Below are 111,906 nucleotides of genomic sequence, written 5' to 3'. Positions count from 1 at the left end.
ACTCTCCCAGTGCTGTGTCCCACTTTAGCTCTGCAGGCAGCGGTGCTGAGGGGCACCAACACATTTGCCACCGATTGTTGTGATAAATCCTGCTCAGCTGGGCACAAACCTGTGTGTCTGGGGCTTCATCAGCTCCCTGAGAGCGACACCAGAGCCTGTGGAGGGCACTTCTCCCTTCCCTGCATCCCCTGACCAGGGTTTTAGCCTGCCAGGCTTCCATTAGCTATGTTTAGCTCAGGCCCAGGTTCTGCATGTTTAATCTCGAAGATGAGCTGGGAAGACAACATCAGCCCACATGCACTGTCCCAGACCTCCTCCCATTTGGCTGGCACTGGAATTGCACCCATTGCCTCCCTGTGCTGCCCTGACAGCCCTGCAAAACCTCTCTTCCCTCGGCAGGTTAGACCAAAATGTCTCTTTTCCTTGCAAGTATGGGAAGTTTGAATTATTCTGCCTTGTCCCTGCAGCCCATGCTGAGCCAGCAACGATTCTGACTGGAAGTGATCCATCTACATTAGAATTAGCCCCAAAACTTACTCAAGGTGTAGGGAGGGATATTTGCTCTTCCCCTAAGGCAGGTCAGGCTGACAAGCCTTTTCAGGAGGGTGTTACAAGGTGCACCTGCTTTTCTCTGGGACTGTGGGGTGGTGGAGAGGTCAGGTTACCTCTGGCAAAGCGCTGTTCCATCCCCACACCACCAGGCAGAGAGGATCAGCAGCACCTAAAGGAATCTTGCAACATTTTACTAAAGTTTCCCACGAAAAAACAAAAAGCAAACAAACCCACCACCCCTAAAAATGAAAAACAAAAAAAAAAAAAAAACCCAAATCAACAAAAAAAAAAAAAAAAAACCACAACGAACCAAAAAAAAAAAACCAAACAACAACAACAAAAAAAGAAAACCACCAAAAAAAAAAAACCCTGAAACAAAAAAAAAAAAAAAAAGGAAAACCTGAGGGGGGAAGTCAGGACAGCTATGGAACTCTGTCTCTGGGAAATTTTTTACAATCATGACTCAGTCATGTCCAGCCTGAGATTTCAAGGGCTATTTCAAGTAACATTTTCCCTACAGTGGGCTTTTTGTTCTTGTTTTTTGTTTATTTGGTGACCAGGAAGGCCACAGTGATTTCTACTGTGCTGTCCCTCCATGGAGCCCATGAGCTTTTCCTGAAGTCATTAGCATTATCTCTTGGCTGTTCCAGGCCAAATTTTGCTGTTATTATTAAGTCATGAAGCAATTCATGAGTTGTCTCTATTATGAATCCCATTTAAATTATTAATAGAGGAATCTGCCTTTTATACATGTTCTCTGTAAACCCTGGGCTCTGGAGGCTTTCTGGTGCTCAATCCAGCCGGCTCTTGTCCCTCCATAATTAATGTTGTTCTCTGCATTAACTGCTCCCAAAGACAGCACTGCAGGGTGCACCCAGTCCTGTTGCACATCTCAGCATCACTATTTTACCTGAAAATAGTATGTAACACCAAATTACACAGCACTGAGGTGCAGGAGCCCCGTGGTAAGGAATTCTCGGAGCGCTTTCCTCTCCAGCTGCTCCTGGGCATATCCTTCTCTGTGCACAGGGAAGAGTTCCCTAGGGAAGAGCCAAGGGGGGTTTGGGCAGGGACATTTCCCCGGGAAAGGGGTGAACCAGTTCCTCTGGCCCAGAGATTTCTGCCTGCCAGCATTCCCCCCGTGCCAGCCCCCGGCTCACGCGGCTGCTCCGGATGTGCCGGTGACCTGCAAAGAGCCCAGGCAGGGAGGAGGGAGGGAGAAATCTCTGCTGCAGATCTGGGCACAGGGCGCTGCTGCCTCTCAGCACGCAGCCCTGAGCAGCAGCCTGCACTGGCAGAGGTGCAGGGCTCCCTCCTGCCCGCAGCTCTGCTCAGCAGCTCGGCTCTTCCCAGGACAGGGGCCGTGCTTGGGATGGGCTCTCCAAGGGAAAGCGCTGATCCATGAGGCGAGCGCTCACTGAGGTGCATCAGCACCTGCGAGCAGCTCCAGGCAGGGTGTGGGGGGTGCTTTATGCAAGGCAGGACGCTGATGTCCTGCCAGTCCACATCCCTGCATGGTTTGGGCTCCTCAAGCTCCTTGGCTTTTGGTTTCAGCCCACTTCTTTGGGATCTGTGGGGTGCAGGAATCGTGGCACCAGGGGCTGTGAAGCCCACGTGGCCTCCCAGTGTATGGAATCAGGTCTTGTTCTGCTGGGGCTGTTCAGGCATTTGATTAAACATTCCTTCATACTCAGCCTGTGTTTCACAAGGGGAAGTGCAGTGCCTGAAGTAGTGCCGGGATTGGTGTCACCCCAGGGCACTTGGGGACAAAGGAGGGACAGGACCAGATGTGCACAGCGGCTCCCCTGCATTTTGGGGAGGTGCTGAAGCACCTTCAGGCTGGAGTCAAAGGGCTGAGGTGTTGCAGGATGGAGCAAGGCTGCTGGAGCTGCACAAACACAAACCAGGCAGGGGTAAAACAGATGCAGGCAAGTGTAGCAGAGGTGGATGCAGAGGCTGGGGAGGTTTAGTGCCAGCACCTCACTGACTCATGCCTGCAGCCTCAGGGGTGACAGGGGACCAGTAACAGAGGGGACAATCCATGATTGCCAGAACTGCAGCTTCAGGACCACCCCTGTCCTGAAAGACAGAGCCCAAACCACTTCTAAGGTTCGTAGAAGGTTCGTAGCAGAGTGTTTATTTTAGTTTGTGTCCTGCGAAAGGGTTGAAAGTGCCTCAGTTTCCTGAAAGGATGGGAATGTTTGCCAGTGGCTCTGAGAACAAAACCCAGATTCCAGCAGAGGGAAGGGAGGGGTTCTGTTTGCACTGCAGGTCTCCCTTAGGGCAGGGCTTTCGAGGAGCAGAAGGGAAGATGAGCTCCCCAGGGGTACCAAGGCTATGGACTGGCAGTGTGGGAGCTGCTTAAGAGGTGACAGCTCCGACACCAGCCCAGCTCCTGTCCCTTCTGCTCAGGCATGGGAGCGGTCTGGGGTTTCCCAGGGAGGCTGGAGAGGCAGAGGCACCCCATGATTTCAAAGCCATCACTTTGCCAGGAGGGAGTGCTGTGGGTCCACGGCATTAAGGCAGCACAAAGGCAGCCCAGTGACCCGGCGAGGTTGTGTGGCTGTGGCAGCAGCTGTGTGCAGCAGCTGCAGGAGATGCTCTCTTTACTAAACAGTTTTGGACTTGATCCAGTGACTCCAAAGTCCTCCCAAAGAGGTTTTCCAGCAGGCCTGCGTGAGCCAAGGCTGCTTCTGCCCGGCAGCTCCCTGAGCTGGAGTAGGAGCTTCTCTCCTGCTCACTCTCCATGACAGCCTGAGCTTTACTTTCCCTCCCATCTTTCCTCTCTTGGACAGGGTGCAGTGGGTTTCAGGCCTGAAGCTCATCCCAGAGAACATTTCATTAATTACAGAGATGGACAAAGGGGTGGAAATTCCTCTCTGGGCAAGTGGCAGAACCAAATGTGAGAGATCCAGGGGCTGGGTGGGTCCTTCTTGATCCTGCTGCATTTGCTGCCACATTCCCCCAGCACACCCACCCAAATGTCTGGCTCCCAGCTCCCCCATCGCCTGCACCTGCACTGATGCCTCTTTATGTGCTCCTTGCAGACAATCCTGGTTGGAGACAGTGGCGTGGGGAAGACATCACTGCTGGTCCAGTTTGACCAGGGCAAGTTCATTCCTGGCTCCTTCTCTGCCACCGTGGGCATTGGGTTTACGGTAAGAGCCCAGTCCCTGGTCCCTGGGCTGTGCACTCACCCTTGGGGAGCAGCTTTATCTGGGGAATCAGAACCTGTGAATCTGTGGTAAGCACAAAGAATTGGATACCTTGCTTTGGTGCTGCTGGATGAGGAGTTTGGTTTGGCTGTGTGCTTCTTGGCATGCTTTGGACCGCTGGGGGGGATGCAGGATGGGTAAAGCACCATATTCCAAATCCCTTGGTGGGGCCGTGTCCGAGTGCAGCCTTGTGCTTCACACACAGAAAGCTGCCCTTGGAGCTGCCCTGCTGTGCCAGGGAGATGCCAGCCTGTGTCCAGCCTGTGTCCGGCCCGGGGCCCTGGCAGATGGTGACGGTGCTGGGAAAAGCACTCGGCTGCCATCCAGAGCTATTTGCAGAGCTGCCTGGGGTCCCAAGTGGCTCTGATGTGTGTGTCCCCTCTCCTGTTTGCAGAGCTGCCTGGGGTCCCAAGTGGCTCTGATGTGTGTGTCCCCTCTCCTGGGCGAGCTCAGGACAGGCACAGTGCTTGGGACCCTACTCCAGAGAGACAGTCACCCCTTCAGCATTGTGACAAAGCTGGAACTCAGCAAGGGGCTGGTACCTATGGGGATGAGATTACCCAGGAATTACAGGAATTTTCTTTTCAATTCAGGCCAAGGAAGCAGGAAAATGTGGCCCCAGTGGGGATGGTCTGGGGCCAAGCAGCCCAGGGACCAGCAGCCAAGGTGCCTCTGCTGAGGGGCCTGAGCCATGGGCAGACAGAGGAGGCTCAGCCTCGCCACTGATCTCCTCCAGCTCCCGGCTGCCTTGTTTCTCTGGGAGCAAATGCCAGTGTGTGGAAGTGATGCTCAGCCAGGAGTTTTTCCTGCCCAGCACAGTTTCCATATCCTTCCAGCCCCCTCCCCATCTTGCTGCCGGGAAGCTCAGCCACTTCCAGGAGCTCCAAGCTACCAGCTCCAGCTGTGGGCACTTTCCTGGCCACAGAGCACATATAAACTATAAATCCCCCGGCTGGGTCTGAACACAGTTACAGGACTGGAAATACAGGTTCTGTTTCCCGGGGGGCAAAGGAGGGCTTGGCTGGTGCAGGAGGTGGATGCCATTCCAGAGGGCATCTCTGTCACTGGACCTCCTGCAGCCACGTGTGGCCTTCAGCTGGATTGCAGAGAGGGGCACAGCACTGGAGCCCTGCAGCCCTGGATCCCAGTGGTGTGAGCAGGGATGGGGGCTGCCCTGAGATTAGCCCTGATGTGGGAGAGATGAGATGGAATATTCCTGGGAAAACAGACTGCGGAGGGCTCAAGGCTCCTATACATGAAGTGATGCCTGTAAGGCTGAAGACCTTGATCAGCTGTAGTTCATGGATTTATGAGTTTTTACGGGGTAGGGTTTTGGGTAACACAACATCCCTCTCCAGGGAATTCTCCCACATTCCCATGCTTGGCCTTTTCCTAAATGAAGTGCAGTATGAGCTGGGCCCCAGTGGCTGGTGTAGGATGCAGGGGCTGTGAGCGGCCGGGGGAGCGGGAGGCCCCGGGTGAGGGGCGGGCGCCGGGGAACCGGCTCGGCTCAGCTCAGGTCCCGGAGAACGGCTCCGCTCCCTCCGGCTCCGGCTCCGGCACCGGCACCGGCTCCGCTCGCTCCGGCTCCCGGCTGCTCACCCAGGCCCAGCTCAGCGCCGCTGGGGCTGCAGCAGAGGGGGCAAACCCTCACCCTGGGGTGGGCTGGGGGCTGGCAGTGCGAGCTGCCATCCCCGCTGTCCCGGCGTGGCACGGTGGGATTTGGTGGCGCCGGGGTCTCCAGCGCGCACTGTGAGGGACGGGGTGACTGCTCGTGTGCGGGGCGAGCAGCTCCTGCTCTCCCCAAGGCCGTGTCCGCAGGGACGTGCCGGGGCTCTGCCGCTGTCCGGGCAGCCGAGCCGGCAGCAAACCCCAGCACGGCGGGGTGCAGGGGCACAGGTGCCCACTCACTCTTCAGCCTCCTCCTCCTCCTCACCCCGCGGCCGGGCTGGGCAGGGAGGCGGCCTGGGCACGGCCTCGGGGGTGGCATCGGCCGGGGAGGAGGAGGAGGAAGAGGAGGAGGAAGGCGGGTGGGGCCGCAGCTCCCGCCGGGACTCGGCGGCTCCGCTCGGACGCGGCATGGGCGGCCCCGGTGGGGCGGCGGGGAGCGAGACCCCGGGGGGCGGCGGGGACCCCCCGAAGAGCAGCGGGGACCCCCCGAAGAGCAGCGGGGACCCCCCGGCGCTGCCCCGCGATCACCAGCTGTCCGGCAAGGTGCGAGGGGAGCGGGGATGGAGCCTCCGAGCTCCGCCAGAGGGGAAGGTTTGGGTTCGCCCCCCGGCTTGCGGGAGACCAGAAGGGGTTCAGGGTTTAGGAAGGGTCCCGAGGGCCGCCCGCTTCCTCCGCTGCTGCGATCGCGCCCAGGAAGCGGCCGCGAAACGGGGAAGGGAAGGAGGCGGCAGCCGCAGCTGATCCCCCCTGCCCTCCTCTGTCCCGGATCCCCCGGTGCAGCCGGGACTGGGGTTCTGCTCCCCGGGAGCCCCCGGTGCAGCCGGGATTGGGGTTCTGCTCCCCGGGAGGTGCAGATGGGGCGGCCATCTCCATAGGAGGTAGCACAGGAGGGACCAGCGGCAGGAGCGGGACTTTGGGGGGCTCCCGGGGCAAGAGGAGCGTGGCCGAGCTCTGAAAGCCCGCCAGACCTTTTCCAGGGCAAGGGGCTCCTGCCAGCCCCACAACAGTGACCCCCATGGCACAGGGCAGGGGGAGCAGGGCCCCGTCCAGGCCATTGCAGCACCCCAAGTGCTCCAAGGTGGGAACAGCACCCCAAGGGCTCCAAGGTGGGAACAGCATTTCAGCCCTGGATCCAGCCCAGGGTCCCCTTCACCCCCCTTCAGCCCTCCTTCCTGAGTGCCCCCCTCTTCCCCACCCCAGCCCAGGCAAGGGCTGCCCCAGGAAGCACCTTCCTCATCCGAGCAGCTCAGGGGAAGCACGGGACTGAGGAACCTTTTACCCCAAAATTTCATATACAGCCTCAGGCTGAGCCCAGCACTGACGGTGTCAGCCCCGACACCCCCTGCTGCCTCACTGAGCCAGTTCCAAAGTGGCCCTGCACGCTGTCACCTTCTCTAAACTGCTTTTATTCCTTTGCTTTTATCCTCCCCTCTCTGACTCCTCTTCATGGAGGACAATTTCCATGTTTGAGGGAGAAAAGCAGTTTTCAGCGTGGTCTAGAGTGAGGTGGAGGCAGAACTGAGCAGTGTTCCCAGCTCCCCATAAGTCCTGGGGAAGATTTGACCAGCAAAGTGGTAGCAGGAGGCAGAGCATTTCCAGCCCCCAGCTTTGGCATTTGCTGTGCCATCCCTGTGGAAGGTGGCCATGGCCCACAGGGGCAGCAGGGCTGCAGAGGTTTACTTTGCAAGCTCCAGCATCCTGTCAGGTGGGCATGCAGGCATGGACCTTCCTGCTGAAGTCCTGCTCACTGATATTTTTCATAAGGGTGAAAAATGATGCAGTCGGGTTAATGATTGCTGGGCAGGAACAGGTTGCTGCAGGTAGGCAGAAAGAACACAGCATTGGGAAAGGCTGTGCTTATGGAGCCCAGCGTTGGTCTTGGCTGCTCCCTGCCTGAGGCCAGTGGTGCTGGAGTGGCTGGAGAGCCTGGGCTGATCCTGTTTGCTTAGCAGGAGGGGAAAGGCACCATGTTTGCTTTGGTGTCTGCAGCAGGCACCGGCGGGGAGAGAGTCCCGGACACGCGGGGTTTGCCCAAGCCACGCATCAGCCCTTGGGCTGGGCACACCCGGGCCAGGGGCAGGGCGTGGGTGTCTGCACGCATTTGGGAGCTGTGGCTGCTTCTCTAGGAGCCTCTAGGGCCTGGCTAGGAGATTTCTCTTCTCGCTGCAGTACTTGTTTTCACAGCGGCTCTCCCCCTCGTTCATGGCCGGGGGCTGCCCGGCTGCCCTGGGCGCTGCTTGGCCGCACCCTCAGGGCTCCCACCCACAGCCGGCCCCGCGGGGCTCTCCAGGCACACCGGGAGCAGCCCTGGGGAGAGAAGGAACCGGGGCGGGCTCGGCCCCAGCCAGGGCTGCTGCTCCCTCCCGTCCTGCTGACCTCTCTCCCTGCGCCCATCTTGCAGGTGATGTTGCTTGGAGACTCGGGCGTGGGGAAAACCTGCTTCCTGCTCCAGTTCAAAGACGGGGCCTTTCTCTCCGGGACGTTCATTGCCACCGTGGGCATAGATTTCCGGGTGAGACCACCACAGAGTCCAGCCCCTCGCCCCCCTCCACCTGCACCTTGGCCAGGACAGGGTGCTGGGCAGGGACAATGGGGGATTCCAGCCTCTGTACCTCCAGTTATCTTCCAACCAGCTGCAGGTTCTTGCTGGAACCCTTCCCTGGGAGAGCAGTAACAGACAGAAAAGCCCACTGGTACTGTTGCCTCTTACCTTTCAATCAGCAAAGGGTTTAGCCCATCCCAGCTGTGTTCATGGTCTGGGGCTGTGTGCTGGGCAGCCAGTACACTCCACCATGCAGGCCAAAGCCAACAGCTGGGGGGGGACAAACACAGGTTGCTGTAACTTCATGCCTTGAAAGGGCTGAAATGGGCTGCTGAGAAGTGCTGAAATGGGCTGTTTAAACCCCCACACTGCTGTCTGCTCACCAAATTTCAGCTGCAGGATCTTTCTAAGGGCGCCCAGGGAGGCACAGCTGTTTGAGCTCAGGCAGAGCAGGAAGGAAGTCACGGGGGTGTCCCCGGGCAGGGCTCTGCCCACAGCCCCCGGCTCGTGTCGAGTGCGGTCAGAGCTTCCTCTGCCCCCGCAGCTGCTCCTGTTTGCTGCCCCTTCTGCTGCCCCAGCTGCCTTTGGCTTCTGCTGGAACCTGGGCCTTGGTGATCAGGGGCTGGGGGAGAGACGTGGCTGTGGGTTTGGTTAGAGGAGGCCACGAGGCCTGTCCTTATGATAAAGTCATGAAAGGAGGAAAATCTGCCGTGTCCCACTGCCGGGCTCGGTGCTGCTCTCCCAGAGGCGTTGCCAGCCCGCAGGTGCCTGCTCTGCCTCGCGCAAGCATCCCCTCCAGCAGCTCATGGCTCACTGCTCTAGGTAATCTCCAGAGTCTCCTGGGGCATGTTTTTGTTTTATCCAGCCCATTTGCTCAAATGCTGTCATCACCACATGGGCTGGATTTCCATTTCAAACAATTCCAAGCAACCAAATTATTTATAGGGGTCCTCTCTTTCCAGACTCCAAGTATGATTCTTTAAGTCTTAAAATAGCTTTTCAGTAGTTTTTGCTTTTCATTTTTCTGGCCTCTGGAGAGAAGCCCCTGTGCTTCAGAGATGAGAATAGCGATTGCTTAAGCCTCAATAGCTGCCTTCCCAACTCAATTGGAAATGCTTCTTTCCTTTCCTGGTCCCAGCCCAGCCTGGCTGCAAACCCAACCCAGGAGATTTCCTCCTGCCGTGCTGGATACAGCTGTGTGCTACATGCAGCCCCTCTAGCTCAGTGTTTTCTACCTCCTTTAAGAACCAAGCAAGGCTCCACCAGCAAGAAAACCTGAGCAGGACATCCAGCATCACCCAGTGCACATGCCCAGGCAGTTTGTAGCATCCAAACCCCTTAAATTACTGCAAACAGGCTATATTTTTAGTGCAGCAGTGGTCCCTCAGCACATGGAACTGAAGAGTCCTGTCAGAAAGATCAGGGCTTTTTGGTGAGCAAACATAAAAGCACACCAACATGTTAATAATAAATGCAAAATTATGTGTGGTTCATCCATGCTTCCCCACTTCCGCAGCTCTGCCAGCTTCCCGGGGCTGCTGCAATCCCAGAGCTTCCCAGCAGGAGCCGGAGCAGGTCGGTGTTCCTGGCACCTGCTGGGCAGCCAAGGTCATTAAGTGCTCATTAGGGAGCCAAGGACAGGGACCCTGGCTGTGGGAGATGAACGAGGCGCTGGATCCAAGGCAGGCTGGGATCTTGCTGTCTCCTCTGCACTGATTCTGCTCTTCGCTCTGCCTCGAGGGGTTGCTGCTCTGGGATGTCCCTGTAGCTGCCAAGCAATCGGGATCACGGTCTGTGGCAATGAGGCTTCGATGTCCAGCCCCACAGGCAGCCTTGCTTCTTTGCACTGGCCCAGGGAGAGCAGCTGAGGGGCTGTGGAATGCCAGCTCAGTGCCAGGGCTGGCTGGTACATGCACCAGGACATGCTTTGGGCTGATAAACCTGCTCTCCTTGTCTTCTGCAGAACAAAGTGGTGGCCGTGGATGGTGTGAAGGTGAAGTTGCAGGTGAGCTTTGGGAGGGGGGAAGAAGCTTCCAGATGGAAACCCAGCTCAGGCTGAGCGTGGTGGTCCAGCAGGGCTGGGAGCCACGGGAGCAGACCCAGCTGGGGGAGGTTGCTCTCCCTGCTCTCACCAGGGCAGTTTCTCGGCAGATCTGGGACACAGCAGGACAGGAGCGTTTCCGCAGCGTCACCCACGCCTACTACCGGGATGCCCAAGGTGAGTTTGGGGTCCAGCAGGGATGGGGACACCATCCAGAGCACATTCCTGCAGTGTAGCAATGCCTCTGCCTGTTCCCCTGCAGCCCTGCTCCTGCTCTACGATATCACCAGCAGGATGTCCTTCGACAACATCCGCGTGAGTCCCACCCCGGGCTGGGGGAGCTCTCCCAGGGCCTGGAGTGAGGGTGCCCTGCTTGGCTGCCCTGCTTGGCTGCCCGGCTGTGGGAGCAGCTGGGAGCCTGCTGTACCCCCGAGCACTGGCTGTTCTGGCCAGAGCCAGCAGCTGGGAGCTCATCCCAGGGCACCTGGCTGGTGCTGCACGGCTGCGTGAGTTTTGTTTGAGGACACGGTGAATGCCTGAGGGTGAAAACGTGGTTTGGGAAGGATGTGAACTATGGCTTGGGCTATAGCCAGGAGACAGGGCGTTTTCAGGACTGCTCATCTGTGATGCTGGGATAATTCCTGTGCCAAGGAAAGTCATTATCCCTGTCCTTGTGGGGGAGAGATGGGGGTGCTGAGGGGATGCGAGGGCTGAGAGGGAAGGCAGCGGGTACTGAGGGGTGGGGGCTGAGTTGGGAGGGACAGGAGTACCCCTCACCCCGACACAGTCCTGCTGCCCCACAGGCCTGGCTGACGGAGATCCATGAGTACGCCCAGAAGGACGTGGTGATCATGTTGCTGGGCAATAAGGTGTGTGCAGGGTGCCCGTGCGCCCTGGGCTTCGCTGTGCTGTGCGTGCCCCTGCCGTGCCCGTGGCCGTGCAGGGATGGGGCTCTGCTGCTTTCTGGGCCCGGCCGAGCGCAGAGGCGGCTCCCCTGTCCCCAGTGTCCCCGGGGCTCGGGGAGGGCAGTGTTCCCGGTAGCCAGCGGGTGGCAGCACGAGCCTGAGGTTCCAGGGACGGGGCGCTCCTCGAATGGGATGCGTTGGTGTGGGATGCCCACCCAGGCCTGGATGCACCCCTGCACCTCAGGTAACCCCAAGCCCTAAAGGCCCAACAAGGTCCCAGATTCTCTCCAGGAGTCAAAGATGCTGCTGGGTGCCCAGTGCCCGACTGGATTTCCCCTTGGGACTGGATGTCCCCTAGATCCTGGATGATGCTGGGTACTTGATGCCCAGCAGGGTACCAGACCCTCCCTGGGTCCTGGATGCTCTCAGGTACTGTCCCAGGTCCTCAGTGTCCCCAGGTTGCCCCTGATACCCTCAATGCCACCAGGTCCCAGGTTCTCTGGGCAGTGGATACTTCTGGGTCCATGCTGCCCCTCATTCCTGTCAGCCCCCTGAACACCCCACACTGCTGGTTTGCCACATGCCAGGGTGCCAGCTGCTCTGGTGCATGGGGACATTCTCCTTCCCTTGGCAGGCTGATGTGAGCAGCGAGAGAGCTGTGAGGACAGAGGATGGAGCATCACTGGCCAGGGTGAGTTGTGCTATGGTCTAACCCAACTTAAGCCCCCCCAGACAATTTCAGGTCACCCAGGGTTCCCGTGCAGCCGTGCCATCCCCTCTGAGTGCCCAGGCCTGCCTGGCTCTTGCAGGGCAGCACAGCAGTCACTTGCATGCAAAACCTGGGGCAAGGCAGGGAGGGGGTGACCCACAAGCCTTGTCCAGGCTCCAGGGGTGATTCAGAGGGCCAGGAGGACACCTTGGGCATAGCCACTGATGGGGTGGTGCTGCTCTTGCAGGAGTACGGAGTGCCTTTCATGGAGACGAGTGCCAAGACAGGCATGAACGTGGAGCTGGCCTTCCTGGCCATTGCCAAGTGAGTACCTGGGGCCAGGGCACTGAACAAGGAAGGTGTTCCCTGCAGCCCCACCAGCTCCCACACCCCAGCACAGTGTGGGAGGGGTAACACAGCCTCGCCACTCCAGGGAGCTGAAGCAGCGCGCGGTGCAGCCGCTGGATGAGCCCCACTTCCAGATCCACGATTACATCGAGGCACAGAAGAAGAAATCCAGCTGCTGTGCCTTCTCCTGAGGGTGGCCCAGAGGAGCTGGCAGGCCTGGGGGCCCGGGTGTGAAGCAGAGTGGGGCCCTATCCCGCTCTCAAGCACTGGAGGGAACCAAGCTCTGACAAGCCAAGGTGGATGGCACAGTACAGTGGAGCAGAGTGCGTGAGGAGGGCCCTTGACCTGGTGCCAGGATTCAGATCCTGCTGCCCTGCAGAGCAATGACCTCTGTGCCATCGTGGGAATCACTATGGTGTGGTGACTGCCAGCCAGGCCAGCAAGCCATGGTGACCCATCACTTCCACCACTCGAGCAGGGTGCAGGACACAGCCACACACCTCACTGAGGGATCCTTGGAGCAGCTGGAGGAGCTGTGCCATGGATGAGCCTCCCTTGCAGCTATTCCTGCTCACAGTGCTGCTGTTGTCCAACTGGAAGGGCCTGGTCCAGCCCCCTTGTCCCTGGTGCTGCCAGGCTCTGGCTTCCCTCCAAGGATCCTCAGCTCTGTCTCCCCAGGCTGCCCCACACCCCAGTGCCCACGCTCGGCTGTGGCTCCTCATTTCTGCAGTTGCTGCCAATGGCTTTTATCCTCCTGCCACCACAAATGCAATGATGTCCCCATTGTGTCCTGGCTCTGCTCGAGGGAAGGGCTGAGATGGGGAAGGGTCCAGCCAAACCTGCTTCCTGCCCACACAGCTGGTGTGAGAAATAAAATTCCCCTGGGAGCATCTGAGCAATGCTTGGGACACTTCTGGTACACACAGCAATTTGGAAAAACTTTGCTTCCCCCATGTTGTAGCCACAGAAATTAGAGATTTTTTTTTTTTTTTAACAAGAAAAGGCTTTTTCATTTCAATGCCTCCAGACTGAACCATCTCCAGCCTCATGCAGGAGATTCCCATGATGGCATCACCTGGGGCAATGCTTCAGCCCTGCTGCCTCCCAGGCCAGGCGGGGTTTCTCTCCTGTCACTGTCCATGTAATACAACTACGCCTTCCTGCTGCTGGCAAATAGCAGCTGGAACCCACTGTCGGCATCTTCCAGCCAGCAAACTGCTCTGCTGGGCGCTGGTGGGGCTCAGGGACATCCCTGGTGCTCAGCCCAGCTCTGTTGCTCCCTCGAGCACATTGTCCACTCCTCTGAGCAGTCAGATGGTGAATATTTGGTTGTGTAACTGAAGCACTGATGCAGAGAGCAGCTGTGGAGGGTACGGCACTGCACGTCGGAGTCAGGGACTGTCCAGCACATCTGTCCCCATCAGCATCTTCTCTGGCTCTGCACCTGACCGCCCGTGTCTCACCTGCCCCGGTGCCTCCTTCACCTCTGCTCTGCCCCTGGGTCTCTCTTTGCAAGTTTACAGATTAAAGCTGAGTATTTTTTGAGGCTTTGCATCTGCCTGATTGTTCATCGCGTGAGAATTCCCTGCCCTGGGTGTGCGCCGTGGGAGGCTGCTGCACACAGCGCTGCAGAGCGGCCGGCCCGGGCCTGGGGGCAGCGTGGGGAGGGGGCAGCACCCACGGCCCCTTCCTGCCTGCCGGGGGGGCTCCCACCGCACATTTCACACCGACCAAAGGTGAGAGGGGAAGAGTAAACACGGCCTGTTAAATTAAAACCAACCTCCTCCCCTGCTGTTCTCATGGTGCGGAGTCCAGCATTCCCCAAATAACTCTGTCTTCCCACCAATGGCATTGCTGCTGCCGCTTGGCTGATGTCTGCAAAAAAATGCTGGATGGCTTCAACACAAACAGACGTTGGCTCTTTTCTCTTTCCCCCCTCCTGCCCGAGCTCTTTTAACTTCACTCCAAGATGCAAAGGGCAGGAGGAGGCAGCTGGGGCGCGACGGTCCTGCCTGTGCCCTGCCATCCCGCAGGCACTGTTGGACCCAAAAGCAGCTTTAGCGGTTTCCTTTGCTGCTGCCTTTCTTCCTTATCTCGGTCCCATGCTCCAACCAGCCCTGCTGGAGCTGGGTTTTGTTTCCTGGCTGAGCACAGGCTACCCAAAATGCGCTCTGCATCTGCCCTTCCAAAGAGCTCACTTGTGGGGCTCCCCTTACCAAGGGGACGGCTGTGCACGGGCGGTAGATCCCCTGTCCTGGGGCCGTACCACAGCACGCTTGCCCTGGTTTTCCCCTGCGAAGGCATTTGCCGCCGGCTGCCGTGGGATTCCTCTGCGCCGCTTTTCTCAGCGCCGAGCGGCTGCGGGCGAATGCTCAGCCGAGTGGAGGAAACAAATGAGCCCACCCTCCGCTCGCAGCTGCGTCCCACGGAGCTGCAGCACGGCCCCCCCGAGCACACGGGGGTTCTCCGGCCGCTGGGGTCCCTGAGCAGGGTTTTGGGGCAGAGCGCCTTGTGAGAGACCTGTGCCACGGCATGCAGCTGTGCCCTCCTTGCTTGCGGTCTGCAGCTCGGTTAAACTCGGTCCTGGCTGCCCCGAGGGCCTTTGCCCAGGAACTTCAGCCCGGCCCTGCGCTGGGAGACACCTCTGTGCTGTCCTCTCTGGGACAGTCCCAGGAGCCAGCTCTGCCTGGCACCAGCAGCCCTGCGGCATGGCCGGAGCAGCCCACGCTGGTGACTGCCTTGCTCTGTCCCGTCTGAGTCCAAACCCCAGGATCTCACATGCTCATGATCCCCTGCAGCTACTTGTGCTTCTCAGTCCATGAGCAGAGAACACGGAGCCAGGGCAGAGCAAATCCCCTGGGGTTCCCTCCGCCTTCCCCACTTCGGGCCATCAGATCCGGAGGGCTGAGCAAGGTTCAGGGGCGGCTGGGGGAACAGGGCTGGCATCTCATTTCCCCTGCAAAACGAGTTACCTGCCCTCTTCCCAGCCCGCCTTCCCGCGCAGTTTCGATTTGGGGATTTTATTTCACTTATTTTTGTTTTACTTCAAGCATCCCTCCACCTTCTACGTCGGAGAAGCGCTGGGAGCAACTGCAGCCTTCAAGGACCGGGTGAGGGTATGGGATGGATGTTCCCCGAGAGGCCACCCGGGACGTGCCGCGGAGCAGGAGCAGCTGGGAGCGTCCCGCCGATCTCCGGCCGTGGTGGGGCTGTCTCCGGGACGGCGGCAGAGCCGATCCCCGGCGCGGGGAGTTCAGCAAGAATCGGGAGTTGCCGCGGTGGGCTCGGGTGGCTGCGGGGCAGTGGAAGGGTGGGAGGGCAGCGGGAGCGGTCCGGCCCCGCTGCAGCCACCGCGACCCCGCGGCGCCGCGCCCGGAGCGCCCCGCCGGGGCGAGAGCACATTTGCATACCCACCCGCCTAATTTGCATAACCGCACCTCTAAATTTTGCATAGCCACGCCCCGTCACTGTCCTTATTTGGCGGGCATCATCCCGTCCCGCGCTCCGATTGGCGGCCGCCGTGCCCGCGCCCCGCCCCCCTATATAAGGCTGCCGCGGGCCCGTTGCCGCGCAGTGCGCCGAGTGCGGGTGGCGGGACGGGCCCGCTGCTGCTCCGCCGCTTCCCCCGCCATGAGCAGCGGCGCGGGCCCCGCCGCCCGGCTGTGCCGCCTGGAGCGCGGCCCGGATGGCTACGGCTTCCACCTGCACGGCGAGAAGGGCAAGCCGGGCCAGTTCATCCGTCTGGTGGAGGCGGGCTCGCCGGCCGAGCGGTCGGGGCTGCGCGCTGGGGACCGGCTGCTGGAGGTGGACGGCGAGAACGTGGAGCGGGAGAGCCATCAGCAGGTGGTGGAGCGGATCCGCGCCGCCGCCGGCACCGTCAGTCTCCTCGTCGTAGACTCGACGGCCGAGGATCAGCTGCCGAAGCAGGGCGGGGCGGGCGCCGAGCCGCCGGTGGTCGGCGGGCAGGCGGCTCCGGTGCCGGTGGAGCCCGCGGCGCGGGAGCCCGGTGGTGGCGACCAGCGGGTAAATGAGCGGCCGGGGGACCGGGGCTCGGAGGTTTTCGGGGCAGAGGGTGTTGTCCGAAGAGGAGGGGTTGCGACCGGCCGCGGTCGCCTTCCGAACGAGCGAGCGGCAGCCGCGGCCGCCCTGGGCGTTGTGTGTGGTTTCGGTCTCGATTCTTTCTTTTTTTACTTTGCTTTAAACGCGGCTCCCCAGAAGCCCCGGGTCCTGCCGCGCCCGGCTGCTTTGCCTTTTTTATTTTAAATATTTTTTTTCCTCTAAATGGTCCTGTCTCCCAGTGACGGGCGGGGGTAGGCGGGCGAACCGGGCTGGTTGGACCCACCGCGGAACCCGTTCGGTCCTGTGCTGCGGGGCCGGTAAAACGGGGTGAGGAAAGCAACGCGGGGAGGGAGCTTTGAGCCCAGAATTGGGCTGAGGGGGGTCGGCACTAACCCACCCCAAAATACAACAAAAATCCCGTGGCAGAGGTTGTTCGGGGCTTAGACTGCAGGTATTGGTAGTAGTCACTCGTGCTTTGAGTAGTCGCTCCTGCTGTGGAGTGGAGATAGCAGAGCTCCTCCCGGGCTGGGGGCTCGATCCCGGCAGTCAGTCCCCACAGACGCTTCCTAACTCAGGAATGTTGGCCTTAAGCACGCGTGGGAGTGAGCAGTTGCACAAACAAAGTGATGTAGAAAGGTGAGGAATTGAGAAACAGCTGACCTTTCATGCCCCAAGCGGTTCCTAAGAAACGCTAGGGGCTCTGGGAGAGAATACTGCTTTTTATTTACCCAGCAAAGACGTGTTTGTTGTTACAACAGACACGTGGATGGCTCCCTGGGCAGCAGCCTCTTGAGTTCCCAGTGTGAGGAACCTTCTGGGGAAATCTTATGACCTGTTCCCAGAGAGGCTGGTGTAGTGGAGCCTTCCCAGTGTTGATGCTGAGCCCCAAGAAGAGCTGGGTGCCCCGCTGAGCTGCTATCAACATAAGGTTTTGCTGAGGATTAGGTGGTTTTGAGCTGTATCTCCCGTGGGACTTTGGCCTGTGCTTGTTCCCCTGGTTGGGCTGATCCACTGCAGGCAGAGCTCTCATCACTGCCTGGCTAAAACATCACTCCAGCACCTCCTTAATGGGCTTATTTGGGTGGGAACAGCCATGTTCTGTCCCCTGCTGTCTTGCTGGCTGTCCCCTGTGTGATCCCAGGTCCCTCACGTGTGGCCCCGTGCTGGGCCCTGGAGCTGCCCCATGCAGGGAGAACGTGCCTGATCTCCCGTGTGTCACCGTGCCAGCACTCCCTCCCAGGGGCTAGTGAGACTCTGCTCTGCCTTCTGCTCCCACACCTCTCCATGGGCTGGGAAAAATAAAGGGGGTGTTCTTAATGCAGCTCAGGTGAGTCCCCTGCCCAGCTTGGGGGCTAAGGACGTGCAGTCCCCAGAGAGGATGGAGCCCTCTCACGCTGTGGGACTGCTGCCTGCTCGCTGTGTTGGCTGGAGTGATGGAAAGAGTTTAGGAAGCAGCAGATGCCCCACAGGATTTTGGGAGACAGCCCCAGCTGGAGATACCTCATGGCTTTGGGGGACAGTCTTGGCTGAAGACTCCCCACAGTTTTGGGGAGCAGGCTCAGGGCACAGCCCATGCACGGTTACTGCTGGCGGTTTCTCTGCCAGCGGTTTCTCTCCTCACTAGATCAGGAAGCAGGTGACATGGGGTGACATTGCCACAAGGCCCCAGACGGTTTCTCAACAGGTAGCAGCAGGAAATCTTGTGGCTGGGGGCAGGGCCCAGCGGAAAAGTGGCTTTGGAGGCATCGCCCAGGCCAGGCACCCACCAAGCAGGGTGGGATGCTGAGCCCAGCCGGAGCAGGCAGAAAGGGATTTCTCTCCAGTGAGGCAGGAACACACTGCTGGGCTGTTTCTGGCCACTGGCAGGCAACCAGTGCTGGCTGCTCCATCCCCCTGCAGCCCCATCCCATCACTGTGGGTTGGTAGGATTTCCTGGGATCACAGGGGAAGCAGGAGATTTGCACGTGTCAGAGTTCTGTTTGCTTTATTGGGCTGGACTTGCCTTTATTTGTTTAACAAGCCTGGAGACGCTCAGGAGCTGGGAGAGCTGCTTGTGGTGAGCAATGTTTAATGTCTCCCACCTTCCAGCAGAATCCATTCTCTCTCCAAACTGTTCTGGGTCCTGCATGACTGGGACTACCAGGGATCTCAGATACCCCCACAGGTCCCTGAGGCAGTTGTGGGAGGCTCCTTTTTCATTCCTATCAAACCCTGAGTGTGCAAATCCCCCTGATACTGTGGTGGAGGTTTTGAGCCTTCCTGGGAAGCCGGTCCATGCCCTCCTGTCTGCGGTGCTGAGCCAGTGTGGTGACAGTTTCACAGCCCTCAGGTCAGCCCCATTTCCTGGGGCCCTGTGCCATGGGGATGTCTCCCCACCAAGAGCTGTGACAGTTTGTCTGCCTCCGGCTTTATTTCCGGAGGCTTCAGCTGCTCGGGAGTGGCTTGAGAAAGTTTCATACAAGCTGCACAGTGCTCTGCTACCAGGGCAAGGCATTTGCTACCAGCCTCAGGCTTCCCTCTTGCAAATTTGGTGTTCAATTAGAGCCCTTCCTGCCAGCAAGGCTCATCCCTCCTTGTAAAACCTGGGAGAGCCTCCCAGGGCTGGGTTTCAGAGTGTAACAGGGAGCAGTTCCCCCAGCGTTGGGAGCGTTGCATTGGGGTAGCTGGAGTTTAATTAGGAAATGAATTAAATTTCCTCTCAAGGCAGCTGCATGAAAAGCAGCTCCAGTCAAACAGGACGTGACAGGGATGCTGCAAAGGAGGCTGCTTTGCATCCCCTTTGTATGAAGCCTGAATGTGTGAGCCAGATTTTGGGACCCGTGTGAATTTGCTGGCTCAGGCATCCTCAGAGCTCTTGTGTTTCTCTTTGAGTAACTGGGAAGGTTGCTGCCGCCAGCAGGCTTGATGCTGCTTGTAGGGCTGCAGGGAATTTCTTGGGACTTGAGGCTTCAAAGGTGTCCTGGAATCGCTATGGAGTGGCTGGGAAATGGGGTGTGAGTCCTGACATGCTGTGCAGCTGAGGTCCCCACAATCCTGGGATTGCTGGTCCTGCCAGGTGGCTGAAGGTGCTGCGGGGTGAGCAGCACACATCTGGGTGTGCCCCAAATCCTGTTTCAGGGTAGGAGCAGCCGTGCAGTGCTCCTGAAGTCCTCATGCCGAGCGGGCATCTCTGCAGACAGAGACCTCTCTGCCTTCCCTGGGTCAGAGGGGAGGCGTGGGATGCCTCTGCAGGGCTGATTGCAGCTCCCCCCACCGCCCTCCCTGCCTGAGGGTGTAATTGCTTGTAACAAGGCTCTGCCAGCTAATCCCAGCGCGGCAGGAGAGCTGCTGGCCTTGCAGGACAGGATGCAGCAGCTTAGAGAAATTAGGGGCATTTCCACTGCCCAGCTCCCAGCTCCATAGCCACGGGTATCCTTGGGTTGTTGGCCCCAAACCCCCTTGCCTCACATCACTCAGCGCAGAGGGGACTTTGGGGCTGAAAGGATGCACTGCCATGGGGTGCTCACCCCGTGGATGGGCAGGATACGGCTGCTGGAGGATCAGATGCATTTGTTTTCCTCTCTGGATGGCAGAATGGTGGCTGCCTGCAGGGTTTTGGTGGCTGGGGGAGGGTCAGGCAGCCTGGCATGCTGGGCTGGGGGGCTGCTGGGGGCCGGTCATGGCTTGGCCAGGCTGCCCTGCAGCAAGTGCTGCTGCCCTGGCCAGCTGCCTCTGCAGGATCAGTGCCTCCCTCACCGCTGTGACCTGTCCCTGTGTCCTGAGACATCTGTCCACCCTGCAGGATTTCCCATCCCCCCAAAACTCATGGCACCAGCATCTCAGCGAGCTCAGGCTGCCAGGGCTTTGTTGGTATGGGTGGGAGCAGAGCCCTCCCTCCTCCTCCTCGCCCGGGAGCGCTGCCAGCCCCGCTTGCTGGGTGCTCCCTCTGGCTTTGTCCTGAGCTATCGGCGTGGAGCAGCCCCACAGAGCTGCCAAGGGCACCGGCAGCTCCAGAGCCTGAACCCTTGCTCAGGGTTGAGCCAGGGCAGGGGTCTGGGAAGGTGCCACCTTCATCCAGCAGCTCCTGCCCTTTGTCATTATTTTGGGTATTGTCTGTCCCCACTGTTGCCTGGGATTTCTGCTGTGCCCCCCTGTGAACCTGGGCACGGCGTGGGGATGGGGAGGGCAGAAGGGGCGAAGTCGAGGGGGTCACAATGCTCCACCCAGGCAGGGAATCCACAGCTGGGCTGCTGCATGGGGCATGTGCAGCTGGCACACGTGGAGACCAAGTCCTGCATGCCAGGGCTGAGGCATCTGGGGATGACCTTCCCTCCTGGCAGATGTGCTGGGTGCTGCCTGCACCTCCCTTCCCAGGGCGTTGTCAGGTGCTGCTGGGGTGGTGGCCAGCCTTGACCATGAAGGAAGGTGTTGTGCAAGAGGATGGGGCTTTATCAGGGCTTTATTGCAGCGCTGGGCTTAGCAATTGTAAATGTGTCACCCCAGCCCGTGTGGGACCCTGTGCCACACCAGTGTGTCAGATATGGGCTGTCAGCACCCCAGGACCCAGGTGTTCCCTGCTGTGGGCAAAGGTGATTCCGTGCCAAGATGCAAGAGTGCTGTACAGGGGGTAAAGAGCACCCTGGTGCAGGTGTGGGAGGGCAAATTCCTGCAGTGCCTGTCCTCAGTGATGCTATGGGCACCCACAGAGAAAAAATTATCTCAGATGAAAGATTAAATACACCCCCTTGGTGAGGAATATTCTGGCAGTTTGAGTGAGCCTTGGCTGCTGGGAGAGCCCAACCAGAGCTCAGGTTCTGGTGATCAAGGTGGGATCAAACCATTTAATATATAAATTGTAAAAGTGGTATTGGGTGCTAGGGTCAGAGCAGTTCTGACGGTGTGACTTGCAGGTGTCTGGTTTATGTCACCTGGTTCCTCTGATGCTTCCTGGACATCCCACTCCCTGCTGGCTGAGCAAGGGCAGTTCCTGTGTGCCAGGCTCCTGGGGATGCTCCTGCTTCTTCCTGCTGCTCACTGTGTGGGGAGCTTAGAGGGCACCAGGGGGGCCAAGTGTGGCTGCCCCAGTGGGGCTCCCTGGCTCCAGGTACTGGTGGACCCACAGGTCAAGGTGAAACCAGGTTCAGATGAGCTGGGTGTGGCCTCCTGGAGAGGTGAACGTCGCAGTCACGCCGCCCCAGTGGAGCTGGTTTCTGTTTTGCAATCCTGGGAGGTCACGCTGGGGCATGGAGGTGCCTCAGCATTACAGCTGCTCCATCTGGGCTCCAGCTGCCTTCCTGAGCCCTGTGTGCCCCTGCCCTGCTGCCAGGGGCTGTGGGGTGCCTTCCTGAGCCCTGTGTGCCCCTGCCCTGCTGCCAGGGGCTGTGGGGTGCTCTGGGCTGAGCCCATGGCTGGGTTTGCCATGAGGAGGGGCACTTGGCAGGGGGGTGATGCAGGGGACCTGTGCCAGCACCTGAGACCTCTCCAGTGGCCAAAGCTTCCCAGTGGATGGGCTGGAGTGGGAGTGCTCCCCAACCACCTGGGCTGGGTTTCCTCCTCCACCTTCATGGCAGTTGCAGCCCTGGTCCCAAAAGGAAGAGTGTGGTCTGGGAACACACATACAATGACAAGTTTCTTCAATGTTTCACTGCAATTAGTGTGCCCTGAACCTAATTAATTAATTGGAGTCCAGCGTCATAGGGTGTTTGGCACCCTGCATCCTGTCTTGAGGTGTCAGTGCCCACAGGTGGCCACCTGAGGAGGGTGTCCCTGGTGCTCCAGCAGCTCTCTGGGGTTCCTGCTGCTGTCCTGGGGTGTTGGGGGTCCAGGAGCAGTTCACCCACAGATTGTTCCCTTTGCAGGAGGAGCTGAGACCTCGGCTGTGCCACATGAAGAAGGGCCCCGATGGCTACGGCTTCAACCTGCACAGTGACAAGAGCCGCCCCGGGCAGTACGTGCGCGCCGTCGACCCCGGCTCGCCGGCCGAGGCGGCAGGGCTGGCCCCCCAGGACCGCATCATCGAGGTGTGCTGGGGCCAGGGGAGCTCAGGGGGGCTCTCCGGGAGCCTTGGCACTCCCCCACAGCCTGGGAGGCAGCTGCCCTTGGCCAGGGAGGCACACAGTGTCCCTGCTGCCGCTGGTGACTCACGGCACAGCCGCCCAACCTGCGCCAGCCTGCCGGTCCCCACCCACGGGTGCAGCGCTGGGGAGGGCTGGCACTGAGCACTAATGAGCTGTCTGGGGTTAATGAGCAGTGGCACTGTCCCCGGGGATCCCCTGGGGTGGCACAGGCTGGGACAAGGTGCACGATGATGGCGACTCCTGCTGTCAGGTGTGACCAGGGTGGGGATGAGCTCAGGTTTGTGCCACGTGGGATGATGATCCATGAGAGCAAGGACCAGCTGAGCCCCAGCCCTGCTGCTCACCGGGGTGTGGGGCTGCTGCCTCTTCTGGGGTGAAGCTTGTGGGGTTTCTGGAGACCCTCACTTGGCACAAGGGTTTGAGCCAGCCCCAGGTCCATGTGCTGTTGGGAGTTCCCTGCCAGCTTTGCCCATTTGACCCCATGCCAATTACTCAGAGGAAAATCTGCTTTTAATGAGTTTTTTTTCTGGCTTCACTGCTAATCCCTGTGAGGCCATGAATGCCTGTGGGGGCTATGGGGTGGCTGTGCTGGGATTATGAGCGGTACCAAGGCTGGTACCTGACCCCTGCATGGTGCTTGTGAGGGATGGATGTCCCCCAGCTCCAGTGGTGATGTGTACCTGCAGGTGAATGGTGTGTGCATGGAGGGCAAGCAGCACAGTGACGTGGTGGCAGCCATCAAGGCGAGTGGTGATGAGACCAGGCTGCTGGTGGTGGACATCCTCACAGATGAGTTCTTCAAGAAGTGCAAGGTGGTGCCCTCAGAGCAGCACCTGACAGGTGGGCTGGGGACTGTGCCTCTGGGAGGGGTTTGTGCCACCTCTGGCAGCCCTGTGTCACCTTCTCACCAAACCTAAGGGTGCTGAGCCCTGGGAGGTGGCCTTATCACCTTGGGGCCAAGCAGAATCACCTGGCTTTGGCATCTCCCTGCTTAGCCAAGGGCCCCATGCAGGGCTGATGGGGCTGACGTGGGCAGGTTTATGGCCCTGGGTTGCACTTTGGCAGGGTTTATGGCCTGGGCAGCAAACAGGCATCAGCTGCCCTTTGCTCTCCAGAAGGATGGGGAAGGGGTCTCACAGGGCTCCACATCGCAGCTGCCATCATGTGGATGCCACCATTCCCCTGTGCCACGGGGCTGGCTGCAGCGGGTGGTTAAAAAATTCAGGACCTGGCCAGACCCTGGAAGTGTTGTGTGAGCATTGGCCATGTGCAGCCTTGGCTTGCCCTCCACTGGCAAAGGGACAAAGCAAACACATCCTCACCCTATGTCCTTATCCCACAGGTCCCTTGCCAGAACCAGTAGCCAATGGTGACATAGGGAAGGTAAGAGCCTTGTCTTGATTTTAATTCCATGTATGCCCATCTCCAGTCAGGGACCCTCCTGTTCATGTCCCCTGTGCCCATGGGTGGGGGATGCCACCAGATACTGCAGTGGTCTCAGCCTGCCACACAAGAGCTGGTGCCACTGGGAAGGGACCTGGTGTCCTCCAGGAAGGGGAAACGCAGCTTGTGGTGCTGAGTTTGATGGAGGTGGCTGTTTTCCTGCTCTCTTTTGCCTTCTGATACTCCAGGGCTGGGAGCCCTTGTGCTGCAGTAGGGAAGTAGCACCCAGCCCTGCAGCCATCCTCCTCCTCCTCCTCCTCCTCCTCCTCCTCCTCCTCCTCCTCCTCCTCCTCCTCCTCCTCCTCCTCCTCCTCCTGCTAAAGCCAGGGCAGTCAGGCCGGGGTTTAATCCTTGCCCGCCCCGATGGGCAGCGCTGGAGGTATTTATGTGCCTGGAGCTTGCCGGGGATTACGTGCAGCAAGGACGGATTTCATGGCCCCCTGGGTGGGGTTTGCGGCTCTGGAGGCTGTTGTCAGGCCCCGGGGCTGGAGCTCACGCTGTGTCCCTGCTCCCCTCAGGAGAACGGGGCCGAGCCGCAGCCGGTGTCGGTGTCGGAGCGCCCGCGCAGCCCCGCGGCCCCGGCCGTGTCCCCGCCGTGCCCCAGTGAGAGCCGCGGCCAGGTAGGGCTGGGAGTGTGGGGGAGGCGGTGCCTGGGCCTGGGTTACCCCCGCCGTGGGGCTGACGCCCCTCTGAGCCCCAGCCTCGCCCGCAGGACGGTGACAAACGCCACTCAGCATCCGGCTCCCTGCTGGACCTCGACATCCCGCTGGCCGTGGCCAAGGAGCGCGCGCACCAGAAGCGCACCAGCAAGAGGGCACCCCAGATGGACTGGAGCAAGAAAAACGAACTGTTCAGCAACCTGTGAAGGCCCTGAGGCAGGGTGGGTGTCTTCTAGACCCCCCAGCCCCATACCCACCTCTCCTGCACTCCTCTCCTCCCTGCCAGGGGCTCCTGGTAGAGATGTGGGGCTGCTCCCTCCACCCTGACCCAAGAGCTGGGCTTGGTGGCCAGTGAGCATCCCTGCAGAGGGGTTCTGGCCCGGGGGTGCTGGGGGTGCCCCCTCCCAAAAGCTCATCCCCAGGGTGCTCCTCCAGCCCTGCCTCGAAGCCCTGCACACCCTGGTAAGCACAAGCAAGGGTTTGGGAGGGATCAAGGGTTTGGGGTGGCCTGATGCCCAACACTCCTGGTCCCCACCGTTCCCTGTTTCTTCCCCCACCCCAAACCTCATCTCTGTTTGAGATCCCTCCCCCCCAAATTACCCTTTAGCTGTAAAACCTGAGGCTTTAATGTCTTCTCCCAAACCCCACCTGCCCAGCCACTGACCACAGCCAGGGCATTTCCCCCTGGCCTGGCAAGCTCCGTCCACAATGACCCTGTCCCTTTGCCTCTGCAGCTGCAAGGAGGGGTATGGGTGCCCAGCACTGGGGAGTGCCCAGCACCCTGCCCTGGGGCAAATTTTGGGAGAGGAGAGGGTGTCTGGAGCCAGCACAGCAAGCAATAATAGTCTCCTTTGCTCCTGCACACTCCCGGAGACAGAGCCAATCAGGGTTTGAATCCAACACTGTTTAATTTAAAAGCTTCTCACAGACTTTTTGGTTTTTTTCTGAAATGAGTGTTTTTCCAATCACATCTATTTTTTTTAACCTGTATTTTGTGGAAATTCTTCCTGTGGATGTTTTGTTTCCATGTGCTGCAATCAGGTGTTGTTGTACTGTTGAGCTCAAGAGAAATTCTGTTTACTGGAATAAACCTTTCTGACTTCACAAGTCTGGTTTAAGGCTAAATCCTTCCAGAGCCTGAGAGGGTGCAGGGGGCTTGCTGTGGCCCTCTGGGGCTTGGGGGGAAAATGGGTAACTGGGGGGCACTGGGCCACATCTAGCACGTGATGGGGACAGGCTGAGGGGGTTGAGGAGGCACTGGCTGGTCCCAGTGGGGGTTAATGCTTCGGGGTGGTTAATGAGCTTTAATCCCTGGGGAGTGAGGGGGGTGATGCAAAGCTCTAATCTGGGTCTGCTGGCCAGGCTGGAGGGCAGGAGCTTTGTTTGGGGCAGCCCAAATGTGCCCCCAGCCCCTATGGGGGTTTTTGGGATGAGTCTGGGTTGCACCTGGGTTGAGGGAAGGCAGGGGGATCAGTGAGGGGAGGGGTGCTTGTCCCTCTGAATGAATGGTTGTAGCCTTGGGTGGCACAGTGGGGCCAGACTGGTGGCACAGTGGGACAAGGCAGGGCTGTGCCTGGCCTCTGTCTGGTATCTTTGCTTCCTCCCCTTCTGCACACTCTTGTTTTGTGCTCCAAATCTGCAAAGAAGCTTTTCCACCTGAGCACACAAACGATCACAGATCTTTGCGCCTCAAGTGACACCTAGGTGACAAAGTGCCACCAGATTCCTGGGGATGTGCAGGCTGTCACTTGCTCCTGGAAGCAGGGGGAGCCCATTCCAACTTGTCTCATCCTCCAAAGACGTGTCCTCTGAGGGAAGGTGAGCCCCCATCCTCTGTTTTCCCATCCTCATCCCACTGGGGCAGCAGGACACCCCTACCTGGCATGGATGCCACAGGGAGCAGGGCAGGAGTGGGGGCACCCAGCGGGTCCCAGCAGCATCTTTTGCCTCTTGGCCTGCTCAGAGCAGCTGGGCACTGGTTCCCTGTGGGAGCCCTGTGTGAGCCCTGCCAGGACTCTTGTCCCCAGCCTCTGGGGTGGGCTGAGCTCCGGGCCATGCCCAGCTCTGTGAGGGTTGCCAGGGAAAGGCTGTTCCCAGCCGCCTGCCGAGCCCGGGGATGCCAAGCGGGGCCCTTGCTGCCTCCAGAGCAACCAGCCGGGCACAGGAGCGGGCACAGGAGATCACCCTGCCCCTTCCCCCGGCAGCAGAGGGGAAAAGAAATTATTTTTCCCACATTGATCGGGTTTTAGGGGAGCAAATCCCAGCCCAGCTCCATCTCTCCTGCCGGTTTGGCCTCGCTCCTCTGGCAGAGGGATGAGACACTTCACGGAAGGAGCACCAGAGCCAGCAGTTCACCCAGCAGGTTCTGCAAATCTGAGGGGCAGGAGGATTACCAGCCCTTGTCATGGTAATCCCAGCAGGAAGTAGAGCAGCTCTTCACTTTATTACCACACAAAGCTTTCACTACAACTAAATCCACACTAAATACTTGTTTAAAATGCCATGATACGCTGTTCCCGTACTTGGCTTTAATATTAGTCACAGGAATAATGTATTTAAATTAGCTAAAATTGGAAAACTAAAGCCCCCAGGCCCTACAAACACAGGCACAGCAACAATAAAAATTCCACAGACTGCCAATCTCCAAAACATCCCTTGGCAAATCTGAAAGTTATTACCTGATCTTCTATCACTGAAACAGATAATTTGCAGTCTAGGATTTGAGCTGCTGTTACAGTATGAAAACACAAAGGAGCATCAGTTATCCTTCTTACCTTCTGTCCTCTACTCTTAGCAGCTTCTCTGCTGTGGACAGTGTGTGTAGGGCAGGACAGGTCAGGCCGAGTCATTGCACAGGGAAGTTTGTCCAGTGGGAGTGGCAAGTGCCTCTTTTTCATCCATGGACCTCAGATCTAGAGGCTGGATAACTCCTGCCCTAAGTATATCTGCCCCCAGCAAGAGATCTTTCCCCCACGTTCATCTTTATCTTAGTGGAGAGCAGCAATGGACCCTCCAGGACCAGCAGAGTGAGTCCTGAGCTGGGGGAAGAAGGGAGCTGTCTCCTTTCAGTGCATTCTCCTTTCTTTCAGCAAAGCAGCCAAGGAAAATGAAGTGCAACATCACTGCTGGCCTGAGGTTTTCAGCCCTGAAGCTGGAGGGGGTTTGTCTCAGAAGCCTCCTGTAGCTCTCAGCCCCCTCATAGTGGTGGGGCTCAGCTCCAGCCTTGATCAGCCAATATCAACAATTTCCATCATATTAGCTTGCCCTTTGTTTGTGCTCACCCCCATCTGAGCTCCTCCCTGCCAGGACCCAGCAGTGCCCCCCTGCAACCTACCACACCCCAGGAAACTGGGTTTAAAGGGTCTCTGCTGTCCTTTACAACTTCTGAGCCACTTTTTGAGCTGCCAAAGAAAGCAGCTTAGCCACACGTAGTGCTCAGGCACTTCAGAATCTTTGTGATTTTTTTATTTTTTATTCAAGAGTAAAAAAGAATGAGCTGCCAGTATATGAAACCTCCTCGCTGATGAATCCTGATTTAAGAGCAGTGGGAGAAGTTTCTGCTTGTCCAGGAATCAACTGCTGGTGATTTTAGGCTCTGTTGGAACAGCAAACCAAAGTCAGAGTCATTCCTAGCCAAACCTATGAGTTAGTGGCTGTTCCCCAGGTCCAAATTTCAGGCAGTAATCCTGGCTGGTGGAGCAAAGTGCAAAGTTGACAAGATGACAAAGCAGCTGAAGGAGACAGAACAGCTCCACTGTTGGCTCTCTGGTGTCCTCCACACCCAGACCTTGCAACAACGTCCAACTTCTCCCTGGAAACCCAGCTGGTGTCTGGAGGTGTCTGTCAGCTGTCCTGCACCCCAGCTGGCTGCTTCAGCTCAGTGTAACTCTTCTCCTCCACGTGCTTTGTCTGCTCCAGGAGCCACTGTCTCTCCTGGTCACTGACATCCAGCCTCAGGGTCACCTCCTGGAAAATGCTGTTCACAGCAACCTGCAGCACACACAGAGAAAGCAGCTCAAGCCCAGCCACAGGGCAAATGCTGCTCACATCCTCTGGGGAGATGGGCTGTTACTGCACCTCCTTAAAGTGAAGCTTTTTGAACATGCAGATACTGGCTTCATTTTCCTGACCAATCTTAGCCTCAAACTTGGTGATCCCCAGTTTTCTCACTCCTGCAGGAGAAATCAGAGAGAGAGGCACTTTTATTACATGCCACATCTATAAAAGCACAAGACTCCTGTCCTGTGGGCCAGATCCCTTGCTACCCTGCCTGTATCACTGGGAATTATGTGCTCCCAGACCTCAGCCCCCCACACTCCTGTTTGTGCACTGAGCCACCCTCACCATAGGCCATCATCAGCAGAGTTGCCTCCTTGCCAAACCCTCTGCCACGGCAGCTGGGCTCTGAAAGAGACAGCACAGAGTCAGCATCCAGCTGGGGGAGACAAACCAGCCACAGCAGGCACTTGTCAGAGGAGGCTGTGACCTGGGCATGCCATGGGCTGATCAGGGCTGAACAGCCATGGTAAAGCATGAGAATAAAAAGCTGATGCAGGAACATCAACACCTCTCTGCAGCCCGCAGCCACAGTGACAGAGCCCCAAGCTGTGAAGCAGAACTTGACCTGCAATCATGATTTCGATCTCGCCCACAGTCGGGTCCTCGATGTTGGTGAGGAAGAGATTCACATCCCCAACCATGGAGTTCTCCTCCTCCTGCCCAGGCCAGAGCTCCGAGTCCAGCACGATGAAGGTGCACTCTGGGGAAAACAAAAATGTGGCAGCATCCTTAGAGTGTGCTGATAATTATTCATAAATGACCAAAGAATGAAATTAAAGGTGCATAATGGACAGAGGAATAACAGTTTACACATGTTAACAGCAAGGAAGAGTTAATAATTTGGCTTCCCACACCAGGTGACCAGGTGTGCCTGTTCCCACCTGCAGAAAGGAAAAAATACTTGGAAAAACCTTTTGTGAGGGTGACACAGACACCAAGACTGTGGAAGAAGTGTGAAAACTTCCTTCCTATGTCTGAGGTCTCCTTGCCTTGTCTTACTCAGCAGCAAGTTGGGGCAAAGAATTGTTTTGGTGCACAAGAGGCTGAGACTGAGTGATTCACCTGGTCCACATTATTGCCACTCTGAGTAAGGTCTTTTTATGCCACCTAAGACAAATGCTCCAGACTGAGCTCTTTGCCAGCTTCAGTATTTTTCAGCTCACTAAATTTCTACCAGGCTTTTATGGGCAGTGATTCATTACCTGTAGGAGAGTCAAGGAACCAATTTAGTCAACACACCTCAACCAGGTGATCATAAAGTTGTACAATTTATCAAGGATAAATACAACCTTTGTTGTATTTCTTTCTACCTGTTGTATATCCTTCTACTTTTTTGCAACGATCAGACCTGGGGAGTGTTGGCTGTGCAGGAGTGATGCTTAATGATTTTTAGCTCAGCACAAAATGCTGTGGGGAATGAATCACTACAGTCTTTGGGAAAACTGCATAAAAAAGACACAAACAGCTCGAGGAAGTGGATATTCTCCACTTCCCTCAATATATACCAGCTGTAATGAGAAAACCTGTTCAAGCTGCTGTTGTAGAAAGTGTCACATTCCCTCTGGCTTATGGGAACTCGCTCACAGGGCACTCACAGCTCACTGAGAGTCCTTCCCAGAAGGGAAAGGACCTGCTCACCACTCCCACCCTCGGTCAGAAAGCATTCCAGATGCTCACTGTCAGCGTCGTCCCGCCAGCTGCGCTGCATCTCGTACTCCTGCTCCAGGCTCAGGGGCTCCGAGGCCGTCAGGCGCTGCAGCTCCTCCGACTGCATCCACTCGTGGTACCTGGCAATGGAGCCGGCCCCACATCGCTGCCCCACTGCAGCACTCGGGAGGATCCCTCCCAGCGCTCCAGGGGTCAGCTCTGGAAACACCAGCCCGGCTTTTGTGGCAACTTAAAATGTATCTTCAAGCCTCTATCCTTTATAGAACACAATGCCCTCTCGAAATTTAGGAAGTTTGCCTGTCCTGTGGCTTTGTCTGGAGTGCCCAATGCACACCTGATGTTTTGGAGTTCTGATGCATTTAATCCCGAGCAACACTGACACGGCACCTCCTGGACACTGACAAAACACTAACGCTGCTATCTTTGTGCTGATTTACTTTACAAACTGTTGGCATGCCTAATTCATCAACCATCCACCTGGCTTTACACGCTGAAGCTTTGCTCTTGCACCGTCACCGGGGAAAGGCCTCAGTGAACGCAAGAACTGCGGTGTGCCCTCAGAGCCGGGATCTCCCAGCGGCACAGGTGAGGCTCTGACAGCAGAGCTGGCACCGAGCTCAGCGTGACAGGGACGGCGCTGCCACCCCAGGGCACTGAGGGTGAATCGCTGGCTGATTCCGGGGGAAGCGGGCCCTGTCCCGACCCAGCACTGTCTGCAAAGGGAGGAGAGGAATCGGACCGTGCATGAGCGTCCGAGGAGGGCACGGGCACGGGCACGTACCGGGGCACGTGTGCAGCGGTGTAGGGCACCAGCGTCACCTTCTCGCCCCGCAGCACCGTGTCCTGGTTAATCTTCATGGCCTCTGCACTGAGGGGGAGCCCCGGCACCCCGCTCCGTGTCCCCGGCGAGGCCAAGGGATGGGGCAACGCGGCCTGGCGCCTTCCGGGAGCGAGAGGCGGCTCTCAGAGTGCGGATGGCCCAGGTCGCACCAATGCGGCCGCATTAACAGGCCCGAATCGCTGCTCTGACATCCCGACGGGACCCCGGGGCTGGGCAGGGGACCCGGGACCGACGGGAACCGGCACCGGGAGCTCACGCGCGCCCGCCCTACGGCCTCCCACGCATGCGCACAGACCGCGGGGCCGTCCAGCTACGGAATGTGTGGCGCCATCGCTCCGCCCCGTGTGGCTCCGCCCCGTGTGACCCCGCCCCCTTCGTGCCGTCCCCCCCGCCCCGCCTCTCCACGACTCCACCCCCATTTCCCCGCCCGTGTTCCTGCGTGGCCCCGCCTCTCGCACGGCCCCGCTCCTCCTGTGGCCCAATCACGGTCGGTGCCTTCCCCCTGTCCCCGCCCCTGCTCCATCCCCGCCTCACTTCTCCCTCTCCTGGACACGCCCCTTCCTGGCACGCCCACGCCCCTTTCTGCCCCACCCCATTTTCCGTGCCACGCCCCCTCCTGGGCCGCGCCCATTCGTGCTCACGCCCCTTGGGGCCCCACCCCGTCCCTCCCACGCCCCGCCCCTACCTTCACCCAATCACGATCGCCGTCTTCACCCCGCCCCGCCCCGCGAGCCTGTCACGTGCGCGGAAGGCCCCGCGCTCGGGCAGCGCGTGCGCCGTGAGTGCCCCCGCGCGGCCGGGGGCGGGGCCGCCGGCACGAGCCGCTGGCGCTGGTGAGGGGCCGGGGGTCCCGCGGGGCCCGGGCGGGACGCGGCCCTCAGAGGGGCTGTGGGGCGGCCCTGAGCGGGGACAGCGTGCGGCGAGCGCCGGGAGGGGGCTCGACGGGCGGGGACAGGCCTGGGGAGGGTCCTGCTGCGGGCCGGGGTGTGCACCGGAGCGGCGGGACCCGGGCCTGGGGAGAACGCCCCGGGGTGAGGCGGGGGCTGCCGGGGTTGCCGGCGCTCTGTGGGGCCGGGGGAGTTCCCCCGGGGAGGGCAGGGGGTGCGAGCAGCGTTCCGCCTGTGGTGCAGGCCGGGGGAGGGCCGGGGAGCTCTGGTGCCCTCGGGGGTTCCTGGTGCCCTCGGGGCTCCCGGTGTCGGTTTCCCCCGCCCGGGCTGGCCCCGGCCCCGGCCCGGAGCGTCCGTTGTCTTTCTGCTGGCTCCGTGTTTACCAAGCTTGGCTTCAGTGTTTTGAGCCGAGGTTTGCTGTAAAAGGCGGTGTTTGATCTCTCCTTCTGAGGCTGGTCAGTTGTGACCTCAGTGAGTTACGCTGCCTGATTCTTTCCTGACATTCAGCGTGGGTGTACAAGCTTCTAACTGGGCTTTGTCGTGGAGCTCAGCTTGTGCTGATGGTTTGTCCCAGCTGGTGGGGCTGAGTAGGAGCACATGTAGAAGTGTGAAGCCCTTAATGCAATTATGGCTAATTATTGACACAGAAACCTTCCAGAAGGCTTCAGTTCCTCCATACACGTCTAGTTTTTTAGAAACAATGTAAAGCTTCCCAGATACTTCTGCTTTGGAAATGTTGGTGCATGAAAAACATCTTGGTGTGTCTTTAATAGGTCCAATATTTTAATTTGTCTACTTATTTCTGTACTTGAATTTAGGAGGAGAGACTTTAGGCTGGTTATTTGATTTGTGGGAGGCACATGTTTGCAAGGAGTAGTAGCTGCATGAGAAGCAGCAGTTTGAGATCATCTGCAAGGCAGTAATTTTTCCTCTTGAGGTTTTAGTTGTCTGGAACAGCCCCTCTGGCTGTTTGGAGAAGATGAAGTTTGGTCATCACATGCTGTGGAAGGGCAGGGCCTTTTGGTTGCTTTTAAACCAGTTTTAACAGGTACGAAAACTTCTCACAGGGTACTGAACCAAGTGGGGTCTGTCTGAAGGGCAAGATCCTGCTGAAATCTGTTCAAATACCAGAAAACTGATGTGCCAAAGCTAACTTGTGAGTTCTTCCTTTTCCCAGCAAAGATAACACAGTGTTATAATGTTTCCCTAGGTTAAAGGTGGCAGAAGTTGCAAACACCCTTCCACAAACACCCTTCTGGCTTTGCTCTGGGCTTCCCCTCCCTCTCCAGGATGGCAGGTGGCATCACTGACACCGGAGAGCTTTACTCTCCCTATGTAAGTTCTGCTCCTTGTGCGTTTGGTCACAAGATTCTTTTCAAAATCCTCCTTCCTCAGCATTTTGCTTGCAAATCCTACTTCCTCATGGACATAACCTCAGCATTTCAGGAGATTATGGGGGTCAAAGGTGCTTAGTGTTTGTAGTTATGTGGGGTTTTTTGACATCACAGGTGATTTTTCATAAGGTAAAGGGATGATGTGTGCTTGAAGTATAGATCTAAAAGTGCTAGAAAGAGCTTCATGTCCCATACCAGCTCTTCATCCTTCTGCCCACTTTCTTACATTTTGTTAATGTTTTCATCAACCCAAATTGTCATTGGAATAGACAGGGGGGACTTGGACATTGAAACTACGCCACTTTCTTCCTTTTTGTTGCTTTATGTAAACATTTTCCCCTGAATTGCTTGAAGCTTACTTAGCTGCAGCTGTTGCAGTAATTTGTTTTCTACCACTTCAGTGGAAGTGAGTAATTTAGAGGTTTCTTCCCTGTAATGTGGTGTCCTGTGCAACTGCAGAGCCAATTACTGCTTTCCTATATTACTGGAAATACCGGTTTTCATAGCCACAAGTCTTCACAAAATGTCAGCTTTTAAAAACACCACTTTGTAAACGCTTTTTTTTTTTTTTTTAAGTCAACTCAATAAATTTAGAACCAGCCCAGAAATCCATGTATTGGATTTTAAATGCTTTAAAATTTTCATCTCCCTGTTAATGATTCGATGTAGGAGAAGTGGATATTAGGCTGCAGAAATAGGTCACAGCTGAGAAAATGGAGAAGACACTAACTGGGATGTCTGGACCCTCAAGGATTAGTGTCACCTGCTCTTACATTGTTATGCTGGTGCTGCATGAGTTTCCTGGAGCAATTTCAAAGGCTGAGGCTCTCCTCTTTCCCTGAAGATGTCTAACCTGGCTGAACGTTCCAGGCACCATTCTCATTTCTGCTTGACCAAAGGAGAGTCATGGCTCTGGAATGTTCAGCAAAAGATGAATTTGCTGTGCTTATGCCAGTGAGAGCTCTCAGGGTCACTGGGGAGTCGTTCTCCTGGTGTTAATTGCTCCACACCCAGAAAAGTCTGCTCATACACTGCTCTTTACTGGTTTTCTCTGGAGGACTCTGACCTATATTAAAAAAAAGCCCCACTAAAGCACAACAACTTTGGCAGCTTTTGATCTTTAAGTGAGCTAAATTCTTAGCCTGGGGGGTCCTGTCCATGTGCAGAGTTCTCTTTTGTCTCTGGACACTGAAAAAGCTCATTGCCAGAGAAGATAAAATTCTTTCCCTTCAGGAAGTAAAATCCTTTCTTCACAATATGCTCAGCTTCTTACTGGTAAAATAGCAAGCAGGCTTTGAATTAGAATTCTTTTTGGATATTTCCTGCTTGACTGAGAATAAAAGGTCCTGAAAGGTACATAGCCATAACTGCTTGTGTTCAGGTCAGATAAAAAGGAGAGACCCCTACCCACAGCACAGACCTTCTGGTAGAAGGCAGTGATTTGAAAACAAACAAATCTCATGCACTTTATAACTTTACAAGCTAGAGAGAAAAAATATAATCTAAAATAATTAGAAAATGGAGGGCAATAGCTGTTTCTCCAGAAATGTGCTGACACCTACATTGTTCTCTTTGGAGTTCAGTCCCTTCCTCCAGGTATTTCTCACATGGACTTGTTCCCACCCTGCTGGCTCAGGAATTGCCCTCTCCATTTAAATCAGGGTGCATGTGGGGTGTTTTGGATGATTCCTGCACACTCTGATGCTGGATCATGTGGCTGATTACAGGTTGGCCTGGTGTACATGTTCAACCTCATTGTTGGAACAGGAGCCCTGACCATGCCCAAGGCCTTTGCCACAGCAGGGTGGCTCGTCAGCCTTGTCCTCCTGATGTTCCTGGGATTTATGAGGTAGGATGTGTGTGTGTGTGTGTTTCTGTCTGTCTGTCTCTTTAGGGGACTGGGAGGTTCAGCTGGGTGAGGACACTGCAAAGACTTTTGCTGTTTTCCTGTGTGCTCTGTCCCTCTGCTCCTCGAGTGTTGATTTCTGCAGTGGTGTTGCCTGAGTTGGAAGGATGCACTTCCTGACTCTCTGGTACATCCCATTTCCTGACTGATGGGAAGGACTTTTCCTCCAGTCCAGAGTCTTGTGGGACCTTTATCCCCTCTACCTTTCTGACATTGTCCTCACTGTGATACATTCCATGCTTGCCTCTGTCACAGATCAGTTCCCCAAACACCAACCAGGTCTCAGGTGGCACAGGGTCAAGTCTTTGCTTTGTGACCTGCAGATGTGTAAGCTTTCTCTTGGCTTCTGGCAATGCCTTCACAGCTGAAAGAGTGTCAGGAACACAAATTCCTGTATAGCCAGGCCTGTCTTAGGCCCTTCAGACCTTTGCTGCTCAAGACTCTGGAGATGGTCTTCTGTTTGTCACACTGGTTCACTGTGAGCTGCTGCCCAGGTACCTCCCTGCTGGAGCAGCAGGTGGAGCTGAAGGCTGTGGATGCAGCACTGATTGCTGAAGAGTTGCTGCTACAATTGCCATCTTCTGGTGGGCTGGGAATCCCTGCTTGCTTCTTGCTTGGCTTTAAAACAAAATAAAACAAAACAAAATTCCCTCCTGCCATTTGTACAAATGGACTTTTGAAGTGCCAGCCTTTTCAGTAAGCAGTTCTGCCAGCCTGAATGTGCCTTTGATTTGGAGGCAGAGCTTTTGGCATCTGTTCTGTGCTGCTGTGCAGGGAGACTGTATGGTCAAATGCTTGTGACTGCCCCACCTCAGAGCTGGGTGCTGCAAAGGCTTGGTAAAATGATATCTGTGGGGTTTCCAGTAACTGGGAGCTTTAGGAGAAATTCCTTTTAGCTACGTTTGTTTAAAAGCATAAATTCAGCATATGGAATTCAGCACCAGCAGACAATCCTTCAAGGTCAGCAGGAGAGCACAAACCTCCAAAGCTGTGTACCAGAACTGCACTGGATTAAGCTCAGAAGGCACAGCTCAAAGTGCTGCATGCCTGGGGAGCTCTTGCTTTTGTTCTGGTACTTGGGACTTCCTCATGCCCACTGGGCACCTTTGGCACAGGAAAAGCCTGGGCAGAAATTGCTACACAGGCCTCAGCACTTCCTTTTATTCTTGCAAAACTCATCTCTTACTTGAACTCAATAGGCAAGTCCAGTTCCTGAAGTAGTGAGAAACCACTTTAAAGCCTTAAATAAGATTGATTTGAGGAGGTTTTAAAATTTATTTATTAATATTATAGGACTGGTTTTAGCTGAGATAATGATATTCATTCCATCAGTGTCTCCCTGGACAGCTTTTCCACTGGCCTCCAGCATTTGCCTGCATGTGTTATGTGCTCCTTCTTATATTGTTGCTTTGCTTCTGATGCCATGTGTAAGATTCTTTAAGGGACCAGAGTATCTTTGCTATGAGCTTCAGAGAAGAGCTGGGTTTGTCATAGGTTCTAAAAAGAGGAAGGAAACTTGCTTTCTAAGAAAGATCAAAGTTCTCTTGCTGTCTTCAACCCACAGGAACACCAGGAATGTGCCTTCCAAATATCTAAAATGTCTTACTATATCTGAAGGTGTGTTATATTGTGATCTGCTTGAACACCTGAATCTCAAGAGCAGAAGGAAGCAATAAACTGAGATGAAACACTGTCAAAATAGTGTGTGGGGAACTGGCAAAAGGACAGTTTTGGTTTGTTTGTTTTCTCCTGCAAACAGATGGGAATTTTTCTCCATCTCTGTTCAGTGACAGTTCTTGACTATTACTGATGATATCAATTGAATTCTTCTCTCTGTAGCTATATGACTACAACCTTTGTGGTGGAAGCCATGGCTGCTGCAAATGCCCAGCTGAGATGGAAGAGAATGGAAAAACGCAAGGTTTGTGTGGGTTTAATTTTCCTTTTCCTCCTGTTGTTTTATCACGTAGGATTTTCCTGGCATTCCTCTGCATCTTTGCCTTGTCTTGTTACTAACTCTAAGGAAATAAATTTCTACTGTACTTAACTTTGCCAAATAAAATATAGCTGTTAGTTCCCTGTGGGGTTGCTTATTAAAGACAGGATTTTCTGCTCCTGCTTTGAAAAATCTCTTGTGCTGTTCACATTTCTTACTGATCACGCTCTCCTTGCCCAGAAACGCTGCTCAGTGAATGTGGAGAGGTGGCAGCCAATATATTGGTGCTATTTGGAGTGTGCTGAGGACTATAAATCCTTGCTGATCTCAGGTCATTTAACTGGGACAGGCTGGGATGTCCTTGCTGTTGCTTGGGCAGTATCCCAGGTTGTGGACAGTTCTGAATTATGTCCTTGGCTGTGAAACTTACTTGTGGCTTTACTGGATCAGAGGGAGGCATAATTGTTTGCACTGATTTAGACCCCTGGCTTGGTGTTAGTGGGATGGAGTTAGGAACTAGACCTGCTTGTGCTAGCTAAATATGCTTGGGTTACTTTTTTCCTCCCAGTTCTGCAACGCTGCAGATCTTCCTGAAGTTTCTAACTTCCTTGTGCCACTTATCATGACATGAACTGGGCAGTGTTGCTGTGTGTGTGACCTGGGGGTGGTACATGTCACTCACTTCAGCCTGCTCTGCTGGTGTCCTCCTCTGCCCTCCACAGCATCCTCTGGGTTCCCTGGTATTGCCTTTCCCTGCATGTCCTCCCCTCCTGCTTGGGATCTTCCTCTGAGTGTCTGGAAGTAACCATGACGTGGGGTGGCACAGCCTGTACTGTGGGTAGCAGATATCTCAGCAGTGATCTCTTCATCCAGGAGGATGATGAGGATGAGGATTCTTCCTCTGGAGTGTCTGACAGTGATGTTCTCCTCCAAGATGGCTACGAGCGAGCAGAGACACGGCCTATCCTGTCAGTTCGTGAGTACCCAGTTCATGCTTTCACTGCTGTGAGGCCTCTCCTCTGCAGACACTGTTCCAGTGGGCTCCTCTGTCCATTTCACCCTTAGTTCCACATGCTCTCATCCCAAAGTCCTCAGCACTTGTAAGATAAGATTCATTGAGAATTCAGTTTGCCTTCTGCAGCCTGATAAAGATCTTTTCCCTCTACGTCAATAAGATGAGAACATCTTATTTTCTAAACACCTTAGACTAGCTTCAGCAGAGTAATTGGCCCAGTGACTCTGCAGCTGTGGAGTTGTACATACTGTCCTTCAAACTGCTGCTAGAGGTTCCCAAGTATCCAGGTAACCTGGCCTTAGGGCTTATTGGAGGCACTGGTTGAAACACTTCTTACTTTTTAACTTGCAGAGAGACGTGGCTCAGCCAATATCTTTGAAATCACTGAGAGGGTGGAAATGGGCCAGATGGCTTCCATGTTCTTCAATAAAGGTAAGTGATGAACATTTTCCAAAGTCCCTTTGGGTCCTCCTGCATGTTTTGTGTATAGCTGTTCTGTAAGTTTGCATGCTTCTCAGTGTGGGTTTGCATCTTAAGTTTGTGATGATTCCACCCAGATGTGCTGTTCCTTCTCACTGTGGACTATATTCATCCTCCTGTGTGGTGTTTCTGTAAGGTATTTTATGGGCCAGGTGGGCCAGAACCTGCTGTGGTGGGCATGGAACCAGCCAAACATGCAGGTTATGGGAGCAGCCTTGATAAAGGCAAGTGCCTTTTCTGACTGCAGTTCACCTACCTCTGAACTGCATGTGTCCTCTGTCATCTCCACTTTCTGAGGCAGTAGGGCCCAGCTGTAATGTTTGCCAGTTGCATTTTGGTTGTAGCATTTGAGAATAAAGCATTCAGGCTTGTCTAAGCCTTGTAGATAGCAGCCTGAAGGAAAGAGACTTCTGATAGGAGCTTCTAGGAATTGTCTGCCTCTGGGGAATTATTAAGAGAGCTGGGACACAAACTGCTGAAGAGGTCCCTGCTGAGGATGTGATAGGCAGCTGGCTTGTCTTTTTGCTTTTAAATGTCTTGTATGCCAGGGAGCAAACTTGTAACCCTGCTCTAATAAAGGCCCATCCATTGCTGCGTGTGATAGAAATGCAAACCACAGTGATGAAGTTTCTGAAACCTGGAAAGCAGGACAGTGAAATGCTGTGCAGAGCCAGAATATCATCAGACACCATGGCTGTGCAGTTTTGAGCCTGTCAGGCCCCATTTTTTGTGGAAAGTGATGTTTTCCCTTGTTCACTGGCTTGCAAAGAGGTAATGGAAGGCTGGGTTTTTTCCACTACATTACATCAGTGTTGTACCAGTGTAAAGCTGTTGCCTCTGAAGGACAGCTGGGCTTAAGGAGTGAATATTCTTTGAACTTTATTTTTTGCTTTTAAAGTTAATTGAAAAAACTTTTAAATTTTCCTGCATGCCTCTTCTGGGATGTTGTAGATTTGAATCACTTAGGACTATCAAAATAATCCACCTTGGACTAGGCTGCCACATTTTTAGTCAGAGAAGTGAAGTGTGTCAGAAACATCTTGTTCCTGGTTTTGCCTGTACCACTGAGTTGTTATGACCTGAGGCAAGTTTTCTTGCTTGTTTGCTCTGCTGTGTGTAAAATATGGTGAACACATCCCTGTCTCTTGATGCTCCTCTGAGGAGTAATATTTGAGAAGTACTTTGAGAGCAATCATGTAACAGGGTTTAGCTGTATTGCTGAGGATGGGGATCACAGGAGTCAGAGCATTCTCACTGAGTTTCAGGAGGCCCCTTCTCTGCAAGTGCTTCATAGGGGAGCTGGAAAGGACCCCCAGGAGCCAGGCAGGTTCTGGGCCTCTCTGGTGCTCAGCCAGTAGAGGGTGCTGGAATCTGTGTCCTCTCTCCATCAGCACTGATGGAGCTTCCGAGCAAAGTGAAATAAACTGCTTAGTACTCTTAAATCTTAATCCCTCTTCTTAATGTTGCTTTAGCCAGAGTTATCTGATTTCTGTGTTAGGGATCCTCCCCAGGGTCTGCTCAGCCCATCACAAGGGATGAATCCATCTGCAAGAAGGTGGCTGGAGCAGCTGCAGGCCATGGCCTCACCCTACTTGTGACTTCCAGATGGGGTGAGGTGCCCACAGCAAAGGACCTGGGCAGGTGTAGTTCATGTGCTGCTTTCCCTGTGTCAGGGCTCAGCAGTGAGGCTCCATCCCTGTAACTGGTTCAGAGACACCCTCTGTGGGGCTCCATCCCTGTCACTGGTTCAGAGACACCCCAGTGGCTGCAGGGACAGACAGGTGAAGGACCTCCCTCTGCAGGGCCCTGCTGAGGTGCTCCCTCCCCACAGCTGCACAGAAAGGCCTTCAGCAAGGGCAGCAGCTCAGTGACCACTTAGTGCTGACAAACTGGGCCACACTGGGGAGTTCCCAGCTCCAAGCACCAGCCTGTGAGGTTTCACAGCTGGCAAATGTCTGGGTGTTTACTGATGATATACAACGTATGGATCCAAACCCAAGGTGATGGAGGGCTTTGCAGCCTCCAGAGGGAAGGCTGATGAAAGCTGTGCAGTAGACCTCAAAACCCCTGATTTCTAGTGAGTTCTCTGCTCCTTTCCCTTGACTGATTTTTATTTTCAACAATCTGACAAGAGTTGAATCTGCAGTCCTAGGAGGTAAGCTGGGGATAAATCTCAATTTCAGATTGTCTGCTTTCTTAAAGGGAGCTGACTTAGGTTTAGGCTGTGAAGAGACTATGTGCTCTTTTGAAAGAGCTGGCTCTGAAAAACTACTTTTTTTTCTTGATTTGATTTTTTTACTTTTTAATGTTGGGTGCTTTCTTCTGGAACTGAGCAGTCATTTATTGCAGTAATAGATTCTAGGCACATCTATCACGCTGTGTCCTCACAGGAAGTAATTGCCTTTTTTTTTTTTTTCACCTCGTTTTGTGCCAAGTAATGAAAGTATTGATCAGGGAGGGTCAGCAGCAGTTTATAAAATAACTGATGTTAAAGTCTTCCTGTCTTGGAGAGGAGTGTCACCTGTGCTTCCTGCAGACAGAGAGGTCTGCAATGGAATGGGGGTGCTGCTGAGGCTGAGCTGGTCATGTCAGCTTTATTTTGTGTGTGTGTGGGGAGGGGTAGCTGAGTCCTGAGACCAGTCACAGATCCCAAAACAGAATATCTGTCTGAGTCTGTGTAGCCCTCAGCTTTGTGTCTCTGCAGCTTCTGTCCTATATTAGGTATTTTTTAAAACCTTCAACCCTTCTTAATGGGAAATTGGAAAAGACTGGTTGGTAGTTTGTTGCTGTCTCCAGAACAATGCAGAGACTCCCTAACTGTGAAGACATCTTTCACAGAGCAAGAAAACAATGGCAGAGCTATATGGAATGATCTGACAATTTCTGTAGCAAGTCCATTTGTCTCCAGAAACAACTCTAGAGCACTGATTTAGTGTGCTACTGTACAGAAGCAGGGCAGCTGATACAGCCCCTGTCATGCTAAGCAGGCTCAGCATATAGAATAATTTATTTAAACAAAGGAGAGTGCCTAATCATGTTTCCTGACATCCAGAGATCCAGGGGCAGTATGATAGCAGAACATGGCAAAGCTTTGCAGCACCCAAGCACTGTAGGAATGAGTCTTCAGTCCTGCAGCAGTGTTGTCCTTGTTTGATAGTTGTCACAGCTGTGAGTGTGAGGTTTGCTCAAGCTGCACTGGGATTAAGCATCAGGTGGCATCACAACTTGAAACTATGGGCAGGTTTCTTGAGCTGTTTTCCTTCAATGTCAACTTCCTAAATTAAATAAATGTGAGGCTTTTATTCTGTAACTCATCTGACTCTGAAATAAATTATCTTCCAACTTGTTGGTGAGATTTATACAGACTTGCTTGCAAGAAGAGAATCCTGGAGTCTCATCAAGCATTTCTTTATCCCTTTAGATTTTAGCTCTTTAAAGTGGTGTCTTCTTGTGCCTCAGTAAGGTTGATCTGTGCACCCAGTTAATTTGTGTAAGATTTTCTTTTAATCTCATAGGTGAAGGCAGGGCAAGCTTTAAATTAAAAATAATTTTTAAAAAAGCAGAAAAAAATTATCCCAAAAAATGAGTAGGGGCAGGAACATGTACAGTGTATATGTGGTGGCATCAGGGTAAGTGGGATGCAGAAACAGTTTTAAAGCTTTGCAGGATTGTACCTTGGTTCAAGTTGCCAGTGGTAGGGGATCTCCCAGAGCAGCTCCAGTTCAGCCCATTGCAATCTGAGCTCTGAAGGGCTAAATCCCTACAAGTCCATATTGTGAAGGTCCTGCAGGTTTGCAGTCAGAGGATTTGGAATCAGCAGAGCCTAGAAACATTCCCTCTGCATTTCACTGTGTCAGGCTGTGCTCACACTGAGAGCATCACCCAGATGTTTGCCTGTGGCTGTTCAGAGCTGACAGCTTTGTCTGGCAGGTGACTTATGTGAGACCTGTTGGTCTTGACTGCAGGGTGGGCTCGAACTAGAGGGTTTATTTAGTGTCAGTACCAGGTATTGAAGGTGGCAGAGTGGAGCTCTGAGACCCCTCATGCCCCATCAGTTCCTGTTCCATGGTAAGTTCCCTGAGCTTGGGTGGTTTGCTGCAGAAACCATGGAGGCAAATGGTGATTTAAGATCTTAAAATTTTTGTATATTTGAAGTGCAGAGAACAAGAGTCTCTGTGTACTCTGCTGAATCTGGACAATATTTTCTTTTTCTGCAGTGGGTGTCAACCTCTTCTATTTCTGCATAATTATCTACCTCTATGGAGACCTGGCAATCTATGCAGCAGCGGTGCCAGTGTCCCTAATGCAGGTGACCTGGTAAGTGTGCCTACTCCTGAGGGCTGTGTGCTGCCAGGGAACAGGGCAGGCTTGGGCTTTGGTGGGGTGATAAGTCTGACTAGGATCAGCTGTACTTTCCAAAGCATGGGGTGGAGAAATGACTCAAGGACAGCTCATCTCTTGTGGGTGGGTGGTGAAGTTGTTTTGTATTCCCCACCTGTGTGCCTGACTGCAAAGTAGCTGACCTGATTCCAGACAAGTGCTCAGGTGTGCAGTGTTTCCAGCACGTGCAGACATGAGACTTGTTGCTCCATAGTTTGATTGCAGTACTCTGCAATATGTTGCCTTCTCTCTCCCTTTGGGTAAGAGTTGAGGGGTGTGATGCTTACTAAGCCTGAGGCCAGTGGGTGTTGTTGGTACGTGGACTTAGCTCTGCGCTGGGAGTGGTGCCTTTCTCAAAGAAACAGATAATATATTGGTTTGATCAAATCTGGGCTGGATTTGTACTTCAGTCTTAAAAATGGAAAACCTCAGCGATCCATAAAAGATCTAAGCTCACCAGCTTGATGATTAAGTGGCAAAACTTGCAAAAAACTGCAGGCAAGCCAAGAATTTGCCTTTAAACCTCTGGTTTAAGGCAGTGTAACTCAGCAACTCGCTGTGTTACGCTGTCCAGAAAATGTCAGGAAGTGCATGTGACCAGGGACAGAGAGGAGGATTGGCCTCCTCTCATTCTTCTTTCTTGCAGGAGAGGGGAAGACATCTGCTAGGAGTTAATTATTCTCTTTTGTTTCTCCCTCCTTTCCCAGCAGTGTCACTGGCAACCATTCTTGCAGTGTTGGAGACAGCACAAAGTACAACGACACGGACAAGTGCTGGGGGCCAATTCGAAGGATTGATGCTTACAGGCTGTATCTGGTGAGCTCCTGCAATTGGGATGACCACTGTTGCCATTTAAACTCTGCTTCTAGTGCACAGGGAGGTTTTTTTCTTGTAGAAATTACACAGTTCAAGTGAACAACAGAATATTAAACTTTTGGTTCTGTTTGACTTTTTTGCCGAAATACCCCCTCCCTATTCTTGGTGACATGGCTGTGTTTGAACTTGTTGGCCATCAGGATGGTTCTTATGGTTTTGAGTTTGAGTCCTGTCCATCTTGGTGTGTAGTTTTATATTGCTTAAGCAGGTGAGATATTTTTGCCAAAGTTTTTTTTTTCAGTCTAGCTAATTAATATTTGCTTGGGGGTAATTGTTGTCAAGATACTGAAGTATATCAAACTCACTTGAGTGCTTTAGAATATAAAATACCCAGAGTTGGAAGGGACTCACAAGGATGATTGAGTCCATTCTTTATGTGAATAAAATTGTTAATGCTGCAGGAGAATCTGCTGCTTGAAAGATGATGGAAACAACCACTTAGATAACATCCAGTGGTGAACACTGCCTTAGTAATAGCTTTGTCTAGTTCAGGATTGTCTATTGCATCTAAAGCTGTGCTGGGGTTCTGCTCTGACCCCAGGGTTTTTCCCAGAGGATGATGAACATGGCTTCTGTAGAGCCTGGGGAGTGCTGAGCGCTTGGATTTGGAGACAGATGTCGGTAGGGCAGAATGGGAGGAGGGAAGGATGCTAGTGCTGCACAGTATGGCTTCTGTTAAGGGTCTCAGTGAGAATTTTAAGTAAAAGGAATGAGGGTGGCTACGTGTATGCAGAGAAATCCAGAGGTAATTTTAGAGTCAGTACATTTTGGAGATGCAGTGGATCACATCCAGTGTCACTGCAAAAGTAAGAGCTGGGCCTCAGAAATATTAGTGAGTGTCAAAAACTAGTTAATTATTTAAGAGAAATATTATTGCTTTATTAAATTCTGTCTTGGTCTGTTTCTTTAAAACTTCTAGAAGATTGAAGATTTCCTTCCTGAATTTCAATAACTCTCCCTGACCCAGCAGAAGGAGCTAGTCAGAAAAGGCAGACATGCATTAATTACTGCCTGTGTCTCTCAGATATTGTGTCTATAATTCATGAAGATAATTGTTGTTAGGACTTGCAAAATTAAAAAAATTAAGACTCTGTAAGCATTAGACTTGAAGTCTGTGTACATAACTCTCAGAGGAGCTTTTCCCTCTGCTTGTCTTGTGGATTTGGAGAATAAATATCTGCAAAGTCTTGCTAGTGGTTAATCCTTTTCTGCTCAGTAACTGGGATGAGGCTTCAGTGTTGTTCTCTACGCCCTCTTAGGTGGAGGGTGGGATTGTTTGTGGGAGAACAGACCGGTCTGTAGTGGGTTACTGGTGGAGGTCAATTCTCACAATCACTATTTTCAGGATACTTCTGGGTGTCAGCATTATCTCTAAGTTCTGCTTTTCTGTTAAAAGTCTCTAATGCTTCTTACTGGGTGAAGCTGGGAGTAAACTGGAACTTGTTCTGCCTCCAGCTCTTCTGGTCCCACTCCCTGTTTGACCTGTGTGATTTCATTCTCCAGAAAACAGAGAGGATGGTGACCTCTTTAGAGAGGGATAAGAGATGTAATAATTTATAAAACACTTAGATCACAGTACTGACCCTGGCTTTGAGTTTGGGCTGCCTCCAAAGTGGCTATGCTGGTAAATATTTTTCCCACTGTCCTGTTTGTAGCGTGGACAACTAGTGACCAGTTGAGCTCTCAAACTTTCTAAAAGAAACCTGGGGGAGGGGAAGGGAGGGCAAGGAAGTCATTTGACTTCAAGCAAAAAAAAATTAGTAGTAAACCATTGTGATTATCTCTACACATTTTGTCCAAGCTTCTTATGTATAGAAGTGGAGTTTTGAACATGCCAGGAAAGCTGAAACCTGCCTGTCTGAAGGGGAAAATGCAACATGAAAGTGAGGAGGGGAGAGATGCATCAAGAGCACAGCTTCTCTTGGTCCCAGGAGATCATACCCATAGAGAACTATTCTCTTAACTTTCTATTTTGAATTCTTGCCTGATGGAATAATTCAGGTTCCACGTTTGAGTGGACAAACAAGGTCTCTTTTTGCAAACAAGTTCCCCTGTGGCAAGGGGACAGATGGACACTGTGATCCCAAAAGAAAGCAGCTGAGTTTTGGATCAGCCCTTTTGTCCTAGATGCCTGCTTCTAGTTTTCCTACCTTATCTTAGTTCTGTATTTAAGTTTAAGTGATCCAGGAGGAAGATGTGTGGATGTAACTGAAATGTCTTGCTCATTGCAGTGAAGCAGTTCTCTGGAAGTAGTGTTATATTTCATACTCTGTGCATGACCCTACAGAAAACCTATTTTGGAGGAGAATAATCTATTTGAGGTTTTCTGGACAAATGGTGCCAGTGGGAGCTGCTTTGTGCCAAGTCCCACCAGTCTGCCAAAGACCCGTGCTGCCTTCCTCCTGTCAACTTTTTCTCTCCCAACACTGTGTCTTCTTTTTGACAAAAACCATTTCAAACATTGACTCTTCAAGCTGGGGATGAAGAGAGGAATAATGGCTGACGTAAAAATCCTTTTTCATGCCTTATTGTCTAAAAAGGCTTCTGGAAGCTGTCTCTGCTCTGATTACTGTGAATGGAAGCTGAAAACTATGTACATAATGAGAATATTTAGACAGATTAAATTCTTCTCTTGAGACTTTCTTGTCTGTGCAGCATCTTTATTGCTGCTCCAAGATTTCACACCTAAGTGTGTCTGCAGAGTCTTCAGAGACCGCTAGGCCCCTATTAACCTTTGTCTGAACAAATGGTTGTCTCGCTTCTTGTTTATAAATTGCTTTGGAAAATAAAAACTTGCAAAACAAATAAGTGAAGGCAAGTGCAGGAAATATGTAAATAGACTTCTGCTCCTGTCCCATCACCTGCTGCTAATACTTACCTCCTTTTTGGGACCGTAAAAGACCTGGGAGGTTTGAAGGGTGAGCCTTGCTATGCTGTTCCACTCCTGTGAGGGCCAGACCCTGCAGGACAAATTTTCTTCCACGAAAGGTGTGTGTTGGGCAGCCCAGCGACCTTGTTTGAGGCAGGCAGTGATCACAGTTAAAGCAGATCGATGGCTTTCTATCTTTGCTTCAGACCCATTACCACCCTGCCACGTCCTCAACAGCTGGAGTGACTCCCAAGTCCCTTGGCTGTCTCTGGCAGCGCTGAGGAGAGGGTCACGTTCTCTCAGTGCTGAATTCACACTTCAGTGCAGCTGCTTTATCATGCTCTCTGTAGGTTCCACTGGGCTGTGCTGGGGAGGTCGTGGGGACGGTGCAGCAGATTTAAGTTTCAGATCTTTCATTGTAACACTTCCTTCTTTCTGTCGAAGTCATGTGGGAATGTGATATGATAGTCCCTGTTTCTAGAAAGCGGGTACTGAGATAAATAAGAGATTAAATCCTAGGGATCAGCAGCTATTCAGAGTGTCTGATCCAAACTGTGTTCATGACCTGGCAAACAATGCTTCTGTTCTGCACCAGGGCAGCCGTTGAGGCTGAAACCTCTACTCTGTTCTCAGCCCTCCTCTTCTGGCAATCTGGGACACGGTGTCTTCCCATGATGGAAAGGAAATGGCTTAAATTCTCAAGGGGAGCCATGTGCCTTTCAGAAGAGGCACTGGCACAGGTACTCCTGGTAGCCTGGCTCGGTAGAGCATCAAAGCCACCAGGTGCATCTGTTCTGTCTGAGTCTCTGTTGGTTTTTTTAGCTGCTTGGGAAAGGGACGTGGCATCCGCTTGTGCCGGTTCGCAGATGCTGCAGTATCGCAGGCAGCCCAGCGGGTGCAGGCCAGGCGAGGATGGGAGCGCAGATGGTTTAATGGAGATTATCCCAGTTGGAAACGTGCTTGTGCAGTGAATAAAATGAGCGGGCTCACAGGCGCTTACTGTCCCTCTTCAGGAGGGGACAATGTCACCCCGGCCCGATGCTCTGATCGCTGACCAGAGCGGGGCCGGGCTGCAGCTGCAGGAGGCTGTGCAGGGGGAGGGGGTGCTCTGAGGACACACGTGCTGCTGTAGCATTGCTGGGGACCGGCAGAACTTAATCAGCAAATGCAGAGGCTGAACTGATAAGGGTTGATGTGGATCCCGTCGGCCTCGGCGCGGTGCTGCCTTCCCCAGCTGCAGGCTGGGGTGCTGGGCTTTGTGTGCCTGCTCTACGTGCTCTGCTTCCCTCCACGGCATTTCTCCTTCCTGCCTCTGCCTGTGCCCTGCTCTGGGTAAAGGTGTCTCAGATTTTTATTGTCAAAATAGATCTTTCCAAATGCATTTACCTGCACTGGGGCAGTTTTAGCAGCTTGTTTGGTACACGATGCTCTTGTGGCCTCTCAGTCCATTGTTGGCTTCTGTTGGTTTCTCCTTTTTTTGGGTTGTTTTTTTTGTTTTGTTTTATATTTTGCCTCCCAGCAGTGATATGAGAGGAGCTCTCAAGGCAGTACTTGAACATCCATGCTTGATCTAAGCTGTCTGTTTCCAACTGGGAGCTGGAGCAACAGAGCTGGAGCAGTGCTGCAAGCAGAGTGCTTCTTCCAAGGGCACCTGGGTTTTCTCCACCGTTCCCTTTGCAGCAAGTGCTTTTCCTCTGCCCTGCCTTCCTCAGCTGTGCCCTGCAGCAACACTCAGTAATAAATGGGTCACAGCTGCTGTCTCCTGGATATTTATTCTTACAGGTCTTAATGTCTAGAGACCTTGAGAACCTGTGGTGGGGAGGAAAGCTGCCTCAGAGTTAGGAGCTGGACCAGGGAGGGCTGATTTCACAGCACATCAATCTAAAAGGTTTGGAGCGCTTGTCCTGGGCTCCCAGAGCAAGCCAGTAAAAAGGAAGGAAAGCTGGTGGTAGTCTATCCTGATGGTGTGAAGTCATTATCTTGTTTAAAGAAATTGCTTAAACTGTAGCATTGTTGTGTTCTAGGTTACTTCAGCTTGCAGTAAGGGTGCAGCAGGACTGGGGCACTATTAGCTTGTCACCCTGCATATCCTATAAGAAGTTATTCATGGTAAGGCCTTCTTGCCAAAAATATTGCATTATATTCCTTACCACAAATGCTTTGATGTGGTTTACTATGATACTGATATAGAAATATAAATAAATGTACAAAAAAGGCAGCTGCTACTTCTGTGCATAAAGGCAGTTCTGAAAGCCTTCAAAATAAGAAAAAAGCTTTTCAGTAGTCCACAATGTTGTGCCATTTCTGTGTGTACAGGGCACCTGAGTTTTGAAGCATTGCTGTGACACGAGAGGAATTAGTACTGCATTAAGTATCAATATCAGTAGGCCAAATTGTTATAGGTGCCCCTGAAGTACAGCTTTGCTTGGCTAAAAGCTGTGTCTCAGAGGCTGACTGGAGTCTTCTCATGCCCCTTGTCTATTCAGCCTCCAAAAAGTAAGGTCAGTTAAGTTGTTGCTTTGGTTTGAAGTGGTTGAAGAGGGATAGGAGCCAAGTTCTGCTAAAATAAATGGTGTCTGGATGTGGGATGTGAAGGCAAGTCTCAACTCTTTTTATTGTGCAACTAATAGGTTGAAATTGGCACACAGCCTTGTTAATATGGCATAAATCCTGCCTCCTTCATCCTGGTCCGTTCTTCTGTGGACTCACCAATAAATCCTTTCAATTGCTTGCTCATCATATGCCTGTGACAGATAAACTGGCTTTACTGGAGGTTGCCACACTCCTTGTGTTTCCTAATGCAAAGGGATCTTCAGATAATAACTGGACTTGTGAAACAGAGGTTCATCCTGAGCCATCAGGAGGAGGCAGATGAGTGTGGTGTTGTGGAAATGAAATATAAACTTGTTGTGCCAGTGACCTAAGAGCTGGAGTTCAGCTTCTGATGGGTGATTTTTCTTGCTTCCTTGTAATTGATGGCATTTTGAGTAAAAGAAATACCAGCCAGAAGGCAAACACTGGGTGAGATAATCAGCCTTTGGGACCAGACTGAAGCAACTGCAAGACCACACTTTGAAGCAACTAACATTAATGGATTAGCTTGTCTCTTTTCACTGGGAAATCAATAGTGCAGGGAACTGGAATGTGTTTTCTGTACAGAGCTGTCTGTTCACTTCACAATGAGAAGTGTGTTTTCCTAAGTGGAGCTTGGGTTGTGCTTGTCACTTGGATGCTGACCAATTGTGTCTCTCTGGTACCTCCAGCAGGCTCCAAGGGCTGTCTGGAAGGGAAGGGTGCTGTGGTGCTGCAGGTGCTACCAGCCCTTCAGAGAAGCAAGGTGCAAGAGATGCAGAGATGCAATGGGCAAGGGCCATTAGTGAGCTCAGACACTCTTGGCTTCCCCAAGGAAGAATGTCCTGTACACTTTAGTGCTTGGTTTGACTTAGTGGTGTTGGATGGTGGTCATGAACCTTGGAAACAAACCAACTAAACAAACTGGGTGAAGCAGTGACTTTACATAGATCTCTGTTTGCTTTTCTGCAAATTCTGCACTTGGAAGCTCACCAGAAGTGATGTTGGGCTCAAACCACAGCCCTGCTGCACAGCACAGCCACCCTGCCAAGGCTGAGAGGCCATGCTGCTGCTTTCCCTGAATAAAGCTGTCCTTTGGAGTCAGCTCACTTGGGCAGCAAGGCACCAAAGCTGACACTGTTCTCTCCTGATACTGGAGACCAATCTCTCCCGAATAGGGCAGGTGTCAGAACTAATCTATGTGATCACCCACTCCCTACACTGAGTGGTAAAGGTTTAAAAAGGGCCTTTTAAAATTCCTTTCTTGGGCTAGGATGTTCCAGCAGAGCCACAAATTTTAGATTTTCAGAACACTGGTAGAAAATAAGTAATAAATAGATTTCCCCTGTGCAGTGTTACTTTCTGCAGTGATTGTGACAGCATCCTAGGAACCAGAGCTGAAGAAGATGTGTTAAGTCAGCTAAACAATCCCCTGGGAAATGCAATATAAGCCTTTTTCTCAACAGCATATTTTCCAGTATTCTGTTTGGTGCTTTAGCACCAGCATTGTTTTTAAACAGAGGTCTGACCTTGCTGCCTGCCTGATACACATCATTGTTTTCATCTAGTAAGACAGCAGTCTTGATCTCTCATCCCCTGAAATTACACTTAATTCTTTAATATACAGGTAGAAATTATCAGGACTGCAGAACTGTGCAGTTCTGCTGCTATGAACATTATCAGAAGCTGTGGAGGAAAGCTCTGGACAGACCCATATATCTTTTTACGCCTAAATAAGTCTGCAACTTAACTCCATCCTAAATTGCACTGTATGTCTGAGTGAGATCACTGACGCTGTTGTCCAAAAATGTGGATTTTTGGACTACATCAGCAAATCCCACACGTAGCTCATGCTTCTGTAAGCAGGACTATAAATACAAATAATGCAGCTGGGATTTATCTTGTAAGTTGAAGTTGGTATAATGCTCTGGGGCAGAGCTGGTCTCCCAAGCCTGTTGCACCTGTTTGGTGTGCACTGTGCAGGGAAGAAGGCTGGAAGTGAACAGACACCCCAGTAGCCCTGGGCAACAAGGCTTTATCTCTTCCTTTGTTCTAAGTAGTTTTAAAGTGAGAGACTTTCCTTCCCTTCAGGCAACTCCTGCATCACCCAGTGGGCAGGATGATGCTGCCCGTGAAGCTACATCTTCCAGGCAGCTGGAGAATCCTGAGAAACTCAGCTGAGAAGTTTGTAGGGGAGAAAAGTAGGGAGAACAAATAACAGCTTAGTGGTGAAAGCACTGCTGGTGTTGTGGCAGACAAGGGCTTAGTGGCCGTCAGGAACATTCATCCTTGCTGAACCCAAGTACCTCCTAACCCTGGCAGCTTGGAGCTTGACATGTTTGCAGGGCCCTCTGTGCATCCATGTCATGCTGGTCCACATCTCCCTTGCTTTGTGCTGTCTAACCCAGGGGCTTTTGTAGTCAATATAAATATTGTTGTGGTTGCCAATGCCCTGCCGGGAGAGGCTACAAATATGCAGGAATCTGGGGCTGTGTTTGTGTATAGAGATGATGCCCTCACACTTTCTTGGAGCAAACTCATTAATCTCTCATACCATGCTAATGAACTAGGGAGGCAGAGAACAACTCCTCAAGGTCACCCAGTGTCAGGAAGGAGGAAAGCTCCACTTTCATATGCTGTGGGAGATCAGAGCAAGCTGGTGGTGGGGGGTACAGCCAAATTTGGCTCTGCACCTCCTCTGCTGTCCTTCCAAGTATCACAACCCAAGCATTCAGCTCTCCTGCATCTATCCACTTTGCTGCTTCCCTCCTGCTTGTTCAGATGCAATTAGGAGATGCAGAATAAGGGGGAGCCAGGGGTCAAGGAGGCGGTAAAGTGATTACAAGATGCTGCAAACGGCTGTGCCATAAATACTCCAATGATGAAAAATTAGATGCCAGTCACCTCGGGGTTATTGCTGGCCTCTATCTCTCTCTTGTTGTGAAAAATGATAATGGAAGTGTATTTACCCCAGAGAGTGTAAGCTTGCCGCTGGCTGTGATCCTGCACACCCCAGGTATGCCAGGAACAGAATCCTTGCACCTAATGACTTTCTGAGAACACTTTGTGCCTGAATTCCTTCAAATTAAGTGGAGAAAGAACTGGTATTTCAGGGTATTCCTTCCAAAGTGGAAAGTTCCTGGTGCTCAGAGATTGACCAGCTTCAGAAACAGGCTGGGGCCCTGAGTAAGGATAGGGAGAGGAAAGGAGAGCAGCACCCTCAAGTGCTGCCTTGCTGTCCATGTGCTGCTTCTGCCTTGGCCTCCCAAGGTCAAGGTGCTCCATGTGGAGGCTGCTCAGTTCACAGCTGGCTTTTGGTGTGTTGGATCACCAGCAAGATCAGAGCTTAAGGAGCTGGAATGACTACACTTTTTGCTGGGTGGGCAGTTAGAATCAAATGCTGGTGCTGGGCTAGAGCCTTTGAAAACTTCTAGATAGTATTCTGATCCACTGAAGTTGGTATCTTTGGGGATGCAAGCTCTTCTTTTCATCCCTTGCAGGAGGTCTTCCATTTTGGAAGAGGCATTAGGATCACTGTGGCACAGGAACTGTAGAAGGCAGCATCCAGCTTAAAGGGTGCTGTGGGTGAAAGACCTCTTTGCTACACTGGCAAAAACCACCCTGGCAGCAACCGAGGTCTTAATTCCTGGAGGATGCCTCCTCCCTGCCTAAAGGAACAGGAGAAGAAGGTGGGTGAGGGCTCCTCAGTGCCAGGAATGTGCCTGATGTGAGTTATGATTGTAGAGCTCTGCCAGGTGTCCCGAGAGCAGCGCGTTAATTACCGGAGCTGCTGTGGCAGCTGCCTGCTGTACCCAAAGCATAACTGCCCTTGTTTCTTCAGCTAAAAATATTCCTTGTGGATTGGCTGGTGCCTGTGGCCTCCCTCCATTGTGACTTCCTGACTCTGCAGAGGATCTGGAGGTTAAAATCCCTCTTGCCTCTCAACTTCTTTGAGCAATCCTTGTTCTGTGGCTGGTTTATCTCTTTTCAACCAACTTTGAGCTTCATAACAGCTTGTCTGCTGATAACTTACTGCCTATCAGTACGGCCCCTGCTGCAGCCCTGCCTCCAGCCTTGAGAGGCTGTGGATTTTCAGCTTTTTTTTTTTTTTAGCTCTCTAAAAAGCTCCTTCCTGAACAATCAGACTCTTTCCATGTATTTATATTTGTACTGTCTGCTGCAAGGGGTAAAGCTTTACCAGGGAAAGCTTGGATTGCCGCCCTTGCTGATGGGCCATCTGGCTCTGTAGCTTGAGATATGAGCTCATGTAGGACAGAAACATGGCCTTGTCACCCTAGTGAAGGGGTTGAGAGATGGCAGAGGGGGACACCACACTCAAGATCCTTTTCCCTTAAGGTGTTTTAGCTGAAAAGCCCTGGGGCCCTGACAGGAGTAGCTGGAGCCCACCTTGGGGTAGCACTGCAGTAGCCACAACTTGAAGTGGGTATAGAAGAGCTTGCAGAGGCTGCAGGTGCGTGCTTGGGGGAGCTGCAGGTAGGTCTGAAATGCCATGAAGCTGTTTTCTTTATCTAGGAGTTCCAAACAAGAGTGGAGAATGCGCCATGCATTTAACATTTCTCTCCAAAGTCAGCCCTAAAAATTCCCTGAGAATGTGAACAGAACACCAGTTCTTAAGGAATTACTAAAGGTGATAGGTCTGGTTCAGTCTTCCAACCAGTAATAAAAAACCTCTGACCTGTGCCCATGCCAATAAATGCAGGTTTGCTTTTTGGACTTCTTTTTCCCTGCATGTGACACACTCTAGTGGAAAGCATCTGAGGTGGGAACAGAGTATCCCAGTTCCCTGACATCTTGTTTGCTCTCTGTACTTGCGCAGTCTGGTTTTGTTGGATTGTTTCATCTGTCCCTTCTAGTGCTCATCTGAGTTGTGAAATAGCTCTGAGCTCAGGGATGTCTTGCAGAAGCAGAGCAAGTGTCAGAGTTGCCACTTCTGACAGCATGTAAGAAATGTCTGCTTTTTCCTGCCGTGCTCAAGGAGACTTTCCTTGCATCTGAGCACTGAATCAAGCAAAGCTTCCTTTGGGAAGTGCTCATCCAGTCAAGCCTGTGTCTTATTGGTGTCAGGCTTTGCTGTGGGAATGTTGTGTACCCACAGTCCAGTATCAAGCACTCAACGCTTGGCTTCCCTGCAAAAGTGTCAAAGTCTACCAAGGAGAGTGATCCATTTTATTAAACCAGTGACTTTTTTATGAGCTCTTATCTTACCCCTCTTTAGAGTAGGGTTATTTGCTGTGCTGTCTTGTGGGGCAGCAGTACCATTGCTCAACAGCTGTGAAATCTAAACATCAGTATCTGCAGAGATGGAGCTTGATACCATCCTAAGGTGAAGTTTGTCTGAGATGTTGTCACTTCTGCCACAGGGAAGCAAGAACTCCAAGGAATTATATGGTTTGGGGTGGGTTGTAGGTTTGAATGAGGGTGTAAAAAGCAGGGAGGAGGAAAGGAAAATGTGAGGTGGCTGGGGACCCAAAGGGAGATGGATATCTAAGGAATGAGCGCTACAACACCTCTTCTCCATCTTCACATTAAAACCGAGGGATCATTGCTCTGTTATTTGAAACTTAGTAATTTCTCATTGGTATGATAGCCCTGTGCCGCACAAATGATTTTATTCAAAAACTCTTGCACTTTTTGCACTGCTTCTGGCACGTTTGTTGCGTTTAAAAATCATGGTCTCACTTTGTTCAGGTACATACCCTGCTTCCATGCAATCTTTCTGAAAGTTTCAAGGTTCTGAATCAATAAGAAGCAATAACTACTGTTTTTAATTTGCTACTTGGCAAGCACCAAAAACAGATGCAATTCTTACAGATGAGTTTGTGTAGCATGAAAACAAGCAAGTTCTGATGACAGTTATGAATGGGGCTGGTTTTTCAGATGGTCCTCTTGCAAATGTATGCAGGCACTAGCCATAATGCTGTAACCACTGTATCTAATACATGAATCAGCCACATTTTGGATGCTAATTGTGCTTCCTGAGCTATATTGGCTGCTGCTGTAAAAGCCACATGCTGAGCAGCAGATGAAAGCTATTGAGCTGTACTGGTTCAGAGTGATAGATGGACCCTTCAGGTCCATAAAGACCCCGTTTGGTCAAACAGCCCTCTGACTGGCTTAAAGCATGTTTGTATGGTCTGAAAGGCTCCTGGCATTAGCTGGCCATCCCTCAGTGGTTAAGAGCTGTCTTGGTGGTCCTCTTGGCTGCAACTAAGCTGATAAAAACCAACCAGATGTCCTATTAACGCTTGATCTTACTCTTGCTTTTAGAAGATAATCCAATAAACAAGGTTACGTAACCAAGTTTTAACATAAGAGCTTTAATAAAATATACTGCTAGAAATATATAAATATATATAAAAATGTATTCCAGGCAACGGTAAGCCCTAGTTAGTTCCCCTGTGGCAAGAAGACTGGAGTTGACCAGCCTGCTTTTTCATTTTGAGATACCGAGAGCTGACAGGTGCAGAGGCTGGGAAAGTGGTATCAGCTGAGTTACAGCTCAGGGAAGATCCCAAACCTTGGTGCCTGTGTTGCTGTGGCTTGGCTTGGTGGGAGGAATGGATTTGAAGACCCTCCCAGGGGTTGAGCAAGCTGGTGTGCTGCTTGTGGCTCCTACTAGCCTGCAGGGAAGAGTGTAATTCAGGGTGACAAGCTGCTGTTCTTTCTTCTACCCTCACTGGTTTCTCATTTTTGGACTGGAAATGTCAGTAAAGGCAACAAAACTACAGTCTTTTTTAGTCCTTAGTGTGCTGGATTTTCATGCTGTTTTTTAGCAGGAGAAAGGAAGAAAAAATAAAAAATTTTGCATTTACTTGCTGTGTGTGGGTTCCACATACCCTCCACTATGAGCCTGGTGATTTACCTGGCCTTTCCCTTTTAATGGAGGAGCTTGGAGGGAATGAGGGAATCATTCTTAATAGCCAGCCCTGTGCCAAAGCACTGTAATGGTTTCTCTCTGCCATCCTGTGAATTTAGACAGCAGTTAATAGATTCAGTTCTCCTCCTTAGCTGAAGGAAGCATTCCTTTACCCTGTTTCAGTTTAGTAATGAATCACCCCCCTATGCCTGCTTGTTTCTAATAAACCATTTCACTAGCAGAAAAATCTTAATCAAAGTAGACTATGCCCATTCTGCCTTGGATGGGTTTATTTGCTGAATCTTAGGAAGAGGATGATAAACTCCTAGAAAATACCTCAGCTGACTCAAGAGGTGAACTGGAAAATTTGGGAAGGTTTTTTCATGTGCCAGGGCTCTGTATATTTGACTTTTGACAGGGTACAGTTTTCTATGTAGGTTTTAGGTTGTTTGAATTACATGTGTAATGAAGTACTTTGTGAATTATTTCCCTCTGGGAGAGACTGGAGCTTGGAAAACATCAGATAGAAAGTTTGGGTATATGTCTGAGGTGCTTATTTGGGCTTACTTTTTCCTTAGGGAGAAGTTATGAAACTAATTAACTTAATGGGTTGGAAGAGGATCGAGGTGTCTGGCACAGCGAGGTAGAGGAAGTAGACACTCTCCTGCTAAGCACTGTGGTCTCTTCTCATCCTTTTGGGGATGTGTTTTTAAATAGAGTTCCTGGCCTTGGGACTCCTGATGGTTGATGGTGAGATTAGCTCTAATCCAGGGACTGAGTCCTTGTCCTCATGTCCTGGCTGTTGGTGGCAAACCGGCCCCTTTTTCCTGCCCTGTGCTCAATCCTGTTGAGCTGCACACAGTTTCACTTCAAAATGATGTTGATCTGCATGCTTAATGTTCAGTTCTGCTCAGGCTTTCTTCTTCCAAGCAGTCCAGTGTGTTCTGCAGCTTCCCTTCCTTAAGAGGGGTTGGCACAAATTCCTGCAAAGCAAGGCAAACTCATCTCATTGAAGGCCTTAGCATTGTTTGTATTGATCCATGGATATTCATCTTTGACCACTAATGGGTGTCAAATGGAGAAGGGAATAAATTTCTGTTGCATTAGAATTAATCTCTGGCTTGGCTCTTTTGGACCAGGATCTGGTTGAGAACAGAAGACACTGATCATCCTAAAGGATGGGGGGGGACATTCGACCATTCAAGCACAATTTGTATCTCTTCCCCATGAGTTAAGCAGTAATGGCCAGAGAGGAGGAGAGTTTAAAACCATTCTGAATGGATTTGGTTGTTTAAGGTGCTCTGCAAAAAGTGAAGAACGCTCAGGTTCTTCCAGTACCTCAGGATGCTTTTCAGCAGCTGAGCCCCAAATCCACCTTGACGTGTCTCCTTTCCTTGGTGGGTGAGACAAATCTGGGTTTCAGACCCAGCTGCTTTGGTGCTTGGTGATTTTGTGTCAATCCTTGCTGTGGTTTGAGGGGTTGTTTTGCCAATTGGTTCTGGAGCATTCTCATTTGCAGCAGACACCTGTTCTTTAATTATCACATCCTCAGCCCATCTCTCTGTGTTCAGAGCTTTCTGATGCAGGAGCTATGAACTGATTTGAGGGGAGGCTGTGTTGGGCAGTGTTGGGAGAGAAAGTTGAAAGAGATTAGTCACAAACTCAAACATACTTGTCAATAAGACAGTTGGTGTCAATTTTTGTTTGCTTTGGGCCCTTGCCCTTACATCACTTTTTAGTCAAAGGTTTCTTTAGTCTGTTGTGGTTTGTGTATTGCTCTAGGATAGAGTGGCAGTCCATAGTGGGCAGGTGTCGTGGTTTAACATAACTTGGTTTTTTATTTAAAGAGAAAAGAGTGGAGTTAAGGTCCCAGTTAGAATAAAGGAACAAGGAGGAGCAGAGTAAAAAAAAAGGTTTGTAACTGACTGGTTTGCTTCTATGTTAGAACCTCAAGTCCCATAACTGTTAAACCTGATTTGGCTCTTAGTCTTGCCAGTTATGCCTGTGGCATTCTATTCTGTGTGATTTCAGCATTTCATCCAACAGCTATCAATTGCTTCACAAATCTGAGTTCTGAGCGTGCTTCCTGTCCTTTCTTTTTTAATCTGAGCAGTAAAAGCAAGACTTGGTGTAGGCAATGGTCTCAGATCAGAATATATCCCCACCAAGCAACATGTCAAACCAAGAGTTCTCTCCCCCGCTCCCCGTCTGGGTTTACTTTCATCACCTGAGAATACTTCTGATGCGAGGCATTTCCAATTTGCCTTGCAGATATTCTGAAACTGTCTCAAAAAAGGTTTCTTGGGGTTGTGCTAGTCTTAAAATAGCTTGGATTCTGTTCTGTCCTGACTCTGTTGGGGTTGACAGAGACCTTGAGGCTTGGCAGACCTGCCCCTCTGAGTCCCAGTTCTTCGCTTCTGATGACACCTTTTCTTGAACTGCTTTAAGAAGTCATGGAAAAAAGCAATGTGTAAATATTAATGTTGAATATTTGTCTTTAAAAATCTCTTTGGGATGCTCTACAAACCTACGCTGTGTGTGCTGTGGCTTTCTCAGCACTGCCTGCTTACAGCATTTGGACCTGTTAGTTTATTGCTAGCTGGTGCCATCCCACAGAGGACAGGCAGGGCTCTCTTCTCTTAACACCCATTTTGTCTCCCTCTTACAAGTGGCTTCTCTCAATCTCAATGTTCCAGGGTCTGTTTCTTCTTGCAGTGAAGCCTTTTCTCTTCTCTCTAGGGTAGGTAAGGCTTGAGTGCTGCTTTGAGCAGAGGTGACAGTGCTGCACAGGACATGTCACCTCAGGACATGGGCTGATAGCATGGTTGCCTTGTGTGCTCTAGGAGGTGCTAGAAGAAGCTCTCAAGGGAAGCTGTATAGTCCAGATTCCTAGGATGGATCTTTGCTGGATGTATTTTGCAGCCCAGCTGGAAGAGATGAAATAGACTGGTGCTGCAGTGTACCCCAATTTAATTTTCCCCACCCCTGGAAGTCTTCAAGGCCAGGTTGGACTGGGCTTTGAGCAACCTGGTCTAGAGGAAGGTCTCTCCCCATGGCAGGAAGATGGAACAAGATCATCTTCAAGGTCCCTTCCACACAAACCATTCTGTGATTCTATGAAACACTGGTCTCTTAATAGACATCCAAGAGGGGAGTGAGGAAGTTCTTCATTGAAGAACCTTTACGTTCCACACTGAATTAAATTCTCTGAGTATCTCTTTGATTACTTTTTCCCTCATTTTGCATAGGGTTTTAGCTTCCAAGAACTGAACTGTTACACTGTAGTTCCCACTATCTATTTTTACTATTATAAAAACCCTGTATGTTTTACACAGGTGACTTAAAGCAGGGGTGGAAAAAGTTCCAGGCAGACTTGGCTCCATTGCTGTTGAGCCTGGGATACCCCAAAGCCACCCCATCAATGCTAATAGAAGTAGACTGGTGAGGGCTATTGCTATTCATACCTAAACTGAGCATGTACTTGGGCAAAGAGGCCAGAGTTTAATATTTAATGTTCTGTAAGGCTGTACTGAGTGCTTTTACTGAAATGTGTCAGTAAAGGAGGGCTGTAGCAGTGATAGCAAACGGCTGAGAGCCAGGAGGATCCTGAGCTCTACTTCTGCCCAAGGCATGTTCTCTGATACCCAGCAGCTTACTTGACCCCCTGTGTCTCAGCCAATTTAGCTGTAAAATTAAGCAACAAAGAAAGCTTCATGACAAACGGACATGTCTGGAGGTGAACTTTCAATGCAAGCTTTGCTCTTCTGATAAATTCATCTTGCTGGCAGAATTTCTGGTTTTTAATCTAATGTGTGATTTTGTTGTCCTTCCAGGCAGCATTCACGCTCCTCCTGGGTCCTTTCACCTTCTTCAATGTGCAGAAGACCAAGTACCTTCAAATCATGACGTCCCTCATGAGATGGATAGGTGAGTCTTGGCAGAGGCTCGGCCACCTCTTTACCATTGATGGAACCAAGTCATGCCACTGATGCTTCTCTTTGGCAAGATCTTCTTGTTTGGAAGCAAGTGCTTGTCAAAACAACCTCTTTGAGGACAGATGTGCAGGCCTAATAAATCTTTGAGGGGAAAGGTTTTAGTCTAGGATGAAATTTTCGATTAAAACAAAACAAATTGTTCTCCATCAGACATGGCTGGTAAATGAGGTTTTAGTCTGGTTTGTGTGAGGGGCAGAAGATGTTTGGCAGTCTCCTGCCTAGGTGCTGGCTGTGATACCCACCAGTTGGAAGTTACTTATTCTCACATATATGCTCAACAGACTTGGGACAACTTTGCTTTGATCCGAGAAAAAAAGGCATTTCTTTCAGACTTTCCACCCTTAGTTTTATCATCTGCTTGCATTTATTTTCCTCAGTCTTCCTTTATGGTAAGATGTGCTGTATTGGAAACCCCCAAACTGATGTGTGCTGTCCTTGGGAAGTCCTGCTCCCATAAGCTCTTTCCAAAATATTGCCAAGAACTTCTGGGAAGACAGATCATTCCCTTAAGGGAAGTAAGACATCACTCTTGTTTTGTTTTTTTTTTTCTCCAATGCCATTGTTATTCAAAGATGCAGCTGCCTCATGTCTGGCTTGTGTGTGTACATGCTGTTAAAGGCTGAGAGGTGTGTGTGGGTTGTGGAGGTTTATGTTCAGGTTTGTCTATTTTTGTGTCACCTAGACAGAGTGACTGATACTCAGGGCTAATAAAGAGCATTTCTGCAGGTTAATGATCAGCATTTCTGCAGGTTAACAGTCTCCTGGTGTGTAAATCCAGACCATTCAGACACAGAATTAGCTCTGTTTATACCTATCACTGGAATAAGAAGAAAAGCTGCATCTCTAACTATTTCGCATTACACTCATACTCTTGGCCAGACTGCAGCTGGGTATTGTCCCTTCTCTGTGAGTTCATCCTATTTGGAGGTGGCTGGCAGTTGCTGCAGAGGAATGGAGATCCTCTGTTCTAGAGAAATCCTGAGATGGGGTTAAGCAGTTGACACCCAGGAAAATTAAGTTGGATTTTAAGCTCTCAAGTCTAAGATGTTGAACAGTTTGAGTTAATGAATCCTGACTTTGGATGGTGTGAAAATCCTGAATGCCTGTTTTTCTCCTTTGTTGTCTGAGCACATGAAAGGTTTGAAAGCCCCCCCATTCTTCAGAGAAAGAAGTTATCTCATTAAGGGGTACTAAAGGAAATGAGGAAGTTTTGCATGGGGATTTTTTGTTGTTTTTTTTTTTCTTTATAAGAGTGGTCTCTGCTCAGCTGACTGGCCTGATTCCAATCACCCTGCCTCCTCTTTTCTGGTAAAGACATCAGTCAGACCTCATCCTGTCTCTGTGACAGGCTGATGCCTGCCTCGTCTGCCGTTGGTTTCCCTTTAGCCAGCTCCTTGCAGTACGAGGATTGCTAAACCTTGGTGTGATGGCAGAACTGTTCCTCTCTTTCATGGCTTGATGGAGAGGGATAAAGGCAGTGTTTGGAGAAGTGTAGGGGAAATTCATGTTTTAGCCTGATTGATTCCTGCGTCAGCACGCTGGGGAACAGCTGCCCCAGATAATGATAGTTAATGACCCTGACAGCACCTCAGTGGCTACTTAGAAGAACAGATTCCATATGTGTACAGTGAGGGATAGATTTATTGGGAAAGACAATTTGTCAAAAAGTCATGTGATGCAGGGAGCAGAGGAAAAGCTCTTGCTGCAAATCCTGGGGTAAGGATCAGTCCCACACTGCTGAGATTTGTCAAGCTGGCTTCTCCCATGTCCTCACATCACTGCTGCCCCCTCCTCCAAACGCAGGGCTGTGAGTTAAACACAGCTTGGTGTTTAGAGAGCTTAGATCCTAAAGAACGGGTTTGGGTAGTGTTTTGTGGTCTTCTGGACTTTTCCTGCCTGCATGCCAATGGCCAGATGTGAACTCTGTCCTGGTATAAACAGTGCCTTTGCTTCACCTTCCTTGGGTTGGTTTTAGCCATGTGGTGCTGAGGGTGGTTCTGCAAAGCACTCTGAGCAGCAGAGCAGCACTGCAGCTTCCCACATACCTGTTTATTGTGTGGGGGAAAGAAAACCTTCCCATGTGGACAGTGGCTTATTCAGCTTACCTGTGCTCATTGGCTTGCTGTGGATGGGAATCTGACCCATGCTTTGCATCATGATTTGAAAAAAAATCGAGCCTCCCTAAGCTGGGAGGTCAGTACAGACTTTGCAATGTGCCTGTCACAGGACCCACTACATACCCTTCTCCCCAGCCCGGTGGAAAGTCCCTGGATTTCTGAGCAGAAGAGACTGATGTAAAGCAGCACTGCCCCAGGTGTACTGGTGATTCAGATGATAGCAGCTGAGAGGAGGGTTCTTGGCAGCAGAGAGAGCTAGCTGTGTGTGAAGGTCATTTCTGCTGGTGTTTGTAACAGTGTCAGCCTTGCCTTTGAAAGTTGCTTCCCCTCTTCCTCCTGATCTAAGTGATAATCAAATGTCACCAGCCTCTTCCAGAGCCTTATGCTCATCACAAGCAGCACATCAGTTATCAAAGCCTACAGCAGTCTTATTCCACACCTCACAGATAAAAAAAATCATTCTCTTTCTGAAAAATAGGCTTAAACACTGGGATCTGAGCTGGAAATTAAAAATGGACCAGTTCAAAGAATGTGGAGATGTTCCAGGGATCAGCCCTTTATCTGGCATCCTCCCAGGATAAGGGACTAAGCCAGGACAGGCACCTCTGAAGCCTCTGTAAGGAGAAAGTTGAAGGAGGAGCTTGCAGGGCCGAGTGTTGTGCTGCTGGAGAGCCCAGACAGATGGGCTCTCCCTGTCTGGGCCTGTTGATCAGGGACAGCTCATCTGGAAGGAAGGCTGGCATGGCAAGGCACTTCCCTGCCAGCAGTGACAGGAGCACAGAGGGTGGGTCTGTGTCTCCAGGTGCAGTGGGGCTGGTGGCAGAGAGGGCTTCCAGAAGAATCGAGCTGTTGCCAGTGTTCTGAAGAGTAGCACTTACACACTTGGCTGCAGAACTGATTGTCACTTGGCATTGCTGAGTGCCAATGGTTAAATTCAGTGCAGCAGTTGCTGCTTGAACTGCTGGCCTTACCCTGGCTTAGAGATCTCTGTTCTCCAGGAGCTGGCAGATGAGTGAGGCTTTGCCTACCCAAGTTCTCATCCCTTTCCCAGTGCAGAAGCTCCTCAGAATGCTTTGTCAGCCTTTTGCAGGTACCTCAGCTGCCTTGGGAGATGGAGCAGAGGCACCCTAAGGGGTGCAACAGGGAGCCTCCCTGCTGTGCTTCCCTGGAGAGAGAGCCAGTCATGAAATATCATTTGGTTTAAATCCTGACAATGGTTCCTACAGTGAAGCTTTGTTTTGATTTGTGGTTAGAACCTTGTTGGCTCACCCAGCTGTGAGGCCATGTGAGTACAAATTGTTCCTGTGGTGTGAGGAAGGTCCTTCCCCAAAGTGTAATTCCTGCCTTTCTTTCAGCTCTCTTCCACCTCAGCCTCAGAAAAGTGTAGAGCTGTTATTAGGTCAATTCCTTTACCAGTTTTGGAGCCTGTTTCCAGGTCTCTTACAAAGTTATTGGAGCAGAGCTTCCTGCAAAGGCTAAACCAACTGAGCCATCAATAAATTTAGAGCTGTTGGTATTTCCAATTCTGCTGTTTGGATTTCAGACACTTTTTTTTTTTTTTCCTGGAGGGTTTAAATCTATGGTGGCAATGGATTGCTCTCTAAAGAGACTTGCTTATCTAGCTGGGTTTTTTTTTTCCTCTCATTTCTTCAATCCTGATCAAGTGGGTGCTGTTAGGGGTCAGCTGCTGAAGGGCACGCTGTGCTGCCAACAAGAGAGACTGATCCAGGCAAGTCCCATACACCTCTCTCAGCAGAGGGGATGCAGCTCACTGGGGCACAGCCCTACCTCTTTATTATTGGATAATATTGGATAATAACTGTCTAGCAGCATCATGGGATAGGACATGGATTAGGAAAGATAACAAAAGGACAGAGCTTGGTGGAGCTGAGCAGCAAACACTGAGCTATTGTGTATTAGCAGCTAACCCGATTAATTGCAGCCTGAGATGTCCAGCTCTATAGGTGAGGACTGCTGGCTCTAAAGACATTGGTAGTGTGATTATTGCTGCTGTATTAAATTGTCTCTGCCAAATGTTCCTAGACAGCTCCCACGTGGGGCCTGTGCTCTGTGTGCTGCTCATGGTGCTGTATTGTAGTTATTAGAAAGTATTGTATTTTAATGAAGAGATAGTTCATAGAGTAATAAACTTCTGGGTTTGGTTGAACAGGCTCAGTTCTCTCTCCCTATTGGATCACACCACATCTATTCAAGCCCTTGAGACAGAGCCTTCACAACTCTGCCCAAACAATGATCTCACAATTACATGCACAGGAGTAAAATCTCTACCCCAGCTCTTTCCCCTGGCTGATAAGGTGGAGGGAAAGCAAACCAGAATTTCTGGGAAGTCTGTGTTAAACCCTTCTTTACTCCATCCCATCCTTTTCCAGGATACCTGGTAGAAGGCTTCTGGGGCAGAAACTAGAAAAGGGCTGTCCAGAGCGTGCTAGTGGGGCTGACTTTCTGTATCTGGTGGTTTCTCTGGTAGTTCTGCTCTTTCCGCCAGAGCTCTGCTGTTTACAGCGCTGCTCTGCAGAGAAGTGGTCTCAGACCATCTCACCTTGTGAGCAGTCTCAGGTAACTGTTCCTGCCATCCTTAGCAGCAGAGCTGTCTGTGCTTGACTTACTGCAGAAACCTGGAGTCACTGTGCTGCATCCCTTCAAGTACTGAGACTGAGAATTACAGAGGAGGCTGATTTAGGAGGGGGTGACAGTTATCTGAAGTCCTGCATTTCCAGTCTCCTGCTGAGAAATTAGCCTGCTAGTGCCCACAGTCCTCAAGGTGGGTGGCCTCTTTTCAGATCAGAAATTGAGCTTTCTGCAAATAGCTTAAGGAGGATCGTTGTGATCTCTGCCCCTCTCCTTTCACACTGCAGGGCATACAGGAGGATGAGGGAATTGGACTGTAAATCAGGACACTGTTGCATGTTCATTCTGACATGCTGCTTCAACAAAGTTACTTCATGTTCTTATATCCCTTTTGGAGCAGATGAAGCTCCTGCTAGAGCCCAGGCTAAATAATTCACTAAGAGAAGTGAATATATTTATGAAGAGTTAGTTAAAATGCTGTGCTTCTGTCATGCCTGCTTTTGGGATTGTTGGCTGAGGAGCTCATTTCAGGGCTGTTTGTGGGAGGCAATGGGGTGAAGCAGTGCCTGTGTGAGAGGAAGAGCCCTGTAAGCTGCAGACACAGATGGAGAGTGATTTGCTGGTCTGGACAGGACCACTGAGATCCTGCCTGAGAAGCTGATGCTCCTGAAGAGAGCACTTTATTCAGGCAGCAACAGACACTGATGGGCCTGAGAGCTGAGGAAGGGGAGCTGGACATCTAAGGGCATATTCAACCCTGCAAAAGGGTCTGGATGATGGTGCCCACTCAGGTTTTCAGAGTGGGGCTGTGGCATGAAAAGCTGCTTTCTGTTCAGAGTGGACATTGGTGGAACAAGATGATAAAAAACTTTGCTGTGTAGGGCCCAAGGCAGGATGGACATGATGTGGCTGAGTCTGCAGAGCACCTGGGTGTTATGGGACATGGGTGCTCTGCAGCCAGTACTTTCCAAAGCATGCACAGCTGTAGTTTGGGCTCACAGGGACACCAAAGTATGTATTGGGCTCACAGGGACACCAAAGTGTGTCTTTTTTATTATTTACTTTTATTATTCCATTCTCTCTGAAGAATAAATTATGACATGGACAGAGATGTGACTGTCAGAGCTAATAGGCCAAGCCAGCAGCAGAGCTGAGAGCAGAGTCCTGGTTGCAGAGGTTTTATGGTTCTTCTGCCAAAGGTGACTGGCAGAGAGAGGCCCATAAACTACATGGGCAATTTTCCCTAGAAGCAAACAAACCTCACTGGCTCCTCTTTCCTTCCCATATGTTGAGAAAAAGCATCTGTGATAAATGCCTGAGTGCAAGGCCATTTTTCTGCCCTGAGCTGTTGCTGGTGTGCAGATGTCTGTGGGAGCAGCTGATGTGGGCTGAGATGGGGCAGCTGTGCTGGTTTCATGGCAGGCGTTGTTAGCGCTGCTGGGGAAGCGACTTGTAAATCTTGGTTATGGTAGTGCAAGCCTGATGAAGAAAAGCAGGGAAATGATGCCCTTAGAGCAGAGAAGCTCCACTGAACTGCTTTTGGTTGCCAAAAAGTCCTGGTAGTACTTTTTAAATGGAATTTGCCTTTGTGAAGAAAAGGGGGTCCACCTGGTCCAAAGGATCAGTGTCTGAGTTGGCTGCAGCAGGAGCAAGCCAGGCCTGGAGGAGTGGAGGTGCCCGAGAGGCTTCTTCTTGCTTTCTTGGTAAGCTGTGTCACACTTGTCTGTATAAGCAGCAGTCCTCTGCCATGTGGATCCTCCCTCAGCCTGTGGGGCAGGGAGGGTAACACTGTCCTAACAAGTCCCTGCTCCCCATTAGAGGAAGGAGCCACAGTGATATTCCACAACTTTTGCTCATACCTTTTTTCTGGGAAGTAATTTCCCTCCTCTTTTCCTTCTGATGTTTCTCTCTGGAGAATTCCTGTCTTCTATGAACATATCCATCTTGTTTCCCCACAGTCTCTGCACTCATAAATCCTTCATCTTCCTAGAGATGGTGCTTTAGGCTCTGCCATTGTCAAATCCGATCCTTAACTTCTCCAGCTCCCCCATCTAATGGAGCAAACCTGGTTTTCATGTTACCTCTTTACTGTCAATTCATATAGAAACCCCCTCTGAAGGTTGGAGAAGTTAATCAGTTGCTGCTCTGGAGTTTGTGGAGAACTGGAGGTCATGAACAAGTGGCAGGATATAGCTTCTGCAAGAGAAACTAGCTAAATTAGTTTTAAATTTAAAAATCAATGTCTTAATTTTAGGTACTTTGTTCTGCCAGCATGTTGGACTCCAGCTGTGCTTTAATACTTCAAATGACAAAGAATCCAGAATGCCTGGTGATTCCACAGTTGTAGTGGGCTCTTCAGCTTGCCCACATCACTGCTGGAAGCCAGATGGCTCTGAGAAGGGGCTCCAACATCCTAGAAAGACATCAGCAGGGAAGTAGACAGCACCAGTGTCAGGTGGGGATGCAGAGGGTAGGGCTGTCTTGACGTGTTCCTCGCCCGTTCAGTGTGTACAGAGCAGATGCTCCTGGCTTTGTGCCCTTTCTATGAAAAAACTGCCTAAGGTTAAACTAAATGAGATCTATTCCTCTGTTTAAGAGTGGGCTGCTGTGTTTTGACTCGATACAGGATTGAGGTGGGGAGAAATCTGGGTTTGGGAAGCTGGGTTTAGGAAGCTTCTGAAAACGTCTTCTTCCTGGGATCCATCATTGTGCCTAATGTGTGAAAGGGAAGCCAGCACTGGGCTGGGGTGATCCATTATCATTATTTCCTGGCATATTGATTCTCTGCCTGGACAGGAAAGCTCTGTCACGCCGTCAGCCGCCGCTGACGGATGGCCCTGCCACAAACGTGTCACAGCCCCAGCTCAGACAAATGGCTGGGGTAGGGGAGCAGCCAGGCGTGGAGTGGCTGCACTCCACTGATCTCTGGGCCCTGCAAGGGGGGCAGGCAGCTGGGTCATGTTCTCTTCAGGCTTTCCTTGCACAGGGAGGAATGGGAGCAGCGACAGGGCTGGCTGGAGAAGATGGGAACATCTCACAAGTACCATGTCTTGCAGGGATGCAAGGGGGGTTAAACCAGAAGCTCATTCTGAGCATCAGTTCTTGCAGGAACCTACCATGACAGGGGAAAAAAATGTGTTTGAGGCTTGGACTTATTTTCTTTTCTTCAGTAGCCTTTCTGCAGAGAGATGAAACTCATGTACAAACACCATTTTTCATTTACAGAGGTGTTTTCTCTGACTCTGTAAAATGATCCTTAAACTCAGAATGGCTAAATTATATTCTCTGCTTCTCTGCAGCTCTGTTATGTTTCTATCAAAATGCACAAAAATGTATTTCTTAATATCCCCAGACTCACATATTTCCCAAACTGTACTACTTTGGACGTCTGCTCATCCATATTCATCCTTACTTCACCTGCAAGAACCAGAGCAGAACTGCCCTGTCTCTGAATCAACATCTCCTGAGTCAAGCAGGAGAGGAGCAGTAGGTGACTGCAAGGTCTGCTTTATCTGAGAACATTTGTTCCTCAGATAGTGAGGGGAGCAAAGAGAGTCTGCAGGAGAGGCAGTTGGATGGCTGGGATGAGATTCATCACAATTTTCCTTTATGGCATACCCCCTCTTTATTTTTTTCCTCAGGCTCACTTAAATCCTTCACTAAAAATGATGCTTGAACATCTAGAAGAGACAAGATGAGACAAGAAGTGGCCTCTGTGCCTTGCTGACTGCCAAGCCTGTGGTGTGGGGGCTTGGAGTGGGTTTAACACTGGGGAAAAATCAGGACAAGCAAAACCCTTGATTGCTTTTTAAGCATTTATATAAAACAAGGCTTAAAGCAAATTTTTAATGTAACCATCTAACAATCCAAGATGCCATCACTGTCAACCTTGCTTTGTGGCTCTGAGTGCTGCTGATCATGGTCTGAGAGTGTTTCATACCTGGAACACATTGCTTGTGTCCTCTGTTCTGTGTGGAGAGGAATGCATCAAGGGGTTTTTTGTGAATCCATGTCTTCACCAGGATTCTTGTGCTGAAGGAATGCTGTTGGACAGCTGATGTGACAACAGTAGGTGACATGAAATAGTGTCATGTGACTCTGCCTTCAGCCTGCTGTCCCAGGTAGGGGAGTGAGTGGGAGCTTTGTGTGTGCCCGAGGAGCTTGTGCTGCCTCTTTTCTGCTCAAAGCTGCCTGTCCATCAGCCTGTCATCTTCCTTTCATTTTGACTTATCATCCAAACCATATCTAGGTTTCAGAGTTTCATTTTTTGGCTCACCTCCTCTCAGGGACAGAGAGATAAATTTGACAGGCAAGTGTTTTAGCTCTCCAGTTCCAGGAGTGAGAAACTCTTCTGCCTCAGGGACTGACAGAAAACAACCATGGGGCAGCACTTTTGTTGTCCTTTCTGAGGCTGGAGCTGTGCAGGGGGGTTTCCAGTTTACTCAGCACCTGTCCTCTCAAGGGTCTTGCATCTGCAGTGCACCAGTGCTCGGGCAGGGAAGCAGAGCTTGCCTTGTTGGAAGCAAAGCTAGTTTGGATCTTAGTATTGGATCCTCACTCCTTGTAATTATAATAAATTTCTGAAATGCATATTTAATGAAAAACAAATAGATTAAATTCTAGTTGCATAAGCCAAAGACCATCCATCATTTAGGGAGTCCACAAGAATTCTACTCCTTCAGTGTTCCCTGCCAGAAAAGCACATGTCAGGGCAGAGGAGCATCTGTGGGAGATGCTTCAAGGATGGGGTGCTGCCTGCCTGAAAGTTTCCCTGGTCCTGTTGGCACTGATGCAGAAAGTGGGGCTTTGAGCCGATGGTGAGAGTGGGTTTGGGGGATGGAAATAGATTGAGCAGAGCATGAGGAGATCCACTGTCCAGGTGTGCAGGGGAAGAGGTGTGAGACTTCTGAGTCACATCTTAGCCCAGGTACAGGACCAGCTCAGGATGGGGCTGCAGAGCCTGACCACCTCTGCCAGGCAAGAAGGAAAGGAACAGTCTCAGCCATTTCCAGAGCTGCCCAGCCTGCTTTGTCTTATTACTCAGGGCATCCTTTCCTCTTCCTTGTAGCCTGTGCAACCCCAGGGAGTGCAGCCATGTCACATCACCTGGAACACAGCTCTTCTGGGTCTCTTACTGAGCAGATATGGCTGGCAAGCATCTCCCCTCCAGGGAGCAGTGGGGGAGGCACAACAACTGTACCCTGTTCTCAGTGCCCCTCACCTGCTTGGCTTGAGTGAAGGCAAGGGGAATTGCACACCCCCAGAGCAATGAGCTGTTGCCTTCCATAGCTCTGTGTGACTGCCCTTGGGGGAGGAAGTAGAGCCTAGCACTCCCAAAACAACCTGGCCTTGTGGAATGGTGGAGGAATGGATCTGCTGCTGTCAGTGTGGTGCTTGGGGAGGGCTGGCAGACGTGCCCTGTCACTGGGAACAGCTGGAAGCATGAGGTTTCCTGAGGCAGCACAGGGTGAAATGCAGCATGTGGCTTGGGAAAGGTTCAGCATGGAGCTGCTGTTTGCTGCAGGAGAACGTGAATTTCTGAGAGAGGGTCGTGGGGAGTGCTGGGGATATATGGGAGGCAATGTTCAGTGAGAATAATCTGATATTTTTGTGCACAAGAGAGGCAGCATTCCCTAACTGGTCTGTAACTGTTTTCCCTAGTCCCATCCCTGGCAGGGTTTCCCAATCTCCCCTGTTGTGGGGAGCAGGGCTGGGCACAGAGCAAGCCTGTCATCTTGTCACCCCCTGGTGAGCCTGCCCAGCTCCCAGCACTGCTGCCAGCCTGCTATGGACTTGAACTGTGCACTGCTCTGTTTAATTCCTCTGGATTTATATTAAGGACATTCAAAGTTGTCTGTAGTAGTTGTTTCAGCATTTTGTTGATTTTTTCATTACCTGATAATTCACAGCTCTGTTCCTGTACCTCAGACTGGTGCAAGGACAGCTCTGTGCAAGCCACAGTGGCTCACCCATTGCAGCACCAGACTGTAAACCTCACTGCTTGCTGCCCTGCCAGGCAGGTCCTTTTCTCCCCATTACTTGTTAACTCCAGCAGCTGATGATCATCTTTCCTAGGTTGATGCAATTTTTGTGACACCAGAATTAATTTTCTACTGCTTTTATATGCCATGGTAGGAATGAGAGTCTCACAGTAACTGCTCTGGCTCAAATTTCCACCCTCAGAGTAATAAGGGCATTAGCCCAATCTCCTCAATTCATGTTGTCCCTGGCATGTTGTTATTTGTAATAAGCTTTGTAAAATGTTGTTAGGCTTTTCCCTGACATAAGTGAAGGGTAGACAAGCAGACTTTGTGTCTAGAAATGATGAATTTTAATAGCAGTCTTTCAGTGCTGCTTTAGTCCCTTCCAGACTGGCTTCTCCACCCTGGGATTAGCTACAGACAGCCTGTTCCTTCTACCCAGGAAATGGCTGGCTAGTTCTTGCTCTATCATGCTTGACAGATCCCAGGGACAGGAAAGCTTGCTAGTAGCTGCTGCTTCTGTGCATGTAGGGGAGATCTTGAAAACACTAGTCCAGTTAGAAATGTGTAGGACTATTACTGGGGTTGATTGGAGCCAAACATACTTCAGCCTTTTTGAAATGACAGCATTTAAGCAGTGTGTGTGTGGGGCAGAAGCATCCACAGACCAAAACCCTTGAGGGCTTAGGGTTCACCAGCCATGCCAGCCTTCTGCTTCTGAAGGGCACAGCACAGCCCTGTGCTCTTGGGGTGGGAGGGTGAGTCCCTGTGGGAAGGAGACTGGAGGGAGATGCCTGAGCCCATTCCCTTATCTGCTGACTGGCACTGACAGCACATCACGATTAATTCCTGTGCACCTTGCCTTTAATGTAGCACCCTCAGATAAGGTGGTGCATCAAAGAGATAAGGAGATGCTCTGCATAGCAGGAGAAAGCCGGTGCCAAGACTGCCAGTGCTATGGGAGGAGGTCATGAGGAGCACGGGCCTGGGCTTGACCTGAGACCTTCTCTCTCTCCCCAGCTTTCATCCTCATGATTATTCTGGCCCTCATCCGCATCAGCAGAGGCCAAGCTGAAGGTCACCCGTCCATGGCCGAGCTGTCGGGCATCCGCAATCTCTTTGGGGTGTGCGTCTATTCCTTCATGTGCCAGCACTCCCTGCCATCCCTCATCACCCCCATCTCCAAGAAGAAGCACGTCAACAAGCTCGTGCTGCTCGATTACGTCCTGATCCTGGCGTTCTACAGCCTCCTGTCCTTCACTGCCATTTACTGCTTCCGCAACGACACCCTCATGGACATGTACACGCTCAACTTCACCAACTGCGACATCGTCAGCGTGGCCTTCATCCGCTACTTCCTGGGCCTCTTCCCGGTCTTCACCATCAGCACCAACTTCCCCATCATTGCAGTGACCCTGCGCAACAACTGGAAAACCCTTTTCCACAGAGAGGGGGGCACCTACCCGTGGCTGGTGGACAGGATTGTCTTTCCTGCCATCACGCTGGTTCCCCCAGTGCTGGTGGCGTTCTGCACCCACGACCTGGAGTCCTTGGTGGGGATCACGGGAGCCTATGCTGGCAATGGGATCCAGTACCTCATCCCAGCTTTCCTGGCCTACTGCAGTCGCAAGGACACGCAGCTGGTGTTCGGCAGCGGGACGGTGAACAAGCACCTCTCCCCTTTCCGGCACAGCTTCTGGATTGTGTTCGTGCTCATTTGGGGTTTCTCTTGCTTCATATTTGTGACTGCAAACATTGTCCTGAGTGAGTCAAAGCTCTGATGGGGGTAGCAGCACACTCCCTCTGGAGCTCCAGAGACTCCAGCATTTCAGCTCCCCCTCTGGAACTGTGCACTGAGGGGGAGAGGCAGTATGAAGGGAAGTTTCCAGGCCGTTGGCTTGGTGACACAGACTTTCTTCACTCCACTTTGGGTGTGGGTGGAGTGGACTCAGCCTTGTTACAGTTCTGGTTCTCGGACAAAGCCCTGGGGCTGAGCCCTTGGCAGCCTGCACCGTTAACCAGCGTCCAGCCATTCCTGCCTTTGGCTCTGTCAGAGCAGCACATTCTCTGTCTGTCCCTCTGTGGTTCTGTGTGTGCTGCAGGTCTCGGCACACAGGAGAGAGACAGGCTTGACTGCATCACTAAATGTCTCTGCTCCCAAAGGCAGGAATGTGCTGTGCAGAATCCAGCAGGAGTTTGGGATAACTGAGTCTCTTTCTGCTGAGACTCCTTCAGACCAACCTCCTGTGCCAGCTGAAGGAAAGCATAAGGGTGGAAATAGACCTAATTCAGAAGGAAATAATTTTGTGCTGTTACATTTTCTTTTTCTAGAAGCATTATCATGTTTGTGCACATTGCCTGGAATAGGGGATCTTTTGCTTAGAGCTGGATTTCTCCAGCCACGGGAGTTACATTCACATTTCCATCCTGTTCTCCTGTGCTGTGACAGCTCAGCTGGGGCAGAGCAATGCCCCTCTGCATGCAGGGATACAGCTCTTCCCACTGGAAGGGAAATCAGCCTTGCTGCCCTCAGCACCAGCACGGGACTCGGAGCTTTCCACTGGCAGAGCCCTTCTCCCTTTCTCAGCTTTGCCCGGGGCTGCTACAAGCAGCTAGGCCTGAACTCCAGCGGATCGGGATCGGTGTGGGCTGGGGAGGTGCTAATTACCCACTCCTGACACGCCAGAGGCTTCGGCTGTGCACACTGAAGCGTTCCCGGCTCCCGTTGGGTAATTAGCCTTGAAACAAGGTGGGTGTTAACTCAGGGGAATGAGTGGTGCCAGGAGGGAGCGGCTGTGCCCTGGCTCAGCCCTGCCTGCAGCAGCAGCGCTCCCGAAACAAGGGAGCAAAACCTGAAACCCTGCTGGAACTGGGCTTGACCCTGTCGTGTCATTCTGCACAGGGCTAAGGTGGGCTTGGGGCTGCTCCTACCTTAGGCAGCTCCAGGAGAGGCTCTGCTTTTAGGATGACTGTGGTCACTGTAAGACCCCACTTTGACACCGGGTCCTGTGTTCAGAAGCCCTGGGGCACAGATCATAAGGGGTTTCCTGACAGGAGAAAGAACTTTAAAAATTTTCACCTGAACTATTTTAAACCCCCTGTTATCAAAGCAGGTTCAAAGCCAGGTGCACATCAGATCCTCCTGCCCTCTGCACTTGCTGCAGTATTAAATGTCATCAGTCACTAAAGCAAGCTTTGAACTGCAGCTCTTTCTAATCAAGCTCTGTTTTCAAGTAGGACTTTCTGGTTTCCATATGACCTGAAGTGCTCCTCCTGGGGGAATATGCAAGTACCTGGAGCTGTATAAAACCACTTCATAGCTTTTAAAGCAAAACCCTGCACCTCTCAAGCCTGAGCACCGCCACTGCGTCCTTGCTGAGCTGCCTGGAGAGAATCTGGAGAGATTGTTCATCTTCTCTCCAGCTTGATCCTAAACAGGCATTTGCAGCCCCTGCTAGTGGGTTTAAGCATCCCCAAGTGCTCCTGGAAAGCTGATGTGGTGTCTTCAGTACCAAATTAAGAAGGTATTTTAGAGGTATCTGGTGCTGGTGTCTTTTTTAGGAAGCAGTAGTTTGGAGGGCAGATTCATGGGGCAGCTGAGCTGGGAGCCACCTGCGTGGCAGCTGGGAGCTAGGCAGAGCTGGAGAGAGAATTGAATGCTGATGAAATGAGCCTTTGGAAGCTGGAGAGGCTGAGGGTGCTGTTCCTCTGCGTGAGTGTGCAGATGTGGCTTCATGGAGGGGCTGAGGGCTGTCTGCCCTGAGCTGCCCATGCACTGCAAGGCCCTTGGCTCAGCTCCTGCCCTCCACGTGCCCATTTCAGTCTCTTGCCTTCACATTTCATTGCAGCCAGGAAACAGGGCTGTTCTCTGTTATTTCATCTCCTCTCACCCTCCCTTACCTTCTCAGGAAGGAGGGAGCCCAGCCTGGCACCCTCTTTCCTGCCATCTCTTACATTTAAAGATGTGCCTTCTCTTCCCTAGCCTGTGTGTTCCCCTGTACCCCTCAACAATGTGTGACAGTGACTTGTGAGGGGCTGCACCTCCAAGAGCTGCTTGGATCCAGGTATTGGATGGAATGGGATGCTGAGCACTTGCAAAGCCCCAGCCTTTGCCATGGTACCTTACTGTGCTCCCCAAGGAGCATGAGTGCTTCTCAAATAAATAACCATGAATTCCCAGACACCTGCTGTCCTTGCACAGCAGCAAAACAAATATATCCGAGGAATTGGGGTGATTAACAGAAAGAAGCTCTACAGCAGAGAACATTTTTTATATAAAACATGATATAGCAATGCCTTAAAAATTACTGGAGAAAGCAAGAAGGGAATGGTTCAGTGCAGCCAGCACTGGCTGAGGGGACACTGGGTGACCCCGTGGTGCAGGGCACAAGCTCTCTCCTCTCACTCATCGTGAATAAGTCTATTTTTATTTGGCCATTATCAGCAGTAACAATTCATTATTGCAGATTCACACGTGATGCTTTGTCCTGACTGTAATTAGTTTTTTTAAAAACGGGATTAAAACCAATAAAATGCACATTATACATCTGGTTTAGTCTGACTTCTTTTTCCATCCCTTTCTTCCTCATGCGTAGGCACGGAGCAGCTATTCCTGGAGGGGATGGCCGTGACGGATGGGTCTGCAGGCCAAGGAGAAATGGCAAGTGGAAAGGGTAATGGAGACCCTCACCTCTTCTCTATTAGCCTACTGCAACTCTGGGTGCAAGCTGCAAACTCAATTAAAACATCTGTACTTCCCCCTTCTCAATTACGGCTCCTTACACTTAAAGCCAAACAAATTGAATTGCTCCAACGCCTCAGGCTGCAAAGGCAGTTTCTGCCAGCAAATTTATTATCACCATAAAGCGCAGCTTGATTTATGTTAAAATATTAAAGCAGATCTTTATGATGGAAATAAACACTTTCTACTGTGATTCTCTCGAAGGACCTCACAAGCAGCAGCGGATTTTGGGGCTTGGGCTGTAAATCTGAGGCCAAACTGGCATCAGGGAGGAATTCAGTCTATTGCAGCACTTGGAGGAGCAATGGCCAGGGAAAGAAAAACTTTGAACCTAGGAAGAAGCTTTAGGCAAAGCTTCACCACCATCAAGGAGCCACGTGTCCCTGAGGGGATTCAGCCTTTTGAAGGTTTGAGGAAAGTGCCCACCAGCCTTTGCCCTGGATGGATTTGGTCAGCCCAGGAGCTGTCAGTGGGTCAGGAAAGGGCACCTGCTGCAGGGTCACAGCTGGGGAAGGTTTTGTGCCATGGCTTTGCCTTGGCAGGAGGCAGGAACCAGGAGGTGGCTGCACCTGCTGCTCCCTCAGGCATCCTTGGGCACAGGCCTGGCAGCTGTCCCCAGCGCCCTCCTGGCCCCGTATGCGTCCTGGTTTGTGATTTAAGCAGTTCCCTCTGCCCTAACCTGAGTCACCATCTCCCCCCAGCAGCAGCAGTATGTCCTTGCCATTGGAACCCCTTCCCACTGTGCTGGCCTGCTTTGTTCCCCCTCTCCTCACCAGGATGGCTCTTAGGATGCTGAGCAAAGGGGCAGTGAAAATAGGGTGTGCTGTGGAGATGTCAGAGCTGGCAGAGGCGGGGGGTGGGTTTGGGAGGACAGTGCCTGCTCCCCTCCATGGGGCTGAGCCCCAGAGTTGGGTACCCAGCAGTGATCCAGCCTTATTTCTCTCTGCATAGCAGCCCACAGCCTCCCAGGGTACCCTGGGTGCCAGAGCAGGCTGAATTAAAAAGTGATTGATTAGACAATTTCACCAAAAAGAAATAATATTTCTCAACGTCTGTTAAACACTAAATTACCCAGCCCCTCTTTGGAAAGCCTAGCCAGAGGGTGCTTCCAGACTGCTGCTTCCCTGAAGGCTTGTCCCTGGTGTACCCACGAGCAGGGAAATTCTGCAGCAGCAGCTTGGTCCTTCCTTGGTCCTTGAAGGTCACAGATCTCACCTGCACTGGACTGGTCATGCCCCAACACCTCCTTTCCCACCAGTGCCCAGCGCCTGGCACAGAAATGGGAGAAAAGCTCTGCTTTTCCATCCCAATTGGCATGTAAAGATGATTATGCAAATGCCACCATGGTGGCCAGGGACCTGTGCATTCACATGGGGCACCCAGAATAGCCTTGGTGCTACACCAGGTACTGACACCCAACCCTGGGGCCACCTCTCCTGGGAGCACCCCCTGCACCCCATTTGTCCCTTGCTGTCCTCAGTCTCCTGCAGCAAAGCCCTTCCATAAAACATGAAGCAGCTCCATTTGGCCTCTGCTGAGTCACCAGGGACATCACTAATTAATTTAAAACGTGGGTTGGGGATTTTTGCTGGGTTTTTTTTTCTGCTCCCCTTTGCTGTCACAGCCCCAGCCTCAGCTCAGGTTTGACTGCAGCTGTGTATGCTGGCTTCCTCGAGCCAGAGAGCCACAATTTGAGGGAAGGTTCCCAAGGCCACCCTGAAGCTTTCTGGGGACCAGCCTGTCACCCCAGGGGGCATCTGGGGCACTGGCTGGGAAAAGCTGCCCCGGGTGAATGGGTGCCATCACCTGTGGCAGCCTGGATGAATACCCTCCTCTCCAACAGGATTTATTTACTTATGGCTTTTATTTATACACTGGCATCTCCCACCCTCGCCAGGAGGCTTGGAGGGGCTGCCAAAGCCATTAAGAGACAATTGCAATGATAAATAAGAAAAGGGAATTAAAGCACCGGCACCAGTGTGTGATGGCAGCCAGGCTGGGGGATGGGGGGCTTGGCTGGATTTAACCCCAGACAGATGGGTTGAAGCATTGACGGACAGATGGATGGACAGACAGATATTGCCAATGCTTTTGAGCCTGGACCACACGTGGCCAGGCCCTTCTGGACCTCCTCAGGGTTTTGCAGCCATCCCTGGGGCAGGGCTGGGTGTCCCGGAGCAGTCCCTGCCATCACCCCCTCACTGTTACTGCCCCCAGCAACCCCCAACAACTGTGTTTTAATGGAAAGGAAAAGAAAAAAGAAAATATAATAAAAGAAAATAAAAATGAAAGAAAAGAAAATATAAAAGAATAAAAAGCGCTGCTCTAGAGCAGCTTCCCAGGGAGACATTTATGGAGGAAGGTGATGCCAAAGCTGAGAAGAGGGGCTGAGGGTTGGCATCTCCCTGGGACAGCCCGCCAGCCACGCACGGGCAGCTCCGTGTAGTGCTGGTGGTGCTGCTCTGGGATGGGGCTGGAACCGCCCGGCAAAGCCCTGGCTGTAGCCCCGGGCCCCGGAGCTTCAATTTCCATTTCCCAAAGACCCTCTCCCCTGCCCGAGGCTCCTCTGAGTCACGGCCGCCTCTGGTCGCGCCCCAGCCCGGCAGGGAAAGGGCTGTGTCAGACGTACACGAAGAGAAGAATTAAACCCGGCTCATCTATCACACCTGATTTATGGCTCCATCAGCCTGGGAAGGTGGGAGGAATTTTTCCCTTTCTCATTCTCCACAGCACACCTTCCCGGGGCTGCTGTGCCGAGCTGGAGATCCCGGCCAGGCTGCCGTGACAGCATCACTCACTGACCCGAGCCCAGGCAGCCCAAAGCCTGAGCAGGGGGCTCCGGTGCTCGGCTCCAGCCTCTGCACAGGCTGATGGCTCCCAGTTAAACCCTCGGAGCAGTTGCCATTTTTCTTTTCCATCTTTCCCTTGCCGGTGGGACGAGTCTGTGCCGCGGCTCGGCAGTAACGGGACGCGGACGGGGAGGGGGTGCACAGGACAACGAATATTCATGGGAATCCATGATGCCAAGGGCAGCCCCGGAGGATGGAAGAAAGGTCCCCAGGCAGCTGAAAATGTCTTTTTAATGACCTGGACATGGCGTTTCGAGTCTTTTAAATGAAACCAAAACGCGACGGCAAAACGGCGGCGATGCGTTTGGCGTCCCCGATGCCAGCCCGCCTATAGGGACAACTCGACCCAGCACGTACCAGCCCTTGCCAGGCTCCTCTGACCCCCCAAAGAGCGCACCGGGACCCGCCGAGCCGCTTGGAGCATCCCGCCGCCGGCGGTGCGGGACCCGGGAGGCCGGAGCCCGGCCGGGAGCCGCTGGCTGGCCCTGGGGACACCGGGCACAGGGCAGGCAGAGGGGTGCGGACACCCCCCTGTCCCCCATCACACCTCCGACTCCAGGCTGGAGACCCGCCGCCAGGAGCCGCCGGCGCAGGGACTCGGCACCCCGCGGGCCACCGGCGGCTCCCTCCGCTCCGCCGCCGCCGCCCGCAGCCAGGCCGGCTCCCCGCGCCGCCCGCAGTCCCTGCAGGCGCCGTCCCAGCGCCCGGAGCCCCGGTCACAGCGGTGCGCCCCGGGCTGCTCCCGGCACGGCGCGGAGCCCCGCGAGAGGTGTCCGGCGTAGAGGGGCAGGTTGGGGTAGGAGTTCATGCAGGCGTGGGGAGCGCACGCCGGCACGGTGAAGGCGGCCCGAGGGTTTTGCCGGCAAGCCTCCCGGTAGGACGGCAGCCTGGTGACGGGCGAGCGCGGTGGCAGCCGGCCAGCGGCCTGCGGGCAGCGGGAGCCGCAGCCGTGGCCGGGCTCGGCTTCGGGGAACAGGTCGGGCACGTCGGCGCGGGCCGGGCGCGGGGCCCCGCAGCGCCGCAGCCCCGCCGGCCGCCGCCTCTCGCCGCGCTCCCCGGGCGCCCTGGCCGAGCTCGCCCACCGGCTCAGCTTCTCCCGCTCCATCCCCGCCGCCTCCGGCCGCGCCGGCTCGCCCCTGGCTCTGCAAGTCCTGGTGACTTTGGGGAAGGCCCCGCGAGAGCAGGACGGAGGCAGGAAGGAGCTGCCCACCTCCCGCTTCTTCTCCGCTGCCGAGAGCAGCCGGGGCAGAGTCCCCGAGCCCCCGTGTGCCCCGTCCCTCTGCAGCAAGGGGTTGTTCTGCAGCCGGTCCCCCCGTCCCGACGGCCGCTTGTGCTCCCTGTAGATGTCCGGTGGCGGGAGGTCCCGGGGGGATGTGGGGGGCGGGAGGGGAGCCCCGACATGGTTCCCCACCAGCATCTGCTCCCCATAATCCCCTCCTGGGGAAGTCTTCACCAGGAGGTGGGGGAAACCTGTGAGAGCTTCATCCCCTACACAGCCACCCCGAAACTTCAGGGGGTGTAGCAGGTGGGGGTGCTCGTTTTCCCCTCTCCAGTTCTCCTCCCCGTGCAGACGGGAGTCCACGGGGATGGGCTGCGGCAGCGGCAGCCCCAGGGGAGCTCCCTTGGCAGCGTAGGCTCTCCCCAGCCTGTCGGCGGGGTGCGGGCCCCGGTGTGCGCCGGTGCTGTTCTGCACCACGAGCTGGGGTGTCCTCAGGGAGAAGGTGGTCTGGAGGCGCTCGCTGTGGTTGCTCCAGTCCTCAATGGTGCGGGTGGCCTGCTCCAGTGAGCCGCCCACGCTGGCCGTCGTCACCATCTCTTTGGCCGCCTGCAGCATTTTCAGCACGTTGGCCTGGGCTGAGCTGGCAGTGACATCGGGTGTGGGCGCCCGCCCGGGGCTCGACAGGGTCTGCACCCCACTGAAGCAGCTGTAGATACCCTGTGGGGGGAAATGGGGACCCCCCATCATCAGCAAGGTCAGTGGAGTCCTGCCCCCCTGAGCCCACCCTGCTGAGCTGAATTCATGCTGCTGAGTCTGAGGGAGCTTCAGAGCACTGACGCCCCCTCCCCAGGATCCCCAGAGCTTGTCAACGTGGGTGACACTATCCTCTATCACCCCTTTCCCCTTGGGTTGCTGATAAGGGTGTGGGGTCATTCCCAGGACTGAGCCCTTGCCTGAAACCTGGCTTTTCTCACCAAGAGATAATCTCATATCAACAAGAACATCTCCACTCCTTCCCATGCAGGCCAAAGGATAATGCCCACCAAGCCATGTCCATCTCTGTGACACCGTGTGAAGACATTTGGGCCCCTCGAAAGCCCCTGTCAGCATCCCTCACCCTGCTGATGGCCAGGAGGAAGTCCAGCTTGTGGGACTTGGGGACGGAATGACGCAGCTTCCAGTAGACGAGGTGCTCCCAAGCGAAGACCAGCAGGCTCAGCCCCATGGCCACGAGCAGCATGTAGAAAACCCCAGCCATGTTGTCAATGTCCAGCTTGCTGCTCATCACCTCATTCTTCTCATTCTGGCAGATCCCTGACAGCCAAACCGTCTCCAGCTTCTGGGTCTCACCTGGGACATGCATAACAGTGCAGGAGTTGAAAATCCACCCCTGGGAATCATCTTTCCAAGCACATCCCTGCCCCTTTCCAGTCTGCTGTGGGTGGAGGAAGATAAAGAGACCCCTGAGCCTCTGGAGCTAGAATCACTTAATGTTGCTGCTGCCATTGGCCTGAGTATCCCATCCTTCTCCAGGGTCCTCTCCTGACTCTGTTCCCAACCCATGTGCCAGCCAGCCGCGCTTACTGTCCTCTTCCAAGGCTTCTCCTCAGGACCCTCAAATGCTGTGCACAGCCATCTCCAGGATTTTACAGCCCCAGAGGGAACGACACACACAACATCCAGAGGATTTCATACCCCTGAAAGGAGCTGGTGAAGTCCCTCAGTGCCATCCTGCCATGAGGATGTCAGCTGTGAAGGCTGCACAGGGTTTGAGGGCCAAACCCCGTTCGCTGGGTTAATCTGCAGGGCAGGGGTGGGGCAGGATGGGGACAGGGCCGAGGAGGAGCTCGCTCAAACACCCACCATCTCCCAGGAACTGGAGCAGGGCCAGGTCAATGGCCCGCTTCCAGCGCGAGTCCTTCTGCAGGGCGATGCCGTAGCCCGTGGTGGCGAACACCTTCCCGCTGCCGATGGTCACCAGCTTGCAGCCCTCGTCCTTGCCCGCCATGTAGTTGAGCACCGCCGCGTCGTAGATGAAGGCATCCAGCTTCCTGCCCACCAACAGGAGGAAGGGTGAGGAGGGGGCTGAAAGGCTGTTAGTGGGTGAGGGCTGCGCCTGTTTGGGGAGCTCTATCCCTTTCAGAAAGCTGTGGCACATCTGGAGGGGGTTCTATGTTCTCTTGGTGTCCCTGGCCCATCCTGGAGTGCTGTAACCACACTTGGAGGGGATGTACCCAATCTTGGGGGGAGCTGTACCACCTGGGGGAGCCATGCCCCATCTGGGGTGAGCTGCATGCCTTTTGAGGGGAGCTGTAGGAATCTGTACTGCATCTGCAGCAGGTTGTGCCGTGTTTGGGGGTCCTGTACTTCATCCAGGGAAGATGCACAGAGCCATACCCTGTCTGGGAGAGCTGAACCCAGGAGGGCTCACAATTAACTTCAGGGGGGTTGTACCCCAGTTGAGAAATCCCTTCTCCATCTGGGAAGTCCTGTACCCTATTCCAGGGAGCCATAGTTATTTGGGGGTGCTATATATGGGGGTCATTTGGGGGAGCTCCGAGACCATCTGGGGGTCATACCCCATCTCAGGGAGCCATACCCCATTTTGAGGCTGGTGAGGGCGTCCTCCACAGAGCGCTGGTTGTACTTCACCATGTGGGTGTGCATGTCGGGGTAGTTGCTGCGGATGTTCCTCTCGGTGCTGCCGTTGGGGACGGTGCCAAAGCGGAAGGGTGGGTACTGCTCCTGTGGCCTCTGGAACTGCAATGGGGAGCCCCAGGGGGTGGCATCACACAGTGCCCATGTCTTTCCATGTCCCCAGCATGTCCCCTCCCCGCAGCCAGCCCTCTGCTCGTACACTCACGCCCAGCCAACTGGCAGTGATGTGTAGCTCCACACACATCACTGCTGGTAACTTCAAAAAGGGTTGTCTTTAGGGTTTTTTTAGGTTCCCACCCCAATGATTTTTTAGGGTTCCCACCCCAATGATCACCTTCCTGTCACTCAGCCCTGACACAGTGTCAATGTACTGCTCCTGGATCATGAAGGCAGCCAGGTTGGCCGTGTAGCTGGCGAGGAAGATGACAGCGAAGAAGGCCCAGATGAGCACCATGATCTTGCTGGTGGTGCCCTTGGGGTTCTCGATGGGGACGGAGTTGTTGAAGACCAGAGCCCACAGCAACCACACGGACTTGCCGATGGTGAAGGAGGGACCTCCTGGCCCTGCAGAGACAGGGAACAGAGGGGACATTTGTCAGCCCAGCCAGGGATGTGCCCCCCTCTCCCAGCTCCCACCTTCCCAACTCACTTTTGCCACTGGTGAGGTTCTGGTTGTAGCCAACGGGGCTGAAATACTCGAACACAAAGACGGTGATGGCCACCACAGTGAGGCACATGACAAACATCATGACCCACACGGCTGGGCTATAAGGCTCTGCAAAGCAAGTAGAACTTTGTGAGCCTCCAAAGACATCCCCTGGTCCTCTGAGGACTGCCAGGAGCCCTCCTGGATGGATGGGGCTCATCCTGAATACTGCCCCTCCTTGGAGAGGAGTTGGAGGTTGGCACCACCATGGCCAAGCAGGTTCACAGGGAATCAGGAGGGAAGGGGGTTGCTACAGAGCTAGGGGATGCAGCCATGCTTCCCTGCCTAGACCAAATCAGCTTCTCACCAACAGGGAGATCTTTACAAAATGCTACCCATCTCCAGGGTCACTGCAGGAGGGTTTCCCATGGGATTACAGGTTGTCCCCCATGATGGTTCTGGAGACAGGACTGTGCCTGCATCAGGCACAGAACCAGCCCCCCAGCCCTGCTCAGCCCTGGGGAGAGCCCCCTGTGAGTGGGGACAGGCAATGAGCCCCTGCCTGCCCAAGATGATGTGGGATGGAGCAGCAGGAGCACAGGATGGAGCAGCAGGAGCACTGGGGATGCATCTGAGCCATCAACGTGCAGCCATCGAGGTCCATTTATCAGCGCGTCCTTCGCTGTCAGGGAGGAGAGGCCTCCCCTGATGGGGATGTGGCTCACTAGCGCAGAGGCAGGAGACACAGGGACATGGGGACAGCAGACCCCAGCCCTGCCAAACCAGGGCAGGATGCTCCATCTGTCCCTGGGGCTGGTGAAGGTGACCCTGCTTCCATGGGAGTCTGGACTTTGTGGTGGGGGGGGACAAGATGAGGAGGATGTGCCCAGGCTGATGGTCCCAGCTTCCATGGCATCCCCAGCACCCTTGTGCACCCTCCCCACACAAGAGCCCAGTGCCAGCTGAGCTGGGACATTGATGCTGTGCCCTTGCCAAGTGCAGAGAGCGCTGCTCAAGCTGAATTTCATGACAACATTGGCCCATCCCCCCTACCTAGGCTGCAGCTTTGCTGGTGTAAAACTCATTAAATAAAACTTGTAGCACTGGTGGTTTCCCACACTTGGCTTAAGCACTGGCTCTGGTGATGGTGGCAGAGATGGGTCCCCAAAGCAGAGATCCAAGCTGGCAAATCCTCCCATGTCCCCATCCTCCCTCCTCCACACACAAAATGAAGAGGAGAAAACCACTGAGCCCAGCGTTAGTCTCCAGCCTCCATCTCCATAATAAAAGGATTATTCAGGCAGGGAAGAAAGAAGCCCCAAAGCCGACAGCACAATCTCCTTCCCTTATGACTTAGGCTTTTTTTCCTTGAAAGTTGTTAAAATTGAACAATATTTCCAATTTGCATTTGTAGGAAGCATGGGATGAGCCTGCAGAAAGACAAGGGGACACAGGGCTCACCCAGGAAAGCAGAGGGGGACACGGTGCCGTTGCTGCGGGCCACCATGACGCTGATGCCCGTCTCCACAAAGGGCACGGAGAAATCCACAATCTCAGACCGCTCCTCATTGATGGTGAGGGAGCCAATGGCCATGTCTGCACGCTTGTAGTACACCTGGAAAAGGGGCAGGTGAGCTTGGGATGGGCAGAGGGACAAGCGGATGGACCCAGACCACTTCCCCCAGGCATTTCCTCATCTCCAACATTTCCAGTCTTAATTTCTGACTTTTTAAAAAAATATTATCTTCCTAAGTGATCAGGGGCACAGACACAACCTGCTGTGCAGTTGTAAGTGTTCATCTGATGACTCCTCCAGGGAGGAGCTCATGCCAAGCTCTGCCCTGCCCACAGTCCCACCACAAATCCCATCTTCACCAGGAAAGCCCCAGGTCAGGAGTGAGTGGTGCCCTCCAGGGAGTGTCAAAGCGGGGTCTGAGCCATGCCCATCCCTACCTCACCAATCATTCCATTCCAGACCCCACGCACGATCTTGCCATGTTTGCCATTGGTCACCAGGTAGAGGTCATAGGAGAACTTCACTGCCTTGGCCAGCTTCTTCAGGATGTCAATGCAGAAACCTTTGCAGCACAGCTTGGTGTAGGGATCCACAAGGCCATCCCCACTGGAAACACACCAGGAAAGATGGGTTGGACCAAACAGAGATGCTCTGAGCACCCTGGACACCACGTGCCAAGGGAGTGGTGGCCGGCCTTGCCGAGCTCCGTGTCCCTGCCCACCTGTGGGAGGAGTTGGTCTGCTTGCGGCAGGGCACGGTGTTGCGCACGCAGACCCCCGTGCTGGGGTCCGTGTTCTCCACGATGACGAAGGGTCTCTCCTCCAGGGTGGCCACTGTCAGGTGGCGGTTGTCGACCACGGGCTGCATGAAGGAGCCGTAGCGGGGCCACACCGGGTACTTCATGTGGATGATGCCTTTCTCCCACTTGCCCACCTGCCCCCAAGGGAGAGCACATGGTCACCCCTGTGAGGGTCTCTGGGGGTCACACGTGATCCCATATCCATCCTCCCACCTTTGGGGCTTATTCCTTGTGAGCCCCATCTCAGCCTCCCTTTCCCCACACGCCCGTGGACCACGGGGTGAGGTGTTTCCTCCTGAGCCCCGAGCTTCACACTCAGGTGAGCACAGACCTGGCCAAACTTTACCCAAAATACTTTCAAACTACAAAAATACCCTCCATGCATCTTGTTTCAGATCTAGGTGTTTGGCTGCTGTTCTCCAGAAGTGGGCATCTGCATTTCTGACTTTTTTTGAACTTATCAGCCAAATTGCAAGGAAAAATTGTCAACTCCTGCCAGAGCTTTGGTGCTCATCATTGCTGCAAACGCCCACCACGGCACCATGGGTACTTTTGGGACCAGCCATGGTACTTTTGGGTTTTGCATGGTACAACCCACCCCAGGATGGGACCCCAGCCTGTGCAAGGCCCCAGGCTCACCCTGCCCAGCCACCCCGCAGTGTGCCCATTTCAGGGGGCCTGGGGGTCCTACCATCTCCCAGAGCCGGTGCTGGTTGAGCGTGATCACCACCATGGTGGGCTTGACCAGGTAGCCACCTTCATTGAAGGAGAAATCCCTGTGCTCCCATGTCACATTGAGAAGGTGCCTGGTGGGACACAGAGCCTGTAAGCCCTTGGCTGTGCAGCCCTGCACTGTACAGCCCTCCTCCTCCTCCTCCACCTTCACCCAGGCTGCCACAGGTCCCATGGAGACATGTGGGGCTGAGAGCTGGGGACCAGCTTTAACACCCATGCAAGGGGCAGAGGGGAGCTGGAGGAAGCTCTTCTAGCAAGGAGGCACCAAGGATGATGGCCCACTGCAGGGCTGAGGATGGACAGACTGCCAAAGCAGCTCTGAGGTGCCACAGAGCTGTGATAGCCCCCCCTGAGACCCCCAGGGTTCCTGAGTCGCCAAGAAACATGGGAAAAGGCAAGGGACATGCTGGGACATCCCTGGGGAGATGCTCCAGGAGAATCACAGCCAAGAGGCACGGACTACCAGCTGTAGCCCTCAGCGAGCACCATCCTTGCTGCTCGCCAGCTCCATCCCCCTCCTCCCCTGCCCTCTCCCTCCCCTTTTCCCCGCTCCTCCCGTTTCACACCCACGCCAGGGGCTCCCCATTCCTCACCGGTAGAAGCTGGTGTTGGTGGCCGTGGCCCTGGTGGGGGCCCAGCAGTCCCGCCCCACCTCGGGGAGGTAGCCGTGGGCGCGGAAGAAGCTGGCGGCCCCCATGGCAATGATGGCCACGCCGTCGCGCACCTTCTGCCGCAGGCTCAGCTTCCAGCTCTCCGTCACCACGCTGATGAGGCCCACCGGGAAGGACGAGGGCGGCACCTCCATGTTGCCCACTGTCATGCTGGGCACGATCCAGATGTATCCTGGCCCCACAAGCCCGGCTTGTTCTGCCATGGAGAAGAGATACTCGGCCTCCTCTCGGGAGCAGTAAACAATGAGGACCTGGGCATCAATCTGGCGCAAGAGCCGCTGCGTCCTGGAGCTGCTCTGCTCCTGGCTCATCTCGAAGGTGAGCACCTCTTGCAGCTCCCAGCCAAAGTAGCTGGCATCCGTGAAGGAGCGGATGATGTCCAGGAAGATGTTGTAGCCTGGGTAGAGGCTGGTGATGACAGCGAAGGAGCCCCAGTCGTATTCCTCCAGAACCTTGAAGATCACCTGGATTTGCTGCTCGATGGAGACACCCAACTGCAGGAAAGCTGATCCGGGCTCCTGAGGGAGGAGAGGGATCAGGGGCTGCTCTGGCATCATGATCCAGGTGTCATGCACCCATGCAAGCCTCCTTGCATTTGCCATCATGAAAAGTTCAAGATTGCCATGAACTGGTGTGGTCCATGGGCTGGAGATACCCAAAATCACACTAATGCTCCTCCAAAGAACTTCACCCCATGCAAACGGTCAACTCCTGCAGCCTCACATCCATTTCTTAGCATATTGACCAAAAATGTCTCCATCCTCCAAAGGAGATCATCAGTTTCTCCTTAAGCCAGGAGAAGGAGGTGGGCAAGAGCTCTGCCAGGAGCCTAAATCCCATCCCTGCTCCATCTCACTACCTGCAGTCAGAGCCTGTGTGGCTCCTTCCCTCCTGCTCCACCTCCCTGGCCATCTGGCCTCTCATTAGCAAACCTTAATTGGTCTGATTCTGTCTTAAATGCTTCAACGAATGGCAGTTGCCGAAGGTCACGTGCAGGCAGCAGGTTTTGCCACCCAGACCCTCCCCACCTCCAGAAAAATAGTCTGGGGTGAGCCCCAGAGAATCCCAGACAGGGAGGAGGTGGAGATCACTCCACTGACCCCGAAATACGCAGCCCCTGGAGAAAGCTGCAGAAAATCACCCGGCAGCAAAGCCATGGATATTTTTCCATTGCTCCGGGCTCCATCTGAGCCCTCTACATCCATCTGAGTCCACTGCACCAACCAGAGCCCACCACACCCACTGCCACCCACCCACAATGCGCTCGAGGGGCTCCATGAGCACCAGTGAGTACAGACAGGGCTGTGGGAGTGCAGTCCAGGGGGATTGGACCCCAAGCCACTATGCAAGAAAAGCACAAAATCTGTTCCCTGAAGAAGGGCAGGATCTCAGCCACAGGAAAGAGCAAGCACTGAAAGCCCTCCAGCATCCAGGCCGGGCAGGCTGAGGACATAGCCCAAATCTCCATACCCAGGACCCTCCAGCCTGGCTCCAGCTCTCCCTGCCACCAGCAGCTCCCAGCAGGCAGGTGACAGTAACTGACAGTGTCTGATGCCAGCAAGGAGCAGAGAAGACATAAACCCTGTGTCAGCCACAGTGCACCTGAGATCAGTGGCACAGCTGAGCAAGGCTTCTCCATGCTGCCCACGCAGCCATTCCAGGGCTGGATCCAGCCCCAGCAGGGCGGCAGGAAGATAAGGCTGTGATAACCCTGTGATAACCCTGCCAGTGCCCCAGCGGCCACAGTGCCACCAACCCACATCCCGTGGTGGGCACAGGAAGCAGCACACCAGGGAAGGTCCTTCCACTGGGTATTGAGGTCCTCTCCCCCACCCCATTAACGGGGCTCCTCCTTGAAGTCCCCACCATGTCCCACCACCCCAGTAAACCACACTGCCACAGCCACTGATCCACCATTCCTGCCCCTGATCCCAAAGGCTGCAGTCCAGCAGTTCCTCTGCCCTCCAGCATTCCACATCCCTTACCTACACCACTCTAATAGTTCCTCATTTCTCTCATCCCCCCTGGAAATAGTGAGTACCTCACCTTTGGAGTCAGGACCACTGCAGACCCTCCACTGATGCTGATGATGGGGACCTGGGTCTGGGATGAGATGAAGTCAAGGATCTGGGCCACGGCCTCCGTGCCCACGTTGTCTTCAAAGACGATGCCGTGGATCTTGTGGCCGGCAAGGATGTCGCAAATCTGGGTGAGGAGGGTGCTGGGGTTGGTGTTGTTGACGACAACAGTGATGGGGTGGATCTCCAGGGGCATGTCCAGGAAGCTCTGGGGGCTCAGGCGGGAGCGGATGTGCAGGGGGTAGGACGTGCCCCCGAACACCACGGCCACGTTGACCACGGGCTCCTCGGGGCCCGGCAGCAGGATGTCCGTGAAGGCAGCCGAGCAGCCCAGCACCATTGACAGGAGCAGAGCGTGCGCCGGCGCTCTGCCCATGTCCACCAGCGTGTCCCTGCCAGCACAGGACACAGCCCCTCGCATCCAGCTGCACACCAGCACCCCCAGCCCCGCTCACCCCCGCCCTCCCCACTGCCCTGGGGCGTCACCATGGAGGGCTGACCCCAGGGAACGAGGGGACCCTCATCCTTTGGACACTGGATGTGGTGAAGGAATGACCACGGGGTTGTACTCACCGCCCACTGTACACCTCGGTGCTGTGTCACTTGTCTCCAGTCTTATCAACCACTAACCCTTCACAGCCAGCCCCTGCTTCCCACCACCACCCTGTCCTCATCTCACCATCACCATCTCCCTCCCACTGCCCTCCCACCCCATCCAAAAGCCACCACTGCTGCACTGGTCCATGTCATCCCTTCAGCCAGGGACAGAGACAGCTGCAAGAGATGCCAGGAGGGGCTGGGAGCTCTTTGGTGCCTCTCTCTGCAGCAGACAGCCACCTTCAATATTCAAAGGCTTTGCCCTTGACGGATGGTTCAGCTCTGCACCCTGCTTGTTGAGATTTTGCAAATCACAGTCACTGAAGTAGCTGGTTCCCTGCCTGTCCCGCTGACTGTCTCCTGCCCATCACCCTACTTCAGCCCCTTCTCTGCCACAAAATCCCAACCAATGCACCTATCTGGCTCCATATCTCCAAGTTTTCCCTCCAAGTATTCCACAGCATCCTTCTGCTTTCCTCCTTCTCTTTGCCCCCAGTGTGTGTCCCCTGCTGGCAGTGCCCACCCCGATGGGACACCCTCACACTGTGTCTGTGCTGGCTGCAGCCCAAATCCAGGCTCTCAGGGGCTGTTTGGGCACACGCTCCCTGCCAGGTCCCCAGTTCCCCACTACCCCTGGGTGCTCACACCACAGCAGTTGAGGTGACAGTCCCCTGAAGTGGGACACATGCCTGCCCACAGTGATGCACCCCTGTGCTGGAGTTCACCTCTCAGAGACCACCAGCAAAACCAACCTGTGGCCAGGGGTATCCAAGCCCCTCTGAGCCCCATTTCCCCCAGGGCGGTCACCCTTGTGCCAAGTGGGGCAGCAGGGAGGGGACAAGCAGCCCTCCACAGTGGCACCAGCCACGCACCAGTGTTGCTTCATGCAGCAAGGTGCCAGCTGGTGCTAAGAAACGTCACTTGCAATTAAAAGCTGCTGTTGCTTAATGTGTCTCCAGCACAGCCAGATGCTCCTCTCACTGAGTCCCGGCTGGTTTTGGGGTCTGGGCTGCCCTGGTGACCTGCACCCCAACGCTCCTCCCTGCCGCAGTGACGGACACCCCTTCAGCACACTGCAAAAACATTGCCAGCGTGCTGAAAATGCAGGATATAAACCCAACAGCTGCTGGGCTGGGCACCCTGCAAGAGCTGCTCGGTGCAGATTTGAGCACTGGGGCTGTTCCCTCCAGGGAACACAAACCACACATTTCCCTCCTGTACCCCATGGCTACCAGGAAGTCTTGGGCACCTGTCCGGGCACAGATGCTCACCAGGCGGCATCTCTCTCAAGCAGCTGCATTTCCTCAGGGAATCATCCACCCCCAGCACCCAGCACCACCCAGGGGGTTCACTCCACCTGACTGCATCTCCCAGCCCACTGCTTGTCGCAGCTGGTGGAGCTGCAGGAGCCACAACGCCACAGCGCCGGCCGCAGCCGGGGCCCCTTGGCCAGAGAGGGCAGCAGGTGAGTCATGCCATGCTGGCAGCGGCCCATGCTCCGGCACGGCCAGCTCAGTGGCAGGGCAGCCTGCACTGCCTGCTCCTCACTGCGAATTCCCAAGTATTTTTAGTCCTGTGATAAATAATTCATTGGGAATCCGGCATCAGCTACCCAAGCAGAGAGGAAGGGGAGCAACACGCCACCCAAAACAAACAGAACCGCCCTGCCAGCAGCACTGCCCGTCTGAGCCCTCCTCAAGGACATTTAAATATACTCTGGGCCCTTGTGGTGATTGATTGGGTTTGCTTGTGCCAGCCCTGGCACCTCACCTACTCCAGGACCTGATCCTCCTCTTCCTCAACTCAGTCTTGCCTAAGCTCGGGAGCCTCTTCCAGTACCGAGCACTCCAGGCACAGACCAGTGGTTGTCCCTTGCCATGCCAAGCTCTGCCACCCCCTGCTCCTGGCTCTGACTGGGGACAGGGCTCAGCAATCTGGTTTCCCACGGACCAAGCCGCAGGTGGAAAACATCCCCGTCCCTCACAGCTGAAATGCAATGGCAGCAGCAGAGGGGAGGTGGGCGTGGGCTCATCCCATCGTTCAGCCCGTGCTGAGACATCCAGGGCAATGAATTTCCATCCTTCCCAGGAGCCTGGTGCCTCCATGCAGAGTCAGGCTGGCTCTCCACAGCCTTTGGTGGACATGGAGGGGTCTAAGGCCAGAGAGCCTGTGGCTGGCAAGGGCTGCATGTGCAGGTTGGAGATGGGGCTGCTCCAAAATGGCCGAATTTGGGAGGCAAAGGGCAGCCACCTCCTCCAGCCCAGCTAGCACCATGCGTTTCCAGCCCACTGTTTCTCCTACTGACCTAGAGGGGTACAGGAGAATTTTGGGGCTTTTTGGGGGAGATGACAGATTGCAGGAAAGTGGTGGAGGCTGAGGAGAAACTGAGCCCATTCTGGAGCTACTGCCAGAGCTGGGGCTGCTCTTGGGCTCAGCACAACGCAGCAAAGCCCCTGCCAACTTCCACATTTCCCAACCCCTTGTAGGAAACAGTGCAGAATTGGTCCCTGGGGAAAAGACTTTCCCAAAAGGGAGGTTTTCCAGCTGGGTGAAAGGCCAGTGGCCAGTCAGGGTCAGGAGGAAGGTGGCCACGGCCAGGAGCCTGGGCAAGGCAATGCCACCTCCTGGCAGCCTCCCCAAGGACCAGAGGACACCACAAAGCTGCTTGGTGTCTTTGCCACTTGTTTTTTGTTGCTTTGGGGTAGTTTTGAGCAGGTTAACCACCTTCCTAGGCACAACTTCCCCTGGTGCACCCAACTCACAGAAACCTTGTGCTAAAGGCACCAATAGAACCCTTACCTCTCACCAGACCCTGAAATGCCATTTTAATGCAACAGGGAAAGTTTGCTCCTCATTTTAAACCTCCTTTTTTTTGCCCTCCCTCCTTCCTCTGCTCCAAGAGAGGGAGAGCTCATGCAGATATTTTGACCTCAGGAATGGGAAAAACTAAATTCCAAAATGCAAAATATCATTCAGGAAAGAGAAACCTTATGTCCCCAAAAAAAGCCTCCGAGCCCGAAATCAGAGGGAAAACGCAGCCTGCCCCAGGGGATGGCGAACGGGAAGGACAGAGCAAAGCCAAACCTGGCGGGAGCCCTGTGGGGAGGAGAGGGGGCATTGAGGAGGGCACCAGGATGTGCCAGGGCTTGTCATTGCCCCGATGGGGACATCCCTGTGCAGCAAGGAGACCTCGATGAAGCCCTTCAGAAGGGGATAAAGCAGCAAAACCTCCTCAAAGACAACTCGTCACCTTCTCTGTGCCCATGCAGGGGGGATGACTCGGGACAGAGAAGCACTGGCAGCCCTCGGCAAGCCCCGTCTCCTTTCAACCTTCATCTGTCGCCACTCGGCATCACCCTCCTCTTCCTCACCACCCTCCCCTTGCTCGCCCGCACCTCTGACAGCAACAGTTGCGGGCCGGGGGCTGCGGGCCGGGGCCATGGGCAGGGCCCCACACGCACGCACCGAAACGCAGCTTAAAAAGGTCGAATATGGATTAACCAAAAATAAACGCCAAGTGTCCTGCCTGCCGCTGGGTTACGCAAGGTGGCGGCGGGGGACACAGGGCTGGTGGCACCCAGGGAGGTCTCCTCAATTTTTCCTGCCACACGCTCCCCCCAAAACCCCCCAGAAGAGCGCCCAGGACTGAGGCTCATTCCTGTCCCGTGCCCGGGATGGGGAGCAGGAGCTCCGGGATGCGGGGGATGCTGAGCTAGGGGAGGACGGACAGGGAAACCCCCACCCCAGAAAAAACGAGCGCCCCATCCCGGAAAGTTGCTGGCGGCGGTGGCGGGGCGGCAGCGGAGCCCGTCGGGCCCCGGACGCCCCCAGCCCGCCCGGTACTTACGGGACCGCGGCTGCCCGGTGCCTACATCCCCCGCGGCTCCGGCGGGGCTCGTCCCACCGGGGGCTCGGCTCTGCCAAAGCTTCTCCTCGTGCGGGGCAGCCCCCCGGGGCACGGTCGGCGCCCGCCGCGGCTGGCGGGGGGCTCCGGCGGCCGCCGTCGGTCCCGGCTCGTCCTTGGCGGCGGCGGCGGCGGCGGCGGCGGCTCTGCAGCGGCGGCTGGAGGCAGGGACGGCAGCGGGGGAAGGAGGGAGCGGGAGCGGAGCGGGTGTGCACGGGGGGGGGCCCGGTGGCAGCAGGTGTCTCGGCGACCTCCGAGCGCCGGCAGCCATCTCCCCCCGGCCCGGGAGCGGCGGGGCGGCCCGGGCGGGACGGCCGGGGGAGGGATGCGGGGATGGAGGCTGGGGGGAGCCCGGGGGCGGTGGAAGGACAGGACGTGTGTCCTCCCGCCTCGCCGCAACTTCGGGGCTGGCCGCCAGCCCCGATGGAAGGGGGGGCACGGGGGACAGGCAGCCCTCCCTCCCGAAACCGGCCCGCCTCTCCTGGCGCCGCGGCCGGAGAGAGAAGGCGGCAAGACCCCGTCTTTTCCTTCGCCCCTCTCCTCCATCTCCAGGAGGGAAAACCCATGGTAAAATGGCACAGACTCCCTCTCTGGGCAGTGCCCGTCCCCAGCCCCGGTGAGGGCTGGAGGAATGCGGTTGGACTCATTCCCTCCCGCCAACATCTCCCATCCCTTTGCTGATTGAACTGGTGGAGAGCGGCCAGCTGCCCACCGTGGTGCCCCCCGGGCGGTGCAGGACAGCCTCAGGGTCCCCATCGGTCACGGGGAGGGGGGTGACACTGAGCAAAGCCCCCGCAGGCAGCAGCATCCTCCAGCTGTCGCCAGTATTAAAGCATCAGCTGATCCCGCAGCACTGGTTTAGAGCGAGCCAGACTGGGGGACCGGCTGGGGCGGGGGGGTAGAAAAGGGGAGAGATACAGTAAAGGAAGGGGGGAGACAGGCAGGGCCCTGCTGGGGCTCCCTTGTCCTGGGTGGTGCCCCAAAATGAGCCGTGGCTGCAGGCAGATGGACTACGGCTCTGGCAGGACCTGGCAGGAGTCGGAGCTCAACTCAGACCCCACTGTGAGGGGCAGATTCTCCCAAACCTCCCCATGTCCCGGCTCAGAGCCACCAAAACCCTGGGCATCACCCCGAGAGCACAGAGCCAGGTGCCAGCAGCGCCCGTGCCCAGGCACTGCCCCTCTGCCTTCCCCGGGGACAGACGCCTGGCTCAGGGACAGGGCCACCCAAATGGGTGTTGGGCGTCTGCCACCCAGGCTGGCACTGCAGCCACCTGCAACAGCATCCTTGTGGCTGCTGGGCCTGGAGAGGCCCTTTCCAGAGAGGTTTCAACTTGCCTAAAATCCTTCTGTCTGTGCTCAGCCATGAGCTGCCTGATGCAGGACTTCCACACACCATCCCTGATCCCCGAGACAGCCTGGCCACCTTCTGCCCGGGTGCTGTGGGTGCCTTTGGGGCACCTCGGGGGTGCAAAGGTACCAAAAACAAAAAAAAAAAACAAAAAAAAAAAAAAAAAAAAAAACAAACCAAAAAAAAAAAAAAAAGAGGAAAAGGAAAAATGCATCTAGGGCTACATTTTAATCCCTGTAAAGCAGCACCCGCTCTCTGCAGGAGAGCTCAGCCAAATCTCTCAGGTTGCTGCAGTGTGAGGGCTCAGGGCAATGGGGCATGCAGGATCTGTCCTGTCCTGGGTACCTGCTGGCCATGTCCTGCTCCTCAGCCTCAGGCTGCCCACCTCTGCCTGATTCTGGCAGCACTGTCCACTCTCCTGCCCAAAGGCAGATTTAAGGGTTGGCAACAGGTCCTCAACACCTCAAATTCTCCTCCCAGGTGACAGAAGGGACGATCTTGGGTTAACCATTGAAGGAGGCAGTGGCTGCATTTAACCCTTTCTGCTGCCTTCATGATCTCGAGTGACAGAGCCTGTGGGACAGCGTTCCAGGGATCTGGGCCAGTGTTCACGGATCTGGTCCTTTGGGGCTGGCATAGAAGCACTGAGATGTTCCCATGCCTTTAGTACTCCTCCAGCAGCTCAGGGTCTTCGTTTATCTCTCCCAGGACTGACTGCTCCATGGACTGCATCCCTCAGAGGGTCTTGGCTCACAAATATTTCCCAGCAGAGCTTCCAGGTGGGCTGGGGGAGCACAGCAACCCCACACCTGGGACAATACCCAGCTCCACCATCACATCCATGACTCCCCAGGATCCCCATCCCATGGAGATCCCCATCACAGCCCGCTCCCCACACATGAGACAGAGACAACCCCAAGTCTGGGGTCAGCTGGGCACACCAACTGGGCATAGCTGATGTTACAGGGCTTGCAAGGGTCTTCAGGTGAAGAGAGAGATGAGAATGTTGACCTCATGTTCAGAAGGGTTGATTTATTATTTTATGATATATATTACATTATTACTATGCTAAAATAATAGAAGGAAAGTTCTCAGAAGCTAGCTAAGCTAAGAATAGAAAAGGAATGAATCAACAAAGATCTGTGTCTCAGCACAGAGTGAGACCCAGCTCTGCCATGAGTGGTCAGTAAATCCAAACATTCACCCAAGACCAATCATGGATCCACCTGTTGCATTCCACAGCAGCAGATAACCATTGTTTACAGTTTGTTGCTGAGGCCACAGCTTCTCAGAAGGGGGAAAAATCCTAAAGAAAGGATTTTTATGAAAGATGTCGGTGACAAGCTGGAAGGTGTCTGGAAGTGGGGACAGGCAGTGGAGGGCAGGGACTGGTGGTGGCACTCTCATGCCAGGCCCCCCAGCCACATCTCCTCTCCACTGGGTCCAGTGGCTCGCAGTGAGCAACTGCCCTGAGAGCCTAGCTTCAGTTTTGCAGTTTTCCTGGCAAAGTCCTTCAATGTCTTAAAAAAGAAAATCTCAACATTTTTCTCTGGGAGAAAGCAGTAAGTTCCCAAATCCAACCTGCTGCTGGGTCTGGGTCACCAGACATGAAGCAGCTTGTGGGGACTGTTCTGCATCATCAAAATAATTCATTTGTGCACTTAAACACCTAAGGTCCTTTCTATATTAAAAACAAGAAAAGAAAAAAAGTGCCCTGATGGCTACGAAGGGCCAGGTTGAAACAGGAGCACCACTGGCACCCTGGGATGGAGCCCACAGCCTCAGGAAATGCAGCTGCACTTTTCCTCTTAGAGCCACTCTGCCAGGGGATGCTGTGCCCTCCTTGCCCAGCTTTCTGGGCTGGGTGGGGACAACACAGGCACCAAGTGCCCTTCCCCACCTTCATCCTCCTCCTTCCCACTGCTGTGGCTGTGGCCCCGTGTGTGACCCTCGGCGTCCCAGCTGGTCCCTTCACCATGGCAGTCCCAGCAAAGGGAGCTCAGCCAGCTTCTCCATCGCCTCGTTACCTTCCCCTGGCATCTCCTCTTGCAGGAGGCTCTGTGAGCAGGTTGATAAATGCAAGGCATGGTGCTCTGACAGCTCCTGGTGTGCAGCCACCTCCTGCAGGGAAGAGCTCGCTGGCAGCCAGGCTGGGGGAGCAAGGAGAATGTGGAAGGCTCGTGTTGGGACTCTGATGTTTGCCCAGGTGTGCGCTGGCCCATCTAGGCCAACACCAGTCAGAGAAGTGCCCTGGGCTCTGTGCAGACTCCTCAGAGCCCACTGCACCCCGCTGGCATCTCACACCCTAAACTCGGGTAAAGCCCCACATCCTGCCCCAGCCCCCTCCATTCTGGCTCCCCCAGAACTCCAGCCTTGCAGAGCTCCTGGGAACCCCCACCTCCAGCACAAACCTGCACCCAGAGCCACTCAGAAGCGCCCACCCCCAGCCAGGAGAGCAGCACACCAAGGCTTTGGTATCTCCAGCTCTGAGAGACAAACCCCAGCATCAGCTCCTGTTCCTGGGAGGGTCAGTGTAAGGTTTCTAATCCATGTGCATCCTAGACCAGTACTTGGGGAAGGAGAGGACCTTTGTGCATGGCCAGCACAAAGCCAGAGCTGCCCCTGCAAATATAGAGGGGCATCTGGGTGACACAGCTCTCTTGGGCTGTCCCCACAAGCATCTGCAGCCTGCTAATGGCATCTGACATCAGAGCCCACAGGTCCCTCTGCCAGAGCTGAGTCTTGCAGGTGACACTTGTGGCACATGGGATTTGGCCATGGACCTACCTCCATTCCCTGCCCTGCACTCATCCCCACCCTGCATCCATCTCAGTCCTTCCTGTTGGCCGCCAACCTCTCCTTCCCAAGAACTCTGGCCAAAACTTAAGAAGGTCTGAGCCCAGGTACTCCTATTCCTGTCCCCTCTCCTGTTGGGTCTCACTTCAGATGTAAACACAGGTGTAGATCACCTTTCTCCACACTGTGCCACCTTGAGCTGACAGGGCCACCCCTCCATTCCCACCTCCCCTGTCTGCTCCATCCCACAGAGAATTCAGGGCTCCAGTGCTTAAACAGTCACACAGAGCTGGCTGATATCTTGGATCCCAGCAGCCATAAAAGCAATCGAGGCAGAGAGTGGAGCAAGGAGAAGGGTGGGACAGAAGGCACGGGGATGGTGCTGTGCATGGTGCATGCCTGGCATGGGTCTGGTGCAGCTCCAACCTGGCACAGCTCTGCTGCCACCATGTCCTACCCTCACAGTAATTAAGGGAGCAAAAATAAACAAGGATGGTTTTATCCCTGCAGGGTTAATCCCTCCCCCTGCGGTGGCATGTGCCTGCAGGGCTGCCCCAGAGGTTGGGAATGAGGCAGACAAAGCTGCTGGAAATGGAAATTTCCCAGGAAGGAAGGAAATCACTTCTTTCAGCCATCACCCACCAACAACTTTATCTGCTGCTGTCGTATCCCTAAATAACTCCTGGAAACAGCTGCTTGGAGTTTGCATCTCCTACACCTCTGCTCCTCTCTTGACCTTGAGAAATGGGCTCATGCAGTCCCAATTTCCAAAGTCATTCATCCCAAGCAGAGGGAAAACATCTGGACTTGCAGCACCACTACCTGACCCTGCACAGCCCTTCAACAACAAGCAAAGACTTTGGCAAGGCTGGATCTGTAAGACTGGGCAGGAAAACCATGAGCCTGTGGTGGGTCTGGAGTCAAGGACGTGCTTGGGGGCCTCTGGGAGGAGGGATGATGCTGTGCCTTGAGTGAAGTGGCTTCCTGGGCACAGTGGGGCTGGTGTCCCACTCCAGTGACCCCAGAGCCAACGTGTTCTCCATCCCTGCCCAGGGCTGGGGATGGATCTGGACGGGAAGAGCGCATGAGGGATGTGCCAGGGAGAGCAAGGACTGAGGGTGGGTTAAGGCAGGCCCGGAGCTGTGCTCAGCCAAGGCGCTGAGGTCAGCACTCTCCGGAGCCATCTGTTCCCGGCCAGGCCCCGGTGCAGACGGGCACACCGGGCTCCGGGTGCCGCAGTTCGGTGACTCCTGCGGCGAGGGGCCGGCTCTGGGCCCGCCGGGCTCCGGGTGCCGCAGTTCGGTGATTCCTGTGGAGAGGGGCCGGCTCTGGGCCCGCCGGGCTCCGGGTGCCGCAGTTCGGTGATTCCTGTGGAGAGGGGCCGGCTCTGGGCCCGCCGGGCTCCGGGTGCCGCAGTTCGGTGATTCCTGTGGAGAGGGGCCGGCTCTGGGCCCGCCGCGCTCCGGGTGCCGCAGTTCGGTGATTCCTGTGGAGAGGGGCCGGCACAGGCCCGGCCGCCGCCCCTGCGCCACGGGGATGGGGCTGGAAAATCGAGAATTAGCCACGCTGGGGAAAAGCCTTTTCAACCATTCTTCTGGTCGCGTGAGCTGGCTTTTAAACAGCAACACAGCTCCTCAGTGCCAGGCCAGAGATCCAACTCCAGCTGGTTTTTCCCTTATTCGAGAGCGCAGGAAACCTCCTGCTTTGTGGGCTCTAAATACTCACTGGAAGAGGCCAACTTCAGCAGGCAGTCAACTAGCCAAGCCAGTGAGAGATCTGCTCTTGTCTTCTGGGAATGGTTGGAAAGTGAAGCATCAACAGGACTTCTGGGATGTGCCAGACCTGCTGCTCCAAGGCAGGAGCCCACAGACAGCCCACGAACCTGAAGAGCTTGCCCGGACATCTTCAGACAGGGAAACTGAGGCAAGGCAGTGCAAAGCTACAAGAGGAAGTTGCAAAGACCCAAATGGAACCATGTCACCACCCCACAGTGTGACAAGCTCGGCCCCACAGCCAGCCTGGCTGCCTTGCAGAGAAGCACACGGGAGACAGGGAGGGAAGTGGGAGCAGGGAGCCATGTCCAGCCACTCTCCAGGCCATCGCTCACCACATGCTGACCTCCAGCAGCTTTGTGCAGCCTCATTAAAGCTAAGCTGAGCCATAATTCATCCAAGCAGGGCAATCCACATGCAGAGCTGGCAGCGACGGCTTTCACTGTTTCAGGCCTCTTTCCAACAGCAGACGGGTGTCACTCACAGCATCGCCTTTCCAGCTCCTCACCTGCATCAGAAAATGGCTTTGGAGCTGCTGTGTGGCAGCTCAGGAGAGCGGGGGGCGAGGGGATGGCTGCCCGGCCAGGCTGCCCTGCTGCCCCTCCGCGCTGGGGACACACCAGGGGCAAACACAAGGTTACTCCTGCCTGAAAGCAGAGCCCGGATGCGAGCGGGAGCCTGCAGGGCTGCCCCAGGCTGCCCGGAGCCCCGGCCCGGGGGTGCCAGGTCACCCCATCCCCGCCCGGCCCCACGCTCCCCGGTGCGGGCTCCCAGCGCCACCTAACGACGCGGCGGCGGGGACAGGGATAGGGACAGGGACCTTCCTGGGCGGGGACAGGGACCTTCCTGAGCGGGATGCATCCCCGAGCCCTGAGGAGGATGGAGGGCGGCGACAGCGATGGGGAGGCAGAAGAACCCTGGACACAGGGCTGGGGCTTGGGCTCGTAGGCAGAAGAGGAAAGGGAGCTGGAAGCGTTGAATAAAAATTTACATGATTGTAGCCATCCTCCCTCTGCCCATGAGGCTCAGTCCCCTGTCCCTGCCCTTCACTGACCTTCATCATCCCATGATTTTCCCACAGACCAGCATTAACCCCAGGGCCTTGGCCAAGTTCAGGGTTGAGCAAAGTCACTGAGCTCAGCAAGGACAGACACTCCTGTTAATCTGTTATCACAGCCCAAAAACTACCCTGAAGCATCCTCAGTTTGGGAACAGCCACGTGCCAAGCTCAGCATGAGCACAGTGGCCTTTTCCACCGCTACAAAAGCACCCTGGCATCAACATTCAAGGCGATGTGGAAGAAAATCCTGGGGAGGATCCATCTCCTCTCTTCCCAAAACCTTCAGATTTGATGCAGCCACAACAAGCCCTTGGCTGTCACATTCCTGGTTGGGCTGCCAAGCCGAACTGCTGCTCCCCGTGGTAGGTGCAGCCCCCTCGCCTCCCTCCCCCTTCCCAAAGCTCTGATTCACCTCGGAACCCAGCACTGATGTAATCTCCTGCTCCAGAGTTCAGCATTAGGACTGCATCAGCCACGAGACGTAAGGAGAGCCACATCACACAAACAGCTGTTCCACAAAAGCTTTATTGCTCGTTTGAGTACGAGTTCCCATTATCACATTTCCTGAGTTTCTTAATGAGCTTTCAAATGAGATTTAAATAGAAAAGTATGGGAGAGAAAAAGGGAAAAATAGGGAGAAGTCAGAGATCTCCCTTCCTTGAGTTGAGTCAGAGATGAGGTGAGAGAACAGTGCCCTGTGGGCAAGTCCTCTGCCGTGAGAGGGCTGGGCTGAGGTGGAGGTTGCCCTAGCTTGATCTCTCCTCTGCCTCCATCACAGAGCCACTGCCACTGTCACCGTTTCCACAGGCCAGGGAGGAGGGGCTGCAATCCTGCAGTGCTCTGGCAGGGAGCACGGGGGGGCTGGGGACAGCCAGGGAAGGGGCCCCGCTGACGCTGCCCCTGCGCCAGGGATAAAAGGAGATTACAGCTCACGGCTTGTAATCTGTCTTAAAACCTGACACCGTCACCGTAGGCAATCTGGGCTAAGAGAAGCATATAATAGGCTTCAAAACACACAGACAAAAAAAAACCACCCCACCAGTGAAAGGAGAGAAAGAGCTCAAGGCACTGCTTGCACCAGTCAGCACTGGCAGGTACCAATGGACACAGGATCCCTCATGATCCTGAACAAGGCAATTACATGCTTGTTATCCCAATCTACCCCGTAAGACAGACTGTGGGCAGCAGAAGGCAAATTAACTGTGGAAAGTAGAAAGCAAATTAATGCCCTTTTCTACTTGTGTAGAGCTCACAAGTGGAGAGCACCCAGAGCTGCCTTGCCTTGGGACATTGCAGGACCTGCAGCTCCGAGGTCAAGGCAGTGGCAGACAAAGAGCCCAGACTCAAGTTGTAGGTCCATTTTGGCTTCCCTGTAAGGGTTTATTTTTAAAAAACATCATTATTAAAAGATGCCTGCTCTGGCATGAATGACAAGGCAACAAACCCATTTGGCTTGTGGCTTAGAGGGGAGGCAGCAAGACACAGGGAAACTTCTCCATGCGACCTGCTGTGATACAGTGGCTGGTCAGGAGTTCCCCAGGTGCACACACGCCTCCCTTCACCTGCACTGCATGATTCATTAATGTTTCAAAGACAGACAAGAATCACCCCCGGGAATGGTACCTGGCTGCAGGGATGTGGGGCCAGCCAACAGCCTCAGGTCTTGAGACTTTGGGAACCCAGAGTTCATTATTACCAGAGAGGCCCCAGTGTCACACACCCCTCCAGAGCCACCACCAGCCCCAGACAGAAGCCCTGTGCTCCTGGCTCTGCTCATGACCCACTGGTGTTGCCCCAGGACGGTCCCACTGCGGCAGTGCCAGGGCCCCACCAGGGCTGCCTCAGTGACCGATGATCCGCAGCATCTCCGCAGGATCCACGATCTTCTCCCGGGGTTTGCCAGCAGCTTTGCCTCTCGCCACTTCAGCAGCATCAATCTTCTCCCAGTCCGAGAAGGAAACGGGACGGACCCCTGCAGTGATGGTGAGAGACAGGAGAGAGAACTTAACCAAGTAAGAACAAGTTCAGCCTCACCTCCCCATTGGCAGGGCCCTGATGCGGCAGCAGAGCTGCCCTTTTCCGACACGGTGTCAGAGCTCAGCCTCGCAAAGGAGAAATAATTCCTAACGCCACAAGGAGAGGGGTGGCAGGTTCCAGTCGGCTCGGATCAGTCAGACCTTTGTGAGCCGTAACAACAGCGAGCACAAACCACCTCGGGGGACAAAATGCTTCCAGTTCACTGTTAAACCTCAGACAGTTTAAGAGGCAAAACACACACACACACTTTAATTGAATGTCTTTAAACACAGCTACAGCAAATTACTCTCCTGGGCATTTTAATCTTTCCCCTAACTTGCTTGGAAGGATTACTAGGAAAACCACTCAAGAGCAATAGCTCACTGTCTCGGCAGCTGACACTGACATTTTACCCAAGGTCTGTGCTGCTTTTATTGGCCCTTCCCAGAAAGTGGTCATTAACCTCAGCAATGACACAGATATTTGAGAGAATTCAAGCCTTGTTCTCCCTGGGCTTTGGAACATCAAAACAGCAGAATAATCCATTCCCATAGTTCGGACTCTGCTCCCTCACAGATCCAGGAGGAGTTTGGCTGCGTTGATCCCTCCTGCTGGCTGCTACCGACCCTCGCACTGACCTCGGCTGTGCAGGATGCTCTCCACAAGCCCAAAGCCTTCTCTGGAAGTGGATATATCCAGCACACCCCCCTGGAGATCCTCCAGCAGAGACTGGGCAGTATCAAAGCTGTCGTTCATGGTGGTGATGATCACGCCTGTGGGTCCTCTCTTCACCCACCCGCTGCAGTACAGACCTGCAGGGGCACATGGAGCAGCCAGGCTCAGGTCAGCATGTGGCCTTGGACTCTTCTGGCTGCAAGTCCCTGCCCTCTTCCCCACCTAGGTGATGTGAACAGACTCTTACACAGTGCTGTGGCAGGAGTTTGTGTACCTACAGATCAGCACAAAGCAGCTGCATGGGCTGTGTCACTTTAGTAACAGGATGCAGTAAAACCCCTGTGCTAAACCAGACAACCCTAAAGAGATGGAGACTGGCCAGCTCTTAACCCCTGACAGAGGCACCTCATGCCCTCAGTTCCCACTCTCCAAGGTGTGCAATACCCATACCCTTGGTGAATGAACTTCCCACACCAAAGCCCCCAGCCCAGCAGCTGTGCTCAGCAGGACCCATGCAAATCCCTGTGGATCCAGACCTGGGACACCCTCGACTCTGCCCGAGCTGTTGGGGATGACCCCGCGCTGGCTGTCGAAGGGCACGGCCGGGTCCAGCGGCAGGCTCCGGTAGCCGATGCTGCTCAGCACCAGCCCACACTCCAGCTCCTCCACATCTCCAGTGGGAATGGCTTTGGCAGAGTCACCCGAGCCCTGAGAGAGGGAGGAAAAGGCTGCTGACCACCACAGTCACCACTGCAGAGCAACAGCCCTCTCCAGTCCCCTTTGGCATCTTTGACCCCTGGGTATTTGCTAAAGGCCATTCTGCAGCAGCATCAGGGAAAGAGCTCCCTTTGGAAAAACTCTTCGTGGTACCAGCTCTTTAGGTACCAGATTCCCTAAGAGCCTGCCAGAGGCCACTCCTGACAGCCAGGGAACACAGAGGTGTCTTTGGGGAGATTCCCAAGGGATGGATGTGTCCTGCTCCACCCCAGCCCCCCGGTACCTCGAGGCGGGTCAGGGCCATGCGGACGCCCCTCGCCCTGCTCCCATCAGCACTGGGCAGCACTTCCTGGGGGCTGCGCTGGAACTTCAGCCCCCACTCCCGGGGGGCTGCTGCCCCTGCTGCCCCTGCCTGCATCTCCACTGGCTTCTCTAGGGCTGTTTTGATCATCAGCTCAGTCAGTCGCTTCCTGGGCCTGGAAGCATCTAGGAAAAGAGAGAAATCTTCACAACAGGAATCAGCAAAAACCCCTTGAGACACAGCACTGGGCCAAGGCCATGGCAGGGCAGTGTCACTATGTGAGTCGGTCATGTTGGTGGGAGCCTGACACCTTTGAGATGACAAACTGCAAGTCAAAGTGACCAGAGGACCTCCAGAGGCTTGAGGCCAGTGGGACACACAAATCAAAGTCTGCAATTTCCTGTCTTGCTGGTGCTTGGAGGCAGCAGCCCGTGGAGAAGAGCAGGTCTCTGGACACCCTTGAACTCAGTGTTTTCTTTTCAGGTCTGCAGGAAGCTCTTAAATCAACGGCCTTGGGATCTCCCCTGCAAGGTTCCCTCAGCCCTCCTGAGCCTCCTGCCCTCATCACTCAGAGTGTAAGCACTAAGTGGCTGCACAAACAGAGATACACAATGTTCCCTTGTCTTGGTGCCTCCTGGCACTCTGAGGACATGACACACCATGGTAACAGCCTTCATAAGCCAGGCATTAAGTACAGGACAAGACTTTTTCTGATGTACACTCTGGGTACCTGCAGATCACTCCTGGTTGCTCACCTGCCAAGGTGAGTCCCTGTCTGGAGAAGCATGGCACACTTCCCTCACCTTTGACAGCACTTTCGAGGCCTGTGAAGTCAGCAGGGTCCAGGACAGCTCTGGCACCAGGCAGGTTTATCATCTCCCGCAGCTCCTGGCAATTGTGGGCAGGAAAATGTAACCTCCAGCAGAGAGAGGACAGCCCCAAACCCCCAGGAGTCAGGAAATGGGTGCAGGAAGGAGGATGCCTGGGATCCACACTCACCCCCAAACCACCTCTCCCCACCAGGGACAGGCAGTTTGGGGCTCAGCTCTGGGAAACAGCAGCACCTCCAGCCTCACCTTGATGGTGAAAGCAACTTGGAGAGGTCCCCTCCTCCCAACCAGCCAGACACGCTTCACCTTGCTGCAGGCAAGAGCTGCCAGGGAGCTGTCAGTGATGTCTGTCTTCTGCAAAACAGAGACAGCAGAGTGGGATGAGGGCAGATCTGGAGGGAGCTGGGGAGAAGGCACAGCCTCTGAAGGTGAAAAATCAGCAGAAAAGCTGGCTGTGCATGCAGAGAGCCCGGGCGAGGACGGGAAAGAAGTCATCTCCCTTTGCACAGAGCTATTTGCACAGCTGGTCCCTCATCACTGAATGTTCTTTCCGAGGCCATAATGCACCAGAGGTAACGAGCCAGCAGCCCGTGACTGCCTCGGGGGATCCACCCAGCAGGTTCACCTTGGGGCTAACAGAGCAAAGCCTTCACTCAGCTCCATCCTGAGGTGCCTGCAGATGCTGTTGGGGAAATTCCCAGGCTCTGGATGAAACCTGCTGCAAACCACAGCTCAAATCAGCACCTGCCTGCCCCAGGCAGCTCCAGCACAAGCACAAGCCTCAGCCTGGCACTGGCACCTCACAGAAATCCTGTGCTCTGTTTCTAGACTGCAAGATCTTTTCCAGAGAAAACACGACGGGAGAGACACAAGGTCACCAGGATAAACCATTCCAGACCAATATTCCTGTCAGGAACTACCTGCCCACCCTGGCACTCATACCAGTGCCACGTCTTTTGCAGCACTGCTCCCAGCTGGCTTAAGTCACTGGCTGGCAGTGTCTCCAAGTTTAGGGGCTTTTATAATTTAATTTAGATATTAATACAGGAAGCTGCTGCACAGGTGTAACAAACCTTGTGGCATTTCTCCCAGAGGGAAAGCCTTTGCTGCCAACATCTGGGGCAGCAGCTGTATGGAGCAGCTGGTGCACACCAGCTCCCAGCTGTCTGTAGGGATGAGGTCCACCAGTCTGCCCAGTGCCACCAGCTGAAACCAGGCTGCTGCCCTCAGCTCCAGCAGAAAAAGATAAACCTCAACAGAAGTTTCTGCTTTGGTGGCAGAAGAGAGAAAGTGGCTCCTCTTTTGCTTCTCATAGAGATGATGCTCAATTTCCAATGCTTTGGATGCCAGCAGAGCAATCCAGAGGCCTCTGCAGCATCACCCAAGTCATGGCCACAGCCTTGGATCACTCCCTACAGACTGTGAATCCATGGGTGCACCCGAGAGGCAGCAGCCTTCCCGGGGAAACATCCCAAAGACAGAGGAGTTTGAGGTTTTACCTGAGATGGGTGGGAGCCAGCAGCCACCCAGCAGGGAGGGAATCTAGGGCATGGGCTGCCCTCATGGGGCAGAGCTGCCATCACTCACCCTGAGGAGCTGCAGTGGGGACAGCAGGATGCGGGCAATGTCCAGTGCCACGTTGCCATGACCCAGGATCAGTGCTGTCTCACAGCTCAGGTCAGGCTTTAGCTGTGGGGAGAGACCCAGCTGTGATGAATCCACATGGCCTCCACAATGTCCAGCCCTTTAGACCCGCTCCTACCACCCAAACTCCCTTCCACCCTGCTCTGCCCCAAAAAGAGGTGATGCAACTTGGGAAACTCCACACCAGCCCCCTCCCCAAGCAGACACAGCAACACAGCTGCTCCAGGCACCCCAGATGATCCCCATTCCCTCCTTTCCTGCCCTCCTGGGAGCAGGAGCTGTTTTGGCCAAAAAGGCTCCTCAGGAAGCAGAGCATCACCCCTACAGGTTCCCATCTGGCTCTGCCAAAATGTGCTGCCAACGTGCACAGCCAGCTAATCCACTCTCACTGATGTGCAAATTGTTCACATTTCTACCATCTAAGAAGGATTTAACATGGCTTCTGCTAATCTTTTCCAATTGCAGGCCTTTCAGGACTTAATCTGGAGCTGAATGCCTGTATTGGGATGGAAAGAAGGATGGGAGGAAGGGCAGGGAAGCACAGGGCCATACTCACATCCTGGTTCTCAGGCAGCCCGTTGTACCAGCCCACAAAGGCTCGGGCTGAGTAAACACCAGGGAGGTTCTCCCCTGGGATCCCCAGGACCCGATTGTCTTCAGCACCATAACTCTGAGGAGGCAGCAGGCACAGTCAGAGATGTCACTATGTGCAGGATTTGACACCAAAACACAAATCTCCCCTCCCAGCTGCTTCCAGGGTCACTGCACAGCTGTGATATCCCCTCCCAAAGGCTGAGCTACTCAGTGGAAGGGCTAAACACAGCCTAAGCACAGGGGCTTCATCCACCTCATCGTCCTGGGCTCCAGAGCCAAATTCAATGTCCTTGGTCCAAGGCAGAGCATGACAAGCTGAGGACTGATCAGCAAGGACAAATCCATGGCAGGCTAAAATAAGCAGTGGCCAGCACAGGGAGAAGTTTCAGAGACCTGCACTTGATGCCATGCTCCAGCACACACCCCCTGTAAGGGCTTTGGATGAGCCTGCGAGCACCTGCGCCGTCCCAAGGCTGGGAAGAGCTGCCCATGGTAACAAGGCACCCAGAAACACCTCGCCCAAACACTATGCCAGTGGAGAATAACCCTGCAGACCTTCCCCAGGACTCGTGGGGCACCAAGGCTCGGGTACCCACCAGCACCACGGCGTGGTACGCCTGCTGCAGCTCCGGCACCGTCACGTCCCTGCCCACGGCGACGTTCCCGTAGAAGCCGCAGCGCCCCGAGCGCGCCGTCTGCGTGAAGGTGTTGGTGACGTTCTGCAGAGAGCACAGAGCCACAGCTGCAGCCAGGCCAAGGCTGCTGCTCACAGCACATCCCTGGGCCTGCCCCCTGCAGCCTTGAGATCTTCACCGCCTCATCCCAATCAAGGTATTCTGAGACTCTTATCTACCAGCAGCCAGAGATAACTCACGGGGAGATAAGCACAGCTGCGACTTGGCACTCTCTCCACCACCCTTTGTGAAAGGAAAATCCATATTTTGTACCCACCTAGGGAGCACAGGACCTTCCCAGAACATTCAGCCCCTCAGAATAAACCCCACTGCAGGGGAAAACTCCTTCCCAAAAGTGAGGTTTGCAGCCCACCTGGTCCCCTCTGCTGGCATCTCATCTCAACCCTTCCTGAAAGCCCCTTCCTCGAGAGAGGATGCAGGGCACAATGGCATCCAGGCCTTTTTCTTCTGAGTGATCAGGGCTACACAGCAAAACCACCCCTCCCAGCCCTGCAGCCCCAGATGGACTCAGCCTGGGGACAGGACAGACACCACCACAACAGCTGGGGCAGTGTCTGCAGCATGTCCATTCCTCCCCTCTCACACACAGGGATCCAGGCATTTTGGTCTTTGGGTCTCCAGGGATTAGAGGAAATCACTGCAAGATATTGCTGTGTCTGGATCTCCATGTCTGGATCTTCTGTGTCCTACCCTTCCAACCATCTCCGACACAGCAGATACTCCTGGGTACCACTCACTGCCAGGCAAAGGAAAATGGCTGGGAAATCCTTGCTTTATCTTTTCCTTGCCCAGGGGAGCCCCTACAGCTCAACTCCACAGCCCCCATGAGATCTGTGTGTTCCCAGAATGGGTACTGCTTGAGGGGCAAACAGCAGCAGCAATGAGCAGCCCAGGGACACAGAAACCCATCTGTGCTCCTTGGCCCTGCTCTGAGCCAGGCTGACCAGCACCAGGAGCAGCACTTCCTATCACAAGCCCCTGGTTGTGGCCCACTGTCCTGAGCCCTTATGGCAAGTGTCCCATGTCACCCGTCTGTGGCCTCAGCATGGACAAGGAGGAGACCTGGACCTCTCTGGCCTGACAGCTCCATGTCACAGAGAGCCTGGGGCACCAGGAAGGACAGTGACCACCTCAGCTGCACCCACCACTGTCCCCACACTCAACCACACAGCAAGGGCAGGGAGCCAGCACCAACCTTGACCTCAGGGTGGTCTGGGGCCACTCCAAAACGCACGAGCCCAAAGGGAACGGGCAGCTTCTCATAGATGTCCACCAGGGCCCCACCATGGTGCTGCAGGAGGAGAAAGTCACAGCCAGGATGAGGACAGAAAGGTCTCAGCAGCCTAGCAACACTCATCTGCAGCTGGGGGAATACAGGGCAGGAGGATGGGCTGCAGCAAGCCAGACACAGCCTGTTCCAGACCCTTCCATGATGCTGCACCTGTTACTGCCAGCTCAGACCACAAGATGTAGCACAGAGTGACCCCAGCCACCATCAAGTCCATCTTGTGGGGCTCCATCTCCCTGCCCAGTCCTGAGCTCCTTTTCCACACTACCCTGGTGGGTCTCCAGTACCTGGGGGGCTGATCAGAGAGCCTCAGGCCAGCTGGGAAGCAGCCAGTACAGCACCCTGGGGGCTGGGGACCTGCCAGACATCTCCCAGTCCCCAGCAGAGATGCCCATGCCCTGACATGGCCTGGGCTGAGTCACCTCAGGGTCAGAGCCTTAGACAGACCCTTGGCTGCAAGGCTTTTGTTATCTTGTATTTTGAGTCAGCCTCTTCCCGAGATTAAGCAGCCCTGAAATTCGTCCCTGAGGCTTAGTAACAGCTATTTTCCAACACATTCCAGAGACAGCACAGCATGGTTTAATGATGGGGTTAAGCTGCTGTATCTCTGGAGGGTGCCAGTAGCCCAGTTCTGTGTTCAGGTCTCATTTCCCAACAGACCTGACTGCCCAGAGCACTGGAATCTGCAGACATAAGGTAAAGCATCACCCATGTGTCTTAATTCTGCTGGGGGAGGAGAGCAGGTCCCACACAGCCACTTCAAACACACAGTTAATGTCATTCCTGCTGGGTGACAACAGCTTTGAGCGAGGCAGATTCCTGCTGATTATTTGATTCTAGAAAAGTCACTTGGGATGAACTCACAGCAACCAAAGTCCTGAATGGACGACCCAGGGGCAGGGCAGGGATGAAAGCAGTGGCACCGACCCCAACCAAATAGGCCCAGAAGGACTTTGTGGGGTCTGGGCAGCCCCAAGCTGCCTCCCAACAACACCGACCTGGCTGGAGCAGGGCCAGGAGCCCACAAACCCAGCCCAGCAGCGCTGAGAGGCAGGCAGGGCAGAGGCCTCCCCCGCGGGCAGATCCCATGGCGGTACCTTGAGGATGTGCTGAGCCGTGTAGAAGCCGGCGGGGCCGCTGCCCACCACGCAGACCCGGGGCGCCGGGGCAGCCGAGCACAGCCACCGCCGCAGACCTGCGGGGGAGAACGACAGGCAGGGCGTGAAGGCACCGGAGCCGGCACCGGCCAGGGCCGGCACGGCCCCTCCCCGGAGCCCGGCACCCACCCAGCGGGGCTCGGCCCCCCGCGCCGGTCATGGCCGAGTTCTGCACCGCACCGGGAGCTCAGCGACAGCGGCCTTGGCGCTTGGGGGCCGGCGGGTGTGAACGGCTGCAGAGCCCAGAACCGAGAGCCCGAGCCCGCGCACCGGGTCCCGGGGGCCGCACGGTTCCCTCAGCCCCAGGAGTGGAGCAGAGCCCTGTGGGGCGCGGTTCCCGCGGCTCCCTCAGCCCCAGGGGTGGAGCAGGCCCTGCGGGGCGCGGTTCCCTCAGCCCCAGGGGTGGAGCAGGCCCTGCGGGGCGCGGTTCCCGCAGTTCCCTCAGCCCCGCGGTTCCCTCAGCCCCGGCTGCCCCGCTCCGGGCCCGCTCCCCCAGGGCACGCGTTCCCCGGGCCGCTTTCCGCTGCCGCTACCGGGCCCCGCCCCTCACCGGCCAGGCCCCGCCCCTCCTCCTCACTGACCAATCGTGAGGCGACACAGCGCCTTGCTTAGCATAGCCCCTCCTCCCGTCACCGCCCGGCCCCGCCCCCGCCCCGCCAGCCAATGGCAGCGCGCCATTCCCACGGCGGCGGACCGGAAGCGCGGTGTTACCATAGAGAGGCGGGGAAGGAAGGGCCGCCTGGCGGCCGCTCGCACCGCCGCTCTCTATGGTGAGACGTCCGCGGTACCCGGCGCGCTCCCGCAGCATCATCATCATCACCATCATCATCATCACTGATGCTGCTGATTGCCTGCCCCCCTTTGCCGCCCAGACAGCGACCAGCTGCCGAGATCTGCCGGGGAAAGCGAACCTCAGACTGATTTTAACCATGCGCTGCACAGTGACCTTGCTCTTGCCAGGAGAAAACCCCAGCGTCCTTCAGTAAAGAGTAAAACATTAACGCCAGAGAGAGTGGATAAATGATGCTGGCAGAACTCCTGCCCCAGCGTCCCTACGGTCGCTGCTTTATTTCCTCCTTCATCCCCATCAGAGCGCATTTCAGATGCTGGTGCTCTCACCTCCATGCAGGATCACTACATCCCATCTTGTTCAGCCACTGCACAACACACCAGACAGAAAAATCATCTCAGCGGCCCCAGCAGACATTGAAAAGTTGGCCAGATGCCAGAGCACGCAGGCAAGTGCTTGACGGGGCTTTTAAAATGCAATTAAGACCATGAGGAGTTTAGAGCCAGGAGCTGGTTGTAATATGGATCATAAAACTCACACACTTTCTCTCCTGGTTGTGGAAATGAGCTGATGGCTTTCTGCAAAGGCACGCTGGAAACAGCAGCTGGCTCTGTGCCTCCTTCTGCACCCGCTCCTTCAGGAGGGCTGTGGCCAGGACCAGGAATTGCAGCAGCTCCAAACCCTCATCCTCAGGTCAGCACAGCAACCACTGAGACCTGCCCAGAGGAGCAAGGCTGAAGGCTCCAAATATCACCACAGGGGTCATCCACAAAAGCAGCAGGTTTAAATTTGGAGGGTTCCAAACCCAGGAGTCAGAATCCTCCTTTTTTTCCAGAATTCTCCCTTTCCCCTTTAACTTCTGTATGCACCAGTTCTGGCAGGGAATAATCCATCTATTTCCCAAACCACAGGCTGTCTCCTGCTGGCTGAGGGACCTGCAAACACTTTCCTTCAGCTGGCATTGCTTTAAACAACATCCACAAAATGCAGCTGGGGAGGAGCTGTTGCTCTGACCAATGCCCGGGAACATTTTGGGGCTTGATCTCTTGCAGCAGAGCGGGCAAAAGAGCATTTTGTGCCCACACAGAGGAACATGTGGGGTTAAGATTATCCTGCCTGAACCAAAAGCACCTCTAATGCTCCCTCACCCCCTGGCTGGAGCTGGGA

At 53.8% G+C, this 111,906-nt stretch overlaps 6 protein-coding genes across 8 annotated transcripts; 3 read left to right on the top strand and 3 right to left on the bottom strand.

Annotated features, from left to right (window-relative positions):
* The first annotated feature begins 5,827 nt into the window (after positions 1 to 5,827).
* Positions 5,828 to 12,878, top strand: RAB37 (RAB37, member RAS oncogene family). Its single transcript, XM_059485743.1, has 9 exons — positions 5,828 to 5,981; positions 7,840 to 7,950; positions 9,944 to 9,985; positions 10,132 to 10,198; positions 10,284 to 10,336; positions 10,825 to 10,890; positions 11,561 to 11,617; positions 11,883 to 11,959; positions 12,069 to 12,878. The coding sequence occupies exons 1-9, from the start codon at positions 5,847 to 5,849 to the stop codon at positions 12,172 to 12,174; spliced, it is 714 nt and encodes a 237-aa protein (XP_059341726.1). The 5' UTR covers positions 5,828 to 5,846; the 3' UTR covers positions 12,175 to 12,878.
* Positions 12,879 to 15,571: 2,693 nt separating this feature from the next.
* Positions 15,572 to 25,307, top strand: NHERF1 (NHERF family PDZ scaffold protein 1). The gene is made up of 6 exons (XM_059485702.1): positions 15,572 to 16,006; positions 21,880 to 22,041; positions 22,785 to 22,938; positions 23,441 to 23,481; positions 24,060 to 24,161; positions 24,254 to 25,307. Exons 1-6 carry the CDS (start codon positions 15,614 to 15,616, stop codon positions 24,404 to 24,406), a joined length of 1,005 nt encoding a protein of 334 aa, XP_059341685.1. The 5' UTR covers positions 15,572 to 15,613; the 3' UTR covers positions 24,407 to 25,307.
* A 2,251-nt stretch (positions 25,308 to 27,558) lies between these two features.
* On the bottom strand, positions 27,559 to 31,040 carry NAT9 (N-acetyltransferase 9 (putative)). The gene is made up of 6 exons (XM_059485789.1): positions 30,709 to 31,040; positions 29,937 to 30,046; positions 28,825 to 28,959; positions 28,545 to 28,604; positions 28,278 to 28,372; positions 27,559 to 28,190 (listed from the first exon to the last, which is right to left on the bottom strand). The coding sequence occupies exons 1-6, from the start codon at positions 30,783 to 30,785 to the stop codon at positions 28,044 to 28,046; spliced, it is 624 nt and encodes a 207-aa protein (XP_059341772.1). The 5' UTR covers positions 30,786 to 31,040; the 3' UTR covers positions 27,559 to 28,043.
* A 526-nt stretch (positions 31,041 to 31,566) lies between these two features.
* Positions 31,567 to 75,187, top strand: TMEM104 (transmembrane protein 104). Of its 3 annotated transcripts, XM_059486038.1 has the most exons (11): positions 31,586 to 31,601; positions 32,576 to 32,703; positions 32,866 to 32,990; positions 34,777 to 34,898; positions 36,795 to 36,876; positions 37,765 to 37,867; positions 38,258 to 38,338; positions 42,604 to 42,703; positions 43,474 to 43,582; positions 59,793 to 59,886; positions 71,662 to 75,187. In XM_059486038.1, the coding sequence occupies exons 3-11, from the start codon at positions 32,946 to 32,948 to the stop codon at positions 72,420 to 72,422; spliced, it is 1,497 nt and encodes a 498-aa protein (XP_059342021.1). In that variant the 5' UTR covers positions 31,586 to 31,601; positions 32,576 to 32,703; positions 32,866 to 32,945; the 3' UTR covers positions 72,423 to 75,187. The 3 variants fall into 3 exon arrangements, with proteins under 3 accessions (XP_059342022.1, XP_059342020.1, XP_059342021.1); XM_059486039.1 differs by lacking the exon at positions 32,576 to 32,703 and having other exon boundaries at positions 31,567 to 31,601; positions 43,477 to 43,582; XM_059486037.1 differs by lacking the exon at positions 32,576 to 32,703 and having other exon boundaries at positions 31,567 to 31,601.
* Positions 75,188 to 78,772: 3,585 nt separating this feature from the next.
* GRIN2C (glutamate ionotropic receptor NMDA type subunit 2C) lies at positions 78,773 to 93,600 on the bottom strand. The gene is given in 14 exon segments (XM_059485841.1): positions 78,773 to 80,167; positions 80,568 to 80,800; positions 81,314 to 81,501; positions 82,050 to 82,210; positions 82,443 to 82,672; positions 82,758 to 82,883; positions 84,216 to 84,369; positions 84,708 to 84,876; positions 84,992 to 85,203; positions 85,761 to 85,875; positions 86,398 to 86,993; positions 88,522 to 88,945; positions 92,998 to 93,372; positions 93,374 to 93,600. Coding segments are annotated over 14 exon segments (4,605 nt in total).
* Positions 93,601 to 100,541: 6,941 nt separating this feature from the next.
* On the bottom strand, positions 100,542 to 110,381 carry FDXR (ferredoxin reductase). Its single transcript, XM_059485700.1, has 12 exons — positions 110,079 to 110,381; positions 109,890 to 109,987; positions 108,700 to 108,795; positions 107,406 to 107,528; positions 106,772 to 106,885; positions 106,159 to 106,260; positions 104,818 to 104,925; positions 104,545 to 104,629; positions 103,724 to 103,926; positions 103,260 to 103,431; positions 102,687 to 102,860; positions 100,542 to 102,004 (listed from the first exon to the last, which is right to left on the bottom strand). The coding sequence occupies exons 1-12, from the start codon at positions 110,107 to 110,109 to the stop codon at positions 101,874 to 101,876; spliced, it is 1,437 nt and encodes a 478-aa protein (XP_059341683.1). The 5' UTR covers positions 110,110 to 110,381; the 3' UTR covers positions 100,542 to 101,873.
* Between the last annotated feature and the right edge of the window lie 1,525 nt (positions 110,382 to 111,906).

This window comes from Ammospiza nelsoni, chromosome 19 (assembly GCF_027579445.1).
Source record: "Ammospiza nelsoni isolate bAmmNel1 chromosome 19, bAmmNel1.pri, whole genome shotgun sequence".
Taxonomy (NCBI): Eukaryota; Metazoa; Chordata; class Aves; order Passeriformes; family Passerellidae; genus Ammospiza; species Ammospiza nelsoni.
This window is presented reverse-complemented; position numbering and strand designations above follow the sequence as displayed.

What these genes read in the sequence shown, in the direction of transcription:
- NHERF1 (XM_059485702.1), top strand. Translation starts at nt 15,614, where the DNA reads ATGAGCAGCGGCGCGGGCCCCGCCGCCCGGCTGTGCCGCCTGGAGCGC. An exon ending in CCCAGGACCGCATCATCGAG is followed by an intron (nt 22,042 to 22,784) that starts GTGTGCTGGGGC and finishes GTGTACCTGCAG; the next exon opens with GTGAATGGTGTGTGCATGGA. An exon ending in CCAATGGTGACATAGGGAAG is followed by an intron (nt 23,482 to 24,059) that starts GTAAGAGCCTTG and finishes TGCTCCCCTCAG; the next exon opens with GAGAACGGGGCCGAGCCGCA.
- NAT9 (XM_059485789.1), bottom strand. Translation starts at nt 30,785, where the DNA reads ATGAAGATTAACCAGGACACGGTGCTGCGGGGCGAGAAGGTGACGCTG. An exon ending in CTGGCGGGACGACGCTGACA is followed by an intron (nt 28,960 to 29,936) that starts GTGAGCATCTGG and finishes TGTTTTCCCCAG; the next exon opens with AGTGCACCTTCATCGTGCTG. An exon ending in AAAAGCTTCACTTTAAGGAG is followed by an intron (nt 28,191 to 28,277) that starts GTGCAGTAACAG and finishes TGTGTGCTGCAG; the next exon opens with GTTGCTGTGAACAGCATTTT.
- TMEM104 (XM_059486037.1), top strand. Translation starts at nt 32,946, where the DNA reads ATGGCAGGTGGCATCACTGACACCGGAGAGCTTTACTCTCCCTAT. An exon ending in ACGGCCTATCCTGTCAGTTC is followed by an intron (nt 37,868 to 38,257) that starts GTGAGTACCCAG and finishes TTTAACTTGCAG; the next exon opens with AGAGACGTGGCTCAGCCAAT. An exon ending in TTCCATGTTCTTCAATAAAG is followed by an intron (nt 38,339 to 42,603) that starts GTAAGTGATGAA and finishes CTTTTTCTGCAG; the next exon opens with TGGGTGTCAACCTCTTCTAT.
- FDXR (XM_059485700.1), bottom strand. Translation starts at nt 110,109, where the DNA reads ATGACCGGCGCGGGGGGCCGAGCCCCGCTGG. An exon ending in CGGCTCAGCACATCCTCAAG is followed by an intron (nt 108,796 to 109,889) that starts GTACCGCCATGG and finishes CTCCTCCTGCAG; the next exon opens with CACCATGGTGGGGCCCTGGT. An exon ending in CAGAGTCGAGGGTGTCCCAG is followed by an intron (nt 102,861 to 103,259) that starts GTCTGGATCCAC and finishes GTGCCCCTGCAG; the next exon opens with GTCTGTACTGCAGCGGGTGG.
- RAB37 (XM_059485743.1), top strand. Translation starts at nt 5,847, where the DNA reads ATGGGCGGCCCCGGTGGGGCGGCGGGGAGCGAGACCCCGGGGGGCGGC. An exon ending in GTGTGAAGGTGAAGTTGCAG is followed by an intron (nt 9,986 to 10,131) that starts GTGAGCTTTGGG and finishes GTTTCTCGGCAG; the next exon opens with ATCTGGGACACAGCAGGACA. An exon ending in ATGGAGCATCACTGGCCAGG is followed by an intron (nt 11,618 to 11,882) that starts GTGAGTTGTGCT and finishes CTGCTCTTGCAG; the next exon opens with GAGTACGGAGTGCCTTTCAT.